The 101,718-nt window shown below is 40.2% G+C and overlaps 2 protein-coding genes and 1 pseudogene across 3 annotated transcripts; 1 reads left to right on the forward strand and 2 right to left on the reverse strand.

Annotated features, from left to right (window-relative positions):
- Positions 1 to 5,703: 5,703 nt before the first annotated feature.
- Positions 5,704 to 41,446, reverse strand: DAW1 (dynein assembly factor with WD repeats 1). The gene is made up of 13 exons (XM_039855603.1): positions 41,264 to 41,446; positions 30,318 to 30,390; positions 26,762 to 26,906; positions 25,321 to 25,379; positions 23,295 to 23,417; positions 19,498 to 19,597; positions 16,801 to 16,908; positions 14,913 to 15,019; positions 13,949 to 14,051; positions 13,049 to 13,163; positions 10,246 to 10,322; positions 8,294 to 8,456; positions 5,704 to 6,109 (listed from the first exon to the last, which is right to left on the reverse strand). Exons 1-13 carry the CDS (start codon positions 41,343 to 41,345, stop codon positions 6,075 to 6,077), a joined length of 1,290 nt encoding a protein of 429 aa, XP_039711537.1. The 5' UTR covers positions 41,346 to 41,446; the 3' UTR covers positions 5,704 to 6,074.
- A 17,788-nt stretch (positions 41,447 to 59,234) lies between these two features.
- On the forward strand, positions 59,235 to 59,353 carry LOC120597529 (uncharacterized; annotated as a pseudogene).
- Positions 59,354 to 73,549: 14,196 nt separating this feature from the next.
- CCL20 (C-C motif chemokine ligand 20) lies at positions 73,550 to 76,770 on the reverse strand. Of its 2 annotated transcripts, none has more exons than XM_039855574.1 (4): positions 76,604 to 76,770; positions 75,354 to 75,465; positions 74,545 to 74,622; positions 73,550 to 73,886 (listed from the first exon to the last, which is right to left on the reverse strand). In XM_039855574.1, the coding sequence occupies exons 1-4, from the start codon at positions 76,680 to 76,682 to the stop codon at positions 73,865 to 73,867; spliced, it is 291 nt and encodes a 96-aa protein (XP_039711508.1). In that variant the 5' UTR covers positions 76,683 to 76,770; the 3' UTR covers positions 73,550 to 73,864. The 2 variants fall into 2 exon arrangements, with proteins under 2 accessions (XP_039711508.1, XP_039711507.1); XM_039855573.1 differs by having other exon boundaries at positions 75,354 to 75,468.
- Positions 76,771 to 101,718: the final 24,948 nt, after the last annotated feature.

Genomic DNA, 101,718 nt, shown 5'->3' on the forward strand with positions numbered 1-101,718 from the left:
ATATTATAGATGAGAAAAGTGAGGTAAGGAGCGTGTGAATTCCCAAGGTCCGACATCTAAGAAGTGGTTGAGCGGGATATTAAAACAGATATTCTGATTCCTGGGTCCATATTTTTAATAGCCAAAATTCTGTCACTCATGCGTGGCTGTCGTGGCAGCCACACCCTCCCACAAATAAGGACCCCTATGACAGCTTCATGGCAACAAAGCACCCACTGGCCCCCGATTGTTCCATTTCTAAACCTCCCACCTGAATAAAACACTTGTCAATCAGAGACACTCTCGGAATTTCATGTTTTTACTCTATGAAACAGAATCGCCTTTAAAACCTTGAACACCTGCTGAAATGAAAGCGACAGCAGATGATTTCCCTATATGGTTTTATAAACAGTCTTTAGTAATCTGGTCTCGGATTTACTTTTGTCTTTAATAGTGGAACACGTATCAGTCTGACCCTTTTAATTTCCAGTCAGGTTAAAATACTAAAAATTCAAAGTACTCCAAATTCTTAGACTCTCAACCCACTGGAATTACAACAAACTTTATTAAAACATGAAAAGAAATCTATATTACGCTCTGATCAAGTATTACTTTTAAAAGGTAAAACTGAACTTTTGATTCTTGATAGATTGTGTCATTATAAAATAAATAATTGTAACATGGTTTCCAGTAGAGGGATCTATAGAGAAAAATAGAACTATCTCTTTTGTACAGATCCATGTTCTCATAAATAGAAGAATGTCCCTACAGAGCATCAGAATTAATGAGATGTGTCATTTGTCCCAGATATGCCAAGATGGTCTCAAGTTTTAAGCCATACCACCCACTAAGCATTTGTTATATATCCTCACATTACCCTGATTGTAAAGGATGTAGAATAAAGTTTCATCTTTATACTCTTCATTTATAGCTATAAGAAGTAGCAAGACTGTTTCTGCCAAAATATAAACACTGCTACCTGCCAAGATAATTTCATTACCACCCCCTGAAAAAAGAAATCCTGTGCCCATTAGGCTGTTGTTTCCCCTCCCCCCATCCTCCTAGTCTTTGGCAACCATCAATATGCATTCTGTTTCTATGACTCATTCTCCAGCCTTTTAGCTAAAAGCAGTGTAGTCTCTCTATGGGTTTGCCTATTCTGGATATTTCATATAAATAGAATCAAACAATAGCTGACCTTTCGTGACTGGCTTCTTTCACTTAGCATAATGCTTTCAAAGTTCACCCCTGTAGTAGCCATGCATCAGTACTTCATTCATGTTGAGGGCTAAATAGTATATGACAATTTTTTTTATCCATGCAACCATTGGTGGACATTTGAACTGTTCTTAATAGCACTACTGTGAACATGAGTGATATATGCTTGAGTACCAGTTTCTAGTTCTTATATACCTGGGAGAAGAATTGCCAGATCGTATGGCAATTTTGTGGCACTTCAATATTGCTTTTAAATCAAAAATAATAACATAAGATAGAACTTGTCAAGTAGCAGAGAGTAGGTTCTGATACCCAGGAATGAAGCAGTAACCAAGCCTAATCTAATCTAATCAGCACTGGGGGCTTTCTCAGAATGAGTACAGCTGTGGCGAGGAAAGTTTTCTGTGGGAGACTCTATCTTGCTTTTACTGTATAGGTAGGCCTGGCCCATATTTAAAAGTGAAGAAGTCATTCTAATTTGAAGGACAGAAAAAATACATATCTGAATCATAATCTGCCACCAGGCTTATTGTATCAATATGTCAAAAATTACTACCTTGGATTCAACAAACTGCATTTAAAAATGCAATCCTTTGTAATAAATGACAACCATTCAAGAAATATTCAGTGTCAGAAATGAACTACTAAATAATTGTATCCATAATAAAGATCCAAACTCAAACTCTTACTAACTGAAAAAAATCACCATGCTTTGTTTTTTAAAAAAAAAAAAGTATTAAAAGGATTCAAAAGAAATCTAATTTTTTAAAACCTTACATGCCAGTAGTTAAAACAACCACTAACCATAGAAAGAAAGAAAAGAGAGAGAGAGGAGAGGAGAGAGAGAGAGAGAGAGAGAAGGAAAGGAGGAGGAGGAGGAGGGAGGAGGGTGAGTGAGTGGAGGAGGAAGGAAGGAAGGAAGAAGGACAGCCGGAAGGCTAAGGAAATAGCGATAAATGGAAGAAAGGAAAAGTTTATAGGCAGCACATCACCATCTAATAGCCTCTTTGGGTTATTTGTAGGACACAGCCCTTCAGCCTTTCTAGGTTAAGTCCAAAACGATCTTGGGCAAGACACTCTCTCTCTACTAAGCATGTTTCATCAGCTTTAAAAAGGCCTTAATAATTCCTACTTCACGCCTCTTAATAAGTGAACAGATTTAAGCAAAAGTCTAAACTGTAAAATATACAAATATTTGGAGATTTTTTTAAATTTAAGATAAAGAATAATTTGATAATATAAAAGAAAGTCAAAACGATTAACTGGAAGATTGTTTCAGTTTCATGGGGGGGCGGGGTAATGAGATTACAGATTAAAATGGCAATAAGACTGGATAGCTAGGGTTTGTTTTTTAATTGGGGAAAGTGTTTATGGTTTGGGTAAGTTGAGAAAATAAAGATTAAAAAAAGGTGAAAGATGATTCCATGGAAAAAATAGGGAGGGTAGTCAGTTTTCTTCTGGACTTGATGAGATTAAAAGAGATGGCAAGATATTTAAACTAAAGAAGACTATGCCACCGTCTCGCAACTAGGAAGGGTACACAGGACAGATGCCAATAAGGATGGCAGAGGGAAAGCCACCAAAGCCCAGGTCTTTGAGTCACTGAATAACCAACTGGAGACTGAGCTCGTTTTCATCGTGTATTTTATTCCTTGCAGCCCAAACCGTCCTAAGCTAGAGAATAGCAAAGTTGAATTAAGCGAAACCTACACAGTCTTGGTGAAATAACTAAAATGATTGTAGATATTTTGAGTTCGTTTATAATTCTTTGAGAAGGAATATTTCTTTATAATAATTCTTTCTAATAATTTGAGAAGGAATATTTCTTTAAATTGCTTAATAGCTTTTTTTTTTTACTTCAAATTTTACCCCTTTGGAGACACAAAAATTTATATTGTTTAAAGAGTAACACCAGCAGTGGAAAAAAACATAAGATAATAATTTATTTAATAAATTAAATAAAACATTAGAGTTAAATTAAAAGATTACTGATGTGTTTTTAAATCACGATGTAAGATTTACATATATAGTTTGTCAAAGCACTGGGAATACTAACCAAAATGAAAACCTAGAAAATAAAAAAAAAAAAAAATTATTTACTTTAAAAAGCACTTATTTTGTCTTGAAATGGGGTATTACGGCCTGAGAACAAATGAGCTATTGCAGTTTTAGATATGAGTTATTAGAAAAAATATTTCATTTTTATGAGGATGATCCACTTTTATAAAATCCTATACGAAGTTTAAATATATGAAAAGATGGATTAGACCATGATTATTATGTGCCAGGTATTCCTAATGCTCAAAACAAAAAAAAAAAATGTAATTATCACCACTTTCCAGATGAGAAAACTGAGACAGAGTAGTGAGGTAACCTGCCCAACAATTAAGAGAATTTACATCCAGGCAATCTGACACCATACACACTCCAGATGAGAACTAAGTGGGTTTATATGTAGTGTAAGTGCCTGACAATAAGCTTTTTTTATGTAGTGAAAATACTTGCCACTAAGCTTTTGACGGCCTAGGCAGGCATCCAGTTCAGATGTCATCCATCTTGAATGGACATATTGCCAGCTGCAGGAAACAGCTACTCCCTAAACTAGATAAAGAGCCAGGCCTCTCCCACCCATGACGAACCTTTTAGAAAACCCCGTCTGATCTAGATAACTAACCTTTTGAGTAACCCCACTTTTCACTTCCTGCACACTAATTCTCACTCTTCTGTTTTAAATTCACCAAGGAAGAGTGAACCCACAAAATGCCAGGTACCCCACCCTCAACTCTTCACAAAGACAGAAGCCCAGGTTCACACTCCCTTCCTCTCTCTACTCATGGCCTGCCGTGTGGTCCTTGGCGTTGCTCTGTGCTCTCCAGGACTTAAGAGTAATAAACACTGTTTTTTTCCAAATTCCCTGATGGTGGTTTCTGAGGTGTTTTGCAATCTTTAAGAAACACGAGCGCCAGTCCAGCCACAACATCGGCTCCGGATGGGAGAATGTCCGTGGGGCCCACCCAAGTAGTCCCAGGGGACTGCCTCCTGCATTCCCAGCCAATAACATCGCTCTCCATAGGCTGAGACTGACACAAAACAGTACAGGCTAGCGTTTCTTACGATCTTAAATATTTTAACACTTTTTTTTTTAAGTAGGTTGGGATATCTATACACCTTTATAAATATTTTCTAAGGAGAGAATCCCTCGATACATAAAAATTAGAGGAACAAGCCATTTTCCGGCCAAAGGCTCCCTACACCTAAATTGGTCTGTAAGACGTAGGGTGAGCGCCACAACCATGCACTGGCTCACTCTTTTGCGAGATGGGACAAAACGGTATCACCACTTCTCCTAAAGTCATCAAAGAGTTAGAGAGGAGTCAGTGCCCAGCACCGCTTTAGAGTTTTAAAAGAAATGGCTAAATTTGGGCCCGGTTTCCTCTCATTCAAGCTCCCCTTGACTTCACCACCTCTGAACTTCCTCTTCCCAGCAACTGCACTGGTTTCGTTTATTTTGCTTTTGTTTTCTTTTCTCTTCTTGAGAGCTAGACACCCATAGGTGATCTGAGAGGTGATTCTCACCCCAAACCTTCCTACTGGTAGATCCGAGACTCTCCTCCCATAATTAAGCCTTGTTCACTCGAGAACGTCGTGTAACGGAATGCAGCCTCTGAGTTCGAAACCAGCTTCCCCACCGTAACGTCTGGACACCCTTGGTAAATTATTTAACTTCCCTGTGACTCACCTTCCTCCTTTGAAAACTGGGACTCTTATCTGCTTAGTAACAGTTGCTAGGAGGATCAAATATGATAATTTACATTCGTGATTGGGCAATGACTGGCACGTTAACTACTATTTTTATTATTAACTACTGGCACATTAACTACTATTTTTATTATTAAGAAAATGATTCTATAAAAATATTCATGTGTTCTTTTGCTCCGGATTCAGGCATCGCTGGTTTTATCTTGTGCTTTATCTTTTAACATTAATTTTTCATATGCATTGTGGCGCTTTTACATTGAACTTTTACACTTTTATATAGATCTGTTAAAAAAAACAACAACTTTTTTTAGCATTTCAGCTGCAATCAGGTTGGCGTTTGAGGATTTTCCCTGCTATCTCAATTGTTTTCTATGTAGATTTTTAAATTCAAAAAGTCCAAATGTCTATTCCATTTAACTTTTCTTTCTAGATAAACCTGCCTACATTTTTTTCAGCCCACTAGGAATCTGAAATACATTTGCTATTAAATGAGATCCATTTTATTTTCCCTATATACACTGCTCCAATTTTATTCAATGAGGCTCCTCAATATTTGGGGGGTAGGGGAGACATATTCTTGAATGTTAGAGAAGAAAGATTAAGCTTCTCTTCCAAAACTGGCTTTCTCGTTCTTAGCTACAAAAAGTAAAATAACTAAGTAGTAAAACTTCTAATCAAATTCCTAACATCCATGTCCCCATAAAACCATATAGCATAAACATAGATGTATAATTCATAAAGAATTTTCTCCAAAAACTTTATTCAACAAAAATTATAATAATATCTTTCAAAGTAGAATCTAGGAGACACATTGCTAAATTACTCTGATTTTATCAATCTCATGATGCTATTAGAAAATAAAACAAAATAGAAATAACCAGTGACATTTGCCAAACATTATGCTGCTTCCTGTCATCTCCATCAAATAATATCACAAAATGATACAACTTCATCAGTTTTAATGGTCATATCTGTGAACCCAAGAACAGTGTGCAAATAGTTGACTTGTGGGAAAAGAGAAAACATCAGAAATAGTAAAATAGCTTGCTTGCTCTCTGCGACGCTCCTGGTCTTGTTCCCGTTGCTAGCAAGTTCTCATACCGACTGGCTTTCTTCAGTCAACGCCATATCCTACAGGTATTATCCTTGCTGCCTATTAGGACAAATTTCGTAAAGTTATTTTTCTTTATTTTATTCCCTCTCTCTTTCTACAAGTTGTCATTTTCTGGGTCATCGATAATCATCAATGTGTCAAATGTGTTAGATTCTCAGCGCCCAGCTTTGAAGTCTCTGAGGCCGCTCAGCTCAGGCGCTTCTTTGAGTAGAAAGCTTTTTTTGTCTGTTTCTGTCTTGCACGATTCCTGTTAGTCCTAAATTGGGCACGTTCATGTGCTACTCGCACTGGCATGACCCGTGGCATTGTAGAAATGACGAGGGCCTGAGACTGCAACCACATCAGCTATCCCATCCCCTCTGCTTATTCTTTCTGCCCGCTCCTCAGTCATCACCACCAGGTGGAAATACAGTGAACTTGAACATCTCCAGGTCTAAGAGTTAGCTTGTGAGCAGACATCACATTCCGCCTTGAAACATATCAAAATGTCAATAGATTTTTCTCATCATCAGTCAAAATGTGAAATTGGCATTCTCCCCCACTCCCTACTGCTATGACAGATACTCTTCCAGAGCAGCCGTGGAGAGCCCTTCCCCGAGGGTCACCATTCACTTTCTGTCTGTGGTAATGACAGCCCTGGCATGGCTCACTTCACAGGCCAGGCACGTAACATCGGTGCAAAGCCTGTAAAAACTGCACATTCCACCAAAACGTGCCTTATGCATTTTTTAAAAATGTAATGACCATACTGGTCAGTTTTGGCCAGTTTTGATTTTCAACCCAACCTCAGGCATGAAGAAATGCATGGTGGACACTGGGGTTGGCCAAGAAAATAAGGCAGATCGATTCAAGCAAAGTAATGGCTCTGCCACTGGCAAAGCAGAAGCATCACACCTGTTCTAATAAGCTTTGTCATCCAGTGGGCCAGTATTTAGCACCTTGAGGCTTTGGGATACACTAAGCGAATTAATAATATCTTAAAAGAGCTCAGGAATTTAAGTGTTAGCACTAAAACAAGGCACAGACAACTAATACTCCTTCCCTAAGCTCTCCAGCATCTTCGTGAAAACTGGTTGAGGAGATGGGTATCGCACAGCTGGCTTAATATGAAAGACATGAACTAGGAAAGGCTGGTCCTCTGCCCACCTAGCCCGCCTCCCTCTTCCCTACTCAGCAGCAGCTTCCTGCAGGAGCATCCTGTGGCTTCTATCACTGTCTCCCACCTCGTCCCCTGTCATAGGAAAGAATTTGACATTGTGTCCACAAAAAAAAAAAAAATGTGTGGCTTATTATGGTATTGTTTTAGGAGTAGCTACATTTTAGTAACACTTGAAAACCATAAACCCAAAGAATCTATAATTTTAGAACTTACCTATAATTACATAGAAAGAGGATGTTTTAGGGAAAAGGGGGAGATTATTCTCAGCATCCTTGAAGCTGAGCAGCCAGTATACAGAATCAGCCTTGTACATTTAACTTTGAACGTATTAAATCCGTTAAGCAATGTTTTAATTTACCCAACACAATGGGAATCACTGAGAGTGAGCACACTGGGTCTCCTGGGACCTCTTGGTCATCCCGGCCACATGCCGTTGTAGCACCCATCCCTCGCCAAGGCCTCCTCCACAGGCACCACACTAACATTGTACCATATTCTTGTCATTTCTCTCCCCTTTCTGTAATCTAAATTAACCTAGTCTCAATCCAGGTCTTATAAAAAAGCAGTGTGGCTAATATGATTCATCCACAATTAAACTGTTAAAGATTGAAAAATGCTCAATACATGTTCTCTTCCCTAAATTTCAGTATGTTAGTAAGGGACATCCAAAGGGGAAAAAACAACATAGTTTAAAGAATGAATCTAACTGTGGAGAACCGGGGTCCTGACTTGTTTTAGTTACCAACACTTAACTGACATCGGCTAAATATTAACCATCGAACACACGATGGGGAAACGTAGTAACCAGCAAGGCAGGCTGCAGAATTCTTACTTTGTCTAGGGTAAAATTCAGAATTCACGGAGCATTACCGTCAGTAGTTGAGCTCACTTCCCTGGTTCTGCAATGCAGATACAATTAAATAGAAGATATCGAACCCACCAAGACGACCCACGGGCCTTGGGAGAGGGGCAGGGGACGGATGTGAACACCTTTTGGCATTCAGCTTGGGAACTGAGCCAGTTTCAAACGGAAACCAAGCCTATGGTGCTTCTTTCTCTCCTACCTGTAATGATTATGTTGCCGCTATAGTTAAAAGCACACGAAAAGATTTCATCCGTGTGCCCTTCAAGCACCTGGAGGCATTGACCAGTCTGAGCATCCCAGAGTCTCGCCGTTTTGTCAGAGCTGCCCGTTAGAAGACGGGTCCCTTGGGGGTTGAAAGAAATCTACAAAAGAGTGAAAAAACCATCATGGGTTCATATAACGATGCCCAGTATGTTTTTAATTTAATCAGGACATTACTAAGCACCTGTCACCTTCCCAGTCTGATATTTATTGTTGCATGGAACAGTTCTTTCACAATGGGAAAAAGTATTACAGGGACTAATACCTGCAAATTAAAATCTAGGCAGAAAGATTTAATTGCCTGTCCCCTTTGGATAAAGACCAGACACCCTTATAATTTGAGTAATTTTCCGCCCAGCTGCTTTCCAAAGACTCGTGATGCCTTCCTCCGCGCAAACACAGAGGCAAGGCCCTGCTGTGGATGAGAACACATGTCAGGCTTCCTCCTTCCCAAGCCCTGATGCCACCTCTGCAACCCAGCTTTGTGCAATCAAAAGCACACAGGTCCTCCTTCTATCTGGGCCGCAGAATGGGTGAACATCGGGGCCTACGGGAGAGGACTTTCTGTCTATCGCTACTCAAAGTACAACACTTTCCATAAATGTCCCGAGGGCCTCTGACGTGCCAGGCATTATCAAACGGTATCTGAGCAGCAGGCAAAGAAAACTGTTGGTCCTCCATTCCTTTGGGTGCGATGTTCACAACCCTCTCCACATTATCAGGCGACAATGATTTGTACCATCTCCTCCATGACCAAAGGTTTGATGAAGGCAGAGCCACGTCTTTTTTTCATCACCGTGTCACCAGTGCCGGGAGCAATGCCCATCACAGTGGAAGCTCTCAAAAAGCATTTGCTGAACGAACGAACCCTTTGCTTGGCACGCCATGGAAATGCCATTACTGAGTGGCAATTCAATAAGTAATATGTCAATCACGTAAGCATAAAATGCAAACATATAGACTCTGAGAACTCTTTATAGTCACATACTCACAAAAACAGATGCACAATTGTTGAGTGAGACACACCAGACATGTCAAAACCAGACACTCGGATACATGACCAGGGCTCTCTCCTCAGCTTGCCTCCCATGTTCACACCACCTCCATCCCCGTTTCTGCCAACCTATGGAAAGGATACGCTCTGTGCTGCCTGGGAGACCAGGCCTGAGGGGCTGGCAAAGCCACCAACAGCACGGTCCAGATAGAGTCTTCAGAGACATGAAACCATGGAGAATATTTTACAGAGACAGAGCAAATCTGCTCTCAGGTGTGAGACCAAGGAACCGGTCTGAGCTGGGGGTACGGGAGTGAGAGTCATCAAGCCCCAGCCTTCTTCAAAATTTTCCAAGGACACGACTAAGCCTCAGATCACTGACTGGATAGAGCTGCTCTGTGAATAAGCTTTTGGGAGACGTTTATACAAAATTCTAAGCTACGGCTTTGGAGTTTCAAAATAGGTCGTTTTCAATTTTGTTGAGTGTTAAATATTTCCATGAAATACTTCCTCAGTTGCATCTAATTTAGAAAACACTTGATATACTTGCCACACGGCATGTCTTTTTGCATAATATAAAATTGTGTGTCTACTAGAACTAGGAAAAGCACTTCGTAAGCTTTTAAGTAGCTTTCGTAAGTATTTTCAGCTAAGTGAATCTTTTGCTGATGGCTGAGGAGAATGTTGTTTACAGTTTTTGAAAGGTTTTAGAAATCATTTATTATGCTGAGTTTGAGGAGACACTTAAAAATAAAGTCTTTAGGTAACTGATTTCTAGAAAGAATGAGATAATTGGACAAACCTTTGTACCTTAGTGCCAATGCACCTATTTATATTAAACATACTGTCTATTTTTTGACAGTAAATAAATTGCTCCAAATGAGAAAGCAACTCACCTTTGAAATCTCACCTTCATGGCCTTCCAATTTAGTAATGCACTTTCTTGTGGCCGCACTGAAAACTCTCGCTGTTCCTTTTTGAGAGAAATGAGGATATATATAAATTAATCGGAAAAACAGAACTTTGAACCACATGCCTTAAATTATCTAAACATCCATCCCTCTGATGTACAGCTCTCTGCTAGGTTAGTCTTTTCACCTGTGGTGAAAGCCAGGCATTTAATACTGTGAGTGCAAGCTGGTCCCACTGCAGGGAGGGAGAGCACAAAAGAAATGCCTCTCTAGCCCCAAGCTTATTCAAAGAGATAATGGGTTGTTTCCAAGTAGAAATAGCAGAGAGGCAGAAATTCAAAAAGAAAAAAAAAAATTAAAAGGGAAAGAAAGGGGAATCGAAACAAGTTTTGAGAGGCCAGGGATGAAATAAGCAGCAAGACCAGCCTCATACAGCAAATATGAGTCTAAAGTTATGGAAGGTGCAAGAGGCCACCCGAAGAAGGAACAGCGGCCATCACTCAATGAACAAACAGTAGACACGAGGAAACCCTTTCAACAGAAAGAGTTAATAGAATGTTTTATTTCCTGTTGTATTCCCCACTGCCCAGATATGCCAAGCTCACAGTAGACACTCAATAAATAGATGTAGGATGGAGGGAGGAGGGGAGGAGGAGGAGGGAGGGGAGGAGGATGAGTGGATGGATGAGTGGATGAATGGATGGATGGTTGGATGGGTGGATGGATGGGTGGATGGGTGGATGAACGAACAGATGGATGGATATACAGAAGCAGCAGCATATACATTTCCTTAGAATTAAGGAATGGATGAGTTAAATGAGCATAGGAGAAGAAAAAGAACAGTAGTAAATTGTTCAAAAAATTCTTAAAATTTATCTGGCCAGATGAAAGGTGCTTTCTTATTGAAAATTATAGCATTACATAGAAGTAAAATTAGCAAAGATAGAGAAACTTGTTTACTTAATTTTCATTCAAAGAAAAGCAATGTATCTTAATAATGTTTTTATTTACCTTTCTGACAAAGTCATCTTCAGGAGGAAGTAGATAAAATTATAAAAATTGCTATTTTAGAGTTAATATGATTAAAAATATAAAACTTTCTATTTAGTGAGATATTTCAAAAGCCTTAAAGGAAAGTGACTAACTTGTTTTAAGAGTTTGTTAATAACACAAACAAGAATATCCTGCATGGAGTAATACATTAATTTAACATAAAAGCAGTTTTAAACTTCAGAAAACACAGAAATAAGATAGTCTAAAACTAAAAAATTTTTTAAAGAGATAGAAATATGAATAAGGCACCAAAAAGAAATTCAGCCTTGAGAGTAATTTCAATGAGTAATAAAAAGGTGACATAAAGAAACAAATGTAGCTGCACAGGTAACTAACTCTGTTGAATGAGATCCAATCTTAAGAAGGGAATGAGGAAAAGACCAGAGATTAAAAAAAAAAAAAAAAAAGATTGGTCTAAACATCAAGACTTCTTAGGAAACATAGAATGGGAAGAGGTTTATAGAACACACCAGAAGAAAATAAGAGTTTTTCGAAGTAATGTTTTATCAAATAAGGAAAGAATAGAATATTTGCTAGGGGAAATAACAGATCATAGAGAAAACAAAACTAGAATTGAACTTGTATTATTCTCATCCATCTCATCACATCCTGACTCCCCCAGCCCTGCTTGCTTCTCACCCCCCACCCATAGCATTGACCAACTCCTAACATTCTACATAATCTAACATTCCATATTAAACATATGTATGGCATTGGTCATTGTCTCCTCCTCCACAAGAACAGGAATTCCTGTCTCTTTTGCTCACTGATATATCCCACATTCCTAAAACAATTTCTGGCACGAAATTGTAGGTAGTCCATATGTATATTCGTTGAATGGAGTTTTTTGTATAAATGAGAATGATATTTAAAACGAAAAAGGCAGATTAATTACTGATAAAAGATGATTTTTAAAAGCCAACATCTGTGAGAAGATGAAAAAGTAATTAGCTACTATAAAAAATTAAAATTGTCTGGAGTCAGGGTGTTTATATTCCAGGATATAAAAAGAACTTGCATGTATGATCAAAGGATCACCTTTGACAAGTCCTAGTAAGAGAACGAGCATGCAAATCTAGTTTTGAGAAGGGAGACAATGATGAAATAAAGACTGAATAATTTAAATGAATCACAAGCAAAATAATATAATGGCACATGTGGTCAACAGAGAAATGACATAGATGTATCGTAACATCCTGCATGGTCTTGTGGAACCCATGGTTATCAATAAGATGACACAGACGTAGTATAGAATCATTAGTAACAATCAGGAACACGATGTATAGCACGGCATCATGTATATTCACCACAAAGACTTACTAGACATAGTAGAGCAGCACATGTGGTTATAAAGGAGAAAATGCAGAGTTATTATAGAACCATCGATGGTGGTCAAGTTGATGAAGTCCACGCAGTGTAGCATAATGCATGACCATTGGGGAGATGACCCAGCATATCCCGTTATATATCGTTATTAAAGAGATGATGAGGACCTAGTATAGCATCGTATGTGGTTGTCAGGGAGGTGATGCAGACATTGCACAGCATCTCATGTGGTTATCAGGAATATGATACAGACGTACTGTAGCGACATACATGGACATCACAGAGATGATGCAGATATAGTTTCTATCATAGCTGCTTTCCAGGGAGATGATTAACAGTGTAGAATCATACATGTTTATCAAACAAACATGAATCCCTCCACAAATTAAATGTATGAACAGATGACTACCGTCAGCTGAAGCAGTTGCAATAAGCTTTCCAGTGTAATCAAAACAGCTGTCTAGTATTTCATCATTATGGCCTGTTAATGTTATCATACATTTTCCATTTGTAGCATCCCACAGCTGAAATTACATAAAATTAAAAAAAAGACTATTATTTCTTGTCTAAAGAGCAAAGATGGTCAGAAATAATCTTTCTGACATCTTACAGCTGGTTAAATAACTGTACCAAAATCACGTATACAATTTTCACACGTTCTGCTAATTTTACCTTGACTTATAACTAGAGACCACAGCCAACCATCTAACCAGGCACACTTTGGACACCAAGAAGAGCAAAGACAGACATTTAGAACGGGCAGTGTAAATCTGCCACCGCATTAGGGAAAAAAATCCCAAAGTGCATGCTTCACTGATTGGAGTGGAAATGTCCTCTTTTCATAGGAGCTTGATCTAAAACTACAATGCTAGAAAATGGAAAGTACATTAAGATTATAATACATGCAACATATCATCAAATACTAATTCCGAAGCATAAGTTCTTCCTAACAGAAACGGAAAGGCAAGGAGACACTCTGCTGAGGCTCCTTAAGGTTCACTCTAATCAATGTTTAAGAAATAATGAATAGAGAGACATTGAACAAAAATAATGTGCCTTTTAAAATAATATATGTTAACACATTTGAATCAATTAAAATTGTTTTACTACCTCATAATCCCTTTAAACTTTGGGGATCGAAAACTTGACATTTTAAAATTACCGATCATTATCTATAAATTGGTATCTTAATTTTATAGCAACTTTGAAACGTGTTATGAAATGCGTTATGAATTGTTGCAATGAATATCTGACATGATAAAAAGTACAGACTCGAAAATTATAAAGCAAGGACATTTCTTGAGCTCACCATGCAGGTTTTGTCCATAGAGCCAGTTAATATCAGAGAGCAATCCCAGTTGAATAAGGCACTGCTAATCTCTGCACAATGTCCAATTAAGATGTACACCTTCCTGCAAAATGCAAGCGATACAAAAATGCCTTTCTTCAAGATATACGCACGAATAATGGCGGCAAGCCCATTGGTGTAAGAGTCTAAATTCCAGTTCTTACAAAATGATGTCTTTGATGATAAAACGAAGAGGGCTTTGTTATATCTCAAAAAGAGTTAACTACCAATCTCATTTTAACAATAATATACTTACATTTTAAACAATCCAAGATAACAGCATTACTTAAAACGACACTTCAGGAAGGCATAGGTAAGAAATAATAAAGCAGCTTGAAATTCTGGAAGTATCCTCGCGCCAGATGCGCGGACCCCTGGTAGTTCAGAGACTACCCATCAGATGCCCGCAAGGGGCCCTTTCTTCTCTCTCGTCTCTTGCTGCATCCATCCTGATGGGTGCCCCTCCCAAAATTAGCCCTTCTATCAAAATGCAGACAAGTCTAAGAGTGGAGTTTTACAGCACAAACAGGCTAATTTAGTTAACTTCTTAGCAACTAGAACCAAAAATCATTAGAAAGGGAACGGAAGTTCTTGGACTAAATTAAATTTGGAAAATTAGCTGTGGTTTCATTTATTCATGATATCCAAGCCTACCGTAATGACAAGCCATTGAAATGTGATTACATAGTACATGGAATAAATGATAGCTATATAATGAGGCTGTCGCTAACATTCTCCTTTTACGTTCTGTTTTTGGATCAGAAATATCGTTAAAGGATAAAATACGTCATTTATTTTCAGTGTGTCCTATGTCTATGGAATCCAGAGAACAGTTCATACATTTAAGACTAAACTAATAAAATAACAAAGATTGTCTTCTTAACCCTCTGATCCAGGTTGAAAAATTCTTGAAAATGAAGACTACCTTCCAGTCTCAGCGTCCCACACTGTAACTGTGTGATCAAAAGACCCCGTGATGATCCTGCTTCCTGAGGTGTTGAAGGACAAGGAGATGATTTCGGCTGAATGTCCCTGCAAGAGAGCAGATATCGTCGTGTGTACCTGCAGATAAAGCCAGAGCTACAAATGCACCATGTCAGAGGCTGAAGGGAAAGGCCAGGAAAGGCAAAGCTATACGAAAAGGGAAAAAGATTAGCGGTTGGCTGGGGGAGGAATGCGGGGTGACGGCAGATGAGCACGAGGCTTCTTTGGGGATGATGGAAATGCTCCAAACCCAGATTTTGGGGACGGTCGCACAATCCTGTAGGTTCACTAAAAATAAACATAGACTTAAAGCAAGTCCATTTTAACTCGATAAGGCTGGATCTTTGTTTTGCTTTGTTTTTGTCTGTGTGCTTTTTAAGGAAGAGGACATGTTTCGGGACATCAGAGGGCTTCATTCACATTGTCTTGGAAACACTAAAGAGGGTTATGTGATTGATGGGACAATAATAGGTGACAAGCAAAAGGTAAAAGTTTGTGGAATAAAGTGAATAACTTTGAAGAAAGAAAATTCTTATGAGAACTTGATAACTTAACATGAATCGATTAACAAATGTCTGGCCTCTAGCTTGACTCTCATCTGCTGAGTCTAGGGCTGATGCATCAGATTGTCTGAGATAATGGGAGGGAGCCTCCCTCTCCAGTGGATTCTGCTTGGAGCATATCCCTTGTTTTCCCAATGAATTTCTTAATTTTAGTAAATTCATATAACCACTTTTGTTGAATAATACCAAAGTTCATTTACAAATTAAATTTCAAGTTGATTCCAAATGACAAAAATTAAATGTAGCTGAACAATAAAATTCTAATCACACACACTAAACATATTCTCTAGTGGCAGAGAGGTGTGTAGAGCAGGACTCATCCCTCTGAAGGCTCTTAGCATTTGTCTGAAGCAAGAGGGGGCAAAGAGGCAGTGACTTACAGAAATGATGAAAATGAAGATCAGAAAGTGAATACCTATATTAATAATGCTGGCCACTCTGATATAAGAAGAAGAAAAAAAAAACCTTGATGTTAGTTAAAAACTGTTTTTTCTGTCTCTTTTTTTTCTTTTCAGCCCATTTTTTTAACATCCTTAGAAAAGCTCTCTCGGGAGAGGGGTCCTATTTTTTTTAACTCATTTAACATTTGGAAGGATAAAAAAATTGGATTTCCCATCCAGCTACTCTTACTAATTGCCATAGAGAACTGCCTTGTTTTTATTTGGTAGTTTGGGCCGGGTAAGAACTGGAAGTCAGCAGGTCACACAGGAAGGTATGGGATGTGAGGGGGTGGTGACAGACAGGGATCCCTGTGGAGACACGCCACCAGCATTCACTCTGTGGGCGGTGCCTGTCTCCCCTCCTGCCACTTGCCTCTTGTCATTTCAGACTTTGTAAAATGGTGAGGGGTGGGGGTGGGGGATGGTGGCTTCTAAAAGTAGACGGTAGAGGAGAAGATCGCTAACAGTCGTCCCTTCGAGGAATCTTCTGGCAACTTCCTTTGGTTCTGCCCCTTCCCAAAAGCACCAGCCTGCACCTACTTTGCTTTTAGCTAGATAGATGACAATAGGGTTTAAGCTGTGACTGGTGTGGCTCGCAGGCTGAAGTGCATCTGGCTTCCCCAGCCCTTCCATCCAGGTCTTTTGGAAGAGCCAGCAAACCACCCAGAACATTCTTCACTCCAGTCTGAAAACCAATAGCTCAAAATCATCTTCTAACTTAGAGCTAATTTTGGACTATGACTACAAATAAAAACAAACACAAACAATACGTTTCTCCTAAAGGATGGCTAATAAAAATGTAAAACTCTCGACATTGTTAACATACTGTTAAAGTGAATACTTCCTCTCCATTCTGGATGTCCCACAGTTTGGCCGTTGTGTCCATACTTCCAGTAGCTACCACCGTGCTTTGAGGATTGAATGATAAACACACCTGAATGACATGACATGAAAGAGGTTTAAGAAACACAGTTTTAAATGGTTAATTGTATATAGAAGAGCTTTAGGATGTAGCTCCTTTAGCAGATTCCACCTAATTCTTTGTACAAATACTCAGCAAAATCCCAAATATGAGTAGCCTGCTATCTAGGGGTTGAATCCAGAGCAGTCTCATCTTGAGGAGAAGCTGCTTGTCCCTCCAGGTCACCTAGCTCAGGCTTGCAGGGTCACTGGCTCCCTTCACCACTCCCAGACCCCAGAAGAGCAAGGACAAAACCCGCTGCCTTTGAGATTCATGCTGTGTGGCTCCCATCTTCCTTGTCTCTGTTGTCACAGTCCTTCCAATCATGCCCACCTCACTCACTTTGGCTATCTGCTCACAGTCTCAAGCCCAAGTCCTCGGTGGCTTTCACATGGGCCATCCATTCAATACCCCCAGACCCATGACCCTGGACTTCTTTGAATAACCACTCCCGTGGCCACTCCCTGAACCTCGACGTCGCCTTCTCTAGAAGATTCACTACCAATACATTATCTACAGGGTAAAGTCCAAGTTCCTTAACATAGCATATGAGACCTACACTAAATCTATGACACGGCCTCGTCCGCCCCTCCCACGTCAATCGCGCACGCCCTGTGCCCCGGTTTTGAATGGGTTACAGGGCAGGAGGAAGGATCCTCACCCACCGCCTCTGATGGTGGGCAGCCGGCAACTCTGCCCGGTGCATATTAGCATATTCTGTACATGCCTTCACAGGGCAAGGCTGGAAAACTCTGCTCTGCCATACGGAGCCACGTGAGTTCTCAAGCACGGGCCACTGTCGCACGCTGCGCCCGCGCAGCTCCCTCCGCCTGGAACACACGTGCCACTTCCCTGCAAAGGCTTTCCTCAATGCTTCTCTAGGCCGAGGAGACTCGACTGCTCCCCTCTGTGCCCTCACTGAACTCCCCGCCAAATCCTAGCACACCGACGACACGCCTTTGAACTTAAGGACACCTCTACTCTCTCTGTTCAACTGCAGAACCCCTAGAGGGAAAGGACTCGGTCTGATTCCAGTTGGTCCCCAAGCTCATGGGCCAGGGCTCCACCCACAGTCCATAGTTAGTAAACGGTTATTGGATGGATGTCGCTGACCGTGAAAAATATGACTATCTTCCTTGGAACTACATATGTATAAAAAAAAAAACCCTTTCAAAATTCCAGTGGAAACACAGCCACACTATGAAAACGAGGATTATGCTGTTCTTATGACCTTAGGCAAGGTACTTAAACCCTATGCCTCAGCATCCTCAGCAGTAAAATGGGGAAATACCTTCCTCTCAGGGTTGTTATGAGGCACAACCAAACTAACACACGTGAAGGGCTCAGGACACTGCTTCGTGCACTCGAGTGCCAATAAAGAGTCAGTTTTGATTTTTCACTGAAGTAACCTCAGTGTCTAGCAAAACATCTTGAACATAGCATGAGCTCTTATTGGGTGAATATACCATAAATTTGAAAGATGAATATAAGTACATTTTACTCCTAAAATAAGCAGCCTATTTATTTTTAAACTATCGCTTGTTCGCAGGGTGCCAGTTATCTCGCTAATTGCTATAAGATGTAACACAGAGTGGACCAAGGGCAAGGGTTTTCCAAGAGTCAAAGCAATTTAGAGTATCAGACCATTTATGTAAATTTGAGTTCTATTTTGTCACTGAGATAAAAAAAATATATATATGGATTTTGATATCTAGAAAACAATCAGCCTAAATGTTTTACATGATATTTTTAAAAATTTATTTCAAAAGCTATTTTAAGAGCTGCATCGACCCTTATCAAGTCAATCCTTTAAAGGCAAGTCTGTAGAAAAGAACTCAGGTTGGCTGTTTGTACTCATATACTCATCATGTTACGAGTCTCTCTTGCTAATGCAGGATATCCGTAAGATACTAAAACTAGAGTAGTTTGTAAACTGTATCAACAGCACCACATTAAATATACAGGGAATGAAAGTACTGGATAAAGTTTTTATTTATCGTTTTATTTTTTAATTAATTAATCAATTTTTTTGCGGTGACCTTGGCTAACGAAATCCAATAAGTTTCAGCTGTACGTTTTAACAGTCAGACCTATATATATTTACACTGTGTATTTATCTCCCATAGTTAGATTCCTTTCTGTCACCACACGTTTGACCCCATTGACCCCGTCTATCTCTCCTCCCCTCCCCCCCACCCCCTACCCTCTGGTAACTGGATAAAGTTTTTAAATTAATTACAAAGGTAGAACCACTACTTTTATAATGAAATCCTAAAGAGAAATAGCAATAATGTATCGACGTAAGTTCATCAGTTGTGATACAGGTGCCACTCTTGTGGAAGCTGTTGACAGCGGGACGGGCTGTGTGCACGTGCTGAGGGAGACGGGAAGGGGACTGGAGTGTATGGGAGTCTCTGTACCTTCCTCTCAATTTTGCTGTGAGCCTAAACCTGTTCTAAAAAACTAAAGTCTATTAAAAAAAAAGAAGAAGAAAAAAGTAAAACAAAATCGAAAAAAAAAACCCCAGCAATATAAGAAATTTAATAAAATAAATATACTCACTATTTCTGCTGTATGGCCCCTGAAGGTGTGGTAGCATTTTCCCGTTTCTACGCTCCACAGTTTACAGGTCTTGTCGAAGGACCCAGTGGCAATTTTGTCACTAAGATTAAAAAAAAAAAAGTGGATGTTGATATCAAATTCAGCCACAGTAAATGACACACTGAATTAAGACAAAAGATATTAATACAGAAATTGACTTCATTTTTAAAACAATAAGCAATCCTATATGTGTGTCGGTGGATAACAAAATAAAGGTCCAATTTTTTAATGGCATCAGTTTAGATGTTTAATTTTAAATATTTTACATTGAAATTCTATGTTTAGGGTTCATGTACTTTTTAAATTTGTACAATGAATATGGTAAATTTAGTTTAGAAAATTGCTAACACATGAAAATTAATAATGTATAATATAATAAAAAAATTCTGTTAGTAGGTCTCCAATGAAGGATAACATTGAATTTAAAAGAACAACAAAAAATATAAATCCAATTACGCACATGGCTAGATTAAGTTTTAAGAAGGTAGAATAGTGAGTGTCTCCTAAGAAAAATAATGCCTATATTATTCCGATTTTAAGATCTTTGAACAAGAGAGAGGGTTTAAAGGTAAAGACTTCGGTTCTTTTAAACGACGGGCTTCCCACACTTCCTGTGTAACAGGGCTAATGTCAAGACTCAACAGTTAGGAGTAGACTAGCCTGCTCGACATTTGATATGCAACTAAAACGTTTCCCTTTACCCCTGACCTCTACCCGTGCTTTCAAGCAAGTCATCGAACTGTTCCAATCTGGGATCCTCATTTACAGTGCAAGCTCCTTGTTTAAAAATGTGAAGGTTTTAAGACCCAACACACATATCCCAAAGTGAATTATAAATGCTCAGCACAGTTGCAGAATTTTTAGTTGTCCAGACTAACGCTAATGCCTTGCTTTCCTCCTTTGTTCTCCGGCCACCCACATAGCAGTTCTGTGGCCTCGGACAATAAAGGAAAAGCAAGGTCCCTTCTGCAGAGACCTCCAGGGACAGCTTGTCCTGGGAATTCCCATGCACCCACCCAAAGCGCCCTAATACTCAGGCTAGTTCTCTACCCGGAGCCTGTCTCCTGTGGCATCCAGTCTAAGACATTCCCGATCAGTGGCTGTTCAGTGCAACTTCTGCTCCGGGTGTGCTGAAAGCCCCGAGTTCTTCCTCAGTTCCCTCCTCCTGTTCCCATCCTTCCTGCACCTCAAACGTGTCAGTCTCAGGCTACTGCTGTGTCTCGATCAATTTCTGTTCTATCGCATACCCTTCTTACATCCATATGACACCACGTCATAAAAGATATTACTAATTCTAATGTTTTTTTAGAATTACTTTATTGAATCAAAGCTTACTCCTGACCTAATGTGTAAGACAGATAAACTCTAAACTAATTGAAGTCTCTCTCTCTCTCTCTCTCTCTGCCTCTCTGTCTTTCTCACTCTTATTCTTTGGCAACTGTCTTGAACTCACTCTGCTAAAACCTCAATGCCCCAAAGTACAGTGAAAAATGCTGCTCTATCCCCCACATAAATCACAAGACTGAGGTAGCTATGCAATTGGACAAGCGGATTTTTTACTGAGAGTCTTGATAGAATCTAATAGAAGCCCCAAAAAGTGAGAAGTGTTCTTCACCTCTCCATCCCCAAAATCTTTGTTCTCAATTAGATATCCAAAATTATCACGTCCGTTAAATAGACTATTAAAGAATATAGTATTATAGAAAATATACTTTCAAACTCCTTTAAATAACGCTGCAATTAAAAGGAGAAATTATACTAGAGGTAAAACAGTATCATTTATAATTTCAATAAAATCTTTCTCTCCCACAAGCTGATTTAGTAAGGTATTATAAAAATTATCATTCTCTACAATGTAAAAAAATGCATACATCAATGTTAAAGTTTCTGTAATTTAATTGGAATATTTAATCATTTTAATGTACCAATTACGTTCGACTGTGTCATCACAATTAACGTATTTTTAAAATGTATTACATTTTCCAAAGGTATCACGACATTAGCAAACTAGATATCAAGTTCTTAAAATCTGCGGTATAAAATATCTACTCCAAGTGCATCACATTTTTATAAAGTGCCGTTTATTGTCTCTGCTACTATCCTGGACTAAGTTTCCATCATCTCCTAAATGTATGATTTTATCTGCTTTCCACTAATCTCCTCGCCTCCTATTTCTTTTCTCCCCCGAACCCTCCGATCCTTTCTCTCTGCCAGAGCAATCCCGCCAAATTAATCTTGTCATGGTGTCACTCCTTCGTTCGCAAACCTTTCTCAGCGACTCATTCCTCCGGAACAGAGTTCAAACTGCACAGAACGCTCTGACCTCGCCCACTTTCTAGGGAGACGGAGGGCCACTGAGCCTGCCCGACAAAGTCCTACCTAAAATACTGAGGTGCTGACGTCTCGTTGCCCGGGGTGCCCTCGCCACCCCCGTCTCTCCTCCACCTGCCACGCTCCTGCTTTAATCTCATCTCATCCATAAAGGCTCTAACCAGAAGGTATCACGGCGATCTTTCTCTTCTTAGCTTTTAAACCATTTACTATTTTCTAGCCATCAGGACACGACAGGAAAACAACCCTATTTACTGAACCAGCCTGGTTAATGGAGAAAGTCAGTTAAAGCAGGTGCCCATGAAAAAAGAAACATGTGTTAAATTTTTTACTCAAAATGAATATATATACGAATATATGCATCCATTTGCCAATCTTTGGATAAGAGGCCAAGGCCTTTTCTTTGACTACCGGCCAGCTAATTGGAATTCATTACCTGTTTTACAGAAATTATATCCAACCTCTGTAATTTCCAATTTTTAAAAATAATAATAATAATAACTTAAATTTAAGCATACCTGCAGAAGAACAATGTGAGTACAAAAATTTTTCTAAATTTTTACAATGTGTTTTCTCATTTTTACATTGATCTTATCTACGACTTCATTTAGTAACAATATTTTTCAATATTTATCTTTGCTATACTTTCATAAAAAACAACAGCTTTATTTTCAGACTCACATTTTATTTGTTTAAGCAATATTTAATTAAGTTACATACTAAATTACATACTTATGGTTGAAAGCACAACCAATATAAGCAGGTTTATGGACAAGTACAGCTAACTCTTGGCAAGCTTAGAACCCAACCAGAGGGAAGAGAGGCTAAGTACGCCAGTGGTTAGCCTAGTTACTACAAGCATTCAGGAAGCCATGGGTGTCAGTAGTACATCATGCAGAAGGATAGACAGAGAATGTTGATTAATCTATTGAATCAGTTAAACTACAGATTGGTTTAAAATGCTTCTATTATATTTGGTACTGTTATTTATCATGTTACTATATACATTTTTTTTCCACTCGGTAAGACTGAAAATAGCTTCTAAACAAAGTAAACCCTGTTATGTACACATGTCACGTTTCTCCAGAAGCATCAGCCCAGCGCTATCAGCATCAGTAGGAACTGCCTGTCAGAGAACCCCCAGGAGCAGAGTCGGCCTCGCTTCAGCTTGAACTCTGGCTCTCCCCTCTAGTACTGTGGTCCTCGGAAGGAGACTTGAACTTTATAAACTTTATACAGGGACATATAAAGGAGCCCCTGCTCCTTTAAGCATCAAAGGAGGTATTTCAAATGCTTTCAAAGCACACCATCAGGCACTCATTACGGTTTAGTTCGCTGTCTTCCTTTCCTCCCTCAAGAGATGAAGAGATGAATAAATGAATTAATGGGTTAAAGCGGAATAAGGGAATGAGCGAATGTCCTTTTACCCGTAGGGATTGTTGAATGCTATGGCATACACCACGTTCCTGTGACCTTCCAGGGTATGAAGTTCCTCTCCAGATGCAGTGTCCCACAGTTTGCACGTCCGGTCGTAGCTTCCTGTGATAAAGCTAATACACGGAATGTAAATGGATCACAAAGTGAGAACGGTAGCCTGTTACAACGGACCTCGTTTCTCACCTGCAAGATTATAACCCCGTATATCTTGCTTTTTACAGTGGAAATTGTGTATGCAGAATAAACAGTTAAACTGGGAACAATAGCTAAATCTTTTGACTTAAAAACTTTCCAATTTTCTCACAAGCCCAAAAAGGAGTCGCTAAATAAAATGAAGGGTAATCCTGCCAATAATCATTCTCATAATGTAAATAATTACATAATTCAATAATAATTGTGATCAGTAACATTGACTGAAACTCTAACATATCTCAATAAATAACATCATTCTTCCGGAGGGTCAGACCACAAAATTTTAGCATCGCCTTTGATTTCTCTCTTCCGCTCACATCCCACACACAATCTGCTAGTAAACTCTCAAAATACATCCCTGCTATGGCCATTCTCACCGGCTCCATTGCCCCCATCTCTTGCCTAAACAAATAAAACCATCTTCTAATAGGTCGTGGCTCACACATGGGCCTTACAAATCTATTCTGGAGTTATTTTCTTAAGCTTCCTCAAATGGCTTTCTAGCAATCTAGAGGAACATTCCAACTTCTGCTCGTGCTCCACAAGGCCAGTGGCCCTGGCTGTCTCTGGGACTTCAGCTTCTCCCAGAAGCACAGCCTCATCAGCCACATCCGCCTTCTCGCTAATCTGTGAAGCACTACATTGCTTCCTTCATACATGCTGCTCATTCTGTCCATTATCCCCAGGACCTGGGACATGACTGGCACACTGATAAATGTTCAATAAATATTTCTTTAATATTTAACAATCTGTCAACATGACTATTCTCTTACAGGAGTAATTATCATATCGACATCTAATATTTTAAAGAAAAATGATAGTATATTATAGTATATTAGTTATTTCTTAAGTTTTCCATTAGGACAGATATTTGCTCAACACAGGAAAAAAAAAAACGCATAAAATTGAAAAGCCAGTCTGAATGTCAAGTGGTAATGATAAAAAGTGAAAATAAATTCTGCTATCTAAACAAAATAGAATGTTCGACAAGGCAGTGTGTCTCTGATTCTCTTCTAGACACTTCTTCCTAGCTTCTTTGGGAATGTGAACTGGTACTATCATTATAGAAGACAGTATGGCGGTTCCCCAAGTAGGTAAAACTACTTTTAGATATACGTCCACAGGAAATGAGCTCAGGATCTCATAGAGATATCTGCACAACCGAGTTCCTGGCAGCCTTGTTCACAATGGCCACGTACGGAAACAACGTAAGTGTTCGTCAAGGGACGAATGGGTAAAGAAAATGTGATATACATATTTCAGGTGCTTTCTTCACCAAAAAGAAACATATTAACTGTGAGAAGATGATATTTTAATAAGCTCAACGGTGGTAATTATTGCACTGTGTATACGTATATCAAATCATCTGTTGCATACCTTAAATATGTACAATTTTTATTTTTAAAAATTTTTCCCTTGATTATTAAAAGTTAGAAATAAAAAATAGATATAGAAACTGAAGTAGAAATAGAAATACATAGGCAGGGCAGAGAGGATTCTTAGGGCAGTGAAACTGTTCTATCTGATATTATAAGGGTGGATACATGTCATTATACATCTGTCGACCCATAGAATGTACAAAACCATGCGTGAATCCTAATGCAAACTATGAACTTTGAATGATGATGATGTGTCAATGTAGGTTCATCACTTGTAACAAATGTACAACCTCGGGGGGTGGTGATGGTGGAGGAGGCTGTGGCGGGGTGCGCGGGCAGGGGGCATATGGGCAATCTCTATGCCTTCTGCTCAATTTTGCTGTGAACCTAACACTGCTCTTAAAAAATAAAGTCTAATAAATTTTTAAAAACTAAAGAACCTTACCAAGAGCCCGATTTATTAAGTGCGACATTAGTCAGTGGCAGTATATGTGCTCGGAGAATCTTCAATTAAAAAAAAAAAAAACACCATTTGTTTTAAACTCAAATAATATTAAGTTTAATGTGTTATTTTAACTTCAAACCAATGAAGACATTCAAGTTTGTGTTAATTATACATAATATACAGACAATATCTAACATGTGAATGAGAAAAATACATTGTACTTTTTATTATTAAGACCAATAATATATTTAGTAGTTAAAAATAGTTACAAAAACATAATTAAATCTGTGTTTTCCATCAATATGTCTTTAAGGTATGTTTTTGCTATTAAATAAAATATCAAATAGCACTAATTTATAACATTTTCTTTTACATACAACACATGTTTTTGTATATAAGTATAGAGTATATACAGAAAAGATGCTATGTTTAAAATATAGACTTTACAATATATTATTACTTTTTTGAATCCTAAAGCTCCATTAGAATCAAGGGATGTCTTATTTTATTTACCTTTCAATCCCTACATTATCTAGCAACTACTGGATGCTGAGTATTTATTGAATATATATATATTGCATAGTTTGTTTACGCAGTGATTGGATAGGTTGTGACTGCCCCAGCTACGTCTACTACCAGAGTGTAACTACTATTATTAGTGTCTCCTTTCACTATCAAAAATGTTCCCTTCGAACGATAAATTCCAAGGCACAATAGTTGCGATGCTCACATTTGAAGTTAAATAGTGCCATCTACTGGAGAAAGCAATATTGCAAGAATAAACATCCTCTTCCAGTAAATTGAATGAATACAAGAGATTGTACGAGGATTTTGTATCGAATAAAATATGGTGAGTGTATAAATATTTTATTTTAATTATATTTAAATCACAAAAATATAATCAGTATAAAATGAAGCTACTCCAGGATAAACTATTAAATATTGTTAAATAATAAAGACAAAAACAAAAACTGTTCTTGAAGTAATAAATGACTGCATTCGTTATATTTTTAATTTAATCATCAGAAACTTTAGAGAAAAATAAGCATATTTACATTGCATTAAAATTATTATATATAGTTTAGTTCACACAAAAGCTGAAAATCTAAAATATTGCTATACCATGAAATACAACTTCTGAATATTACTCTAGCTGAAAAATTAATTTAAATTATTCAATAACTTAAAACTACCTTAATGGTTATTCTTTAAATTTATTATTATAAAAAAAATTAAATTTACCACAAATCTTTATTAAACTTCTCAAGAAATAAATGTTTGAATTTCACTCATTCATTCAACAAACACTTAGCCTTAGCAAATATATGTGAGGCACGAAAATAAAATAAATAGAGAAAATAAAATTTGTATTTTATCTCAAATTAAGAGACTATCGATTAGTCAAAGTTCTTCTACTTAGTATTTTTAAAACACACATTACCTTAAAAAGATAGAATTGGTGGCTGCTGTGCTGCGTGAGTTTATCTTGTAACCTCTGTACTAGAAGTTTTACTTGGTCTGATCGTGAAGCGGTGATTAGAGGTTCTGCTTTCTGTATCTCTTCTACTAAGGCATTGACATCAGTACTGAAATTCACAGGCACACAAAAGTTACTTTTTTCTATGCCAAAAAATTGTATATACATTCATTACATGGAGAGTTGCATTGCGTTACGAAGCATAGCATTTATAAAATGTCAAGACCGCCATCACCTTTACCAAGGAATCCTGGGGGGAAGAAAATCATACAAACCAACAAAGTGCATCGTGCCTGGATGAAAGCTTCTTGGGTTCTCCAGAATACATTCTCATTACCTGACTTCTCCTGTGGAAAGGTGCAAAGGTTCTGATTTGCTCACCTAAGAAGGCCAAGGGCACACTGGTCCTAAACATGAGCTCCTTCTCTTTTTTTTTTCTTTTAAATAAACATCTATCGAATGTTCTGGTACTGTTATACTTTCTTTCAATTATACAGATGTTTTCTCATTTAACCCTGTAAGAACCCTCTAATTTAATACTTTTATTATAATTATTTTAGTGACGAAGAGACTGAAGTTCAAAAAGGTTAGGATTTTAAATCCTAAAGAAAGAGAAAATACCTGACCAAAGGTAAACACTCAAAGAATGATGGTTATTAATGTTTCTTATTTGCTCTAATGCGATTTCCCTGAAAGAGAACTGGTCTGAAAAGGATAGATTTAGGGTGTCCCCAGTATTCAAATAATCTATAGCAATTCCGATAAATTTTGCTAGTCCAGAAGAATATTACATCAAGATAAATATTGATCTCTAGAAACCATAAAGCATCCAAAATAGGGTGATTTTGCAAAACATGTATCAAAGATCCATTGCCTAGTGCCCTCCCTTCTAGAAAGGCCTCATGGCCCAGCAGTGAGCGAGGTATTCAGTGAACAGACGGCTACAGCTTCTTCAGGACCCACCTTGGCGCTCGAGCCCAGGCCTTGCTCTACGTGGTCCTCGGCCCAGGGCTGAGCAAAGAGACGGCAGAAGAGCCTGTCCGTTTCTGCCCGGAGAAGGGCTTCACCTGGGAGTTTTCCTTCCCGTGGGCGAAGGCTGGCGTCAAATCTGCATCATCCTGGTCCATGGCTCCTCCTGCCCGACCCCTGCTTTGCCCCCTGGCCTGCCACAGGTGTCACTTCCTAGTAACCTTTTACCCACCTACCTGTCTCAGCATCTGCTCCCCAGAAAAACACACTCTGAGAAGCATCCGCCTCCTCTTCACAAAAAAAAAAAAAAAAAAACACGTTTCTTGAGCTCCAGTTTTGTGCAAGGAGGCTGTTCATGCCTCTTACATTTATCGAGTACCTACTGCAGGTTAGGCCCTGGGAGTGTAACAGTATGGTCCCAGCTCTCGAGAAATAAAATCTACTAGAATAGAACTGAATGTCTGGAACAGGAATGAATCGGAGCCAGTTTATAACAGTGACTTTGATAAATTCTCAGAGAGTCAGTTGTCAGAAGAGTTACACTTTTGTAAGAATTAAAAAAAGATAATAATGTCCCTTGAAAAGATTTCCAACAAATGTTATGAATCAATACAGATTTCCTGCAAGATCTAAATTAACCAGATATTTATTCTGTACGTTCCCAACCCTTCGGTCCTATTCTAATTGCTATTTTCCAGCACAGTAACTCCAGTATGTCATAAATAATGCAAGTATTTTTATGTGCAAAATATTTCCAGATTCTTGGGCAGAACTAGAAACAAGACTCGTACTTTTTTTTTAACTTCGAGACTTTTTTTGCTCTATAGGATGACTATAACATCCTAAAGATCTGTACTTTTTAAACAGAAATCTGCGTTTTCCTGAATCTTTAGCTGAAAGTTATTCTCTTATATAGAAGTTCGCCACTCATATGATGTTCCGTTTTGTACAAGTTACTTCTTAAACTAAACAGTTAGTATCTTCATAGCCTCTCGTAGATTCTAATCTAGAGCTTTACATGGAGAAGGTACAAATACATCATTACTGAATAAATAAATGAACGTCTAACAGTGGAACTTTCTGCCTGCTGGCACGATCGCACAAATCAGTGAATGTTCCATTTACAAAAATAACAAGAAGGCTTGATTTGCCCTGAGGCCTTGTCTTCCCTGTAAATAGAATAAAAAGGGATTGATGTAGATAAAATTCAATGACATTATTTGGTTACCATTTACTCTTCTATTTAAAAATATACACAGCTATTAAGTACCTTCTCGGTGCCAGGCACCTGGAAGAAGACTGGGACTCCCCCGTCACCTTCATCACGCAAGCCACACCCTGTCCGCCTCCCCTCGGACAGACTCCAAACTCGGCAGCAGCTCTCGCCAGCCGTGAGGCTGTTTGTGCTTATTTTAAAACTAGAGAGCAGCTTGTCCACTACTTAATTAGACAAGGAGAAGTCCCTCTGCTGACAGTCTCTGTTCTCCTCTCCACTAATCATGACGAAGTAAAAAGAAAGTCATAATGGAAAATCACTTATTTCACTGGGGGATAACTCTAAAATACCTATTGCAGGATTTTTTTTGTTCAATTTTTTTTAGATTTTTCTCCCATTTAGAGAGAAAAATATCTCTCTAATATCTTCACCATATCTGAGCACAGGCTCCCACAGGTATAATCGCTAATCTGATTCTGTATCTGGAAGTGGAGTTTCGCATAAGATTTTTCTAAAGGAAAGGGATTCTGGGCTATGTGATCTAACCAGGGGATTTCCTCTGGGCGAACAACTTTCACAAACAAACTTGTGGTCCTCCCAGCTCTGCTCCGTGGCAGTTAATGAGGAAATCGTATATACGGTCAACCTTGTGAGATATTTATCTACTAAGAAAATGGCAGTAGCAGGGGAGGGAGGTGGGGGATTAAATCGTTTCATTAATAAATAAACAAATAAATAAATAATTTTTAAAAAAAATAAAACGGGCTCAGTAATATCTTAAAATTTAATAACCAGTACTCCTCAAAAATGTTAAAGTCATCAAAACTAAGACAAGCTGTCGCATCCATGAGGAGCCGAAGGAGATCTGACGACTAAATGAAATATGGTGTCCTGGGTAGGATTTTAGAAGCGAAAAAGAGAATCGGGCAAAAGCCAAAGAAAAATGAATAAAATACCACCTTTAGTTTAAAACAACATATTAATGTTGGTTCATTAATTATGACAAATGTGCAATATTAACCTAGGGGATCCTGAGTGTGGGGTACGAGGGAACTCTGTCTTCGCTGCTTTTCTAAAACTATTAGGGGGAAAATAAAGGTCTATTCAGAAAGAAAAAAAATGGTAGAGGGTCCTTTTTCCACCTCTTTCTCATTCAGCAAGACACTCAAGTAGAATTCACGGAAAGAAACAGAAAATTACACACCACGGAACATTTTTTAAAGCAACGTATCATCTGAGTTTGTGCGGCTCATCCACGCAGTACCCAATGTCAGGGTTTTCCACTAAAGAAAAATGTGGATCTGAAATACATTTTACATTATATAGCCAGCTTACCTTGGACTGAGATCAAGCAAATCTATGGATTTGGTCTTCAATTTTCCACTCTTTTCATATTCCAACATAATTCCTGTAAAATAAATAAATAAATAAAATAAATATTCCTGTAAAATAAATAAAAGAAGACATTTATGACGACAACCTACAAAGCTAGTCTGCTTGGACATAATTGTTTTCATTTTTATTTTTAAATTCTTTGCATTTTTCAACATGAAACACATGCGGTGATGTCTAATTCTAAAGCAAGATTGTGTAAACTCGCTTTCTCTTGGTCCTTCCTCGAAACACAACTAAACACCCTTGAAATCATTCAGCAGGCAACGCTAGGAGAATTGAGAGTGGTGCAGCAGAAGGCGGACTGGCTAGGGGTCTCAGGAAAGGCAACGCGGTGATTTCCCTGGGTTTTCGCTTTAGCTCCTATGCATCCCCACCTGGGGACCAGAGGGACGTGTAGCCTGGAACCAGCAAAGGCCATAGACAATAAAAACCAAACAACAGCAACAAAGCTCGTTCGCCATGGCCGAAGGCACAGGAGAGTGCTAAACTCAACCCCGCTCCACCGCTGAGGCCCTTGCAGGCAGTCCAACCCACCAGAGACAGCCCTGGGCTACCCTAGTTCCCACAGCAAGGCTGGGCCCCATCAGCTGTCCGATGCCTGCGGCAGACACAGCAACAAAGCCTCAGACCGTCTTGACATGTGCTCCTCTGCTGGGGCCTCCGAGGTTCATCTAGTCTGTCTACAGCAGGTCCTGTCCCAGGACCTCCCAGACCCCACTCCACAACCAGGTGGGCAGTCACATTCATCTACAAAAGGTGGCAATGAAGTCCCAGGATGTCCCAGATGCTACTCTACAACTTGGCACCGAAGCAGTGTCTCCCTGTCTTTCAACCGGTGGCATAACCAGGTCCAGGGTCTTGATCCCCCACCCCCAGAGGTTCACCAAGCAAGAGCAGGTATATTGGGAAGTACCTTCTGTCCCCACAGGTGGCACTGGCAGAGGTGGAGCAAGAATCTTGGCAGCGCCAGAAAACTGAACTGCCCTGGAACTAAGCCCACAAAAGTAGACCAGAACCTGTGTATGCTAAGTCTAAACATGATGACGGCCTGCCAAAATAGAATTAGATATGATCAAGTGCCTCCTAACATAATACCCAAAATGTCCAGGACACAACAACAGTAAAACACAATCAGCAAACTCCAATATCCAGGATATAACAAAAAATCACCCATCATACCAAGAACCAGAGAAAGATAATCAACAAACACCAACATGGAGATAAATCAGATGCTGAAATTATCTGACAAAGATTTTAAAAGAACATGTCATAAAAATACTTTAGCAATCATTTGTAAATACACTTGAAATAAATGAAAAAATATTTTTAAAATCTCAGAAAAGAAACAGAAGTTATTAGAACCAACCAAGTGGGAATTATAGAACCGAAAAGGTAAATAACCACGATGAAAAGCTCGCTGACGAGAGTCAATAGTAGAATAGCGATGACAAAGTATAGAAGCAATGAACTTGAAGACGGGTCAATAGAATATATCAATCAGCATAACAAAGAGATAAAAAAAGAAAAAGAAGAAAAAAAACTGAACAAAGCCTCTTGGGCGCTTTTTTGTGCTATCTCTATAGCTATGGTCTTAGGAAAACCTCATACTCTAAATTATGGAGGACACAAAAGAGTTTTTGTTTTTGTAATATTTTCCATATTAAAATGAGATCATTTAAAAATATTTATTAAAGTTTTTACAAATAGCGAGAGTGCTTCATAATGGCATAGATGACAGAGGCTCTGTTCATCCCTCTGGAGACCAAATCAAAATTTTGACGGAAACAAGGAGCAGCAGCAAGGAAAAATCACCTGGGATCTGGAGAAACAAGCCATACAACTAGGGAGAAGTCCAAGAAAGCACCCTGCAACGGCAGAAGGTAGGACGGGGCGAGAATGTGGGACCATCCGGTCCCAAGCAGCTGAGTGAGCCGGAGGCTGCGGCCGCGGCAGTGGCGGACGCCTCTTAAAGGGGCCGCGTCTGCGAGCGGATTCTTGCGGTGACCGACCTGCTCACTCTGAGCACCAGTGCAAATTCAGTTGCACGCAGCGGGCACCAGGGACTTACAGAGAGACATTGTCAGAGTGAGGGCTGAGGTGAGCCTTGCTCGGTACAGAAGTGCCAGTGGTATCCATTGTTCTCTGTTGAGCCCTCTTGACTCCCAGTGCGGACACAGCACCTCCACAGCCGTGATGTCATCAAACTGGATGACAGAGGTTGCTCAGTCTAGAGGATTCCCTGAAACCCTGCCTTCCCCAACTCACGGCCTCACCCAAGCCACATCCAGGTGTATCCTCAGCAAGTCAAGTACTCCTTGCCGAGCAGCGCCTAGACTCACTCTGGAGGCAGCTGGCCTCAGTTTCTGGGGTGGCCTTTTGAGGCAACTATAAGCACAGATTCTGTGGATTGCTTGCTAAATCTTAACAGGTGGCCCCAGAGGGGTACAGGTTTGGGCTAAGTTTGACCTGCAGCTGAACCCCTCTCAAGACTGTGCCACTGAACACCTACTACACAAATCCTCACTAATAAGACCAGGAGACTTAGGAGCTTTGCTTAGTACATAGAAACAGACACAGAAAGATAGCCAAAATGGGAAGACAAAGAAGCAGAAACCATATGACAGAACAGAACAGAGATCCAGATATAATGGAGTCAAGTCATCTAACAGATGCAGAGTTCAAAACACTGGTTATAAAGATGCTCAATGAACTTTTTGGAAGTGCAGAGAACTCCAACAAAGATATAAAAAAAACATAAAAATGGAAGTGGAAATTATAAGAAGGAACCAGTCTGAAATGGAGAACACATTATCTGAGATGAGAAGTATATTAAATGGAATAAACAAAGGAATAAACAATGTGAATAAAGAAGAGGATCACATGCCCTAGCTAGAGGACAGGAAAGCCAATCAGGACACTCAAACAGAATGGCGAGAAAAGAGGCCAAGACTATAAAGATGATTTAAGGAGGATATGGGACCTATTAAGGCTCCAAATGTTCGTCTGATTGGCGTAAGTGCAGAAAATCAAGATGTTGAACAGCTGTTTGAAGAAATAATGATGGAAAACTTCGCTAACCTGGCAAGGGAAATGGATATAAAACCCCAGGAAGCTCAGAGGATTCCAAAAATCAGGGATCCGAAGAGGCCCACACCAAGACACATCATAATTAAAATGCCAAAGGTTAAATACAAAGAAAAAATTTTAAAAGCAGCAAGAGAAAAACAAATACTTACATATAAGGGAACACCCATATGACTGGCAGCTGATTTCTCAAGAGAGACTATGCAGGACAGAAAGTCTTGGCAAAGAATATTTGAAAGAATGAAGACCCAGGATATACAACCAAGAATAATTTATCCAGCAAAGCTATCATTTAGAGTTGAAGGACAGATAAAGAGCTTCCCAGACAAAAATAAACTAAAGGAATTTATCACCACCAAGCCAGAATTACAGGAAATGTTGGAGGGACTTCTTTAAGAAGAAAAAACATGTTTCGAAAACAGGAGTAAAGTATGGTAACAACCACATTCCTATCGATAAGTTCCTTAAAGGGAAAAGAATTAAGTGCTCCTACCAAGAGATGGAGTGGCTAAAAGGATAAGAAAACAAGACCCCTACATATGAAAAGGAAGGGGATGGAAAAAGATATTGCTTTGATGAACCTAGAAGGTATTTAAGTCAGACAGAGAAAGATAAACCCTATATGATTTCACTTATATGTGGAACTTAAGGAATAAAAAGAACAAACTAATCAAAAACAGACTCACAAATATAGTGAACAATTTGGTGATGGACAGAGGGGAGGGGAGTTTGGGGGGCTGGGAGAATGGGCGAAGGGTTAAAGAAATACAAATTAGTAGCTGACAGATGGTCACGGGGATGGGAAGCATGGCATAAGGATTGCAATTAGCATTAATACATTGGCTAGGTGGAGGGTCAGGGGAGGGAGAGAGGGAGCAATTGGGGGGATCATTTTACTAACTATATAGATGTTTAACTAATGTACTGTGTACTTGAAACTAATTAAAATTTTAAAATAAATAAATAATTTTAAAAAATTTTACAAATAGCAATGATAAACTTATAGCGTGTTACCATAAATAATGTATTATGTAGTCATAACTATCTTCTTCCCCCCCAAAATAGTAAGAACCGTAACACTGTTTCACACTTTTGCAAATCTGTTGAATATCTGGCTTAATCAAAGAGCTCGGTTCTCATCTCTGCTTCTGCATTCAAGCTATTACTGTACATTGTTTAAATGAAGTATAAGAAAAAAAAATCTGGTCATACACAGATATGTAGATAAAAAATGGAGAAATATTTAAATTGCCTTTTCAGGTAATCACGGCTAATCTTCTTTAATGCTACATTAAAACTTCACAAGTGCTAGTTTCATAAAGATAAGTTGCAAAATGATATCTGAAACCACATCGGCTAGATCCTCCTATTCTGATAAAACTGTTGGTCTCGTCACACTTTCAAAAGGTATTTTATCCATGTGTAAATTATAACATCCTGTGCTGGATACTTAAAAAATATCCTGAGTTACGCACAACTTCTAAATATTGCTATAGTTCATTATACAATATCCCAAAATTCACATGTATTAATGTCACTACCACTATCAGTCACCAGAAAACTCTCTTATGGCGGATAAGCTGTCCAGCTCATGGTGGTAGATACCAGTGCTCTGGAATTCTAATTTTTGCTTGAAAGCTCTCTAACTTTATCACTGGCAAGAAATGCTGAAAGTTTTGTTGTGAAGTTGCAGGCTCACTTTGTTCATTTTCAAGAAAATGTCTGTCTAATGTCCAAGTCTGAAAACCATGTGTGTTTCTCGGTCAGTCTTTCAATTAAAAATGGTGTTCCATGAAAAAAAAAAATTTGGCTAGTTCATCCCTCCACCCAAACAACTGCAGGGGTGTTTTCCTCAAGACACGGTCATTCTTCGCTGGGCAGCAGAAGCGTTTTACGAGTCTTCCCGGTTTTATCGCCCAGTTACATGTACCCTTTGTCAGTATTTCACATTAGAAAGTTTTCCTGCTTCACCAAGGACATTCTTAAGTAAAACTGATGGTTTTCTTTTCCTGCTGCAAGCGTGTATCAGTGAGGAAAACCATGACCATAGTGATAGTTTGGGGCCACTGCCTTGATTTGTAGTAAGGTACCAATAGTTTCCCCACCTACTGTCTTTGCATCCTTAGTGCAAATGTCAATACAGCGAAAAAAGCAAATTATATCTTCTTGTCATGTGAAAAGAGCTTTGACCTGGAGGCCCCACTGAAAGGGTTCAAGGGCCCCTCGTTATCCTACAATTTGAGAGTCATTGCTAAAAACCGCAACTTGATATAACAGATGTTAAATTAATCTATGGGGTTAAAGTAATTATGATGATTTTATTTTTTTGGAACTTGAAAAATTATCAAATATTATAGCAAACTATAAAACAATAAAGTGTGGTTCTGATAGAAAATTATATCGATATAATAGAATCACCTATATAAGGAAATTTTCAAACAAAGTGAAGGTAATATTTTAAATTAATGGGGAAAGAATGGATTATTCAATAAATAATGATGTAAAAATCAGCTGAATTTTGAAAAAAATAATGAAACTAGATTTCCACTGTACAATGCATAAAATATATTCTAGGTTAATTAGAAATTTTAGTATTAAAAATAGAATATGAAATGTTCTAAATCAGAGAACATATTTATATCTTAGTATCTGTAATTGACTTTTTAAGCGTGACGTGAAACTCAACAGCTAAAAAATAATAAAATTAACACATCTGTCTGAAATAAAATTTAAACTTCTACACAGTAAAAGATCCCACAAAGTTAGGAACAAATGGTAATCAGTAAAATAATTTCAACTACAAATACAAGGCTTAAGGAACTTAATATAAAAACTCTAAAATTATTTTAATAAAGAAAATCAACAAAAGGCAATGATCAATAAACAGATCAAAATAAAATGTCTCCGACTTCATTAAGAAATACAAAATAAAATAACAGATAAGATTTTTATCCATCAGATCAGCAAAAATTATAAAGGCTAATACTCAATAATAGCAAGGTTAAAGACACAGGCATTCTCACTTACTATAGGTAGACGTGGTAGGTGGCTCTTTTCAAGGGACCTTCAGTGGGTTAAGGGTGAAGTTAGCTATCCATTTATGCATTTTTCAAAATTTGGTTATAAGTAAATATTAATTTTATAATAAAAAAGTAGGATAAAAACAAGAACATGGAGAAAAATGAAAAATGATACAGATCAACATTATTAGAATATAAACTCTTAAAGACCAACAGCCTCATAATGTTATTTGAAAACCAGAGATACAGTACCTTGAAACAAAGTTTCTATCAATTTAAGGCATCATCAAGGACCACTGCTTTCCTGTTCTCTAATTTTAAGGTTTTTGCTGTATATGTACTACTTATTCTTGAGGAAAGTAGGCATTTGATAAACAGTTGAATAACAATATAAACAGTGAGTAAGTAATATAATCATAATCTGTAACTCAGGGAAAGTTTAGAAAGAATTAGCACTTGACAACCCATACAACATAATCTAATATCCGAAGGAAATGCATTTTAAAAATATAGCAAGCAAATTCATAAAATTCTTTCTTTATTCACGACCATCTTGTTTCTAACAAAATGAAAATAGTCAAAAGTCTTTAGGTTGACTACTAAAAATTAGCTGGGTTACTATACGAATAAATCTAGAAAATAAAGTGCAAAATCTGAAACATGTACAGTGACTTTTTTATTGTGACAAACATAGAGGAAGTATGCTCACCCTTCCCATGATCGCTGAGCTCCAAAATGAGCAAGACTGTGACATGCGCAGTGAAGAATGCAAGAGAAAATAGACAAAGATGTTCACAGAATACATGTTGTTCTTCAGTGATTGTTTCCCACAGTATCTTAATATTCTTGATCTTCCCCTAGTTGTGCATTATCATGCAATAAGTATAATTCCCAAAACACTTAAGTAAGAAGCTGCTTTGCCCAGAATTTTATAATGTACTAAAAGGCTCAGCTCCAGAAGATATGAGTATTCCTTAGCCAGGTCAACAGAAACCTTTAAAGTGCTCAGAATATTAATCAGCTTAATTAATGTTTATTTAATTCATTCTCCTGGACATAAACCAAGGACCTGCCCACAATAAATTAAAGACAAAGAGAGTCATAACTGAGTCAGTCGGAAGGCACGTATTCGACACCTACTCCTCACAAAGCGAAGAGCTTATGAGTTAATGAATGTGACCAAGATAATAAAGAAATGCCCCATGCTTGTTTAGCCATGTTACTGTTATGTACCTTAGTCATCAGGAATGTAGGTAGGAAGAGGGATCACTCGGTGGATGCCAATACAACAGCTCCTGACCTATTCTTAATCAAAAGAAAGTGGGAGGACTGAAATGAGAGGATTAGGAGGAAAAGGAAATTGGCCTTATAGACAGAAAGGATAAAGGTAGCATGGGGAATGATTCAGCAGTGAGTGATTTTTTTTTTTTTCCTATTCGACAATGTTATTGCAATGCTTACCTGCTATTCAGCAGTGCCTGGGAAATTGGCATATAATGTATGGCTCATCAAAGACTGGAATTCAGAAATTAAACATCTAACATGCTAAGTGATATGACCTCATTAGGAGATAATCATTAAGACAATAATAGTCCCAAGTATGAGTCTAAAGCCTTACCTGAATCTAAGATTGCTATTGGAACCCTGGACTTTTAGAGCTGGAGAGGACCTTGAGGATGACCAATCCTACCCATTCACATTTCAGGCAGAGTTCCAGGCATTCTACTTAACACACACCATCTCGTTAAACTCATTCATTATTTAATTATGTGCATACCTTTTTATGCACCAGGCTCTATTCTCGGTGTAGTGGACAAAACAGGCAAAGTCCCTGCCCCCGTGAAGCTTTTATTCTAGTTGGAAAGACTAAGATAAATAAGTAAAATGATGGCATGTCGACTTGAGATAGTGCTAAGAAAAGACAACGCAGGGAAGGGAGCTATGAAATATCTTGAAAAATTGGAAATTCTAGAGAAAGAGATTTCACTTTGCTAACTTACTTTTGAGGAAAGAGCTAAAAAAAAGATGCGAGTGTTGCCTATGCAGATGTCCAGGGAAAGATGATTCGAGGTCAAAAAAAGAACAAAAACAAACAAACAAACAAAAAATGAAAAAAACGAGCAACTTCAGAGACCCCGAGTGTAGACACAATTGGCCCATCCAATTGTGAGAAGGGGAGCGATGCTGGAATGGGCAGCCTCAGAGGTCACGGCCCTTTTACTTTAAGTGGTTGAAAAGCCATTATTGTAGAGCTCGAGCCGAGGAATGACATCATCAGATTTATATCCTAACAGAGTCACCTGCTGCTGTGTTGAAAGCAGACTGAAGTGGAGCAAGGGGAGAAGCTCTAGCAATAAAGAGAATGGTGGGCTTGAATTGGGGGAGAAGCTGTTCAATCGTGTCTAGTCATGTACTGGATACTGATGCTTCGGTAAACAGCGAACCACATATACGATGGCGGTCCCATACGACTATGGTGGGGTTGGAAAATTCCTATCGCCTAGTGATGTCATAGCTGTCGAAACATCGTAGTGCAATGCATTACGCACGTGTTCGTGGTAACTCTGGTGCAAACAAACGCACTGGCTGCCAGTCACGTAAAAGTGTAGCACATACAGTATGCACAGTACATAATACTTGATAATAAATGACTATATTACTAGCTTATGTACTGTACTTTCATCGTGATTTTAGAGTGTACTCTTTCTACTTACATTTTAAAAAGTTTGTTGTAAAACAGTATGCCATGTCACGCCGGCAGCAGCTTCCTACATCTCTGTTTCCCACATCTCTGGATTGCATCATTTTCTCTTGTGTTTGATTCAGTCTCGTGTTGTTTTGTATGGTAAGATGCTATACAGGCTTGTAGCCTAGGAGCGATAGGCTAGACCACGAGGCCTAGGTGTGTCGTAGCTATATCATCTAGGTTCGTGTGAGCGCACACTCTACGGTGTTTGCACAACGGCGAAATCACCGAACGATGCATTTCTCATTGTCACTAACAATGTCACTAAGCGGTGCATGACTGTATATATTTTGAAGGTGAGCTGGCAGGGTCTGCTACTGGACCAAATGTAGAGTGTACAAGAGAGGAGAAAAGAATGAGTCCAAGGTGTTGGCCCGAGCCCAAGTGAAGGAACGAAGCTGCTCCAGGAGGCCCGTGTGAGATGCACATCGGACATCGAAAGGAAGTATCCGGCAGGTGGTTAGGTACGTACTCAGGACTACTCAGGATGGTTTCTAAGCCTTGAGAACAGATGAGGTCACCTATTCAATGAGTAGAGACAGAGAAGTCCAAGGACGGAGCTCTGGAACACTCCAACATAAAGATCGGGGGAGGAAAAAAAAAGAGGAGAGGCCAACAAGATGGACCAAGAAGTAGTGACGATGAGGCAGGAGGAAAAGTCGAGCGTGTGTCTCAGCAGAGGAAGGAACAACGACCAAACGGGTCGAATGCTGCTGTCAGGTCAAGAAAGGCAGGGGTGAGATGTGGCCAGGGGAGTTGGCGATGTCAGAGGTCATTGGAGATCTCGAACCAGGCAGTTTCAGTGGAGCAGTGAGGGCGAAAACAAAATAGGAGTAGGTTCGAGGCAGAATGGAGAAGAAAAAACCAGAAACAACATTCTCTCAAGGAATGGAAAGCGATAAACGGGGTAGTAGCTGGAAAGGGCGAGCAGAGCTGTGAGATGGGCGCTCTGACTGACGGCTCGGCAGATCGAAGCAGGTGGCCCGACTTACTAAACTCGTATGTGGTGACAGTAGTTATTATGATCCCAGAGCTCATGTTCCTGACCTAAACTCCACAGCAAAGGCATGAAAGCGAGACATTCGTTTATCATTCTACTTATGGGAACCAGCTAAAGTAAAGCTGTGGAATGCTTAAAGAGAACAAGCCATTAATCTTAAGCGAAAATTTTCTATGTACCACTTCTCGCATCTAGAGCCTTTTCATGTTATTTTAAGTGGAATTCTAAGAGAAAAAAAAAAAATGTCTTTACTATAAATGTTAACTTCACGTTGTAGGAAGTTTCTGTCTTAGGGCTACTCTTGCAGAAAGAACCTGACTTTTCATCCAGCAACTGTATTTGGTCATCTACTGCTTTATGGCAAGTTTTTCAGACTTTTTACTTTATAGTTTTCTTGTTTTTAAAGTGAGTTCCGAATTAGAAGACGAGAGTTTTGCTCCTATGTCTGACAAGCTGGGGGACGAGCGGACTTCAAATATTCTCTGAAGTGACTATGTCCTCACCTATGAAACAAGAGAACTGGGCAAATCCAACGCACTCAAACTGTAGCGTTCTAGGGGCTTGTTCTATAATTTATTAACTCATTGAACTCAAGGACTGTGACCTTCTTTAAAGTCCCACGGCACAGTAGGCCATCAATAAACGCGTGGAATACAATCACAAACGTAATGTGCTTTGCTGAGAATGCATTTGTCTTTTCATAGTCGACACACCTTAACTTGATCATCCTGGTACTTTTTTTTGCGGGGCGGCAGTGGCTGTGGGACAATGTGTCCCTCGTCGGCGTCTTCCCTTCCAGAAACCAAGATCCCAGGACATCATCAATCACCACTTCTCCCTCCTCATCTGTCGCCTTTCTAACTAACCAGAAAGCATTATAATTCGGCAATTTAACAGTCATTTAAAAAGTTTTGAGGAAGCACCTTGCTTGCTGTCTCACAGGGATCACCCCTGGGGACCCCGCTGCCTTCTCAGGACCCCGACCAGTGCCAGAAACCAGGGTCCCACGCGAGGGCGGAGAGGGCCAGGCCCGTACCTGGTGGGTAGTAACGAAGCAGGAGGCTCTTGAGCTTCATTTTCTCGCTCGGGGACTCCCAGAGGACCGGCTTCGTAGCCATGGAAACGGCCAAACAGCAGCGGGGCGCCGGAGCGCATGCGCGGGCACCTCTGCGTGCTCCAGGGTCGCGGAGCTCAGAGACCCGGCTTCGTGGGGAGCAGCGTGCGGCGCCGCAGAGGGCAGAAGGGGGTGTCCCGGCCCGGCGAGACGGGGGCGCGGAGCACGACCTGTCCCCGCCATCGCCCGCATCTGCCTCGGGGTTCTCGGGGGGCGGCCGGGGCTCCAGAGCCCGGCGGGGAACAAGGCATCCCGCTGCGCTGCCGCCACGCGCATCTGCACCTCTCAGTGCCTGGTCCCCTCATGTCCTCACTAAGGTGACCTCCTAAGGGGCCAGGCGCGGCCGCACGCACTGTAGCCCCTTGGGTTTCCCAGAAGGAGGCATGGGAGAGAAGTCCCGTTCGCTGTTACCCTTCCTGGACCCACTTCATGCGCTGTTCCTGCCCCCAAACAGAAAATTGACCTCAGCGTAATAGCCTACTGTTGTTGCTGGCGCGGGGCCATACTCTGCGCTAAGCGCCTTATGCACCTCTGCTCACTGATCCTAACAAAGGTATGAATGACGCACCACTTACTGCCATCGCCATCTCAACAATGAGACAATCGAGAAATAGAGAAAGTGATGAACTACGCCAGGTCGCCGTCTAGTGAGTGGTGGGGACGGGATGGGAAGGCGGTGTGTCTGAAGCCTCACCCTGAAGCCTGAACCTGTGCTCCCAACTCTGGGTTTAAGGCTTTTGAGGCCTTCTTTCGAGCTGTTCTATTTCTTGCCAGCATCTTCCTTCGCCTGCCACCTTGGATTTCCATCGAGAAGACTGGATGGGAAGAGCAGGCTATGCAAATTGTCACTTTGTTTAAGGAATTTGGCCTCCAAGTCCCTAAGTTGAAATTTCCCAAACTTAAGCAATTATCTCCTTATCAAATACCTAAGAGTTTTAAGTTCTTACTTCTTTAAAGTGACTCACTTGCTTTACTTCAAATTTGAAAGTGTAATTTGAAAGAGAAGCGTTAATACTGTAAATTAAAGTTGTATATTAATTTTTAGTGGAGAGCAGCAGGCAACTGTAAAAATAAATGTGACTTTTTAAAATGTTATTGAATTATGCTATACTATTGCTGGCCAAAGACTGCGTAATAAAGACCTTCCCTTTCTTCTTCTTCATCTTTTTTTCTTTTTTAAGAGGGAAAAAATTAGCAACCATTTGAAATGTTCAAGACCCAAATGAGCCTTGTTACTGCATGGACTCAGAAGGTACTGACGTTGTCTGCTGAGCACATCAAAAGAAGGCCGTTTCTTTGGGAAATACAATAATGCTGGGGGGGGGGGGAGGGAGAAACAGAAGACGGCGGGGGAAAAAAGCAGACCAAATATGAGGGGGATCGACTCTAAAAGAAGCCATAAACAGGAGTCTATAGGTACTGAGCAGGGCTGCTGAGGACAGGACACCGTGGACATCACTCATCCATAGAGTCCCCAGGGATCAGAACCGACTCACAGCACGTCGTAAGTACACCCAGAAGGTTGGAGAGATCAGGGAAACAGAAAATCTTTGTTACTAAGTGATACAATTAAACCTAATACAAATGGGCATCGTATTAAAAAAAATCCTCTCGTCCCACCAGCGATAAGCATCAATAATTGGGAAACAGGGAACCAGATGAAATCTAAGATACCTTCTAGCTCAGATTTCCCCCCAATCATTAAGACTCTGGAAAAGGTTTGAGGAGGGAGAGGGAGAGTTCATCTATAAAAACAAGGAATTCTTTAGTAGATTTTGCTCACCCATTTTATTGCTCATGTTCATGCCATTTAAAATGAGGCCTTTGGAAAAATAATCACTTTACAGTAGAGACATCTGGTAGACACCATTTAATCATGTATTCAAAGTTAACATCTCCAATAGGGCAAACCGACATCTGTGCCTCCCGTTATAACACACGGAAAAAGACATGGCAATTCTCTGGACTGCCTGCTCCCACCTCTAACCATGAGGAAACATCAGAGAAACCCAAACTGAAGAAATTACACAAAGTAATTGTCAAGGTCAAGGAAGAAAAACTGGACAGAAAAACTACTCCAGATGAAAGGACAGACACTCAAGAGATAGATCAACTAAATGTACTGGGGGATCCTGGATCCCAGACCAGGAGAAAAATGAACTATAAAGGACACAGTTGGGATCATTGGATGACATTTGATTAGTGATTGTGGTTTAAATTATATTAATATTATATCAATATTAAGTTTCCTGATTCTGATCGTTATACTGTAGTTATGTTAACGAATGTCCTTCTTAGAAAAATCACACAAATTTAGGGATAAAGGGGTATGATACCTGCAATCAATTCTCAGATGGTTTCGAACAAAAATTATATGTGAGTATAGGTGTGTGTGTGTGTGTGTGTGTGTGTGTGTGTGTGTGTGACAAATGAGCAAAATGTTAAATCTAGATAATTGGTTTCTTCTGAGAAGCGCCTTCTTCCTAAGTCTGAAGTCATTATAAAACAAAAAGTAGCCTTTGTTTCCCACAGGCTAAGCTGGTTTCAGAATGCTCCAGGATATAGATGACAATCACAGAATTATCTGGTTCCACTTCTGTTTTGTTGAGAGCCCCAAATTCAAGTTCACTTCTCATTTCACCCACAATTTTACCTCCATCTCTAGTTATAGGACCAAGAGCCTTCATCATTGCTGCCTCCCCTTCACCACTCCCTCCATTTCTAGGCATGCCTATCCTTCTTTAAATGGCTCTTTTCTTCCTGTTTGAGAGAAAGGATTTCCTCTGCTTCCTTGAACCAAACTTTAGGTATTGTCCTTTTGCTTCTTAGAAAGGAATTCCAGTTCTGCAGCTTTTGACATCTTTCCCTGGGCATAGGGTGTTTAACCCAAATGAGTGGTCAGAGAACTTCCTAACCTCCTCCCCATCCTATCCAGGAAACTGTTTACCAACACTGGGACACAGGCCCTTGGAGATGCGGCCTAGTCTTCCCACGACCCATGCTCACCGGAAGCGAGCAGCCCTCACCTTCGTCTTTACTCCAGAGTCGTTTACCTAGATGTCCAAACACCCTGACTGTCCATTCAGTTTCCAAAGTTCTTCTCACAGTTTCTCCCAAGGACTTAGGCCCTCTCCGCCAATAGGGCTCCGGTGTTCTAACTCGCCAGCCCAGATTCTTTATTACAAGTACCCAGTATAAGTCCCCCGCCCCCTTTCTAGGAAGGCAGTGGGGTTGTTGGCAAGTGAAGTAGTGATGCAAAGAGAAACAAGTGAAGTTCACAAGTGCAGGCAGATTTCCCTTTTGGCCTTGGCTTAAGTTGAGGTTAAAGCTATGCTTAATTGACTCACCATTGACTCATTTCTGGAAGCTGCAGTACGAATCTCTCGACCTGAGTAAATGACTGTTTCACTCTAAATCAGCCCCTGTGCAGGGCAATTAGTTGCAAATGATGCACAGAAATTGCAAAACCAAAATTCCTGTATTGCTCAGGTGATGGGCGCTCCTCCCGGTGTGGGGCTGACTCGGGATGACTTCCTCCCGGGGCTATTGTAGAGACCTTCCTGAAAGCACTGTAATACTTTTCATCGATTCACGGCATTCTGTGTTGATTTTACCACTGACGCACTAGGCCAACAACTGCCATTCATACGGACTTGTTGTAGGAATGAAATATTTGACTCTGGGTTTCTCTCCTACTGCAACCTGCCTTTAACAACCAGAAATGTTTTCTCCCCCAAACCAGCTCAGTCTAGTGCACTTGAAGAGACTCAAAGCTTCAGTGTGTCCCTGGACCAGCAGCGTGGGTATCACCTGGGAACTTGTTAGAAATGCAAGTTCTCGCCGCACCCCACCACCTACAGAATCAGAAACGCCGGTGGTAAGACCCAACAATCCACGTTAGAACACTCTTTCCTCATGATTCTGATGAAAGACGAAGTTTGAAAATTATTGCATTACTGTGGTAAGTTACAGTAACACAGGGATGAGTGTATGTGGGCTCCCTTCCCCTGCATTCAGGCCATTCTGAACAGTCTTCCCTGATTGTCGGGAACAGTAAACTGGTTTCCCAGCCACATCCCAGGATGCGAATAAGACCCAGAAGCGATGTGGGAAGAGACTGGGGAATTCTCTACCTAACTGGGTTTCAGGTGCTCCACTCCACCAAGACAGACCCATGGACATCAGATCGAAGGAAGGATAAGAAAGTCCCTAGGAAGGAAAGCGATGGGCAGGGGGATCTCTACAGGTGGGAGAGGGAGAGAAGGAGGAGAGAGGGTGAAGGAACGAAGGCAGGAGGCAGCCTGGGGATTCAGATCCGGCATTGTGGTGGGACAGGTAGGGCAAGAGTAGGGGTCCCAGTGGCAGTGGGGCTTGGTGGTTCCCATGTGACCCAGCTCCTCCTGGAGAGAGCCATGGAATCAATGAGGGGCGGTGTCACTTGTTTGTGGGGGCTCCTCATGGAAAGCAGTAGATAATAAAGAGAGGTGTAGTTCCCTCCTGGAGAGAATGACACAAAGAGTAGATTGGATGTTCAAGGCCTGGAAGAAAAGATCAGCTGTGAGAACTCAGATAACAGTGGCCCCACCTCAGCAGACCCCCAAGCAGAGGCTGCATTAGGGAGGAGCATGTTGATGGCACGTCTCTTTCTACCTTCTCCCCATGCCTGCCTCCACCTTGCCGAAGGACTCACAAAGTATCCGATCTTACCTGGGACCATAAAACTGGTGGGGCCAGGAGCCACTAATGAATCATTTAATAAGCATATACCGAGGACCGATGAGTGCCAGGATGTTCCAGAGACAGGGATCTAATTCTGAGAAAAATAATTCAGGGAAATCAGCCATAGAAAGAATCAGACTACAGGTGGGGTTAGAACTATTGCAGTTGTGGAGAGAGGGCACACATCTCTAGGTGTGACATTTACACTGATGGGTTACTACTGAGACACGCAGGTCCGATCAACAATAGCTTTGCCATTTTGTTGTGATTCCTTAGAGCAGAATACCGATCCTTACAATTCTGCTCTGACTTGAAGACTGGCTCTCTACCATCTAACCAGCTGCGTAATCTTTGGCAAGGTTCCTAACCTCTATGGCTTCAGCTTCTTCTTTGGAAAGATAGAAATCATCGCGGTATCCAACTAATAGAGTTGTCGTCATTGAGTCTGTTTCATTCAGAAACTCTCTGTACGTATCAAGGATGCCGATGACGACAATAAGCATTTATTATCTTCAGGTCGTTTGAAATCAGAGAAAGGGCGTATGAATATTGTTCCCATTTAAATTGATAATGTAGACCAGCAATTGCTCTTCAAGTCACTCACATGTAATTTAGAGACCTTTGCATGATATTTGACAACAGGTGTATTTTCTTAGTCATGGTAATTAGTATTAGTATAAGTAATCTAAACACTTAAACTAGTTTACATTCCTTAAAACATAACTACTTTCCCTGTAAACTCAAATCTGCGTCTTCTTAAAGAAATGGCCTGTGAGGATTTGGAATGCGCGAGGCGGTTCTATGTCTTAACAAGTCTAGAGATGATAGTCCTGGGAAGAGCAGCAGTTAAAGGCTCGAAGGACCTGAGAATTCCCAGAACATGACAAGGAGAGCTGAGGTGGACACGACACTACCTTCTGTGCCTGGCACATAGTAGGTCCATCATTCATGCTTGATGCTGGAGGATTTGGAGGATCATTTGGGGAGGAAATAACTGATAATGAGCAGGTAGCGGACCGGGCTAAGAGAGCTGGATAGACAGAGACAGATTTTAGCTCCGTATGAAGGACTTTGTGCCGGTGTCTCCTTTCAGGAACCAAGCTGTTTCGAAAAGGACTGAGAATTTCCCAGCATGAGAAGCATTCTTGCTGAGGCAGTTTGAGCAGCTACCTGGGTTATCGCAAAACACAACGTTAAATCGGATGAGAGACTGGACTAGATAAGAGATCTAATTTGCCTTTTGATGCTACGATTCCACGATTTTGCAGTGTCTGTGTGTTTTCACAAGAGAATGAATGTGGGAAGGTGAAGCACAGTGAATCGCTAATTGGAAGACAGAATTTCTGATCGTGGCCTTCCCAGCGATGATCTGTAAGCAAGTCATTTGGCTAGCTAACCTTCGGTTGCTCACCTGCGAATCAGTTTCCTTCATTCCATTCTGCTCCAGCATCCGCGACGAGCTTCTTCCTGTTCTGGGCTTTTATTCTTGTCATTCCTTCCACCTGGTAAGCTTCCCATGCCACCTGTTCTGAAGCTTTATCGAGCTAGAGTCACTTTCTCCACGTGCTCGATTCAGTTACTACCACCGTCCGCGGTGGGTGCGGGTTTCACATCACAGACTCTGAAATATCCCTACTTGGCAATTCCTGCCTCCAGCCCCCATCCGGAAGACTGCATCTGGCCACTCGCCAGTAATTTCACATGAACTGTGCATTTGGAAAATTATAAAAGATGTCACCTCTGGGTTGGAGGATTTCGACCCAGAGCGGGCTGACCCAGGCTGAGCACGGGCCAGGTTTGGCCCCACTCATCTTCCCTGGCGGTGCTTGGTGATCTGTGCAGACTGCCCCCCACCCCTGAGCCCAGAGGGCCACCACAGTTCTCCACACGTGCCCGGAAGGTCGCTGATCCTCACAAGCCTTTACCCCTTTAAACTTTCCTATCCGGTTCATACTTTATCGTAGTGCATTTGCTTGCAAGTTGCTTTTCAATGCAGAAGAAGTGGTGGGGGGAAGATGGCGTAACGTGTGATTAGGTAAGACTTGCCAGGAGTCAGATTTTGATGCTCTTGATGATGAGTCTGTCTTCTTGAGGGAGGCAGCGTGGCCTTGAAGGACGCATAAATGACTCAGCAATTTGAAGTATGAATGCCGTTCCACCTCATACTAGCAGAGTCACTTTTAGAACCTCAGTTTCCCCTACTTACAGTGGGATAGTAAGAGTATCTACCTCATGGGATTCTTATAGATTAAATGGCATCAATATATGCAGTGCACTGTACACCCCTTGAAATTTCTAGGCACCTAAAATTATTTTCTTTAAACATTATCATACTGCTGTTATCTGCCTCTGTAATTGGATTCTCTAACTCTGGAATACATACCTGCACAATATATCTAACTAATCAAAATAAAATATCTCTTGGAAAAATTGTTACAATCCGGCTATGGTTATTTAGCTGCTAAACAACCCATTGACAGTAGGGGGCAGCAGTGCACACGTGTTTTACAGCAATGGTATCCTTTAGAAGTCTAGAGCTGAGTCAGACAAAGGAGCCTGGGGTCTGCACAGAGCACACGCTTTCCTCTGGATTCCTGTATTTGAAGGTCCTTCCCCAGATATACCGAAACAGTACATTAAACAGATTTTTGTTTGTTTTATCTTTTTATAATTTTGTACTTATTTGTTGAGGTTTTGTCATTTGAAAGTGTCTCTCTCCTTCTTTTGAAAGAATATTCAAAATTGACGAGCTACATGTGTTTGTTGTTTTCTATCGCATTTAACTTTATGTGTTACTGTTGTGTTCACCATAATTTAATATATCTGAGAGATTTTTAAAAACCATCACTTTTTGAATATATAATAAAATAGTGATCATTATAGGTGACGAAGCTATAAGAAATCAAAACGTGATTTAAATAGCCCTGCTAATGACACACAAATATGCTAGAATGGGAACCATAATAATTAATATTTGCTGAATGCAAACTTTGTGCCAGGCCCTGGGTTAAGAGTATTATACAAATTATTACCTTATTTAATCGTCACAAAACCTCCATGAAGCAAGAGCCGTGGTCCCCATTGTGCAGATGAGAAACTGAGGCTCTGAACAGATGAGAGAGCTTGAGCTTCCCTCTTATGTCTGTGACATTTTTAAATAGTTCTTTTACTTAATCAACTTTTTTGCTTGCCTTTTAGTCTAAATTTTTTTATTTAAAAAAACCCTAAAATTCTATTTTCTCCTACTTTCTTTTTTTCTTAAGCATGTAGCACTTTCACCGTGAACGAAGAACTGCTTTTAACACTACCCCACTGAGCATAGGGTCCTGGAGACTCGGCCTAATGTCTAACAAACTACGACTATGAGAGCTGGGCTGCCTTTCAGGCAGGATTTGGACTTTGCATGTGTCTATTGGACCGAATACACAGTTGCTAAAAAGTAACATTTTAAAAACAGAAGAGGAAAAATTCAGACCGTCCTTATTTTGTTTTGTTTTCCATGGAATATATGTAAAAGTACTTTAAAAAGTAAAAATTTTGAGATCTGTGGTGCTATTATTATTGTCGCCATTGCTGTTGTAATCCATATTTCCAGAACTTGAATCCCCCCGTCTGCCCAGCATCTCACGGTGGCAATATTTGTGGGTAATTATGAGAAGATGTAGCTGAGCATATCTCAGCTGATAAGATGGAGTAAGAAAGAAGTAGCAGGATGCCTTAGTACGCCCCATGGATGCAAGTGGTTCAAAGATAAATCCCACTAAATGCAAAGACCTGCCACTTTACTCATTCTGAGAGACTAGTATTTTCAAGTTTGTTAGGATATATGCCTCAAAAAGAAAAATAAGATGCTGCACTCTGCACTCCATCCAATTAAGAGGCAAAAATCTTGGTGAAATATTAGGACACTTTGAGTTGAAAGGCTCAACTCATTTTCCAGGTAACCTGTGGAGTAGCCAACTTTTAGTAGGATTGGGCATATGGAAAGTTCTCAATTTGTCCAAGCTATTGTGGAAACAGCTCCACCACTGGGCCCCGTGAGTCAAAGGATGCTCAGGATGAGGTGTCAAGTCTTTGGAAGTCTTGAAAGAAGAAACACAGATCAAGCCCCTGGATTTTTAAGCAAACCATAACGTCCTCCCTAAGTAAATCTTCTTTTGAAAAATGATTCTTGGCTTGCTACAGGGCCCTTGCAGAGTCTAAACACCAGACAAAAGGACCAGGTGGCCTTATAAATGGAGGTGTCCATTCCCAACTGGGTGTTTCTGGTTCCTGAAGCTATAAGAGCAGTTGTAACCTGTAGCATGCTATCAACGAGAGGGAGCAGCGTTTATGGGATCCAGCTGGAGAAGGTCCTGAAGGCATAAATAAATCAGTTGCATGGACAAAGCTTTTCCCCCAGTGTGCCTACCCTGCTGCCCCGCACCTTTTCTGTTGCCCACCCCCATGGCCACTGAGGAGCTCCCACCAGCGGACGGAGGAGGAAAAACAATCAAACATAATTTATTTAAACTTGGCTTCACAAGATGAAAGTAGACTCTCAAGAATAGTGGAAAATGGAAAACCACGCTTGAGTCGGAACTTGGAGCAGCCCATCTCAAAGTGCACTTGGCATGGAGTGGGAAAGATGGCCTGGTGTGTGCTATAATTTACACAAATATTTATGGAATCGAAAAGAAAAGTTAGATTTTGATGGAAAGGAAGTCTAGAGAAAAGAAAGGATGAAGGGCCTCTCAGAGTGGGGCCAGATTGTGAGAATATTTATGTCCCATTGAGTGCTTACCAAAGACCCCCACTGGAGAGAAGCTTCCCAGTGACCAAGAGGAAAAAGCAACCCCAAGCCAGAGCTGTCAGTCAGCCTCCTCCCCACCAACCCCAACGGGCCCATGGATAGAGTGGCCGAAGAGGCAGAGATGGAGGTAAGGCATGGCCCAGAGATGACTTTTTTCTCACCAACGCTGGCCTATCTGTTGCCCCTGGGCTGGCCTGCCTGCTGCCACAGGCGAGTGTCCACATCACCCTTGGCAGCAAACTCACCTTGAATCCCATTTTTATATCACACCCTTAAGACCAGGCTAACACCATCAGCAGGTTGATTACATTGGAACTACTCTGTCATGGTGGGGACGAAAGTTGCCCTTAGTGGAAAAGACATGCAGGCTGGGTGAGAAATGTCCTTCACTGCCTGCCATGCTTCCTCCTGCAATACAATCTGCTGTGCTCATTGCTATAAGCTGAAGGTGTGTGTCCCCCTACCCCAAATTCATATGTTGAAATCCTAACGCCGTAGTGATGGGATTGGAAGGTGGGGATTTGGGGAGGTGATTAGGTCATGAGGCTGAGCTCTCATTAAGATTAGTGCCCTTATAAAAGAGGCCTGACGGACAGCTCCCTATCCTCTTTCCCCACGTGAGGACATGTCTGCAGCCTAGACGAGGGCCCTCAGCCAACCATTCTGGCACACCAGTCTCAGACTTCCAGCCTCTGGTACTCGGTGGTGTTGTGTTAGAGCAGTCTGAACAGGCTAAGACATGCGTCATCATGATCTTCAAACAACATTGCTTCTGAACAAGGAATCATGCCCATTCACAAAAATGAAGGCAGTCAAAGGATTCCCTGCTCTGACCACAATCTCGCCACTTGGGAGCAACTGGCCTGCAGCACAGTACTCAGTTCCAGGGCTGGTGGAAAGCAGCGCTTGGTTAGGTCGGGGTGTGTTGCTCCTGACGTGGTCATGTGCTCTGAACCAGCAGGTGAATGCTGGGTCTCCCGTAGTCAGAATGCATCATTCTGGGATTCAAAATATGGAGGACGGCATCTGTTAACACTCCACCTAATTCATTCACAAAAGTTCAATTGTTGTCTTTTCAACTTTGGTTCTGGTTTAGCCATCTGAGATTTCAAAGACAAAATTATTCCACCATGGGGGACCACCACGTTCCCATTGCTAAGAACTGCCTTTTTCCTCTTTGTGATTCCTTGTGTCCTTGGATAAACAGGCAAATGAGGGTTCCCACACGGACTGGGGAGATTAGACTGGTTATCAAGGGGAAATGGAGTTCCCATTAAATTAGGCAGACAATAAGAGGATATTCCTCAAACCAAGAAATTCTGTGGAGTAACCATATGCAGTGACATGTTGAGTGCTCAAAGTCAGTGGAAAACCATGAGAATCAGTACAACGAGGACCTGCCTAAGATTCATGACGGTTTGGGTCACCCCCTGACTAGAGAACCGTAACCCGCCGAGGGGCTGGCTGAAGGCAAAGGGAACATAGAACTGGCAATGGAGTAAGGCAGATATAAATAAATACTAAATAAAGCCTATGATCAGTTGCAGAAATGACCGCTGTTGCAGCTAACATATTTCTTCTCTCATGCTGTGTCATATCTTTATCTTTTCTCTCCCTTTTCCCTACTATTTTACAGAGGGCTTATTTATAATTTTGTCCGTGGTTACACTATAACAATACCAGATTGCAATTAAACTAAAAGAGGAAAAACCAAAACCCAGAGACGAATGCTGCAAGTGATGACATTCTGGGTCTCCATTTTGGGGGGAAAAGTTGAATGTATTCTCATTCGCATGAGAGATGGTTTCATGACAATAATGAAAGCGTGTATGTGTGTGTGTGTGTGTGTGTGTGTGTGTGTGTGTGTGTCTGGCTTGTGGTTTGAAGTAAAGTCCTGGAAGAAGAGTATTCATGGGTGTCGAGTAGCCAAAGTTGTGTCTGTGACAAAAATTGGATAGTGGCTTCACCGAGTCCACCACGAATCACTTGTATCGAACCTCACCGCACGCTGGAGGCTGAGAAAGTCTGCATTTCCCAGACGTCCTTCCAGCTCAGTTTTCCCACATGACCTCGCCGTTCTAGCTCTCTCTAAAATAAAATAGGGAAAGAGGTGTTTAAACCCAGATTTGGACGATGTTCTCACTGCAGTAGAAATTTCAGGAGTCAGAAAGATGGGAATTTGAATCCCTGCTCTGCCACTGAATCCTGCATGACTGTAGGGAATTTCTTGAACTCAGCACTGAGCCTCAGCATCCTACGTGTATAACGACAAACTTTCCATGAAAAAATTATTACGAGAAGTAACTGAGATCATGAGTGTAAACCACCTAATACAGTACCTGGCACACATCACCAAACGTTGGTTCCTCATCCCTTCACAATTGACAGATCTGTTTGGCACTTTGGCAACTGTTCATAACTTTCCAGAGTTATATGAGTAAGCAAAAAATAAAGTGTAACATTGCAGAAATGATAATAAAAGAATTTACAATATTATGTAACAGGGCATGAAGCCAGGGGAAATATCACTGCAACTGAGATCTGATTTCTTTTTGTAGGTAGAAAGTGGGCAAAGCCCTCTTAGAATTCCAGGCCAATATCCCATTAAAATTTCTGGACATTGTCGTTTCACCCAATGTGTTAGGTAAATAGTTTACAGGTGTAGAACCAGGTTTTTATGCAGCCTCCTCTACCTGCCTTCTCTGCCATATTGGTTTATTTATCTTTTGGAGCAGGAGGTGCTATTTAATACATAGCAATTGCCTAGAGTGTTTATTTTTCTTTTTTTTTTCTTTTTCTTTTTCTTTTTAGTACTTTCCAGTTTAGAATTCCTAAAATATGTTATTACATGCTCTCCATTTTCATGTTAAAGCAGAACTATTTGAAAGGCTTGTTCTGAAAATTCACTCCTGACTTAACTTTCAGAGATGAATAAAAATTCAAAATGGGCTCCTTCACAGTGGAAACCACCACTTTAAAAACACTGAAGCAAAGTTAGTTTTCAGGGCTGGTTCTCACGCTGAGCCTATTGTTCTAGAAATGTTTGGTACCAGATAACCCAGAGCAGCACAAGAAAGGTATTCATTATCAAGTAAGAAAAGATACAATGCATGATTTTTTTTCTGGTATAAACTGCTCAGGACTTCCCGGCCCAAGGTAGGGAGGAAGTTCACCTTTGAGAACTGGTTGAGTGGAGAGAAGGAACCTGTTATTATTTTAGTAAAATATTTTGTGAGCCTGATGAAAGTTATGTGTGACTTAAATATTTGCAGATTATGTTCGTTGGATTCTTCTAATACAACTAGGAATATAAAGACAAGGAATAGATATTTAGGTATATACCTCTATAAGTATAGTATTTAGATATCATTTAATAAATTTATTAATTCCACCCATTTACTAATGGGTGACGGGAAGGAGATAAAGGGAAGAATAGAGGACAAAAGAGAGAAAATATATAACAGAGACAGATGGTTAAAGCGGAAGAAAAAAAGAAGGCATCGAAAGAACAAGAAAAAATGTAGGGCATATGAACAGAGAGAGAGAGGGATAGAGGGTAACTCTAAAATATAACAGGAAGCATGGTGCTAAATCATCTGACTGACTTCTACATCCTGGGAGCAAGTGATCATAAGTATAGAAAAGAAGCTGTTTATTTCTCTTTCCTCCCTACCTGCCGCCATGTGTGTTTACCCCCGTCCCCCACATACACAGCCCAAGGACAATAAACCCTTGTCCCCTAACCCATGCTCAGAGCATGAGGACTCATCACGGAATGACAAACAGTGAGTCACGGAGACCTGGAAAGGGACCTGCCCCCATAGTCATCGTTCGGTTGATCTTGGTTCCATCCTGGAATGGAGAATGCGCTTCCCAAGGGAGAGGGGAATCGCTTCCTTCTCACAGGGTGACTCCTCAGCCTGTGCCCACCACTCTCGAGACTGGTGCCAGCAAGTCTAACTCGTCTCCTGCAGGACGGCCCACCTCGAAACCCCGCTGGCTCCTCTCACCACCACCTCCCCGTCTCCTCTTCATTATGAACCTGCCTTCTGAAGACATTTCCCTCCTTTCCTTTTCTCTTTTTCAAGCTATGGCTCATTCCCTTGCTGTGGTCCAGACAATGCAATAGAAAGAGGCTGTTATTGCCCTTCTTCTAGAAATCTCTAGACTAATACAGCACATTCAGGGCAAATGACTTTTCCTTGAGCAGCCACCCGGTAAGAGGAGCCGGCACGGCTAGAGAGCAATTTATGGGCTACATGTCTCACCCTCAAAAACGGTTTCCTTCCGCTTCTCTGGGTACAGACCTTCGGGAAATTGCTGGAACGAGATAAGAGCGTTTGTCTTTGGCTGAGTCTCAGATCGCTTCACGCGCCAGTTCTCCTTCCCACAACGGATGTTCCCGAGCCCTCTTTTCCTGAAGCCCCTGCAGTGAGCAGGGGACCCCCTGGACGTGCTTGAATGGCCAGCGTGTCGCAAGCCTCTACATTGGCTGCCCTCCTTAACGATCTCCCTCCAAAGCCTCTCCCAGGCAGGCTTCCTCCTCCTGCACAGTGTTCGGGTGGAAAGGGGGAGTGGGGAGCCAGGGGGAGTGGGGAGTCTTGACTCAGCTGCAGGTGACTTAATTAACCTTCATTCCCTCTTCTGTAAAATGAAGGTACATAATAGTGCCAGCCTCCTGGTGTCCTTGTGAGATATAGCAATATGTGCAAACCCCTAGAACAGGACAAGGTACTCAGAAAGTGCTCAGGAACTGCCGGCTGCTATTCCCACATTTACTCTGGCTCTGACTCCAAAGAAAGCCCATGTAATTTATAAAGTCATGCCAAGGAGTGGCTGACGATCAGCTTTCAAGTGTCACGTACAGGATTCTATAACATCAGGCTCTTGAAATAGCCAAATTCTGGGGATACAAGCATTTTTCCACTATAATTCTCACCCCTGACTACACACGAGAATCATCTGGGAATCTTTTAAAGACTGCTGATGCCCTGGCTCCCTCCTCCACCAGCTTTTCTGATGTAAGTAGTCTGAGTGAGGCCTTGTTCCCTCAAAAAATATAATGGGCAGCCATGGCTGATAACCACTGATGCAAAGCAAGGCTCTTAATGAGGGTGGCCATCAGATCACTTGTGTGATTAAAATTATAGATAGATAGATAGATAGATAGATAGATAGATAGATAGAAAGATAGATAGATAGAAAGATCTAGATAGATCAATCGATAGAGAGAGAGAGAGAGAGAGAGAGAGAGAGACTAAAATGGCCATCCCACAGGCTAAAATGGGACCAAGCACTTATACATTTCTAAAGCTATACAGGTAATTCTGATGTGCTTTGGAGAACCACTGGCCCCAAATATTTGTCACCTTTCCAAAAGTAATGAAGAAAGATCGGTTCCCAGACAATAGTCTGAGATGTGGTATCCACTGGGGATGACATTTTCCCTGGCCCAGAGTACCTTATCTAGACCCAGATGCTAGGGCTCAGCTCCAGGACCAGCCCTGGGCGGAAGTGGCTACAGGGAAGAAAGGGGACCTGGGCCCCTGGCTCTTTCTTTCCTGATTGAGCAAATCACAAACCAGAAGCGTTTTGTTGCTGAGAATGGGAAAAAGCAGGAGAAATGGCTGTAGCCATGAGGTCCCTTCTTTCTCTAACCAGAATGTTTTAGATCGAGCGAAATAGCCTTAAGAAAGTTGTGTCTATTTCTATCAACATATGCGTGTGAGAACAGATTTTCAACAATAACTGATACGAATTAAACACAGGAAGAAGTATAATATTGTCACTTCATTTCACACCGTGCCAAATATAGATGTGCAAATTGACAAGCTTATATAAAAGAAAAAAATACACTCAAAGTAAAATAAACTGTTATGTTTTTATTTTTATCTATCTACTTTCTTTAACATGCTTTCTTTAAAAAAAAAAAATACATATAGGTGATTAGCATAACTTTACTTCCTGGGTTTCCTTAAAATGAGTTTCCATTGTTCTAGAATTGCTCTTCCCATGCGAACAAACCAGGAAAGAGGATATTGGATGGATGGATGGATGGATGGATGGATGGATGGATGGATGGACAGAGAATGGACAGAGGGACGGAGGGATGGATGATAGTTGGATAGCTGATGGAGAAAAGAATGAGAGATGGAAACAGGAAGACTAGGAAGAATGGGGAAGAGGGAGATAATTAGATCAAGAGGACGAGAAAGAGGAGGAAAAATATAAGAGAGTATGCAGATTGCATTGAGGAAAGAATGCTGAGAGTTACAATACAAACGAATTAAATGGGCTCATGTCCTCAGTTTCCTCACTTGAAAACGAGCAAATCAGTTCTGAACAGTTTCAGTATCCTTTCCAGCTCTGGCATTCTCTGTGCGTATGAGGTAGACAAAGAAGAAAGAAAAAGAAAAGCGAGGAAAAGAGATTCAGTCATTCCAAAGCATTAGGCTATGCATGAGTGTCTTATGGTCACTGTACCAAATGATCACGACCTTATTGGCTTAAAACACAAACATATTCTCTTAAAGTTCTAGAGCAGTGGTCCCCAACTGTTTTGGCACCAGGGATCGGGGCTTCTATGAGAATCTAATGCATGATGATCTGAGGCGAAGCTGAGGCAGTGATGCTAGTGCTGAGGAGTGGCTGCAGATACAGATGAAGCTTGGCTCAGCTCACCCACCACTCACCTACTGCCATGTGGCCGGATTCCTAACAGGCCACAGACTGGTACCTGGGATTGGGGACCCCTGTTCTAGAGGACAGTCTTAGAATCCAGACAGCCCCTAGAAGTCCCTGCCTTTAACCTGTTTCTGCAGCCTCATTTATTATTCATTCCTCCTCACTGTCCCAGCTAATGCTACACTGTCTTCCTTCAGTCCCTTATTTAAATCTTGGAGCCAAAATGGAGTTCACTTGCCCCTCCAGATTGCTCAGGGAAGAAAATGTGCCACTACTTAAATGAGATGAATGTCATTTAACGCCCAAGGTCACGCAAAGAGGGGTCTGCTAGTAAGCCTTTTTACTATCTTATGAAATCCCAGTTTCTTTTCCAGTTCTGTATGGATTCAGAGGCCAGGGTTTTTTAACTGGCTCAAACAGTTTTTGTTAGCATCTCCAGAAAGGTAGAAAAAAGAGGAAAAAAAAAGAATATAGAAAATAGTGTAAAATATGAATATGTTTAAAGGAGGGTGGTTTTTAGATTTCCGTTTAAAAAAAAAAATGGTCTGACCCAGTTTTCAACTAGGTCAAGATGTGGTAGACTGAGTTAAATCATGAAAGGCACAAATTACCCTAGAGCAGGGGAGTGTGCCCGTGAGGTGACTTCCTACCTGCTCCTTTAACCAAAGTGGAACTTGCCTTTCCAGTTGAGGGAGTATCATACCCCAGAGGAAAAGTGAGCTCATGATTTTAACATCCCTTTACTTTATTTTCCCACCCTCCTTTCAACTTCAACCCGTTTCCCCATTCCTTCCTGCAATGGCTGGTTTCCCCCTTTTTAATGACTTGGAGTACCCCTAAATGGGTGGCTTTGTGGTGTTTTTCATCCTTTCTGTCTCCTTTTACTTTAATTTTTTTGGCAGAGTAAAATGCAGAGACCTGAAATTTAGAAAATCTAACCATTTTTATCCTTTTTTCTTCTTCTATCTTTTTACCAACATCATAACTCTTAAATATTTTTACTTCTTTTGGCTAATTATTTCCCTTTGCATCTTCAACGATTCCATTATTTGGACTTTTCTCTTATGCCATTCTTGGTTGTTTTTAAAAGATTTTTCCATTGCTTGGTTTTGTGCGTCTTTGAAATTTGAGCTCTTTCTACTTTTTATACATGTTTGTTCTTTAAAAAATAAGCCTCATTTTATTCTTGCCTGTGAACTTTTAATTTCTACTTTCCTGTTAGACATTTCTGACCGATTTTTCTTTTCCTGCTGAAACTTCGTTTTTCACTTCTCTTTCATTTATCATTTCCCGTCCTTCACCTAAAATGCAAATGGTCTTATCAAGCCGATTTCAAGGTCTTTTTTTACTTTCTTCTTCCTCTTTCTCACTGTAGTGCTTCCCGCTATTTTTAGTATTCCATCTTTAATATTGCTTCTCTTAGTCTCCGTCCTCACTCATTCCCCACCCTCTCTCCTTCTTTGTGTCTCTGCCTCAGTTTCTCCTTCTAAGTTTTCCTCAGTTTCCTCGTCTTTTCTTTTTTTTTTCTTTTCTTCACCTCATAGCAGCTCTTTGTTCTGCTTCTGTAGACATGCTTGCTGCATAGGCCAAAGGGCAGGGTGACCTCAAGATCAACTGAAGACTCACCCTCCCCTTTGCTTGTTCTGTCTAGATGACAGATGTATTGCGGATAAGCCCTATAGAAGTAAGATTACTGTGGTCTATGGCCATGCCTCCCTGAACAAGCCCAATCCCATCTGATCTCGGAAGCTAAGCAGGATCAGGCCTGGTTAGTACTTGGATGGGAGACCACCTAGGAAGACCAGGTGCTGTAGGCATAAAAACTTTTTTTAAAAAGTAAGGTTATCTCTGAGCTCGGGGCCCAGATCTTCAGAGTGCTAGCTCTTCTGAGACTGCTGGCATAATAAACCTGAGTTCTCCAACTCTCCGAGTGGTGCTTAGTTTCTTGCCAGTCTGATTTTTTTCTGCAACACCTGCCAGATCCATTGCATTTCCTCTCACATAGAAGCCTGGAGTCCCAGGTGTCAAGACTGAGTCTTATCTCTGCCTGAAATGCTTTCCCCCTTTCTCTGTTAATCTCCTACCATTCCTCCAAGACTTATCCAGATGTCATTTTCCCCCTGACCACTAGCCTGGTTAGTCGAATGTTATCTTTTCTTCTATCACCCCATGGTTTCAGCCTCATTATCAATCAACATTCAAGGTGGGATTGTAAATTTAACCTTTAAAAAAGGCTTATTTAAAGATGTAAAAAATATCTGATTTAACAACATATGAAATCACGAGTGCATAAAACAAATATATAATATATCGAATAATTATTTCTAAAAATCTATATCACCTCCACCCAGGTCAGCACTCCAAGAAACGTCAAGTATCCAATGTTAGTCATACCCTGTTTACCGTCCTGAAAATAACTGTTAGCTTTGTCTTTATAATAATCACTTTCTCACTTTTCTTTAGTTTTACCACCTTTGCATGCATGCTTAAGCAATAAAGCTTAATTTTTCCCATATTTGAATTTTATGGGATCATTCCGGAGATGGCTCTCTTTGGTCTTCTTTCTTTCACTCAACACTATCTTTAAGATCCCAGGCTATTGTTGCAATGAGCTGTCATGTGCATATTTTCTCTTCTGTCTAGATTTCCACTGCATGCGATATCCCACCATTTATTTATTTATTCCAAAGTCGATGGACCAATTTGGAGCTAGTGTAAATATTGCTGCCAAGAGCATTCCTGTGGAAGAATCCTGGCACAGGTATGCATGCATTTTTTTGAGGGTATAAATGAGAAAGAATTGTTGAGTCACAGACTATGCCCTTAACTTTAGTAAAAAAAAAAAAGGCACGCTGTTTCCAAAGTTGTAACAATTTACATTTTCCATCAGTAGTCTGTGGGATTTCCTTTTGATCCATAGACTCACCAACCCCTGCTGATCTGATGGGCAAATATGGACATTTTCATCTCCTTCTGCCTGGAACTACCCAGTTGACTGGGTATAGAAAATGTTCCCATGAATTAATTAATTCATAAGACTCCCTAATGTTTATGAATCAGTACAGATTAATTTCAATGTCCGAATATTTTCCAAGGATTTACCTTAAGAGGGTTTGTGGTCAAGTGTGTATGAACAATATCTACTCTGCTAAATTTTTTTTCTTTAACATATAAAAAGATTTTCTCTGCTAGTGCTGCTGGTATGCAGGTCAAAGTTTGTGTAAGCCTTTGTGCAGAGTAGAGGGAGGCAGGCTTCAGTGCATTGCACAGTCAATGCCTTCAGCCCTAAGACAAAGGATGGACAGCATCACCAAGTCTCCATGTCTTGAGCTCAAGGGGAGACTTTCCACTTCCGTCTCACAAAGAAAGTATGGTTTCAAGATTTAATCTTTCCAAGGACTTCAGTGGAGTTCTGCTACCTCCAGAGGCAGGATCCAATTAGGATGGTTTATGCCTATCGATCTCATGCAGCCCTTCCTTAATGTCCTCCCTCCCAGTAAAATAGTAAGTGCCCACTAGTAAATTTTCTAAAATGAAAATTGTTTATGGATTGATTTTTTTTTTTTTATTAAAAGATGTGAAAAGATGTCTGGCCAGACCTAACACTGTGTCTTCGTGCTTCATTGGAGATCATTTGCTAGAGTGGTGGTAGAAGTGAAGCCATAAAGCACAAAAACTGCCACTAGGAAACACATGTTCAAGGATTTTTTTTAATGCCAGTAAAGGATTGCTAATACAAATTTCCCCACCTACAAACAAATGTTTCCCTTTACTCAAATGTTAATCGAATGTATGAGTTAATACCCTATAATTTTCTTAAATGCTTTTTGGTTAGAGCTTCTGTGATAACTTGGTTTAAAATCCTCATCTTTAAATCTCTTCTTCCTTTAATATTTCCTCTTCTAGACAATATGTTTTTGAAGGGGTTCTTCAAGTTCAGTGTAAAGTATCTGTTTGTCAGAGAAGTTATTTCCTTTGAGAAGAAATTCTTCAAAAGTTGAGAGGAAAAGAGAATATTCGTCATTAGAAAAATTTTGTAAACTGTCCTAACATGCTCAGAAAATGATATTTGAAGTATATGAAATGAAAGAACCTCCAGGCTTCAAACCTTTCAGTTGTCAGCACCTACAAACCTCATCAAATTATTTCCTATTTGATGAATGAATCCTTCTTAGCAAACAACAGTTAAGAGTCAATGAAACAAGAGGTCAAAACTTGATTCAATACAATCACATGTGCCCTTCTGGTCAGCCATGTTAGTTTTTAAAACTAGGGAATAAGCAACTTTTTGCAAGAAGAGAATATCACCACTAAGAATTTAAAAAAAAAAATGATGAAATGTTATGGGCTTAAGAATAAAAAGAGCAGTTGGCTGGGATTCTGATGGTTCTCATCCTAGAATCTTCTTAGTATATACTTGAACAAGATTCCTGAGCCTCATATTTTTATATCTGTAAAAAGAGTGAAATTAGATCATCTCTAAAATTACATAAGGGCATTCATTTCTGTGATCCATTGATACTAAGTCCTCAGAATTAATGAACTAATTTCTTTAAACCAGGGAAAAATCATAATGCTGACTGTTTTACACATTCAATAGATAAAACTAAACAAAAATATCCACTACACGCTTACTAGAATGGCTACATATTTTTTCTTTTTAATGACATTAAATGTTGGCAAGAATATGGAGGAACTAGAGCTCTGAAAGACAGTTGATGGGAGTTTAAAATGTTATAATCATTTCGGGAAATTATATGGTGGTTTCTTTTACAACTACATATACATTTACTCTCTGACCCAGAAATTCCACTCCAACTTATTTATCCAAGAGAATTAAAAATATAGATCCACAAAAAAACTTCACAGGAATATTTGTAGTCGCTTTATTCATAATAACAAAAAACTGCTGGGATGCTGGGCTACTCTGATCCATCCTATGTCCTGCAGTCAAAATGATCATTCAGAAAACACCTGGGCGTTTTTTTTCATCCCTCAGTGGTTGAGGGTCAAATTCCAAACCCCTTTGCATGCCTCCTGACGTACTCTTGTATATAGTCCCCACAACAGAAATGCCCTTGGTACCAAACATCCCTTTGTTCCCTCGATGTGATGGATTGCAGATTGGCTCACTCAACCTCTGCTCTATCTTCCTCCTTCTATTTGGAGAGTTTGGGAAACTAAAGCAACATTTTGCAAACTCTCTTTCACTTAGGGTACAGGGGGTAACGTTGTCTGCCTATTAGGTCTACTAGTTCAAGATGTGGAACGTTTTTTTCTAGTTTTTGTTATCGGGCGAAGCCACAAAAACATGAGGTTTCTCTGCCAGCATTCCGTGTCCATCTCCAGCTTCAAGGGTAATGAGTTGTTGGAATCTCTTGATGAAGCTTTCTAATGCCTAAATTGCAGCTAAAGGTTTCTATTTTTCAGTTTCTGGATAGACTAGAGGTAGTTGAAATGGTGGCAACTAGCTGTTGGTGATTTCAATCAATAGTCTTGATTCCAGCCTAGCTCCCCTAATGGGTCAGCTTCTTATGGTTCTAAAATTGTTCCTGGAGGCCCAAATTTGAACCCATCCTGTCAGGCCTTCTAATAATTTTCCAAAACTTAATTTCCTTCATTAAAAGCTTTCTTAATTAAAATACCTAGAGTTGCTTTCATTTTCCACACTAGTTTCTGACTGATAAAATTGTGTGAATCTGAGAAGCAAGTAGTTAAAAACATAAGAAATAATAAGAACTGACACTTGGATGGAGATTCCAAAATCTGGAACATCCAGCTACCTTACACACTTGATAGAAAAATAGATTACCTGACTCTACCTCAAACCTGCAGGAAAAGAATCTCTCTGGGTGTAGCCTAAGATATATTTTTTTAAATCCCTCCATTTGATTATGATGCAACCTGCCTAACACAAAAGTACAAGGACAGGCATGTAGGATTTTAAGATGTAAAGGTTCATGGACGTCATGAAACTCAATCTGATGCAAGAGTCTCAGTGCTGATATTCAATATTTCCCAATCGATTGAAGAAGAAAAGGAATCTTACAGATTAGGTTATTGTCTGCAGTAATTTATCAACTTAGCAGAAACTCTCTATTGAAAAAAGCCACCTTCACAGAAAGAATGAAATAACTTCTCTCAAGACTATGCAATAAAGTAAATTCCCAACTGTGACATAAAAATACACATTTTATGTTGCAAAATGTATATTAAACTTATAAGAATATGTGATATACTACTAAGATCTTTAAAAATATTTTTATTAGCTTAAGACATATTACAGATATTATTTTGAGATCCAAACAGGATCTCAAAGCAGAATATCATAGAATCATAGAACTACATGAGTCAAGATTAGAAGTAACCTTAAAGATAATTATTTTAAAACTCACATTGAGAGTAAAAGGCACAACTTAAAAATAAAGACATTTAAAAAATAAGTGACCTCAGAGGCCCTTACCTTGGTATTTTTACTCAGTTGCTGGCCAAGCAAAGAACAATGTACTTAATGCAGCATTTGGGGCTATTTTCAAGTAAATGCCAACATACATTCACTTGCCTACTTAATCGGTCTTTAGTTTTCACTGAAGTGTTACCTTGAGATGCTCATTAATCGTACCCCTTCTGTGAATCCAACTCTATCATAAACAGAGAGTAGAAGAAAGCAGAACAAAACAAAATAAAAAATTAACAAAAATGTGTACATTTTAGAGACAACTGATTATGGAAATGTATGCAATGAATTTAAATCAGAAAGTAAAGACGGAGGACAAAGTTTTTTCCAACGTCACCACTCTCAACATTCCAATGCTGACAATGACACCGTGAGGTGTCACTTCCCTTTGAAGAGATGTCACCCCACTTTTGAGTATCAACTGCACAGAGTTCTTTCAAAATCGTAAGACTGAATGGCTAAATGATAGTTAAATATCACAAGGATAGTCTGATCTGAACTTTAGGGTAGAGAATTTACATTGGTAAATACATAAACATGAGACATATCTGGAGTGGAGTTGTGGTTAACGGCTTCATATAGATCCTGCATCTGGCAGGTAGGGTGTCACGGTCTGAGAGTCTAAGGTAGAAACTGATCCTTGCTTCCTAGAATAGTGACTGCCAATAAGGATTAGTGAGCTCATAGAGGGAAAACAAAAAACTCGATTTAGTTGTTAAAAAACGCATAAAGATAATCACACATTTATTGTGTTGTAGTTCAGCAGGCAAACTCACAATCATTCATTGATTTGGCAGGTACTTCCTGGGCACCCAGCATGTGACATGTACTCTGTGGAGCCCTGGGAGACAGTGGTGAACAGGGTCTTTGTTTTCATAGAGCTTACATTCTGGATATACTACATATGCCAGAAATGCTGCCAATATTCTAATGGGCTCATTCTCTTCAGAAGCTTGGGTTTTGGGGCCAAGGTGCCCTGGGCTTGATTCCCAGCCTCGCCTCTTGCTGAACATGTAATCCTGAGTGCTCATCCCACCTGCATGGCTTTCTCCTTCTCCTTGTCTCTGTGGCGGATATGTCCAACATGGCACCACCTTGGGGTAGGAGGCGACCCGACCCCACTGTGTGGGGAGAAAAAGCTCATTCGTGTGTTTCAGATGAGAAAGGCCCAACCTTGGGGAAGAAAACAAAATTCCTCTTGCCTTAATCAACTTTTCCTTTTCCTTAATCCATTTTCCAGCTTAGGGACCCCATATTGGTAAGACTTCTATAGGTTGATCCTGATCTCCGTAGAGATGAGCATGCTTGTTCCCTCTCCCATGGACTTTCCCAAGAGCCAAATTTCCTTAATCACAAGAATCGGCTGGGCACGTCTAGAAGTGGCGATTCTTGGACCACGCTCTACACCTAATAAATCAAAATCTCTGCACTTTTCTATTTTTAACAACTAAGAGAAACCAGGGGCTACTTCTATGTTTAACAAGTCTAGATATTCCATCAAAACTTTTGTGTTCTTTTCTAAAGACTTTTTCTGATCATGAAATTAATATATGCACATAGGAGGAAGTTTTTTAAAAAGAAAAAAATGTTAAGAAGGAAACAAAACCTACCCATTGTCCCAAAGTCTAGAATTAAGAAAAATTATCATGTTTGTGTTTTTTCATTTTTTATTCTATGCACATAAATTTTTCTAAATTATTTAAGATTATACCATAAATACTGTTTTTTCCTTATAGATGTTCTCTGTATATATGTACATATATTCTGAGCACACATCTAACTAGTATTTTACAGAAATAATTTCATTTAACTATTATCTATTGAGAATTCCTCTTGTGTAGATACTGTGTTAGGTGCTGGGGATACAGGAATGAGAAGCAGGAAGAGATCTGTGTCTTAATGAACTTACATTACGATAGTAGGAGATGGTCAGAAAACCAGCTAACTGATACATAAATGAATAAAATAATTACAATCAGTGCAAATGTCAAGAATGATAATATTTGGGTGCCGATTAGGTGCCAGGTACGGTTCCAAGTATAAACTCATTTAATCTTCATAACAATCCTTTAGGGCAAATGTTAGAATGACCCCAATTTTATAAATGTGAAAACAGAGGCACCAATTGCTTATCAACATATCTGTGTATTTATAAGATGCTGTGAAATAATGACTGGAAAGACCAACTTAGGCCACACGGCCAGAAGAGACCTCACTGCAGATACTAGAGCTGCAAGGTAGAGGACTTGGCAGTGTAGAAACTGAGAAGCATCGTGTAGGACAGAGGGATATTAGCTGTCACTATGTGCAGGCTCCTGATGCTTGAGGGAGTGCCCCCTTTGGTTTCTGGATTGTGGGGAGTTCTGGGTAGTCTGGGGAAGGAGTTAGGATGGTGATTGGAAGTCCTAAGCAGTATAACTTTATTAATCATTAGAGAAGTATTCTGATAATTTTAACAACCCTAGGTGACACCAGCTAAAAATTATCCAAGCATGCATTGAGTATACTTGTGTGTACAGCCCATAATGTATTAAAGTTATCCCTCCTGATTAGATATTTTGATTGTACCTCTTTTAACACTGTCATGAGCATCTTCATCCATACATACTTATGCAATAATGCCATTATTCCCGTAGGATGAAATTCCAGGAAATAGAGATACTGTGAAATGTGTGCACATGTTTAAGGCTTTTGACACATCCTGATAAATCTACTTTAAAATGTATCAAGCTATACTACCATTTATTGTATGAGGGCTGATTTTCCCTGGGAATTATCAAGTAGTTTTCCTAGTCATTCAGTTATCCAAAGAGTATTTTCTAGATGCAAGACCCTGTTTGAGACATTGCAAGAAATGCAGAGATGTGATGCTCTGCTCTAAAGGGGACCCCAGCATTGTGCACAGATGAAGCACTCGTGATAGGTATAGTGCATGGGAGAACAAAGTCCACGCTCCATCACTGGGAGAGACATGACATGGCTTGGGCGCTCAGAGGGATGAGGGAGTAGCTTTGGCTGGACTGATCTGGGAATGGTCCATGCAGGAGAAAGCACGTGAGCTTGGTCTTGATCTAGATAGAGGTGAGGGCAGCATTCTAAGTAAAGCTATAGAGAGAGATGGTAAACAGAACATGACAAAGATTACCCAAACCTGGGAAAGGAAGTCATTGTACCTGGAGTGTGAGGAAGAACATGCTCCAAGAAGCAGGATGGACTAGATCAGGAAGGGCCCTGCTTCCTGGGCTGAAGACTCAATAGGTAATGGAGACTCAGGGGCAATTTATAATCCAGAGAATGGTAAAATCCAGTTTCGAGGATGAATATGGCAATGATATCCAGGCATATTTAAAGAGAAAGAAATTAGAGGCTGGTAAACTTCTTAGGACGTGAGTCACAGAAAAAAAGTGAGAGTGGTAGGAAGAGAGATGAAGAACAGAATACAGCTGCTTCAAGGGTCAAGGTCAGTGCCTGACTGGCAGTGGGGATGGGGTGTGAGGGCAAGGAAGGAGTCCCACAGCTTTCGGGGTTATGACCGACAGACTGGAAAATAGAGCCAGATGAACTGACTGACAGACAAACAGAGAATAGTGTTCGTTTCAAGGTGGGGTTTGGGGAGAGGGTACTTATAGTTTCTTGGAGTTTTATTTGTGCGTATTTTCCAGCTGTAGTCTGTTTAAAACCTTTTTTAAAACCTTTTTTAAATAATTAGAAGAGAGGAAGATATTGAAGAAACAGGACACGCACATACTAGTACATGTGTGTTGGTGTACACGCCTCTTTCTCCACCTGAAACAACCTGAAACACATCCTCACACACTCAGTTCCTGTGTTTTCTGAACTTGGATACCTTCTGCAAGTTCCAGGTGGAACTCTTGGCTAGTCCCTTAACTTCCATAGCATTTCTGGTATAGACACTGCTTTTATGGGTTTAAAAATAAAGCCTCTCCCTCCTTCACCATTGTAGGCTAAATATGCAATTTAGGTTTATTTGTTGTCAGGTTTTTGTTTGTTCGTTTGTTTGTGTTTTGAAGAACAAGATCTTTACCCCCAACCCTTAGTCGTGAAAACAGAAAACACTCCTTTACTCCAAACGACATTTCCTCGGAGTCTGACTCATTGACTAGCAGGATTCACATCTAGAGATTGTCCTGAGGATTTTACAGCAGGGCAGAGAGTGGAGCAGAGGCAGACCCAGTCAGGCCCAGACAAGATCAGAGCTGAACTGAGCAGCGTGGTGGCAGCAGGAAGAGGTAGAGGGAAGATGAGCTTCGCCCTGGGAGCCATGAGGGTGGAAACCGAGGAAACTGAGTCCCCGAAACAAGTGAAACTCCACATCCGGGTCAGATGAGATTGAACCCGATATGCCAAATCCAGGGGACGTGGTGACGAAAGAAGGTCAAGGCGATCAGAGCAACTACCCAACACTCGATTTTATTAAAGATGACAGATGCCACCTGATCTTTCTATTTGAAGCCTCTGCCCTATGTGTATTAAACCAAGAGCAGGCCATTGGTGTGCCATGAAACAGGAGAGCTTCCTGCCTCTCCCTTTATTGCGTGGGGGGAGGGGCACAATGACACCCTTTACAGTGTTTAGATAAGAACCACGTGTGTCAGCTTCTGCATTGCGATCGATTAAACTGCTGCCAGATAATTCAAGTGAGATGAGACTTCCATTAATTAAGTTTTGCTGGGACTATTTCGCTCCATGAACATAGTTCTATCTCCCCTACCAAACAAACAAACAAACAAACAAAAAACAGCGTTAAGACAGAAGTGAGAAAATTTCTGTGGCAGAAGAATTCACATAGGAAACCGACGATCTTTGTGCAAAAACGTGGTTTTTATAAACCAGGTAAAGACCTGTGCTAAATCCCAGAACCAGGTTTATGACCTGTGCTAAATCCCAGAAGACCCAGATTCAGTGTCCATTTGCTCCTCTTGTGCTCTATATTCATCTACCAGGACTGCCAGAACAAATGCCACAGGCTGGGGGCGGGGCGGGGAGGGGTGCGGGGCGGGGTCTTAAACAATTAATTTTCTCACAGCCTGAAAGTCCAGGATCAAGGTGCCGGTAAAGTTGATTTCTTCTGAGGTCTCTCTCCTTGGCTTGTAGATGGCCATCTCTTCACAGGATCTTCCAATTTCCTCTTCCTATAAGGACCCTCTATGGGATTAGAGCCCACCCAGTTGACCTCATTTAACCCTAATTACAGCCTTATAGACACTATCTCCACATACAGTCACATTCTCAGAGAATGGGGGTTAGGACTTCAGTATATAAATTTTGAGGAGATGACACAATTCGACCCATAACAGCCCCTTCGTCTTTGGATCCTGCACTCGTCTGGGTCAACCTCTAGATTTCGTGACTCAAGAATTCAGTAATTCTTGCCTTCTTCGGATTTGGGCCTCCAAAGCTCTAGCTTGTTTTAGGCTGAGTCTGAATGAATCTAAATCCAGTACTTTCCTCATCACCTGGAATTTGGATGAATTTAAACTTTATAGATCTCTAATAAGATGATCAATATTCAAGTGAAGGAGTCGGGGAACAGGAACAAGAAAAGTGAAAAAAGTTTTTCATAGTATCTTTTCGAACTTGTGACCATTTACTGTTTAAAACGCCTTGATTCTTATAATTCAAAGAATTGAGATTATGTTGTACCATGCTAGAGCATGGGTGGCATTTTCTGTAACTACGTTATTGGATCCGATTTATTCACGAACGTTATTTATCTGTTTCAAATGAGTCAAACGTGTAGAAAGAAAATAAATTTGTGAAATCATCAGGCTGTGGATATAAAAATGTTGCCATGCACTAATTAAGTCACTGAATTCCAGGTCGAAGTCATATTTAAGTTTTTAAATATGAGTTAGCCCCCTGTTGGATTTGAGATTTGGTGGAAAAGCCAATCCCATGAAGAATAGTTTACAGTCATAGTCCTCCACAGACTTCACTGTATCTCAGAAAATTAAGCCCACACTCTTGGGTTGGTTTAATCACATTTGTCTTCCTTTCCTTATCTAGGTTCCTCTCTCAGCCAAGGCAGAGACATCAGCATCATTTCTGAAAGAAAATAAATTGTAAAATTCTCTTCACAGATATGAAGGATTTCTCTTTCTCCACTCCAGCCCCGATCTCCGATTCCTGTATCCGACTTTATTTTTCTTTAATATTATACATTTTTTGGTTACCTGTTTATTTTCTGTCTCTCCTTCTCTAAGTCACATGGAAGCAGAGACTTTGTCCTGCTTGTCCCAGTCACCAGAACAGTTCTGGGCATATAGTAGGTGCTCAGTAAATATCTGTTGCTTGAATAAATGAATGGGCAGAAACGTAACTTTTATCTAATAAACCGTGATTTAACAGGAAAGAAAAGCACACCAGTGTGATATAAGTCTGGCAAGCTAAGGAAGAAGGTGCCCACATCACAAATGAAGCTCACTCCTTGAAGAAATAAACTTAAGTTTTTGGTCCAAAAACAAAAATAAGTCTAAAGTGTTCTATGTTCTAATACTTTGATATCTTCTAAAACAGCAGAGAATATAGGTGATTATGATAATGACAAAGAACCAACAAAAGAACTGAAATCAAGGAGCACCAGACACCACAGGCGCTGCTATCTTCATGGGCACAGAAACGCCTTTATGGCAGGTGACCGTTTGGAACTTCGAGACCAAGCAGTTCCGTCAGATCTCTAGAGTCTGCGTGACCTTGGGTAAAGGCTAGTATGGCAAGAACTACTAGCCTATGGCTTCCCAAGACAGCCATAATGCCAGGGGTGGGTGGAGACCAGTGTTTCTGTGCTCCCTTGATGGCACTCCTGCATTCCTCCTCCATTACCTCCTCTGAAGTACATGGAAGACCATCTGCTCTCCCTGCCGTGGCTGTGAAGCAGAGGTCTTGATTAGTTCTTCACATTTCGTGGAGACTGGCACAGGCTCAGTCTCCTCCTTTCGCTCCTGCTGCTGACATTGGTTTAGGCAACTTTATACCTATGTGGCACAGCGCCTCTTATAAAGTGGTCTTCTGCCCTTCCTCCAACCAAGCTCAACCCAACCTATATTTCTAACTAGGAGTCAGGGGACGTGCTACATGACACCACAGGAATGCAATCAAGAAAACCCAGAAGGTGAGAAATTTCAGATAATTGTCCTTGTTTCTCCATAAATTGCAAAGGAAAAAGAGACGGAGTTGGGATGGTGGTCAGAAACATAGATTAGAAGTAAACGAACAAACAAACAAACAAATGCGGTGTATGGACTTCATTTGGATCTTCATGCAAGCAAATCAACTGCCAAAAAAAACAAATAAAAACAACTTTTTAAAAAACAAATAGGAAATTTGAACATTAACTGGATATTTGGGATCTTAAGAACTTATTGCTCTTTCAATCTGCAGTGTGTGTGTTTGTGTGTGTGTGTATGTGTGTATGTGTGTAATCTGTCACCTATGCCCTTGACACTAGAACGTTTTTATTGTGATTAATAAATTGACGTTCTGACCTGGAAAGTTCACTCCCCAGAAACTCAGTACTCATGTTCCCAAAAGAGTCAGACACCTTCAGAGCACTAACAAAACGGGCACCTTTTCTGGCTCCGCTGGGCTCCTCTGGGCTCCCCCGGAGAGGCCTCCCAGCAGTCAGCCAAAGGCTCTCTTTGGCATGCTCCTCCAGGAAGGGTGGCTGGTGGGAGAGAAGAGGAGTCCAGGTTGATTCCTAGGGAATCCCAAACCCATCTCGTCCTCATCTTTCTCTTTGCCACGGCGTTAACCAAAGTCTCGCCATTTCTCATCTTGCTCTTTGCAGCTCTCTGGGACCTCTGCTTCCATCTTCCTTCCCACTTCCCCTTCCTCTTTGACTTTTTCAATGCTTCTCCAGTGTTTCCAGGTTCAAGTTCAAACCACTGCTCTCAGTTGAGGTAACAGTTTCGCCCCCACCCCCGTTCCATGAATACATCCCGCTTCATCCAGTGTTGCTCAGCTGACATTTTGAGTGGCAGTTCTTCATTGTGCAAGACGATCCTGTGCACTCTAACAGGTTTAGCATCCCTGTCTCCTGCCCACTGAATGCCATAGTACCCCACCTTACACACTATGACAAATAAAACATGCCCTCCTAGATATTTCCCCAGGTATAAACACCCGCTGCTGTTCCTTTTCAACTGGGTGGCTCCTGCTGGCCCTTCACACCTCAGCTCAGGTATTGGGCTGACTGCCATCTTCATGGTTCAAGAACATTGAATATTGGCTATTTAATATGGTTCAACCAGATAGTCATTCCTTCTGGAAGCCCTAACCACTTATTCTGCCCTACAGCACCCTGTGGCTCTTTAGTCAAGTACTAACCACCACGTATGTGTCATAAGAGCTGGTTTGCTCCGTCTCCTCCCTCTCACCACACGGCTCAGCCCTAATTACCTGGGAGCAAGGATCAAGTCCTCATTTTATCTCTTGGTATCTCAAGCTTCACTTGGTTCAGGGCCTGACGTATAATAGATGTTTGATGAATAAACAGACAGGATATGGAGCATACTTTCCCTGATGAGTCAGTGTTATTATTCCTGGCCACAGAGATGCCTTTAGGGCCTATGGAGACACCGTTTTGGCTCTCCGCCACATGACCCATCACTGCCCTGCTTTGTGGATTTGTGTGTCTGGGTTTAGCATCCTTTCATCACCACGCCCGCCTCCAGAGATCTTTCCAGTGGCATTTGGAGTCTGAGGCATGGTCCAGGGGGCACTGTGTCAAGCGACTCTGTGACACAGCTTTGGTGCATGAAAACTGTACAGTGACTACACTGGTTCCGGGGTCTTTGTCTGGGTTCTTTCTGGGTTCTTGCTAGGCGTCACACATTTGAAGTCTCTCCTCTGGTTAGCGAGGCCATCGGGTTCTAAGAACCTTCTGCACAGTCACTTTCTTTTTGGAAACAGCTGAGGGATGACTCGGCAGGATTTATGAAGTAGAGAAACATTTCTGTGTTGAGCTGCCCAGTCTTAGGTCCCTGGCTGGGTACAAAATGATGGAGTAAGTAATTTCTCCGGGAAGTTTTGAAATAGTTGTGTGCCCATAGTCACAAAGTGTATGGGTACAATTTTTTATTTTAAAAAATTTTACGTCAGTAAACACTGAGCTATGGAACTCGGCTATAGGATCTTTCTTATTTTGGGTTTGGTTGACTTTAAACCAAAAAAAAAAAAAAGACACTTTCCATTATAATTCATGTAGAATGAAGTCCAAGACCATGGGGGATAGAGCAAAAAGGAACAACTAGGCAGAAGTAAATGGAGGATACAATTTTTCAGAAATTTTTCATGTTTAGTATACCTTCGAATATTTTTAATATACATCTTAAATGCTATATATAAGTCAATCGACAAACCAATTTTAGTTCTTTCCTTTATTTTCAGCGTTTATTTTCATATCACTTTTCTCTTTTACAGGTAATTACAACAATTTAGGAAACAAAAATATGTAAAAAGAAAAACTAAATTTTTTTTTTTTAAAAAAAGAGCTGCTGCTTGCTAGAAAGTCAATATAATCTTATTTCTCTAAACATTTTATACCGCATACTAAACCAAATAGCTTATGGGAAAATAGTATTAAATGGGAAAATAGTATTAAATAGCAAAACACACACACACATAAAAACCCACATATATAAATAACAACATAAAATAGAGTCTGACTCTAATGCAATGCTTAACGAAGCAAAATATGATGCAATATGAATCAACAACATTAATTGGACAAGTCCAATGAGGCACAAATCAGATAAGTGCTAAACCCTCAATGATGGGCAAGTGAAACCAACTCGAGCTAGTCCTCCTGTTCTTGGGCTGTGTCCAATCCCATTCCAGAAAGCCTCAGTGTTCACATCTTCTTGATTCTCTGGCTGTAAAGAGAAAAAAGAAAAAACCACGTAAGCAAAAACAGGATGATTGGCTGGTGGGAATGGCTTTGATGCCTAAAGATTGCCTCTCATTCCCTAAATTCATCTCAGGATGACAGACAGCTCAGAGTCCATATGAGGAAATCGAAGCTGGGGGAGGAAGGGCCTTGTCCACCATAACTCAGCTAGCTAATGTCAGAAACGGGACACATGCACGTACGTTGTGTCTTCGAATTCCATGTCCGTGTCACCCAGGTGTTAGGTGACTTCTGTCCATTGATAAAATGTTACTCTCTATTATCACCAATGTAGATCAGAACCATTGAACTGTTTATTTTTCAGTTTTTAACAAACAAATGTTGTGTAGTCTGTAAATTATATAACTAGCTGGCATTTTTGCGATCAGAATCAAACAGCTAGTGACTATCATATGCCTAGAGGACTCTAATACATCATGTGAAAAAAATCACTAAGTTTAAAAGAATTAAAATTATTTATAAGTGGAAAACATGAACTTTTGGTAGTCCTACTCAAATTTCTCTTTTAAGAATTCCGAGATACTTAGGCAAAAGAATTCCAGCAAGCCAAGCATCCACCACTCTGTACACTGGTCTTGCCCTTACGTTTGGAGAGAGGCTAACAGACTGTGACTGTTCCATACCTGAGGATGTGCACAGCCCGTTTCACCCAAGTTTGCTTTGGATCCGCACACACAGCCAATTTTCTCCTTGTGTGAAAGCTGAAAAAATCAGAGAATGTGGTTTGAGTGTAGAAAGCTTTTAAATGGCTTTTTCACAGAAAGTGCAATGGAAATTTCACATTCCAATGGATTGTTCTACGCATTAAACATTTCATTTATTCTAGAGGTGAAACAGAATGCAAAAAATAAATATATTGCTCCTGATAAAACTTGATGCAAGAAATGAAAGCAATGCTCCCTAACTTTCTCTGTAAGTTAATAAATAATTGTGCATTGTTAGGAAGATAAAGTCCCAGAATTGTTATTTAGCTTTGTTGCTGCTGGTTACATGAAATATGTATGTATCTGACCAGTAAGTTATATCATTCCAAAGTATAATATCCTATGTAACTCAAGAATATTATATATGACAGTATAATTACCCTGAGTTTTTACGTACAGCCTCAACCATTTTCTGGTAGAATATGCTCATTTTCAAGTTTATGTTTTCCATATTTTCCTGAGATAGCATTTTAATACCCTGTAATTTCATCTTAGAAAGTGATTTTGCCTTTAACCATGTTCCTTTTTTTAAACAAAGATTTTTGCCTCATTCTAGTCCTCTTTAAAATGAGCTTTGAAGTAGATAACACATTTTTTTTTTAAAAAAAAAAGCTTTATTTGCCACATTAGCTATTTCAGAATGAAACTCGAAAAAGGCAAAAACTTTTTGTACCCAAAATTCCCATGTACTCCTGCTACAATTGAGTTAGAATCAACTCGTAACTTACATGACTGCATTGATGTCACAAGCTTCACTGGCCAGCTGCTGCGTGAAGCCCAGGAGGAACCGGGGATTAATTACATGTTCTGTGTATCCAAGGCAACAATCAAAGCTGCTTGCTGCTAAAAAAAAAAAAAAAAAAAAAAAATGAAAGGTCTTGAGTTCATATCAATGAAATGTTCTGGGATAGGTATTATAAAACTCCTTGAAGTTGTGGAAAACCTAGAATCTGATTTATATGGTAAATAAACTATTTAAGGAACAGTTCCAATGCCTTGGAGACCCAATTGAACAGTTCTAGTTCTCTTAAAAAATAGTTTGTGTGCGGGGGAATTTCGGTTCAATAATACACTTTATAAACACATGACTTCTCACGAAAAGATATCTTTAGTAAGAAACACAAACTATTTTATTTCAGTTCACTATAATCATTCAAGAATATGAGTACCTCCCAGTTGGAGAAACTCTTAACGATAACCTTCCAAAGTCAGAAAATGAATAAATTAGCATATTTTCATCTATTATCTGGTTACTGAGTATTGGGAGAGGGAAAGAACAAGAAGTTGCAAAGGAAACGTGATGTATAAAAGCTGCTTTTATGGGAGCTACAACTAAAACGCTTTGAAATTGTAATATTAGTTCACGGAAATTTTAAATTTTGTTTGCAAAAGTCCAACACGTGCATTTTTAGGAATGCGCCCGCTGCTAAAAGTGATGCACTCTTACAGCAATAAAGCAATCCTTGGACACTCCTCCAACTTAAATTACAACCTGCTGTAAGATGAGATAACTGTAATTACAAAGTTGGCAAGTGATATTCCTGAGGCCTTGAAAAGATGAAGTCAGATGCCATAATCCACCCCTAAAGAATGAGTTATGCACTTTATTCAAACTATTTAGTTAGGAAGCAAGAAAGCTGAAGAATGGGAGTGCTTCTTACATTTCAGCATGAGCCCAGTCCTTGTAATGTTCCCCAATTGACATCACTCCTAGAAATAGCACTTTGGCCACATTCTAGAGCTCTACGAGCTCACTCACCCCAAAATCTGCTGAGATTGACAGCAGAGAGGAGAGCCTGGTCAGCAGCAGTAACCTTTCCCTCCCCTTCCTCACCAGTAAGCTGACAATTTCTATCACCTGCTTTCGAAGACTTTCTAACAGGCTTCTGTCCTTTAGGGAACCCCCAGATAAGCTCAAGGCTTAGAGGAAAGTGAAAATAGTTCTTCCTCCGGTGCTAGCAGAAAGGGTGACACTTACCTTCTGACTTGCTGCAGAGGTGGAGTAGCAGCACAGACATCAAAGCGGCCAGGAGCAAAGTCTTGCTGCGGCTCATCATTTTCAGTTCGAAGATGAGACCTGCTCCGTGGTGGGTACCCAGTGCCTTGCAAGTGCTGCTTTGTTCAGATAGCAGCCAGGTCCTGTGATGGCTCTTCTTATAGCAAATATTGGGAATGTACGCTGAAGGCGTGTTCTCACATGGGGTTTTCCCCGTTGATCGACCTGCTCCATCATGTCGTCACAAAGAAAAACCACAGGGAAAACTTCCTGCTTTCCCTCATGTTGGAAGGGGCGAAGGTCAGTGTAGGGGAGGGGAGGAAAAGGGGAAGCTCCTGCTCAATTTTTGGGAGGTTTCCATTCAGTTTTAATTTAATCTCTTATCTCTGAAAGGAGAGGATAAGGATTAACAATAATGCAAAGGTCAGCCCCACACAGGAACATTCCAGACTCCTATTGTTATAGTCTATTTGCTTTCCAAAGCCAATTGGAGAGGGGGAGGATGAGGTAGAATGCCCAGCATACTCAGGAACCATTTACAATTTGCATAGCTGCTGCTCAGCTGTCACCAAAGACCTTACATTTCTAGGCTGACTTCCAGAGCAGGTAACATAACAATGCTGTAGTACTGTCCCCAGTTTTAGTGGTAAATACCAGCCCTTCAGTAAAACTCAAGCCTCGGCTTCATGTTGAATTTGTGTCAACTCTTCTAAGAATCTGCTACATTTATGTGACTCTCATCAGCCCAGAAAGCAGTCCTCACCTGCCCCTAACTCTTCATGCTGATATAGTTACATACCTCAATACGAAGCCTCAGAAAGGTTGAAAGAGAAGAAAGAACACTATCGGCAGAGGTTAATCAACAACAACAAAATGTCAAATAATAGCGATAATGATAATAATACAATATGCATTCCTAACCTGTGATGATGTAATATGAACTCTCCACTAGGGAGAATATCATTGTATGCTAGGGATAAGGTTTGTGGGGTGGGTGGACTATAAAGAAATAACACAAGAGAGTCTGGGGGGTTGATAGAATTATTTCCTATGCTATTATGGACATGGTTATGCATGTCTACATCTGTGTTAGAAATCATAGAACTGCACATCAAAAGAAAAAATTGAATTATATTATATGACCATTTAAACAATAAAGCTTATGAACACGAAAACTTTCAAATGATTTTTATCTTTTTTCTTTTACTTATTTATTTGTTTGCTTGTTTGTTTGTTTGTTTGTTTGATGGTGGCATTGGTTAACAAAATCCAGTAAGTTTCAGGTGTACAATTCGACAGTAAGGCATATATATATTGCATTGTGTGTTCATCTCCCATAGTTAGATTTCTTTCTGTCACCACATATTTGACCCCTTTTACCCCATCTACCTCCCCCCTCCCCCCTTACTCGCTGGTAATCACCAGTCTATTTTAAATCATTTTTAAAAAGAACTGCTCACTAAACACAAATGGATCTAAAAGATATACCATCCAAACAGTAAACAATGAGAACTGAAGTTGCTGTGCCTATACCTAACAAAGCAAATTTTAGGAAAAAAAAAATATATATATATATATATATATATATATATTTATTTATATATATATATATATAAATATATATATATATATGATACTAAAGATAAAGAAGGAGTTCCATAATGACAAAGGATCAATTCATCAGGAAGATGTAAAATTATGACCACATATATACACTAACAATAGCATGTCAAAATACATGAAGAAAAACTGAGAGAATTGAAGGAGGGAATAGACAATTCAATCAACAAAATTAACAAGTTTAAATTAGGCTAAACAAGAAAATAAAAGGGAGTGGGGAGGATGGAAGAATGGAGAGAAGATAATTTGCTAAACTTGGAAATACGAAAAGGGGACATCACTACCAAATTTAAGGAATGAAAGGGACTAAAATGGAATATTCTAAACAACTACGTGCCAGGAAATTAGATAATATAGGCTCAGAGGACATTAGACTGAATCTTCATGACCTTGGGTTGGGGTATTGTTTTTCAGATACAACACCAAAAGCTCTAGCAACAAAACAAACAAACAAACTGGATTATGTCAAAACTTTAAACGTTTCTGCTTCAAACAGTACTATAAAAATGCGATGAAACAACTCACAGAAAGGTAGAAAATATTAGCAAATCATAATCTGATGAGGGATTTATACTTGTGTTCAGAATATATGAAGAACCCTTGCAATTCAATAATAAAAAGGTAAACAGACCAATTTAAAAATGGACAAAATATCTGAACAGACATTTCTTCAAAGATATATAAATGGCCAGCAAACACATAAGAGATGCTCAACACCTTTAGTCACTAGGAAAGTATAAATTAAAACCACAATGACATACCACTTCACACCCACAAGAATGGCTATAATCAAAAAGATAAATAACAAGCGCTGGCAATAATGTGGAGAAACTGGAACCCTCATACAATGTTGATGATGAAAATGATGGAGTCACTTTGAAAAACTGTTTAACAGTTCCTCCAATGGTAAATCTGGGAATAACCACATGGCAGAGCAATTCCACACCCAAGGGAAATGATAATAAATGTCTACAAAATAACATGTATATGAATGTTCATGGCAGCATTATTCATAATAGCCCCAAAGTGGAAACAACCCAAATGTCATCAACTGACGAATAGATAAACAAAATGTGGTAAATTTGTACAACCGAATTATTATTTGGCAATAAAAATGAAGTACTGATGGAGACTACCACATGGGTGAGCCTCGAAAACGCCATACTAAGTGGAAAAAAAAAAAGAGCACAAAAGGCCAATGTTACATAATTTCATTTATATGAAATGTTCAAAATTGGCAAACCTATAGAGTCGGGAAGTAGAATCTGATCATCTAGGGCGAGATTGGGGTGTTGGCGTAAAGAGAGAGGAATGGAGAGTGCTAATGCTAATGTCTGTGTGGTTTCTTTTTTATTTTTTTATCAAAAAATAGATAGTGATAGTATTTGCATAACCCTGTGAATATACTAAGACACATCAAATTGTGCACTTCTAAAAGGGTGAATTTTACGGTATATAAATTATATCTCAATAAAACTCATAACGACAGCAGCAAAAATTCTCCACCTACCCACATCTAACATTCACTCCAGCCAACACACCTTCTTTCTTTCTATATGACCACTCTTGGTGCTTGCATTCTGTGTTCATTTCTCCTTCCTCCTCCTTTCCTATTGGCTCTCCTCTTCTTCTCCCTCTTGCTCATCATTTAATCACATCTCTCTTCTCCTCTCTCTTTAATAACTGTAAAAAGAACCGATTTTTGATACATTGTAATATTGATTGAAATTGTATTTCCCTACACTTAGTTTGATGTTGGGTCATTTCATAGTTATCACTTAAAAACTTTTAAAAATGTGACCTTCAACTGACATTTATTTATTTATTTTTTTTGGTCAATGTACATGCTTACAAGAAGGTTAACATAAGAAAATTATTTCAAACCTAACTTATTAGAAGGCTATTTGTCACAATGGACTTTATGTTCTAGCTTTTCTTTTCAAATATCTCAGACACATTCCCGAGGAGTCCTAACCCCCGCATGTAGTAGAGTCTCGGTGTTTTACTCTTTTTTATTTTTTCAAAAAAATATTTGATAAGTGTCTTAGGTCGAAAGTACTTAGTAGTACATACAGATGGCTAGAACACAATGCCTGAATTCAGGAGAACTTATAATAAGAGAGTTAAAACACACACAAATAACTATAAAACAAAGCAATACGGGATAAGTGCCATATTCATATTATATGAAACGTTTTAATAGAAATTGTTCACAAAAATGTGATCATTTAAAAGTTATTTAGCTCCCCTTTCATTTTTATGACAAATGAACACAAGATGTCATGTCGACTATAGAGTTCCATCTTTCTGTTCTCTTTCTTATGAGGGTCCCATAAAAAGATTTTTGGAAGAGTTTTTCTTAAAACAGTACTTACGGAGCACCTACTAGGTGCCAGGTATCTTAGTAGGGAGTGAGCTCTGAAAGCAAAGAAGCATGATATTTGATTCTACAAAAAACCAGGCAGCCCTGAGCTTTCCAGCTTCCATGCCAGTGGGTCCTGACTGCAGCTAAGCTCCAGGGACAAACGCAGTTTTTGAGTAGTATCACATTACAGAATTTCTAAGTTAGAGAGCTGTGGAGACCATTTAGCTCAATATCTTAAAGACGGGGACACTGAAGCCAGAGAGATGTTTAACTTTGTCACTGTTGAACTGGGGTTGGATCTAGAAATCAGATCCTCTTCCTTAGATTAGTGGACTGTTCCTCATTTCCTCCTCAAGGATTTATGATTGGATTACCAAGTGGATGGTATCATATATTATTAGCTTACCCTTTAGTTTCTTTCAGGTAGTCGAGCAAGTCATACATTCCAATCAGGCTTAACCATATACACCAAATACGGAGGTATTGTAGAGAGCGCTAAAAACAAAAATAATAAACCACAACTGCAATGGAGGACAGCAACCGTAAGCCTTCCCACAATGACTGCTTACAACAAATCAAGGCTCTTGTTTCTTTGCGCCTTAGTTTGGGTTCCCCCGAAAGCAGAGCCTGAGGTGTAGACCAGTTATTTGTGAGGTAATCTCAGGAAACAAGAGTGAGGCAGGGAGGTGGCAAAGGGGAAAAGCGTTCAAGGTTATTCTGTGGGAACTGGGGAATCTATTCCAGTAGAATTTCCTGAGAAAGAAACAGTTGTCTTCCAGAATTATTCCCCTGAAGGGTGGCGGATGGAGTACTTGTCAGCTGGCTTACACTCCTCATTATTTGAAGATTAATCTCCCTCCAGTTTTAAGCCATGCTTGAGGGAGGGGAGATTGGTCCCGCACTCTCCCTTGGCCCTGAGAAGGTCTTAGAGCACAAAGACCAGCAGAGTCAGCTGTTGTCAGGATGACGTGATCTCAACTCATGACACTATAGCTGAGGCCAAAATCAAAGGTGGAATGGGAAAATGTGACCTGGGATTCCAGAGATACCTCCTGCAAATGGCTTTTAAAAGCTTTTTTAGAAACAGCAATTTTAGGCAGGTAATTGTGAAGAAAATTACTATTATGCATGCTAAGGGTGAATAATTTCTCTGCAGGCCCCAGGAGGACAGCTTGGTTTCGTAAAATGTTTTCCCCAGAATCCACAGCACAGTCACCAGCTTTATTTACTTGTGTCCCATTTATCCCCAGGCAAAAGCTTTGGCCCATAAATTCATTGCATTGCAAGGCTGCGTAGTCATACTGAAAAATGGTTATAAATTTAATGCAGGAAAGCCAAGGCCTGATAGTTCTGAGGTTCTCAAAGAGGCCTGAAAAAATTGTCATTGCTAATAAAGAGACGATCAGGGCAGGAGTGGCCAAAGGATACCACTCTGACCTGCAGCAACAAGCAGAGCCAAGGCTCTGGAGCTCAGTGGAGCATCACGAGGACAACGCCATGACAAAGATGGCTTTAGCCCCAACATTAAATGCGACCTGTTCATCAATATGATACTTCCTAAAATTCTTATGGGAGGAGGTCAGATCACTTTTCCAAGACAATATGATGCTACTCTATAAGAGCTACTGACAGACCTGTTCATAAACCGCTTCTTTTCAAGAACCAAAACAGTTGCCACTGAGAGATTCTTAGAGCACTGGTGTCAGGTCAAGTGAAACGGGAAGGCAACTCCATACTGAATTTCTGCAGAGTTGTTTAAGCCAAAGTCAAGGGCACCTATAACCAGTCCAATCAAAACAGGTGCTATGATCTCAAGAATGAAGCCTTGAGAGTCGCCAAGTAAATTTTCGAGTGATCCTTTAGACACGTGCCTGAACTGATGACCAAAGAAAGTGATATACGGGAGCATTTGAGATCTTGCTCCCCGGTATATGTTGCCAGTTTGGCTCAAATAAACTCATTTAAAAAAAAAAAAAAAGATATATGTTATATATGTGAAAACCATGTACTCCTTTTATTTTTTATTTTATTTCTTTTTTTTTGACCTACTGAGAAACCATCCAGTTCAGATTTCATCTCTTTGTAGAAAGAGGAATTAACATGAAACTGTCTATCCTGACCTGGAAGCTCTTCTAGTGCCTCCAGTTTTCAACCTCCTCAGTTTGCATGTCGTCACAGCAGAGGCCTCTCCACTAGTGACATGAAGAAAGAGCTCAGCAGAGTCACCATAGGACTCACACTGGTGACCAGTAGATGCCGACTATGCCAAAGTTTCCTGGGCGGGGCCTTAAAACAGCGCCTTTCCCAAAGCCGGCAAGGTAAGATCGCCGAGCAGTTTGAAGATGATGCAACGAGGCTGATACATGGAGAAGAGGCTGGTCCTTCCCTGCCTTGACGTCTTCCCTAGGAGCAGAAGGATTGGGCTTGTGGTGCTGGCATCTCAGCCAGTGGCGGACTCATCCAGAAACAGACCGTCGGATCTGTGCTCTCCTGACTGACATGCAGGTCTCCTTACTCTCTGGTTTCCCACTGTGGAGTCTGCCCCTTTGCTCACGTCCCGCCCTTGAATGCTTTTGTTAATGTGTTCATTTTTTTTCTTTTCTTTTTTTTTTGCCTGACGGCTCATACTTGCCAGTGGGCTGCTGAAAATTCTAGGTGTTCTCTTACCGCAAAGTCCCCACAACATTACCGTCTTGAACGATATAACCTGTGGTATTTCTGAAGTTGGCAGGCCGAGGGGCTCCATTTAGCTTTGCCTAACCTCAAGGGTCCCAGGAGAGTGTTAAGACCTGGTTTTATCTCTCCACGGACACCCTTCAGTATCTCTTTCTCAACTGTTTTGACCAACTCGGAAGTCGAATTTCCCCTTTACGTGATAGCAAATATGATGAAAACTGAATGCAAATCAAACAGATAACATCCCAGAGTCTACGGAGGGTCCAGCAGGTGGACCATTGGTGCTCGTTTTTGACATTGGAAAAACAAAAACATTCTTTGCAGATGTCTAGAAAAGATCTTTTCTCCATGTGTGGCCATGGAGTGGAACAAATCTTTCCCATAGAATTCTCAATGGAATTCTGATTTATGAAATTTCTAAGGCCGCTTTCCTGCAAAATCATCTCTGCTCGGTCTTGGATTTTAAAACATACCCATGCGTGCACACACACACGCGCACCAACACACAAATACACACAAGTCCAGGCAATGGAATTTTAAGGTCAAGAAATGTGTGCATATTGAATAGTTTTGAGGTTGCAAAGCTACCTACCAGAAATCTCTGTTTGAATGGACTCAGTTCCTTGTATATTTCACAGCATCCGGAAATAGACACATGTGCTCAGGGTCTAGTAGAAGCCACTACATCTTATTCTTTATTAAAGGTGAGACTTAGTTGTGGCAAATACCTGAACGTTGCCAACTACTGTGATGTGTCCTGGCCTCCACCTGATTAACTGCTGGGAACTTTTTATTTTTTTCTGCACAAGGAGAGCATATTCATAAAATGTATTCACCACACCCTGAACTCTTAAAGTAAATATTTTGCCAGGGAAATCGAAGAACCGGAAGAAGAGAGCTAGTGGAAGGGAGGAGGGCAGCCCCTATCACTCCCGTACTTTCCAGAGGAGCCTCTGGGTACTAAGTGTATTTATTTAACAGATTAAAGGTTTTAAATATAACTGAGTTTTATTGCTCTGATGATGAAATCTGGGTAGCTCCCTCTTGTAATTTAAAAATTCCCCTGCATGCTTTCTCAAAGCTGACATGAAGGAGCCATCTGTAATAGCCTGACTAGGCAGAAAATACTTTGCAAAGGAATGCTGCTTAGTCGAGGACCGAGGCCACATGTCCCTTTGGAGCACGTAGTTTCTCATTAGAGCCAACAAATGATGAATGGCATCAGCTAAAATGCCAGCATGCAGGTATGTTCCAAGTCCTTACTTGTGAAGTTTAAATGCTCCAAGAACATGTAAATTTACTGTGCATCTATAGAGGACATTTCAGCTGTTTGTTTGTTATATGTTTCTAAAGTTATTCTAAGAAAGACTAATCCTAACCACTTTCCTTAGGCAATTGTATCTAGTAGGAATATAACACAGATGGTTGCAAAAACAATCACACGCAAAACTGTTCTTTGCAGCTCTGCATAGAATAGGAAAGAAAATGAAAATACCCAAACAATTAATAACAGAGTGTGATTAAAATAATTATAGGATCTCCATAAGATTGAATAATATGTTGCCATTTAAATAATTTTGAAGCACTTTATGCAAGGGGAAAATACGAATGACATAATGATAGAGTATTGGGACACAACATTATAAATAACATGTTAATTCATGGAAATTATGTATATTTATACCCATATGGAAATTCACAGAAGTGGAAACAGAAATGATTTTCAGCAGTGGGAGCCTCTTCCCTCATATTTTCATATTGTTTCTATGTTTATCAATTTTTTACAATCAACACATATTGCTTTTATAATCAGAAAAAAATAAACTATTTTCAAAACTACATATAAAAAGAACCATATTTTCTAGTAATGAACTAAGTTCATTGCAGTAATGAACTTAGAAGTATAATTTTAAAAAACAGCTTTTATTCATATTTTTAATATTTTCTAGTAACAATTGCCACCGGAAGAGAAAGAATGACCTTATTTCTTGGAATATCTCAAACCAGGCTTTCACAAAAACATTACAATTAGCCCGGCAAAATTTTTACTGCCCTCCTAATTTCATGGATAACTCTAGTAGAGACAGATGTATTCTGGGAGGACATCTGTAATGTATATTTTGTGTTAGAATTTGCAAGATACGATAAGAAAAAGCTAACTGGAAATAGTTTACATGAGCTACTAGCTTTTTCAAAATTAATTGGGAAGTTGCTTTATTAGGTTAAAGAAATGCATCCATAAAACAGTTTTAGAAAAATAGATTGCTTTGATAGTGAGAGCTAAAGAATGACTGATCAGCCATACCACTAACTTGCTGTGTGATTGGGCAAGCCACGTGTTCTCCAGGCCTTAACGCCTCCATCAGAAAATAAGCAATGTGCAAATACTTCCTTTGTGAATTCTCTTTTGGAAGTAATACACCTTTCAGTGATATAAAGGAAATCTTCTATAGATCTTATTAATGAGCAGCTTGACTTCTACTAAATAAAAAGAAATGGCTATAAACTCTGGTTTCATGATAGCCTTGTCATTTGTTTTTGTGATGAGAATATTTATTATTTAGTCTCTTAGCAACTTTGAAATATATATACAATATTAACTATAATCACAATACTGTGCATTAGATCTCCAGAATGTATTCATCTTCTAACTGCAAGTTTATACCTTTTGATCAACATCTCCCCAATTTCCCTATCCCCCAGGGCCTGGTAACCACCATTCTACTCTCTTTCTCTACCAGTTGTGTAGAGCCTTGCGATTTTAACCAGCTTATCATAAACCAGTTTAACCAGTAAGCTTATAAAACTTCCTTGTGTTTCACTAAGGTCAGACATCCACTTTGAATCTTGTTATTTGCTTTGACTGTGTTACATCACACCATACTAATCATCCTTCCTCTCATAACAGGAGTTAGTCAAGATACCGCGTCTCTTCCAACTACATACATGACAATTTATGACACATTCTTCAGAAGTCACAGGCGCCCTTTGGAAGCAAACTCAATGGAAGAACCAGATAAGAATTAGAATGCTCTTCCATGCCTCCAGCTCAAGCCAAGAGCTACTGATCTGCTTGGTCTATTCAGTTCAGGAAAATTAAATGAATCATTGGCTTGGTTCAAAATACATTCCGATTGCTACTACAGCTTGGTGGGGTGATATCGTAGCTGGCCAGGGAATCACATCAAGAAGGACAAAGCATTAGTCTGACTACTGAATGGGCTCATTGATCTATCTTGCAGATCTTCTTCACCCAAGCTCCCCATGTGTAAGAGGCTTAGGTGACAATGGCAGATGAGTCAGAACAAACTGCAGTCGGTACTGGAAGCACAACCAGTACAGCATCTCCAGAATGAACCTGAAAACTTTTATGAAGCTCAACACGAGGGATATGACAATAGAGTTTAAGCACCTTCTGGAATGTTTTCACTCTTGGACTGCTGCTTTTCTGAGGTGGAGGGTCGCAAGTGAAGACTGTCAGACTCTCAGACCTCTGTGTCATACTAAGTTTTCCAGGAAATAAAAAAAACTTTCTCCCAGAGATGAATCAAGGTCAGGGGATGATTTTTTTGCCTGAGCTGAAGGGTGAGCAGGGCCAGTGGGATAATAAAAAGTTAAGAAAAGCTATAATCTAATTTTAAGAAATTGGGTATCTCTCTATGAAAGTCACTGGAGACTTTTCCACCCTAAAACCATTTGTTACTAATGAATAGAGTATTCAAAATCACTTCTAGAAAGATTATAATAACAAGAATAGGTAACTCAAAACACCATTGACCCTCAGTAGCATATGAAGAATCTTTATTTAGGTCTCTTTTGTTTATTTCTCTTACTCTCAATTTATCTTATTTTAATTCACGTCAGCTTTTGGGGGGGACTTAAGCTATTTTTTCTCCTCTTTTTCCTCTTCCTTTTCTCTCTCCATTTCTTCCATGCTCACCCTGCCCATTCTTATTCCTTTGATCGATTGAAAGATAAGATGTATTTTGTTCTCTCTACTTCTCTTTTTTCCTCCTCACTTTCTGTGCCAAATAATGATATTCAAGAGTAGAATTTGCTTAAACAACTTCAGAAAATTGGTTGGCCCTTTTACTTATTGATAAAAATATAAATATTTGTTTTGCACCTAATAATATCTTATTCTTTCACAGGCTTTTGGGAATTTAGAATAATCTGGTAGCGTGAAGACATAACTTTAGCCATTACAAATGAGAAAACTTTTGTTTTAAAGTGTAGGGAACTAAGAAACTCATTCAGACACGATGTTCTTCATCTTTCTAACTCCAAGGACTCTGGCCCTTGTGGACTGTCACAGGAAATAAGAGAATACTTACAGGGATGTAGATGATGATTTTGAGCACCTGGAATGCTAAATCTAATGAAAACTTTCATTGAAGGAGTAGTAGGGAGGAGGAGGAACCTGAACGTTATACTTCCTGTAATTTTTAGCAATGGAATCCATTAAAAAGACTGAAAAACCTCATCTTTCAGGAATTTCAATCATGCCAAAATATACAAATAAGAAATCAACACCGGATGGTAAAAATGACCAAACTACTCTACAGAATGAGAAAGAAGAAACATTTTAGAGATACACATAAACACTCATGAGTATTTGTTAAACATCTGCCACATGGTCAGGTTGGCTGGAGGAAATAGCACTCAGCCAGATGTCAGGGGACTAAGTTCTATGTCACCTGGGTCACATGCTAGTCATGTGGCCCTGATCAAGCCACTACATTTTAGCCTCAGTTCTATATCTGAATGTATATAAATATATATCTAAGTATCACTGCGGACTGGTTAAGCAACAGAAGTGGAAGCACTTTGTCCCAGGTGAAGAATGAGCAGAATGCAAGCAGTTATTATTGACATTGTTCCTACCACGCTAAATAATGTGGTCAACACAAGAGATGGTCTTGGTGGCAGAGAAGCTCACAGATTAGTTATAGAAAGATAAACCATAAATCAATGAAAAAGTCCTCACACCAACTTGCTGGCAGACACTTTTATAAGTACTTTATGTATAGTAATTTGTTTAATCATTGCAATAACATTAAAAGATAGATACTACATAATATATTAGTATTATTTCTATTTGACAAGTGAGGAAAGTACAACAAAGAAATATGAAGTAACTTGCCTAGAGTCACAGACAATAGGTGACAGGATTGAAAATTCAACCCAGAAGTAGAGGGGGAGGAAAGGAGAGGAAGGGGAGAAAGAGAAGAAAGAGAAAGAGAAAAAAGAAAATAAGATTCTAACTTCTGTTATGTTATGAAAAGGAGATTTCTTATTTAGGAAATCAACAGCCTATTGAAAACGCACTCTGATGAGCGGTCTCAAGGATGCAAAGATATTTAAGAACTACTCTCTGTCCTTCGAGAATTTAGTGATGTATGAAAATATTAAAAATAAGGTAGTGGCATATGGAAATCTAACATTTGGCCTTTTTATAAAAGGAGACATGAAGTTGCTCACTTTTCCCCTCACTATTATCTCAAAACTGGTCTGAGGCATTAATAAGAGTTAGCGTTTCTTTGGCTAAGAGAGAAAATATGTACTCAAAATGGGGAGAGGGGAGGCTAAAAATAAAGAAATAAACCACTCTCACTCAATGTTGGTGTGAAAAACTTTGCAAGTTCCTAGATGTGGAAGATCACCTCCAGACACCTGTAAAAATGTCTTGTGTGTGAAGAAAAAATAATAATAAAAGCAAGTCACACCCCACTCCTATCCTGTCATTCCAAAGAAGTTCTCAGTCCACCCACAGTGTGCGTGACACCGGACAGAATTTTCCCCAGCACGTGTGCCATTCCGCCAGGAGGTCTGGCAAAGACTCCACCAACTTCCTCCTCAGCTTCAGCTCCTGCAGTTTACAGATTGCCAATCTTTTTCACCTTGCTTTTCTTGTTTGCCATTTCCTGTATGCCAGGAAGTTACTTGATTTTGGAGTAGAAAGTGATCTGTCAGCATCCAGTCATTGCCAGTGCTTCAGAACTTGAGCAGAATCCAGTTCCTAGGAGTGACTAAGAGCAGCTCAGCAGGATCCCACATGAACCATTTGATCCTCTTCTCTAAGACTGGAGTAAAGATGCCCGCAGACTCCAGCAGGGATTCTGGATGAGCTTCTCAGAACCAACACCAGATGAAAGAGGAAGACATGAAAGAGGAAAAGTTGGTGTGATTCAAAATGAGTATTTGGAGTTGAGGTGGGGAGGGAGACATTGCTTAGGAAAATGAATGCAAAAAAACCACACGGCAGCCCCAGACCTAAGAGAGAGACAAGAAGGGAGGGGAAGGGACTGATTTTGTTTCTTTCTCTGGGGATTTCCCCTCCCTTCTTAGAGCCAGGTCTTCAGTCAACCACCCTCCGCTTTGAAGGTGTCCACGACTGGAAGGGACAATGTTCACCATATAAATCTACAGGTGGTGGGAGACTCTCAGGAGGTGGGAGGGTCCTCGCTGCTGGCACTCTGTTCACATCCCTTGATGTATGACGCTATCCTCCCAAGAAGTTCTTAGGAACCCTAAGAACCTTTCTGGTCATGTCTCTTGCCCAGAAATAGGGACATATTTAAGGGTCTTCCCCCAGTCTATCTTCCTTCATTCCTGGAGTAACTTCTCCCATCCCTCTCCCCGCACCCGACCCATCACTGTTGGTAGATGTTCGTATCTTATTTATCATTCAAGACCTGACTTAAAGGTTACGTTTCCAAGACAATTTCCATTACTGGATGATACAGTATTTTCTTTTACTTTGAACTCCCATGAGACTTTACTTTTCACACCACAATAAGAGTCTTACCCTGTCTTTATCTGTACAAAACCTCATAGAGGGTAGAGCTTCAAGACTTGTGCCAGATGAATGAACCAGCTAGAGTCACCATATGTTACCCCCACTCCTTATTTCCCATATCCGATAGTCACGAATTCTCTTACACACTTTGCTCCCAACTCATTTTCCTCTCTCTCACCACAGCTTCCCTGGCTTTGGGTCTTAGAATGCTATGTCTACATGAACATGGCAGTTTTCTGAAGCAGCTTCCTCATCCATCACAGAATTGAAGAATATTATGATAATTGCATGGAGAAAATTGTTTTCCATTGTTCCAGTTGGTTGGTTCCCAAGAACAGAAAAAGAGGATGATGGGCCAGTTCACTTTTCCTATGGGGCTGTTCTGGGGAAATAAAGAAAACAGAAAACAAAAACAAAAACAAAAACAAAAACAAAAAAAAGAAAAAAAACAGAAAAAAATCATTTTGTAGGAGCTAGATTTGAAGAGAATAAGTAAATGAGGGGAAAAAAATGATGATAGAGAGGTCACATAAAAAGTAAGGTAAAGAGATTTTTTTGGCAGCAACCATGAGTTTAAAATTTTAGAGAAAGGGAAAAATTAAAATTAATAGCTCTTTAATGTTCACAGTTTGGCATTAGGTCTTTCATAGATCCACCCCTTCTTCTCAAGATATCTCTTCCATTGAAATTAATGTTGGCCTCCTTTGTCATAATAATGGCTATTAATTATTGAGTGTTCTCTATGTAACATTTTACTTACTTATATAGTCATCATTCTTTGAGTACATATTTCTATACCTCTCTTAGAGATATGAGACCTGGAGTAACTTGCCCAATGTCACCCAACTAATAATACCAGAGCTAGGATTCGAACCCGAATCATTCCAGACCCACAGTCCATGTGGCTTCTCCAACAGCTGTCTTTTCCATATCGGCCATAGAATAAGAAAGATGCGGGTTTTCACTGCATGCCTTATTGCCAATCATCATGCTAAGCCTTCCTTGCCCAAGTTCACAGGGCTAGACTGTAATAGAACTGCAGTTTCAACCCTGATCTACTTTATTCCAAATTCCAAGCTTCTTCGACTCTTCTGCATTGATTTCCATCTTAGTGACCTTGTTTCTCTCTGTTTCCCTGTAACTCTTTCAAACTTCCATGACACTGTTAGAAATAACACTGTCTTGTACGAAGCCTTTCCTTACTATTGTTGCTTTAAAATTATGTATCATTTACTGTAGTTTGCTATATTTCTAAAATGAAGGATTATTAACCTCAATTTTGTGGATACCTAGGACTCACAAATGGACTTTAAGATATTTATCAAACCCCAGAAGTTGTGTATAAAATTGGGTTTCGCCAACACAATTTTGAAGGAGAAGAACAAAGTCAGAGAACTGATACTACCCTACTTCAAAGCTTACTGTGAAGATGCAGTAACCAAGACAGTGTGGTATTAGTCAAAGAATATACAAATAAAGCAATAGAACAAAATAGAGAGACTAGAAATAGACCCACAACTGACCTTTGACAAAAGAGCAAAGGTAATACAATGGAGCAAAAATAATCTTTTCAACAAATAGTGCTCGAAAAATTAGACATCCAAATGTCAAAAAAGCAGACAAACATGAATCTAGACACAGAATTTACAGCCTCACAAACATTATCTCAAAATAGATCATAGGCCTAAATGTAAAATGCAAAACTACAAAATTCTTAGAAGATAAAATAAGAGAAAATCTAAATGACCTTAGTTATGGTGATGGCTTTTAGATACAACAGCAAAGGCACAATCCTTGAAATTAAAACTTCTGCTCTATGAGAGATTTGAACTTTTTCTGATGACGTATGATGTGCAGCATCTTTTCATATGCTTATTTATTGTCTGCATATCTTTTTTAGTGAGGTGTCTGTTAAGATCTTTGGCCTGTTTTTAATTGGATTATTTGTGAGTTTTAAGAGTTCTTTGTATATTTTGGTTAACAGTTATTTGTTAGAAGTGTCTTTTGCAAAAATATTCTCCCATCCCAGTCAATGGCTTGTCTTCTCATTCTCTTGACATTGTCTTCAGCAGAGCAGAAGTTTTAATCGTCTTGCTGGAGAAGACGCAAAGTACCAGGGCTTCTATTCACTACCGGTGGGGCAAAATGATACTGCCATCGTGTTTGAAAGACACTTTGGCAGTTTCTTATAAAACTAAATGTACTTTCATCATAAGATTCAGCAATTGCACTCCTTGGTATCTACCCAAAGAGTTGAAAACTTATGTCCACAGAAAAAACATGCACAGAGATGCTTATAGCATCTTCATGCTTAATTGTCAACAACTTGGAAGCAGTGAAGATGTCCTTCAGTAGATGAGTGGAGAAATAAGTAAATTGTGGTACATCCATACAGTGGAATATTATTCAGCACTAAAAAGAAATGAGCTATCATCAAGCCATGAAAAGGACATGGAGGATGCTTAAATGCATATTACTAAGTGAAAGAAGACAATTTGAAAAGCCTACCTACTGTATGTTTCCAACTACATGACATTCTGGAAAAGGCAAAGCTATGAATGCAGTAAAAAGATCAATGGTTACCAGGGGTTGGAGGTGGTAGAGAGGGATGAATAGGTGGAACACAGAGGATTTTAGGGCAATAAAAATATTCTGTATGATACTACAACGGTGGATGCATGTCATCATACATTAGTCAAAACCCATAGAATGCTCAGCATCAAGAGCGAATCCTCATATAAACTATGAACCTTAGGCAATAATGACACATCAGCATAGGTTCTCTGATTGTAACAGAGACACCACTCTGGTGCAGGATGTGGATGCGGGGTGGGGAGGATGTGCACGTGGGGGCAGAGAGTGTACGGGAAATCTCATTTTCCTCTCAATTTTGCTGTGAACCTAAAACTGCTCTAAAAAAAAAAATCAATCTTTAAAAAATGTTGGGTCTATGTGCGCAGGTGCATTTTTCTGATATGGCAGGTGACAACAGTTTTCATCGGAGTCTTTAAGGATTCTATAACTCTAAAAAGTTAAAGAATCACTGCCTTGGAGCATTTCTGGAAATCCCTGAATTTCCTCTGGGAAAAAAAAAAATGCATGCCTATTCCTTTTAATTCATTTCCCTGAATCAGCCATGCAAAGAGAACTTTCAACTGCCCAGTCTTTTCTATAACACAAGTGGGCTCCAAGTTGCCAGGAGGTGTTTCCTGTGGGTAGAATTCCAGGATTCCTGTTATTGGAGATGGTGATTTCCCAGCCTCGGTACTGTGTTTCTTTCCTTTATCCTCATTCAGATAGTCATGCCAGGCTGTTTGAATATTATTTCTTTCCTCCTCCTTAGAAAACCTTAACTGATATACTATTCCCAGGTCCTTTATCTCCAGCTTTTCCCCCACTGTGCCTGGCCGAGCAGGTAGTTTTCTGGTGCTGGGACCCAAGCCAATCAGTTCTGGTGGTTTTTGTTAATTCCCCAAAAGGAAAATCCAGACCTATTGAGAAATGAGAAGAATGTGGACTCATTTTATTCCTGTCATCTATTTTTTCTTTTTGGTTCAAAGTTTCAAGTTAAAAATTGGTTTGGAGGGAAGAAGGTTGAATGTTCAAAGCCACAAGAAGAGTTCAGTGTTGGGAGTGACTTTAGAATTCACTCCCTCAACTCAACAAATAAGTCAACGGCACACTGGAGAGTTTTGTCAAAACTAGTTAGTTGCAGATAGAGATAATTTTTTTCCCAAGCCATTCTGATGCGTACATGCTCTCTTCTTTCTTGAATCAGTATTCTTCCAAATCTATGTACCATAAAACCAAGAACATGTGGATATGCTGCATAGGAACAATTTCTTGGCTAAATGCCTAAGCTGAGTAATAAAGACACAGATTAGATATGCAGACTGTACAGCATCCAGTTTGAAAATTTTATGCTTATACAGAAAAAAAAAAAGATAACTAAACACCAAAGTTCTGGACATATAGAAAGGGCACACAACAGAAGAATGGCCAACTAACTTCATGGTTCAAAGTCTAGCAACTGATGATTGCCTGGGCTCAGCAGCAGGATCTCAGCCCTCACTAAAATATTACACCTGCAGAGAGCTGGCTGTGCTGTCCGACAGCCCTCCAAAAGCAGGACAGAGGCTCTTCGTTCAGCAGCTCTCTCCCTTCATTTTCTTTCCGATAGGGAATGATCCATCCCAAAAGTTATATCAGCTCTACCGAACATCTCTGCCTCTCCACTGCACTTCCCCCGGGAGAGATGAAAAACAGAAACTGCTGACTAGTTTCTCACTTTACTCTTTAGAGGTGACCGTGAAATCCATGTTCCAGAAGATACTGGCATGGTCAAAACACACTTGTCCTTAGGTGTAGGGATTATCTCTCCTTAGTGTCATGCGCGTCTGGGGACAAGAAACGGGGGACAGCAGGCAGGTGAGGGGGAAGCGGTTGTGATACTGGGGTTGAAGCTGAGTGGATGAAGGAGAGCAAGAGGAATATTCTAGCGAGAAGGGCAGAGGTCTTCGAGACAGCACTGGAGATGAGTGAGGGGGGTGCTTGGGGAATCGCTGTACGGTTCGCGAATCAGAAGTATGCTTGATATTTACTTAGTTTTTTCCTTTGAGTACAAGTACAATTAAATTTCACCTCTCAGCTGGCACAGTTCCCAGAATTCTTTGGAGTTCTGGTTATGTTCTGTGATCCAGTGTTACCACGGTGGAACCCAACCCAATCAAATCATATGAGTGATTTTCCAATTTCCTCTCTAAGCCAATGGGTCATAGATCCTTTTGATCCAGAAGGAAGAAGAAAGAGAAATTTTTTTTTTTTTTTAACACTTATAAAGCATTTACGCACATTACGTATTAGGCCTTAATCTAAGTGATTTTCAAATATTAACTCATAACAAACAGAAGTTCTTTACTAAGGAATTTCATATCTTTTATTTACTCCAGCATCTCTCAAAATGATATTTGAGAACTAGTCAGACCAAAATCATGGGATTCTTGTTAACAATGATGGTGTCTGAACCAATTCTAAACCAGTCCTTACAACAACCATGTGAGGTGGGCTTATTCATCCTCATCTTACAGATGAGAAAACTAGAACTCAGAAAAATTTGTATCCGGCCCAAGGTCATATTGCCGTTAAAGTGTCAGCGCCAAGTTCAAACTTGAGCCTGCCTGACTCTCAAGCATGTGGCCCTTTTGCAGCAACACAGCCCAGATTTAACCCCTGGGGGAGGATGGGCACATCGATGCCACCCTGTTACAACGTCAGCCACAAATCCCAGGCATCCGCCTTGTGCAAGACACTCAGAAGGGCACTGCCATACTTCAAACATGGTACCTTGGGATTCATAAACTACTGTGAGAAAGGGAACCAGGACCTAGGGTGGAGTGGATGGAAACTATGACAGCTGGGAGTTGTGCAAGTTGTAGGTCATCCGGGCAGAAGAATGCATTGTCAGGACGCTAAGCATGAAAGAAACTAGAGTGTCCCAAGGGATGACAAGCAGTCTGTGAAGGGACCTTCCTAACAAAGTGGGTAAAGATGCAGAGAACAATGGAGGAATCCAATAGGAGGTGACAGGGCCCCAGCCCTGGGCTGAATTTTCAGAGTGGGGTTGGGGTCCCTGGGGTGGACTGATAAAAGCAGAATGACATGGAGAATAAGACAGCAGCATTCTCCAGGACCATGACCTGAAACATGGCCTTGGCCCCAGAAGTCAGGGCAGAGGGCCTGTAATCACAGCTGCAGCACGTGCTCAAACTGGGCCGGTGGCAAGTGGGCAGAGTCCTACTGACTTGCCCGAAGAAAGCATGTTTCACACCTTTCTGTGGACCATCATTGTCCCTAGAGATGGTAAAAGGTAATCTTGGTGGCCCTGAGCTGAACAAAGGTGACCAGATACTTTACTGATGTTTTTGTAGAAGCATCCTTACACTCAGATTCATTTTAAATCTCCAGAAGGAGAACATGATGCATTTCCTAAATGCACTGGATCGCAGAATTCCTTTTCTTTTGTTTTGTTGTTGTTGTTGTTGTTCATTTGTTTGTTGTTTAACATTTATTGCTATCTTCTGGAACATCAAAACAGTATTTGGGAAACAGTGAGGTAATATATCTGAAATTCATTCTCTACCCCCAAAGGTGAAAACAAGCCCTTAAAACAGAGCAATGCTGTATCAGGTGAGATCCAGGTACCCCAGCCAAGCAGAGGAGGCTGGGAACCGGGCGGGGCCAAACAGACACAAGGCGCATGATGTGCCGGGACAATCATTTCTGCTTTCGAGAAGTTTCCACTCTAGGAAAATCCAGCCTTTTCGAAGAGGAAGCTAGTCTCCTTTTCTTCTGTTTCTCCCAGGCTGCACCATCTCCTCTGCAAAAGCTCTGCCAGCTCTCTCCTCTCCTTTTCATGGAGCCGGTCATTAAACATAAAATTTATTATATCCATTCAATGGAATACTTATCAGCAAAAAAAAAAAAAAAAAAAATTTAAATGAAGTACTGATGTATGCTACGATAGAAACGAACCTCAAAAACTTTACGCTAAGCGAAAGGAGCTAGGCACGAAGACCGCATAGTTTATGATGGCATCTATATAAAACGTCCAGAACAGGCAAATCTGGAGAGAGAAGGTGGGTGAGTGGTTGCCACAGGCTGGAGGTGGGGGAGGAACGAGGGGTGACCGCCAAGCCCTGGGGTTTCTTGGCGGGGAGGGGAATGGAAACATTCTAAAATAAGATCATGATGAAGGTCACACAACCCTGTGAATACACTTAAAAACATTAAACTGTCCACTTTAAATGGTATGCCGATGAAATTTTAATAAACCTGTTTTTGTTTTGAAAGATTTCCTGGGACACTCCTACCTGCCCAGATCGCCCTGGGGGAGCAAAGAGAAAGCTTTCTTTCCTTCCTACCTGCCCCAGGTTTGAGGAATTGACACTCCTTTGTTGGTCAAGTCATGAAAACTCTGCTTCGTGGAGAAACAGCCCCCTTCCAGCTCCACCCTGGAATGCTGAACCTTGATATAATAAGTGATTTGCCAGATATGTCCCCCAGAAGCCAGCTGCCTTCTCCTAGGCATGTCCCACTCTGTTTACCTTGGGACAACATTGGCTAATGGGTACTTTCCCAGCAGGCGATGGTGATAGACACTGCCACTCACCCAGATATTCACATATTAAAAAAAAAAAAAAAAAAATTATCAGATTAACTAATTAGTTACAAAAGATAAGATTAAAAGTTTGCTCATCAAAAACAGACTCCTAAATATAATAGTGGACAATTGAAACGATGGACAGAGAGGAGAGTGAATTGGGGGCAAGGGAGAAGTGGTGAAGGGTTAAGGAAGTACAAATTTGTAACTGATGGATGGTCACGGGGCTGGGGAGCACGGCATAGGGAATGCAGTCAGCGTTAATACATTGGCTAGGTGAAGGGCCAGAGGCGGGAGGGAGCAATTGGGGGGATCGTTTTATGAACTATATAGATGTCTAACCAATGTAGTGTACACTTGAAACGAATTAAAATAAATAAATTTTTTTTAAAAGTTTTGACTTCTCAAAACTGTCAAGGTCATGGAAAACAAGGGAAGACTGAGAATCTGTCACAGAGCAGGAGACCAGGAGATAGGCCGACTAGATGCAGAGGATCCTCAAACAGAAAAAGGACGTGAGCGGAAAACCCGTGAAATCCACCTGAGTCTGGAGTTTAATTCATAGGAAAGTGCCAGTGAGAAAGTCTCAGTCTTGATAAATGCGCCACGGTGACGTAACCTGGCCACGCTCGGGCGAGCAGCTTACACGAACGTGCACATGAGAACTCAGTGTACCGTGTCCACAACCTTTCTGTAAGTCTACAATTATTCCAGAATAAGAGAGCAAAGTTTAAAATAAATAAAATGTCTATGCACAAACTTGAGCCCAGTGAAAGTGGAATTAATTCTTTATTATCATTTTCTTAGTCTTGTTTTTCAGGAAATAATTTAACTTCCGCAAGGCCTTTCTCTGCAGCCAGATGCGAGAAACGGTTTTTCCTCCTGCTGGTTCCTAGGGCCCCACCTAAGCCTCTCTGGTCTTTTCCTCTCTGTCTTATGAGAGAAGGTTTCATTTTTTTTTTTTAACCCCTTTTCATTTCAGTCTTCACTGGAAAAAGAATTCAGAGAAAATTGAGTCACAGAGGGACTGCGGGCTTGGCTAACTGGGTGACTTCCACTCACTTCTGATTGTCCACACATACACACACACACACACATACACAGACACACACACCATCTCAGCAAGAATTATAGAATACTGCAAACACCGTGGGATCTCATCCGCTTTTTATTAGTTTTTTAAAGGTCAAACCATCCCGCCAGCAACCCAAAACCTTGGAGCAGAAGCCACAAATTCATCCTGGCACATTTCTCATACTTTTTTTTTTCTTTTTAAACAAATGGCTTGTTTGATATTTTAATATGATGCAAAGTAAGAACAGGTAGAAAATGAATCACGTGCACTGAGACTGCATCTGTCAGCACACCGGCAGGAGGAAAAAGCTGAGCCCAAACAAGTAAATGTCAACTTTTTTTTTGTTGTTTTCATTACAAGAAAGACCTTTTTACTGTTAGTATCACTCTTCACACTAGCTTTCAAGGTGTGGGAGAGAATTTTTCCAGTTTCCATCTGAGCAGGTAAACTACCACTACACCAAGGATAAAATTTTCACATCGACGTTTCTCGGAAATTGATGGCGACAATGTCGATGCTCTTTTACTAAGCCATCGAAATGCTAAGAACATATAGAAAACGCCTATAATTCCAGGCGAAAATAGAAATGGAAGAGTATTAATCAGTGACAGAGACAAAGGAGAAGCCCGATACCCCTTTTGTGCTTAGTGGAAATTCTGATCAATGTTACCAGAACTTTAATTTTAAAAAATTAAGAAATGGAAAACAGAAGATTCGTCATTTCCTTTTCTATAGGCTTTATCTCCCTTTTAAAACTGGTTTACCTAGATTTGAAAAGTCTTTCTAGAGTCAACTTAGATGTGGGAAAATCTGCTATGAAAAGTGACCTACTTAGAGTTTAGTAATATTTTCATAGAAACTTTAGAGCTCGTGTAGGATAATCACTCATGTTCCAGATAGTGAAACGGGGGCGCGCTTGGGCTGAGTGACTTCACCAGGGCGAGTTACCTGGTGAGTGGAGACCCAGGACTCCAATGTAGGCCTTCAACTGCTGTCTCCAACGCTCGTCCTTCTACTCCTTGGTCTCCGATCTGTTTGGGAAGAAAGAAAAAAAAAGATAACGTGTTCAGATATGAAGAAAGGCTAAAGTAATTCATCATTACATTTAAAGAATAGGCATTCATAGTCATAAGAAGAAGGCCAAAGGAGAAATTAGAGATAAGTTATCTATTATCGAAAAGCAACTATTCAATTATTATGTTATAAACTGTCTACTTATTTTGCACTCTTTGGTTCAGGAAAAGAGTGATGCTTTCAAAACAAGATTACATGTATAGTCCAGCCCAAGATCCTCTAACCCTAGGCCACACTTCACCCTCGAGTCCATGAATATTATAGGACAGCTGAGTGTGCAGGGAACAGTGCGCCACTATCTTAACAGCTGCTGCCAGAAAATACTCTCAGAGAGGGAACTGTTTGTATAAGCAAAATGTCAGGATATGTGAGTAAACTCACCATAAGCAATGACAAGGACACAAAAGAGATAGCTCAAGTGGTTTACATTGAAAATCAATAGAAACTAAAATGCAAAATTATAAAACCCCTAGAAATAACATTGGAGAAAATCTAGATGACCTTGGGTATGGCAATGATTTTATAAATACAACACCGAAAGCACAATCCTTCAAAGGAATCCTTGATCAGCTGAACTTCATTAAAATTAAAAACTTATGCTCTGCGAAGACAATGAGAATGAGAAGACAAGCAAACCACAGACTGGGAGAAAAATATTTGCAAAAGAGACATGTAATAAAGGATTGTTGTCCAAAATATACAAAGAACTCTTAAAACTCAACGATAAGAAGAAAATCCATTAAAAACGGGCCTAGACCTTATCAGACACCTCACCAAAGAAGATATACAGACAGCAAATGAGAATGTGAAACGATGTCCCACATCGTATATCATCGGGAAGCTTCCGAATTAAAACAATGTCGAGAGACCACTGCGCACCTGTTAGAGTAGCCAAAATCCAAAACACTGACAACATCAAACGCTGGTGAGGATGGGGAGCAACCAGAACTCATTCGCTGACGGCGGGACAGAACGGTACAGCCAATTGGGAAGAGAGTTCGGCACTTTTTGATAAAACCAAACGTACTCTTACCAGATAATCCAGCAATTTGCACTCATTTGTACTTATCCAAAGAAATTTAAAACTTATATCTACACAAAAACGAATATTTATAGCACCTTTATTCATAAATCCCAAACTTGGAAGCAACCAACATATTCTTCAATAGGTAAATATACAAGAACAAGGGTATATTATCCAGACAATGGTATATTATTCAATGCTAAGAAGAAATGAGCTATCAAGCCATAGAAAAGACATGAAGGAAACCTAAATGCATATTACTAAGTAAAAGAAGCCAATTCGAAAAGGCTACAAAATGTGTGAGTCCGACAATACGACATTCTGGAAAAGGCAAAACCATGGAGTCGGTGAAAAAGGTCCATGACTGCCAGGAAATTCGGGGGGGCAGGAGGGATGAATAGGCAGAGCACGAATAATTTTTAGGGCAGTGAGAAAATTCTGTACGATACCATAATAATGGGAAAAATTCCATTACACATTTATCTGAACCCCTAGAACATACAACACCAAGAGTGAACCCTCACGCCAAGTATGGACTTTGGGTGATGATGACACATCAGTGTAGGTTCACCCACGGCAACAAATGCTCCCCTCTGGCGGGGGACGTTGATGGCGAGAGGGTCTATCCATGTGTGGGGGCAGAGAGCGTGTGATAAATTTCTGCATCTTCCTCGCAATTTCGCACTCTTTAAAAAAAAAAATAAGAATGAAGTCTTAATTTTAAAAAGATCAGCAGAAACGGGGTAGGACGAGAGGGCAGGGAAAGGAGAACGGGGTGACCCCCAGCTGTCAGAAGGCCCAGCAGAAGCTCAGCAGACCGAGCAGGCGGAGTTAGAGTCCGAGGTACAAAGCAATCCCTGGCTCACACCGTATGCACATACATCATGGCACATGGTTAGTGACAGAGGGCATGGTGCCGGACACTTCTGACAGCTGGAGTTCATTCTCACGGTCACCCCATTCTCCTTTCCCTGCCCTCTCGTCATACCCCGTTTCTGCGGATCTTTTTAAAATTAAGACTTCATTCTTATTTTTTTTTTTAAAGAGTGCGAAATTGCGAGGAAGATGCAGAAATTTATCACACGCTCTCTGCCCCCACACATGGATAGACCCTCTCGCCATCAACGTCCCCCGCCAGAGGGGAGCATTTGTTGCCGTGGGTGAACCTACACTGATGTGTCATCATCACCCAAAGTCCATACTTGGCGTGAGGGTTCACTCTTGGTGTTGTATGTTCTAGGGGTTCAGATAAATGTGTAATGGAATTTTTCCCATTATTATGGTATCGTACAGAATTTTCTCACT

The sequence above is a fragment of the Pteropus medius genome, unplaced genomic scaffold, assembly GCF_902729225.1.
Source record: "Pteropus medius unplaced genomic scaffold, Ma_sr-lr_union100, whole genome shotgun sequence".
In the NCBI taxonomy this organism is placed as follows: domain Eukaryota; kingdom Metazoa; phylum Chordata; class Mammalia; order Chiroptera; family Pteropodidae; genus Pteropus; species Pteropus medius.

What these genes read in the sequence shown, in the direction of transcription:
- DAW1 (XM_039855603.1), bottom strand. Translation starts at nt 41,345, where the DNA reads ATGGCTACGAAGCCGGTCCTCTGGGAGTCCCCGAGCGAGAAAATGAAG. An exon ending in CTTAATAAATCGGGCTCTTG is followed by an intron (nt 23,418 to 25,320) that starts GTAAGGTTCTTT and finishes TCCGTGTATTAG; the next exon opens with CTTTATCACAGGAAGCTACG. An exon ending in CTATGGACAAAACCTGCATG is followed by an intron (nt 13,164 to 13,948) that starts GTGAGCTCAAGA and finishes ATGTAATTTCAG; the next exon opens with CTGTGGGATGCTACAAATGG.
- CCL20 (XM_039855573.1), bottom strand. Translation starts at nt 76,682, where the DNA reads ATGATGAGCCGCAGCAAGACTTTGCTCCTGGCCGCTTTGATGTCTGTG. An exon ending in CCTCTGCAGCAAGTCAGAAG is followed by an intron (nt 75,469 to 76,603) that starts GTAAGTGTCACC and finishes TTTTTTTTTTAG; the next exon opens with CAGCAAGCAGCTTTGATTGT. An exon ending in CGGGCTGTGCACATCCTCAG is followed by an intron (nt 73,887 to 74,544) that starts GTATGGAACAGT and finishes TTCTCTTTACAG; the next exon opens with CCAGAGAATCAAGAAGATGT.